A 144179-nucleotide genomic window follows, 5' to 3' on the forward strand; every position below is an offset into this window, starting at 1 on the left:
AAAATAAGAGGCAGATCAGCAAATGCCAATTATGTCAATTCAATATCAAGCATGATGTGTATATGATAGCAACCAGTTGCTGTTTCATCCTAAATGTCTTTTCAGCTTTGTACCCATCTGCTTGATCATGAGCTATCAAGAATTTCCTAGTTACTGAGCGTACTCCAAACTCCAAATGCTGAAATTTTATTCTAGATTGACTTCAAATCCAATGCACAAATAGAACACCAAAACACTATAAATACTGCATTTGTGCTTATCCTGTTCGTTCATTATCTCTACTAGTCACAAAGCTAGTCCAGACAGCCCAGCCCCATTGTTCAGCTCCCTTGTCTAATATTGTAGCTAGACATTGGGTCTTCACAAGCCTTGACCCCCACACTTGCTTCTACAAATACTAGCATGTACCAACACAAAGAAATATCCCAGAACACAATTTTGCTTTTGAAGGTCAGATGGGATACCTTCCAAAATTTGTGAGAACGGATCACGGATGCCGCCTTTATTGATACATGATACCATCAGGCATGGACCATGTTGAAAGTTTTATAACATCACATTCCTTCTTCTACCTTTGATATTGTGGACGATTTTCACAATTGCCTGAGCAAGATAATATCACAAGACAAAAGAGTTTAGTCAGACTTATTCCCTTTAAAATGTACTTTGAATGGAGACAAAGTTATGGGACTGTGACAATACCAAGACGGGGCTCGACAATTTGTTTAATTGTTAGGAGAAACACACCATTAAACATCCAGCTGCTTTCTTATACATGTACAATGTACATATCAACTTGTGTACGTCTCGATCACAGCATGCCTCAAACCATCTGGAAATACTTCTAGCATTTATTGTCTATCAGCTTTGCAAAAAAGAAAAGATGATTATATATTTCATTTCTGCTTTCTCAACAATGCCAAAATATCTGCAACTGGAGTAAGATGGGGGAAAAGAGGAGAAAAAAGTTCACTTTCAAATTGTTGGGCTGTAACGAATGAGTACAACTGAGTGAGTAAGCACCTGGTAGAGATGTAACCAAGCTATAATGTGTTCCACATCTTTACACCAGGGAACATAAAATTCCTTCTCCTACAACTTATATTCCTACAGCATTCAAAGAAACAGCATGTTAAATAGATCTCTCCTCAGAGATCCAGCGCAGACAAATGGTGCAAAAAAATGCACCACGGTATCATGCCACCCCAGTTTTCTCATCAAATTTCCTTCTTTATGTGGTTTCATCTTCAGATGCACGCCTCTCTCTAAATGAATGGCTAAGAGGCAGTGATCGTCATGGAAACCTGCAGACGGCAAACTTGCCTGATACACAGCACAGAGGGCTCTATGTCAGAGCTTCATTGTACTAAGTGTAACAATCAAATATCATAAAACGTTTATTCGTGGTTGCTATGGCAATCGTAACTGCAGCCAGTTGTCATACAAGTGATTCTTGCCCCTGGTTTTCACTGAGTCCGGGAAAAAATTTCTGTAAAATGTCTCCTTATGAAATCAAAATGTCAACAAAACTTCTACAGCTATGCGTCAGGATGCGTATTCATTTTGTTACTGGTCTACACAGTTGATTATCCCCTGTGTACTTCGGAGTGCTCACAGATATTGAAATGTCAGAACAATGTTCTGTTAACGACACTGTCCGACAATATTTTCACTTTGAAAAATCAGGGAGGGAAAAATCAGGGAGGTGTTGGTCCCTCATGAACCCAGCATTTTGTGTAAATGATGATGCTCTAAAAAACAAACAAAAACAAAACAAAAACAAAAAAACGAATTTAGAAAATAATAATAGTCTGTGGCTTCTTATAGAGTGCATATTCTGTCAATGCTCATGGCATTACAGAGGAGATTTAAAACAGGAACAGAGAGTGAAAGAGGATAGATAATAATTACAGAAACAAACATTAACAGGCACAAACATAATAATCATGTAAAGAAAAGAAAATGATAGTCAAACACCTTGCGAAAAAAAAAAGTAGAAATTTAACTGTCAGTGACAGGACATTCCATACATATAGTGTATTTTGAAGAATATGGACCACAACACTGTCTTTCCTTTCTAACCACAGATATGAGAATTAAATCAAATTATGCTAAGTTAAGTCTGTTATATGCTTGAGTACCATATAAATAGGTGGAAGTTACATACAGCACAAAATCAACTAATAATATCAAAGTATACAAATGAAATACTGTAGAATACATTAGATAAGAGTATAGCATACTTGTATAGCTAAGATAATTTGATATTCATTCAAGAAAATATCAGCTACAGTTCATCATGTCATGCCTACAGTTCAACTAAGACATATCTGGAAGGAATATAAGAAAAGGTTTCTCAAAATGAGCACGTCAGTGTTGCCCCTCAAGAAAACAAGAAAGGAAGGAAATGGTGCAAATGTGTCAAAAAGCATGAGAGAGAAACACCAGGCTGACAAATTCAGGATTGCACATTTGATTTGATGCTTTTGATGAATTGGAGCAGACGGCCTTTTTGCGTGGCATGAAATTTGTGCGAGTTGCCACTGCTGTTCAATGCATATAGTGTAGATAAGAAATTTTGCGAATCTTAGCACTCGCGAAATTCGCGATATCAAAGTGCACGGGAACATTCCTCGTTTTACAGTACTTTTCTAGCGCACCAGAAGTAAGATAAAAAAAAACAAAACAAACATATTTAATGAGTCTAATTTTTCATGAATCGGGACTTCCCAACAATTTCACAAGTTGATAAATTCACAATTGTGGAGTAGGCCTATAATGAATGGAGAAATGTATGTTTGCATGTCACATTCATGCCTGGATCAGAGTTAACGATTTTGTGTATTGTTAAATTCACGAATAGCATCCAACACACAAAATTCACAAATTTTAAGCACATTGCTATTTTTTACAAACGAAGTACAGGCCCTGGCACGAATTTTTCCACATTATTTAACAACATAGTACAATGTCAATCACATGCCTTAACATCAGATTTCTTTGTTTCTTCTGCACATTGGGATGTTATACATATTGAGGGCATTGATGAATAACAAAGGTCCAAAAGTTCCTCCTTTTTTAGGCTAAACAAAATAGAAATACTGAAATCCTGCTGGTGGTCTGGGAAATAATGGAATGAACTCCATTCTGGACATCTATGTACATTTATGCCATGCAAATACTGGCCAGATAATTTATTTCCATCACTCATAGCTATGCATCATACACAATGCTGACATTTATGATCAGTGGACTGCACTCAAACTGGGTCACTTTTCACTGCATCCCACCGTCCTATTTCCACCTGGCAAAATTATTTATATGGACGCATTGTTAATTGAATTCACATACCACCTGACATTATGATCTTAGTTAGTAGATGTGACATACTCAGAGAGAATTGTGATTACACTATCTGCATTGCTCCATTGACATTTCAAATATATATCTTCATAGTAAAAATTTGTACAGCCAAGTTATGATGACAGATGGGGAAGGGAACTTCATTGGTATATGTGACAAATTTGATATAAAAAAAAAAATCATTGAATTGCAAGAGAAAACTGATTATGCATAAGAGATTATCAACGCAGGTGTCTGTATGTATGGGTATGAGAGTGGGGGTAGGGTGGGGAAAGGTTACAATGTGGTGCTCCATTGGGCTATGACGACCTTACACTTAACACCAACTTAAGATTCACTCTTGTCTCACTGTTGAAGGTATAGTGATAGCTGAAGTATTAAAATCTATGTTACTACGATTGTAGGCTTGGCTTTCCTTATAATGCAGTTCAATAATAAGAGCTGCATTAGAGTGATTAGTCTCGGTCAAGCCTTTAAATGTACACAGACAATCTGCACAGACCGTCTGTTACCTCTTGATCACATGCACAATGTTGTGCTTACTGCCGAAATCAATACACTGTGTATTAGTCAATATGCGAGGTGTATCATGTTGGTACACACATAGTGTATCATGCCAAGATACACACTGTATCTTTTACTATATGCAGTGTATCGTGTCTTCACACACAGTGCATCAAGTCAACACGTAATGTGTATCATATCCATAAACACAGCATATCATGTCAAATAACACCGTGTATTGAATCAATATGCCCAGCTGACACAGAAGTCAGTACATTCCAGCTACTCTAAACACCATTGCCAGTTAACTAAACTTGGCTCTAACACAAGACACATCTGTTTTTTTTTTTCTCACCCCACTACCTATTGCAACCTTTTCTTCATCCAAAAGCCTGTTTGTGCATGCTAGGAATAAGTCATTGACATACAGTTTATCATTATTTTTTTTTTACATGATTCGACTATCCATAATTATCTTGGGTATATCAATGGAGCACGCACAGGGACAATTTCTACCACTTGTATAATTTTTCCCTGTGCAAACTTGAAGTGATGAACATATTCTTGGCTGCTGGATCCTCCATAAATGTGAATTCCTTGGGGACAGCAAGGGGTGATGTTGTATGATTCTTGGAATAATACAATGTGCATCATCTCCTACAACACACTGTGAAGGTCAATCCATTCTTTGAGGAGAACTGATACATCAATTGCTCTACTCTAATGATCGCTCCATCAACGATTTCAGTGGGGCTTCATGGTGCAGCTGCGATCCGGAGTGACATGTTCACTTTACTGTCACCAGGATTGATCCATTATTGTCACAGGGGTGAAGCTGATATAATCAAACATGATAAACGCATCACTGGGCAATATCACAGTTTATTTCAAATAGATCTCTGTTTCAAAGTCATATGCCACCTGATGTGATTTCATCTAACACACATACAGCTCTGGTGTGAATCATGCTCAATGTTGCAAACAGTCCATATATTCAAGTTTCTTCAATTTTTTCCATAATTATATTCTGGCAGGTTCCCACTCCAAGTGAAGATACAAAAAAAAAAAGCAACGACAGCTAAAAAATGTTTTTCCAGATTCAAACAGTATGTTCCATGCTCTTCTCCCACGATTTCACTGTAATAAGTCACTGAGCTCCTGAGCAGCTGTTCTCTGGGGGACGGAAGCGGGAGGTTGCGAGACGGGCGAGAGCTCCTGCCCCTGGCTGGTCTCCACCCCGTTCACGTGGGTCGGTCTGGATCCCGCTGCCTTTCCCTGGGGTGTGGGGATCTCCTGGAGGGGTGGGGTAGACCTGTGCTGGTTGGAGGACGCTTTCATGCTAGCCTCCTGGGCTTGCCTCTGCCTCTGTAGGAGAGGGCGGTCATAGATCCAACACTCCCCGTCTTCATGGAACAACTGTATGAAGGTAAGCCCAAAACATAGATGATGGCTACTTATCATGTCTACTTCCAAAACAATGAATACACGGTGCTTATTTATGTCAATGGAGGGCAATTTGTTATTCAGTCGTAATGAACAAGATGGGTTATAATATATCTACAAGCCAGGTAACAACTATGAGTATGAGTGCCCACTGACTGAAGAGATAAATCTTCATTGAGGGTTTTCATATGTTCGTGTGAAAACAGCTCTCATCTCTTCGGTTATTTCATGCTTCATTTGGACAAGTTTTCATATACCATTATGACTCTGGTCTACTCTTTGACCAACACTCTCCATCTCCACTACTCCATCTCAAATGGGAGTGAAAATGAAATCATATTAAAGTATAAACAAAGGGATATCAAGAAGGCACAATAACAGTAACAATAAGATTACATTTTTAAGCTGATGTGATTTTTAAGCCTACGTACTTGTTCAGCTCAACTGCTTCTAAAGAACAATTACAATGTGATTAATTCCCTACCAGGGTAAGTACTATAACCTGCCTGACCTTTACGACACTCTACAAGACCTCTTTGACCTCTTACAGATCAAATATTATCCAAACTATGCACTCGATTCCTTTGGTAAACAGTAGCATAGTTTATAACATCATGTAAAGTGAACTGGCACTAGTAGGAATTGAAATCACAACCCACTCATTAGAGAGGGAGAAAAATAGAGGGAGGGGTGGGTTACAGGGCCAGTTTTCAAAAAGAAAGTAAGAAGGAAAGAAAAAAAAGAGGACATACATGTTTAGTGAATGCAGTGAGAGAGAGAGAGAGAGAGAGCTCTTCTGATCCTCTTTGAAAATATATCCGTGCATTTGTATTATTCTTTCAACATTTTCTTATATTAGTTACCAACATGACATTAAAATTTGCTGGAGACCTGTCCCCTAAAGAGGGTGGCATAAGGCAGGACTTAGCAAAAACTTTAAAGATTCACAACTATTACACACTCACTGGTGTTTCACTAATCTCTGCATTCCCCACCTCCAGTCTAATGCAAAAGGGAATAAGAGGGTGAAGGGTGGAAGTGGGGGAGCATTTCATGAAGCGTTTTGTCTGATATTTTTTCTGACAAACTGTTATAAGCTACTAAAATCACTGCATCTGATTGGCTGAGAGGAAATCTGTCTGTCAAATTTGTCGGACAAAACGCTTTATAAAATGCCCCCAAGACTAGGAAAGTACAGGGTTTCCTCCTCCCTACCTTAGTGTCCCACTTCCGGCTCTCTGCTAGTCTCTCCTTAGCCTCCCTCCGCTGCCTCTCCTCTAGGAAATGCTTGGCGTCTGTCGCTGACTCAATGTCTTGGGTCTTGAGACTCTGGGTTACCTTGTGCCATAACCTGGTAGGAAGGTTGAGAAGTAGGTGACAAAATTCAATTTGCAGTGACATATGTTTTACTGAATACTTGTCATTCAACTAATATCATAGAACATATGAATGCATTGACTCAGAGCAGTAGATCACAAATACAATGCCAACACATAAATGTTCAATGCTGAAGTTCACCTTTGCTCTACTTTTCCAGAGCTCTGTAATTTCAGCAAACAGTTTAAAATAAGGAACAGCTTTTTGATAGCAAACAACAGCATTGCCTTTCAACAAGGAACAATCTAGCCAAGAAATATCTGCTTTTTCAAATATTTCCATCGTGAACTTTGGGTAAATTTGTGTGTAAAAATATTTGGCATGAATCAATATGAAACAAGAATGGAAGGAGGGGGAGCATTCCGTTTCATACTGAAATTACTACAGAATGTGCCCGTCCCATCTTGAGATAGGAGTCATATGAATTGCACAGAAGAGGGAACAGAAATTCTCTTCATTTTTCTATTCCTTGTCTCAAATATCTAATGTCATTCAGTTAACAGCTCAAAATAATGTGGCTCAGTCAGAAGCTCATCTGCCTCACAATCCAAATGGCTCAGGTTTGATTCCCACTGAGTCCAGCTGAGAAATGTGTCATCTTGCCATGCCCTCTATTAAGAGATAGAACACTCTGTCCCTGAAATAGGGTATAAAATGGACATCCTGTGTGAGCTAGCCATGATTAACACACGTAAAAGATCCCCCTTCATTCATTCATTGCAAAGAGCAGGGTGCAAACCCAGTGAAAGTAGTCTCCCTACCCACCCACATATAGAAACAGGCGAATGATTCCACCCACTCAAGGTTTGCCCAGGTAACTAGCAACAGTCAGCAAACATAATCAACCAGGCACCTTGTGCCTTGAAGAAGAAGAAGAAGAAGAAGAAGAAGAAGAAGAAGAAGAAGAAGAAGAAGAAGAAGAAGAAGAAGAAGAAGAAGAAGAAGAAGAAGAAGAAGAAGAAGAAGAAGAAGAAGAAGAAGAAGAAGAAGAAGAAGAAGAAGAAGAAGAAGAAGAAGAAGAAGAAGAAGAAGAAGAAGAAGAAGAAGAAGAAGAAGAAGAATAATGAGGAGGAGGAGGAGCTCTAAAGAGATGTAGAAAGACTCACCTCCTAGACTCGTATTCATCCTGGCTCTCGATGGGACGCACTCTCTTCCGGTTTACCTTCATCTCCTTGGTATCTACAAACACTTCAGTCTCCTGAAGGACAAAAGATACATTCAGCTATCAAACAACACCCAGTCAAAATTTGCAATGAGACGGTGCTAAAAGACTAAAAAACATTCAGCAGTGGTCAAATATGACAGCTCCCAGAAACTGTTGTTTGAATCAGTGAGTAAAATCTGCATTTCTGCTCTAATATTTGATGATAATAACAACAGGGAGAATGACGTAATTGACAATAAATCAATAATAAGAAATTGCATAAACAACAAAAATAATCTAAGTAACAATTACTTCTTACAGTGTATCTAAACTCTTGCAGACAAATATTTCAGATCTCACGTAGTGCAGGCATTTAAAAAGGAGGTGTTTCATTCAAAGAAAACAACATGCAGATGCTGCAATCGTCTACTTGTGTTAATGTTTGGTGGAAAACAAATACACAACATTAACTCAGCAGAAACTGCAGCATGATGGTACATGTGCCTATCGAGACATTGTATGGACGGAATCAAAAAAAGGTACTTCTTATTGGAATCTTACCCCAGAGGGCGTCCTTGAGGTCATGACCCCATTCCACTCTCCCTCCACCGTCAGGAATGGCTTCCTGTCTGACACATGTCTAGATGAGTTGAAAGGCAAAGAGAGAAAGAGAGAAGGGAATATGTCAAGACTTTCACTTCTAACAACTTCACAACCCACTCATGTGTCACATTCTGACAGTCCCATAGGACGGTTATCAGTCATGTAAAAGGAGCTGCAAGGATTACCTAATCCCTCTTCACTGGCATTAAATCGTAGTACATTCCTGTGCAAATTAGCAAAAAATAAAATTGAGGTACTGAATATGGCATTCAGAGAATGAAGCTTTCACACTAAGGACTCAAGTGAACACCATTGTGTATGATGATTTTCCTTCACATAGCAGCAACACTGTCGCCAGAAAGATAAATTCTTAAAGTCACATGGGTACACTACAATCATGAATCTAATATAGAGATTGGTGCAAAGTTTCAAAATATATAGAATTTAGCGCATGCCACAGCAGCCAAAAACTGCATAGGTTAGCCTGGATCAGGGAGGTGGAAGAAAGATGGAGTGTGCTCTTCTGAGTTTCCTTTGAAGTCATGCGTGGCCCCAACAGGCCCCGACAGGGTTTTTTTCCCCCTCCCGTAATCCCATTACTCACGCTCGGCGCACTGCAAGTCGTAAATCTTGTGGCGGAAATCACGACGCGAAATGCATTGTGGTCGGGGAATAAAATGGCGTCCTACGGTGTGAGCACAGAACTCATAGAGTGTATTCTGTAAAGCAGTGGTGTAAGCAGTGGTGGTGGTTCTGGCGATCGTGATTTTGACGGAGACGAGTTTGTTGAGGAGGAATTGCTTTTAGCAAATTCAAAATCACATTGACACAGCAACTAAACGAAATTTGATTTGCAATTGAAACTGAAACTCAGAAAGTTAGTTGGGCCTTGGCTTGGAAATTGGAGGCCAAGGCAAGGGCAAGGCTCAGGACACTGTTTAATAGCGCAGCGTCACCTCAGGTACGCTGCCAAGCAAAAGCATACCTAACGTTAGTCCTAGCTAGTAGACTCTAGTATTTCACAAACTAGAATCTAACCACTGTTAAACGTTAGATTCTACTAGCTCCAGAGGTGTACTCTACTACTTTTTAATTCAATTTTTTGTAACGTTAGCATGGGGTAGAGTCAAGCCGATTACCGGTATTTACCGATGAATGATCGAGGGAGAGTGAGGCGAAACACTGTATATTAAGCTCTGTTTTTCCCCCTAAAATATACTTACAGCATCATACATCTAGGCTTTTATAGATATCATCTTTAATTCTCTACGGAAAATTATTATAATCAAGGCTGATATGTCTAATTTACACTTTTTAACACTCAACTTTCCATTCCAATATGTATTTACTAGTAACTCAAATTCACCGAAACAACGGCAACGAACGCTGTCCCGACGCCTACGCGGCGGCCCTACAACAACCCGACGAGTACGCTGAAAAGCCCCAGCTCGCTCGGGTGCAGACGAAAAAAAAAACCGCCTCGGTCTCTGTGAAGCACTACTTTTACACTCGAACTGTTTGAAAACACGCCCGAACACGCTCATGTAACTTATATCATTTTGAAGATCAAGGTCAGGCCTACCTCTCTAACTATATAAAAATTGCGGAAATGTGCGGGATTTCTCATAATCGATACAGAAACAATATGATGACATCTCTAGCGCACAAAACTTACTGCTCAGTAACTCCGTTGTTTGTGTACCGATTTCGCTGGTTCAAACGGCAATCTCCTCAGCACAGTCTGCTGAACCAGCGAAAGGTATAGACATACCACGCTACCCAATTCTTGAGCCATAAGTTGTAGCTTTCGAAGGGGGACGTCTTTCACTGAATGTAATAGACTGCCAAAATTTTGAATATGACGTCATATTGTTGGTGCCACGCATCGCTTCAAAGCCCGATTTTTACGAGCGTGTGTTTATGGAAGGCTGGAAAGGAGATCATGTTGCGTCGCTCTAGTGCGCCGGAGGGTGATGGGTGGACCGATAAGGCCAGATTTTGACATATTTATCACAGAATGAGGGTTGGATTTCAAGACGTTAATCGGTGTAAGACCACTTGATTTTTTCTCTGAGGGAAGCTCTCAGAGTGCCATCTCCATCTTTCTTCCACCTCCCTGCCTGGATGATAGTTCTCACAAATCAATGGGGCTAAGTCGGGTTACGATTTTGGTCACTGTTAACTGCACACAGCTGAAAACAAGGCAAGTGCCAAATTGTGTCTCGCCCATTCGCGTACAAGGAATTAATATTTTTTATAACTCCCAGAAGTTAATTGACCTGCTTATGACCTTTGACCTTGTGGTGACCTTCAACACCCCAAGGTACATTTACCATCCAGGTTTGGTCACAAACGGACAAAGGGATCAAAAGTAGTGAGCCATAATCGAAACGTGCCATAAAAACATACCATTGGGCCCTAAAAATTTGTTGACCCCTTTCTGTGACCTTTGACCTTGTGATGACCTTTAACTCCCCAAGGGACATCTACCATCCAAGTTTGGTCACAAACGGACAAAGGGATCAAAAGTTATGAGCCATAAACGAAATGCGCCCTAAAAACTTAACATTGGGCCCTAAAAGTTTGTTGACCCGTCTGTGACCTTTGACCTTGTGGTTACCTTCAACTTCCCAAGAGACATCTACCATCACCCAAGTTTGATTGCCATTGTAGCAACATGTGCTGAGTTACGTGTGATAAGAGAGTCTTGCAAGTAAACTTTAACATATGACCTCAAATGACCTTTGACCTTATCATGTGACCTCTTGCGGCACCATAACATGAAGGTACCCCCAGTGCATCCATCACCCAAGTTTGATTGCCATTATAGCAACATGTGTCGAGTTACGTGTGATAAGAGAGTCTTGCAAGTAAACTTTAACGTATGACCTCAAATGACCTTTGACCTTATCCTGTGACCTCCAACGGCACCATAACATGAAGGTACCCCCAGTGCATCTATGACCCAAGTTAGGTTGTAATCCAAGCAACTTATGTGAAGTTATTTGTCAAAAGAGAGTCTTGCAGGTAAACTTTAACATAGAAAAGACAGTCTTGCACATACTCTTTAATATATGACCTCAAATGACCTTTGACATCATCACATGACCTCCGACAACACCATAACATGAAGACACCCCTAGTGCTTCTATCACCCAAGTTTGGCTGCCATTGCTGTAACAGTTGCCAAGTTATGCATCATAAGAGAGTCTTGCAGGTAAACTTTAACATTTGTGACGGACGACAGACGGACGATGGACGGACGACATTTGGATCCCTTAGTCTCGCCTTCACCTCTGGTGGGCGAGACAAAAAGGAGGGTGCTGATACTCACTGCACTTCAGCAACGATGCGGTGCTTCTTGCCACCATAAAACGGCTTCGTCTGGAACGTGACGAGGGCCGAGAAGCCCGTCTTGGCACACGTGATGGAGCACTTGCCGCCGAGCTCAAACCAGGGTATCGTCAGGATGGATCGGCCGTAGCCGTTAGGGAAGGTCATAATGTACTCCTCTTCATGTTTGAGATCAGAGCAGCAAGCTGGAGGTGGGAGGAAAGGAAAAATCAACTAACTTGATAGACTTTTACGGTCAAACCTGTCTATAGTGGCCACCAAAGGGAAACGACAATAGTGGTCATTATGGACAGGTGGCCGCTTATAGACAGGTTCTTCAGCATACTTTTTTCTATTGGAGGGAATTATTTTTAGTGGTTGTATACAGCAGGTGGCCTCTATAGACAAGTGGTCGCTACAACAGGTTTGACTGTACGAACATTTAGGGCTGACTAAAGCATAAAGCTACAATGCAATTATGAGTCAAATATCATCAGTGAGGCTACCATTCACTGTAGAACTATTTGATATGCCTTGCAAGAAATGCATGCAACTTTCGTTACAATGATGTCCTCGGGACCGGCAATTTTGTTTTGTTATGTTGAAACTTAAAATCAGCTGAATAATATTCAAAAAGTATTAAAAAATATACAGACAATAAATTTGGGACCTGAATCTTTACTTTGTTGTAATGATAGTTTTGTTATAACTGTTTTCATTATGACGAGAAAGCACAATACTTGCTTATCAAGGGTCCGATGGTACTACCTCGCAATGTGTCATTACTAGTAAAGTACAACAACAACAACACAATTGTTATAACTATTCACTCTCACTGTTTAACACCTGTTAGATGTTGTTAGGTAGTTGCAGAGTTGAAATTGTGCAGTTACACAGAGGGCAACCGAATACTGATATATGTGAAGGTAAACAAAGGAATGGTGGGAAAAGTCCATGTGTGCTGGAAAATGTAAGAAAAGAGGCAAGCTTGAAAGCCTGCAGATATGCTTGTATGAGCCCAAAAATTTAGAGTTACTGATAGATGGTGAAATTAAAGGGACTGTACAGTACTGGTTGAGGTGGGGATTCATGTTTTGAACATTCCTAAGTGAGATAATGAAAAGTCTCTTATGAAATATGAAAGAGCATGTAATTTTAAGAAGGATTCAACATTTATTTGATGAAAATTGGTTTTCAAATGGCTAAGATATCCAAAAAAGTGCTAATAATAAAAGGCGACATGCCACAACTTTATTAGGATCTCTTTGTTTCACCTTGTTTTTGGATATCTCCGCCATTTCAAAACCGATTTTCATCGAATAAACTTTTGATACCCCTTAGAACTGCATGCTCTTTGACATCTCATAGAGTGGTTTCTGAATATCTCGCAAAACATTAAAAGCTAAATCCTCACCTCGACCAGAACTGTACACACCCTTTAAAGTCTGCCAACATTTTACGCATCAAAATTAGGGAGGTTCCAGATAGGTAATCAAATATCTATTTGTGTGCGTTACAAGCCTTTCAGAACATCACTGAGAAAGTAGAATTTTCGGGTAGCATGACATCTCATAGAGTGGTTTCTGAATATCTCGCAAAACATTAAAAGCTAAATCCTCACCTCGACCAGAACTGTACACACCCTTTAAAATCTGCCAACATTTTACACATCAAAATTAGGGAGGTTCCAGATAGGTAATCAAATATCTATTTGTATGCGTTACAAGCCTTTCAGAACATCACTGAGAAAGTAGAATTTTCGGGTAGCATCCTACGGAATCAGGGTGATTTAGCAGCTCTGTTCCTGATTTGAGCCACAACATGATACAGAGGCAGACCAGACTCAGCTGACGGCATTTCTGTCAACACCTCTCCCTGTCCCTATCATTCACTCACCTTGACCAACCATCTCCACACCTATTGACAGGCCCAGGAACTTGGACTTGGTCCAGATATGACCATTGATGGACATCTGCTTGTCCAGACACTCGGCATAGAAGGCAGAAACTGTGAACACACAAAACAAAATAGTAAAAACAAAAAAAAAATAGGATGATGTGCTCATTCTGGAATTAATGATGTTAAAGCTCCATCCTAAAATTTGCTGTCACTAACCTAACACACAAAAGAAAAGTAACACAGTGACACATACCTTTGTAAATAACATTTTTGCAAGGTTACCACAATCATAATGAAAACATATCAAGATAACATACAGCTGAAATTCTGGTTCCACATGTAGCAAAAAAGTTCCCTTCTTTTCCAAATCTTTAACATGTATCATATCTATCTTTCTTTACCTAAAGGATCTAAATCATACATATTTAATTAAATACTTGCGATGTGGTCTGCTCCAAGGTAAAGATAAAGAATGTGTAATTTCTGCCACAGGAAATACAGCAGATAAAGTAACAATAAATGGCTCAATGGACTGAAGATAAATGTGGGATCCCACTTGGTACAAATGCAAGTCTTTATTCAACATTCCTCAATACTCTCACATGTGACCTTGCTCAGATGGACATCAACACCCATGTCCTCCAGCAGTAACTGGATTGCATGCCAGTAATCATGCTCCCACCAAGATCCTTATCACACTTCTGTACATCCCATACCCAATACGGACATGATAACACATATGCTATGCCCTGTCCAGCAAATAAAACAAGATGTTTAAAGGGTACGGAATATGAAAAGGTGCATCAAGGTAACTATATTTTGCCCAAGTTCACTTACAACATGTTGTGTACATTGACTTCTCCTAGCCCTGTTACAGTTATATCAATATACACTATTTAATAAAATACTGTTCAGTGATTGGTCTACGTCGTGTCATGTAACCAAACATAACATTGCTATGGAGTATATGATGTTGAAAACAAAATGCCAAAGGGGAAAAATGTGCTATACTATGACAACATTCATGGTATTGTTCACTAATACAATCAGAGCACGCCTTTTTGCTATAAATAGTGTGTGAAAAGTGCTGTCAGGATCAGTCTCACAGAACACAGTGTAAATCACACCAAACCTGGATGAGACTTGGAGGAATATTAAATACATGTAAAAACATTTTCCTTATTTTTTTTTCTAGAGGACTTGTTGGAGGGATATCAAACAAATACATCATGCAACGATTCTAGCCATGAGTGAAATCATGTATTCCTTGAAGACAGAAAATAGTGCTATTCCAACAATCTCAGAATCCAAATACAGCCTGTCAGTGCTTGGTTTATTTGTTTACTATACCGTGCACTGTACCCATAGCATTCACAACGAAGACCTCATTTCACTTTCACTAGAGAGTGAGTCTGAGTGAGGAATATGAGAGACTCACTTGGCGGATGATGTGACACCTGCTCTGCTATGAAGGAGACCTGGTCAGACCCTGCCCAAGGCACTGGACCATCCCGAACTTCATTCTGAGGGACAGACACCAAAGAAGGTGTGGAAGTGAGACTAGCTACTACTATCAGGTGATGATTTAAGCTCCAAGTTTAATAAAAACAGAAAACAACTCATATCTTGAGCCACTGAACCAAGACAGTGCATCTCTGGTGAATAATAAATACATCTCTGAGAAAGAGACGGGTGTGGACTACACATATTCTGCAGAGCCAACCATTTTACCATTAAATTAAAATTAACCATGAAATATTATTATTCAAAAGGCAGACTGCTGAAGAAAATTACCATTCTTTTCATTCTATAATTTATTCATTTATATCTCTTTAGGACCTAGATGTTACCAAAAAAAAAATGAAATACAGCCCGAGCCTTGAAATATTTCAAACATTAGTGAAACTAGTGTGAACAAGAACCAAATATCAAAATAAAAAGCTGGTGTATGTACATAAGGGACCCCTCAACAGAACATTACATTGCAAACCCTGTGATCTTTGAACATCAGGAGAAAGCTGCCATGTTTAACAAGACTTCTTAAGTCAACAAATTTCCCTTGTATATGTCATGTCATCAGGCATTTATGTCTGTTTCACTTAAAGATAAAATCAGAAGATGAGTTCGAAATTGAGAGTACAAAGGAAGCAATTTTTCTACATTCACTTTCAGTAGATCAGGCAGACTTTTTTTAGTATTGTTTTTCGTTGCTGCGACACAGCTTAAAAATTCATTTATACCAATGAAAAGATCATGTTTACTAAAATACTGAAACACTGACAAACTAAGAGTCAGAGAAAGACAAATGATCATATGAAGGAATAACATGAGACGGGGGTTCCGTTGCCATGGAGATACCATACCTTGACAGCATCCTCCGCCCTCTCTCCTTTGATGTCCCAGTAACACTGAAAGGTCTCACCAAGGATGGGGTTATAAGGTTTCTTAGCCACGGAGCCCTTACGACCAGCATGGAATGCTGAGAGATACCACCGTACTACCTGGACCATCCGCTCCTTGGGACTCTCAATGTCTGAGATGCTGGGGACAAAAATCATGCAGTGAGATTCAGGGATGACAGTTCAGCGATATTAAAGAAACATACTGCAGAAATAATAATGCAGGCAAACATGTAATATTACCAGTTTTGTGTTTTTGTGCAGGCACCAATATTTCATCTCCTTTAACCCATTGAGGATGATTTGATTTAGCTACAACACGCAATTCCCATAGACACCTGCCCGAGTATACTCGGGACTCGTCCTCAACGGGTTAATATCAGAGTGGGCATGCTGAACGACAACCCGAGATGAAGCAAATCCCTGCTATCAAACTGAGCATAGTTCGTGGCCTGGTTTTCCTCAAAGAAAACACCAATATGGCACAGCATTATCCAGAGTACAAGCTAGATATTCCACTAATGAAATCTTACCACATACCAGCACATCACTGCTGTATAACTTTACATGAATGGAATGTTATTTGCTAAACCTACTGCAGCACAAATTATAAAATTTTTACTGACAATGCTTCTCACAAATATCCTCTTACTATATAATAATTTTTTTACATAATATTGTTATCCAATCCCCTGTCTAGCAGAATTTAGATTTGTCTGTCCCTGCATTTTCCCCCTATTCATTTATTAATTAATTATTTTTTTTTTTTTAAAGATTTATCTGCTTTTTGTTGTGGAGAAGGGGATGGGAAAAGTGAAACCTCCTCAGCTAGATCCAATTAAACAAATAACATTCTATGTTGGAAACATTGTAATTTCATCCTTGTCCTGTGTGATTTTCCTTCATTAAATGTGGTTTCTGATTTGCTGTTTGATCAGTCTGATGGCTATATGATCAGACTCATTCAGTCACTGATGTGAGTACTCACAGAGTACACAGATGCCGAAGCATGATACTTACTTTGCGAACAGTTCGGGATGAGCAAAGAAGTCAGCATACATCTCCAGCAGCGAGCGCGTCTCTAGGATGAAAGTGGGAAGGACGACTTTGGTGAGGTCCATCCCCAGCCGCACCTGGGACAGTAGATGGGTGATGACGCTGCCATGCTTTTGACAGTCCACAGCTGCATGAGAAGATTTAACAGATGGGAGGCAAAACGTGAGTGACGCTGTGATAGATTCCTACAATCCAGGGTCATTATCTTCACTTCATTATGCAAGGTCTATTTTTGTACTGAATGAAGTATCATCAACATCAGTAACCACAAAATCAACTTATTCAGGTAGTCACAATCGTAATAATCATCCACCTACCACCAGCAACACAAGCAACATCACAACCACTTCCACTATTACAACCACCACCACTAGCAAATATTCATTTGAATTTCATCAGGGCAATTTCAATTTTGCTTTACAGCTTAAAGCTAAAACATAGCTCTTAGAAGTGCTCAAAAATTCATCTTCTACCATCTGGAATTTGCTTGCTTACATCTAAAGGGTCTACCAAGAAACTTTCCTGGCTAGCGCGATTTGGCAGGATGATGAGTTGTATTGAAGTATTTTGAGATCAAAGGAGCAGAATAATTTTTATTGTGGTATACAACTTTGATTTGAAAATGTCCCTACCTGTTTAGCTTAGTGGAACTCTAGAATGCTACGTGATATTCGATCATGGCCGTGCAATCCTATTTTCCAACAAGCTGCAGGCTATTCACTCTAGCGTGGAAGATCACTGTGGCCCAAATTTTCGATTATCGATAATGAAAATTACATAGCAACCATGCTCGCGTAAGTTCTGAGATTGTGGAATTCCCATAAGCCTTTTTGGCAAATATTTTACATTTTCATCATTTCCCAACTAAAACTGTGTTCTAACAGCATTATTCCACACATTTCTCCTGCGTATGTGTACATTTTGGAGCGAAAATTGACAATTTGCAGGCATACAAGAACTATGCTGTGGCTTCAATTACAGCTACACTCTGTGTACAAGCATATCACACAGCTTGCGATTGTATGTGAATTACTAGACTCATGCACTGTTTGCTGGCTGAAAAAAGCCACAGACTGTATTCAACCAATAGACATATTAGTTCTCCATCAATCATGGTTAGATATGAGATGAATCTCTCATCAGACAACCATGATATCATCTCCTTACCGTCTTCATCCACGTCCTCCGGGCAGCTGTCTTGTCTTGGTCTGGACTCTTGGGTTAGTCTGTCCGCAACTCGGTCTGGATTTCTTTGGAATACTCTGACATAGTGTCAGAGAGATATGAGAGAGGGGGAAATGAAGATGAGTGGTGGAAATTTAAAAACATAAACCAACATCCATTATGCTGAAAAAGCCATACTTTGAATGCAAGATCAGCAAAAGAGTCAAACTATCACTTACTTTCAGTTACAAAAATAGGGCAATTAGTCTTCATGGTGGTAATCCAACTACACATTGACTTCATACTCTTTCATTTGACTTCTAAATAAAAATCTAAATCTGACTAGTTGGATCAACATCGTCACCATCACTTGATCACATTTAGTCCTTTACAACGATAAGAGTCCAAGGATCCAATACCGTCAACAACAGAAGAATCTTATCATCATTTCTCTCATGCCGTGGCAAGTGTCTGAGGATTAAGCTTAAGTGCCTTCACAACGTGATGATGGTAAGGATACTGATGATGGTGAACAGCATCTCTATAGCGGCATTATTCTGTAAATAATATTCAAAGGCAACCGGCTTCCAAAATGTGTCAAATATTACTCACAAAGTTGCTTGAAAAGATACATGTAGGTTTTTAGTTCAGATTTGAAGGTATTAAGGTTATTTCAATTCTGTGGATGTGTTGCGATACGTACTGTATTTCTAACCTCCTAACAAGTTAAATACATTTCAATTAGACTCTCCCAAATGCCCACTTTTACTGAAATTGTAGCCTGCTTGGCCTCAAAAAAAAGGAATGGGTTATCTGTGTTATACAAATATGGATGAATAGGTCCCTATGTACTTGTCATTATCTGAGTCCTCCTGGTACTCGTCCGCATCAAAGAAGTCGTCTTCATCTGAGCTGGAGTAGGAGAGGGCGGGAATGTCCTGCCGGGGACTCCTGGTCACCGCCATGGGGTCGGAAGACAGGGCGGAGCCCAGAGGAGCAGCCGCAGTGGGGCCCTGGAGGACGGGCTGGGGGACGGCCCCTTCTATCACCTCCTCGGCAGAGTCCAGGCTGGTGTTGGATGATCCTGGTACCAATGAAGGTTTGAAAAATGAAGAAAACAAATTATATGATTGTTTTATACTTGTGACAGGGCATATAAATTGATACAGTTCCTACAGGTGTGCATGCTGCAGAACGATGTTTTCATTACAAATCAAAGAAAAATGTAATGTGGGAAAATGTTGTTATCCTTACCATATGTTTTGTCTGTTTTCAGACTTTGGGGTCCAAGCTTTCTACACTGCTGCATTTCACTGATAGCATATATTACTTTATAAATAATTGAAAATAAATAAAACAAAATAAAACCTGCTATAGGATACAAATTCATTATTTATGAAAGATCAGAAACATCTCACAAATAGCACTGTCTTCCCATCATAGTAATCATACAGACATAAAATGAAATGTATGGAGCATCGGGTCACAAAGCATGTGGACTACTGTAAAACACACAATTTTAGCGGCATGAAATTTTCGCAAATGGGAGCCGACAGCCTTATTCGCAGCATGAAGTTTTTGCGAGTTGCCTCTAACATTCAATGCATGTTCTGTGGACAAGAGCTACTGTATAGCATGCATTTTAATTTCGCAAAAATTCGGCTCTCACGAAATTCACGAAATTAAAATGCACACGAACATTCCTGGATTTACAGTATAGAATCACCTTTCTTGTGTGGGGAAGGCACTGCGGCAGCGGTTGGGTCGTCTTCATCGTCTAGTAGCATCTCTGGCTGTAGGAAGCCGTTGACTGGATTCAATGTATTCTGCAGGATGAAGGAATGATAGCAGACACAAGATGGTAGGATTTTAAATAGAATGCTCATCACTTCAAAATGAAATGTTGCGCATCTCTCATATTCCTGTGTCTTATCTGGCACTCACATGTTCATACTCAGCATGCATGTATATTATAGAGTGAATACTACACTAAAGAAGACCAAAACAAGCAGTTTGTATGGGCATTTGGTCCTTACAGACAAGAGTCATTTCCACTGCAAAATGCTGTGAAGGGAAATGATTACACTAGTTGGTCTCTATGGAAAGGTGGTTGTTATAGACAGGTAGACACTAAAGAAGGTTGTACTGTGCTAATGATATTTGTTTCGTGATGACATAATGCTACAGGTTTGCCAATTATATACGTTGGTATTACAGCATGGCTCTAGCAAATAGTGATAAACATCCCTTTCCACCAGATGCCAGAGGGCTATGTCATATTTACGGCATGAATATTGGTTTCACATGCAGCAAAGCAAACAACAAGCTTTGATTGTCTAATATTTATTGATCACAAGCATTATCTCACTGTTGTTAAAAATATATCATACATGTATGTATATTTACCATTACTATTTATATTATTTCCATTATCATCATCATCAGCAGCAGCAGCATTATTTCATCTGATTTTGTACAATGTTAGTGATATTTATAACTCATATTCTCACCCATATTTATAGGGTATGTCAACTGCCTCTTTCATTTGATATGTGGGATATGCTTGTGTCAAAAGTGATGTTTGAATGGCCTATATGCTGAGATATCTGACGCTTTCCAACTGAAAGTCTGGGAAACACTAAAGGCAAACTGCTGATGGTCATAATGTCTGTCTCCTTCTAAACTTTATATCAATCTTCCTGGTAACATGCTTGTTTAGATGTGAAGTACCGGTAGCAAGTATTCTGGCTATTGTGTATGTCATGGAGAAAGATCACACACACTCTACATTATACATGTACATTATACTACAACAACATTCCTTCTGAAATGCCACTATGTAGAAATACACTGTGTATAATTGTATGCCCACAGGTCGGGAGTAAAACTGTGTCATGACAAATACGGTATGCATGCTGGAAGGAATCTCTTCTTTCTAAGTCCTCTTAACATTGTAGACAGTGGAGCTGTGTCTTGACTGGTAAAAAAAAAAAAAAAAAAAAATCTGTGCAGAGCTGAAGCAGTACTATGCCCTTTAAACCCCCTGGTCGTACTAGATGAATATGCAACAGTATTATGCTTGTATTATTACATTAAACCACCCCAATCTAAGTACGCAATGCAATAGCCAAAGATATCATAAATTACCAAAATATTTTGCCTACTATCACTCAGAATGTACTTGCTTAACTGTCAGTACTACAACGTTCTATGCTATGGCTGTACACAACAGTAATGCCTATGGATTTAGCCTTGAACACCAGGCTTTACACACAAATTCCCCTTAATGTTTGTTGTCATAATTATATAATGCAAAGTCAGTCCATACGTGGGCAAAAATTGGAGTTAAATGCAGTACACTTGGCATGCAATCAACTGCAATAATCATTATCTGAACTTTGCTCACAAAAAGTCGATAGAGCTTGGGCAGTGTAGGAACATTCTGACCATACACAGAAGGCCTGATGACTGAAAATTTGGTTTCCTTTTTGCATACAACAAATTAATGCATAATTCGCAATGACTTATTTCATTCAAGCAGGGTGCCTTTGCAGAGCTCAGTTGATAATGGGGCTAAATTTCATGTATCTTTATTCTTTGTATTTACATCTTGTGTAGAAAATCTGACATCTCTGTATGATTCCTTTCATATTCACACTGCATAATAAAGTTGTTAAAAAGTCACCTTTGCAATATAATTACATTTTTATACAGAGACTATTACAAAGAGTTTTGGATTATCTCAACAGAAGTAGTATTTTAAGGAGACTATTAATGTACAAGGTTTTACATTCAACAAGTATGACCATATACTGCACTGGAAAATTATTCCATACTTATTACAAGATTAAAATCAACATACAAAGTACTTCCAATACTGAACAAAATCATGTTATTACTAACAAAGTCAAAATAAACTGCCATGCAAACATGAAAAAAAGTGCAAATGCACAATATTTACAGAAACACTTCTAAAATCACTAAAACCCCCAACCTTTTACTCAATTATAATTTCAAACTTCCATTACATGTAGTGATCAAGAAAGGCTAATGTCATCAAATGCCAAATGTGCACAGCTAACCGAGTGAGAAGATACACTGTATTTTGAATGTAAGCAACCAGAACACTGACAAAAACTGAGAGTATGTGCACATAGCAGTGAAGGCTCCTGAAAGTGACTTTGTGATGTCATCACTGATCAATAAAACAGCAAAATGAAAAGTGTTTTTCCACAAACTTTCTTTTCCTTTGCCACAAAAATAATACACACAAAAAAAAATCAACAAAAATACACAAGTTGTTTATATGTAAATTTGCAACAAAATAATTGGCTATACAGTAATCAAACTCTGATAAAAAATATATTTAAAAGATTAATATGAAGTCCATGCGATTAAATATTTACAGCCAAAATAAATACACACAGCAAGAGAAGACAATAAACATGTATATTAAAGTGTATATCGGATACATCATGCAAAAACTCAAGGAGAAGGGGACATTTAAATGCTAATATATTTTACTGTGGTTAATTTCAAGATTGCCATTTTTTGTTTGTTTGCTTGAATTTCTTTAATTGACATTTGACATTATCCAAAGTTTAAAATTCAAAAATAACAACTCAATTTTTTCTATTTGTAATGATGGCAGCCAACCCACAATCAAGATCATGGCATGATATACGATACAATAAAACATATATTTTCCATTTTTTTAATATTACCTTTTGCAAGTGATTAGATTTGTGATTTAGAGCATCAGAGACGAAACAAGAAAAAACATTAGTCTTTTTCAAGAGGAAAACTAGTGATTTCCTGCCTTGCATTGCAATAAACGGTGCATTTGTGTTACAGGAGGCAATATTCTTGCAAGTTGATAATCTCGTAAATATTCTGTCAGTTTAGAAATTTCATGAAAAATGAAAACATAAAATATACCACATTACAGTACCAATACTGCGCCTCTTTAGGATCAGCAGACAAAGATTTTCATGGAACTTTTGTGGCTATAGTCATCCACAAAATGTTGCTGATGTTGCTGGATAAAGCAATACTACCCTTTTACTCTACAGGATATCCTTAGATACAGTTATTTATGATTATTATATTGTAATTCTATAATTGTTTTATCATTAAATTATGTAGCATTTTCCAAGTAACACACCTCTATGATATTGCATGTATGCATCTTGCAATACATCACGTTCCTTTATTGTAGGGGGATGCTGTTTCAATCCATATACACACAAACACACACACACACACACACAAACACAAACACACACATACACACACGCACACAAAAATATAATGTTTTGTGTGTTTAATACATAAGGTTCAACATTAACTACTTTCTTTTGGTGGCCAAATAAGTTAAAATATATGTGGTGATTTACAATGAAGGAGGAGAAGCATTAAAATATTATTTATACCAATGATGCATTTTTTTTTCATTAAAAAATGAGTGCAAAGAGCACTTGTATGACTGCCCAGTGCAATTTACCCTCACCTAGTATGAATTACATCATAAGTTGCCAATTTACCAGTAAAGATTACTTCCTGTACTATAAAGCCACACAAGCATTAGATTTCTTGCCAGGTAGGAGTAGAAGTACATGTAAAATGATAGCCTTATAAAATGTAGTGTGGGTATAGAAGAGGAATGCAATAGTCATCTCAATATGAGGTTGGGGGCCTCTGGGTTTTCCCTCACACACTAACATGGCTAAATATCCACAAAACCAATTCAGCAGCACAATTCGCTATTACTGCGGTGTCCCATGCGTATGGTAAATGTACGATAAACATTGTAAGGTGCAGCTAGCATGCAGGACACCGCAAATCGATCCTGAGATTGGTGTATAATACGTCCTACAATGTAGTGCTCAAGATCGACGAGGACTTGCACTTGAATGATGTAGTGTATACCTTACAGAGCACACCAGAGCATGATTGTACAACAAAAATAGCATGGCTCCTACAATCACAGCAGAGTCGAAGTCATACCATACTGGACTAAAATGTTCGTTGCTAGATTAACAAAGACGTCAAGATAATGTGTAACATCACAATAGGAAAACGATGTGAAAAAATTCATAAGGGGTACAGTGCATTTCATGCCCACAAAAAAAAAATAAATAAAAAAAAAAATCTACATTAAGAAGGCACTGGACCTCGCTCCTTTAAAAGGAATGGAATATACAATTACCTCAACAAATCTCAACAAATCTCAACAAAAATGAAATAATATTTATGGGTATTTTCAAGGAAAAGGATACATCTCAAGGATGTCAGGTAATTTTCTGTTTTCAAAGTACATTACCCCCAATACAATATGATCAGAGAGAACTTTGCCCAAAACTTGCTTCAAAAAAGCTATCTATTAGAAATTTTTTCCAAAATGACAATTTTTTGGTAAACGTATGCAATGCCCCCTGTGGTAATCAAGCTCAAATCCTTAACAGAAAGTGTCCATTCTATATTGCTCCCTTTCCACATACTATAAATGTGTATTTTGAATGTTACCCCCAACTTATCATAAAAACATGGCTTTATGATTGTAAAAGGTCAAAAGTAACAGTGGCTTATGCAGATTACACTGTATGTCTCTCCTAAAGGCTACGGATACATGCCAGCAACACTAATTCTCTGGCAAACATTCCTTACTCTCTTGCTCGCTGGCGAGATATGATATTTCATATGTCCTTTGCATGCAATTTCTTTAGACAAGGGTACTTTATCATGTCCAAGGACGATGCAGCTGTATTATGGTTTATTATAATTGCCTTCACATTGTGTGCAGACATCTGTCATTAATCAATGGGACGGATGAAAATCCACTAGCATCTCAAAGGGAAAAGTAACTTTAAATGTTCTCTGACATACAAATGCATTATTGGTGTTAATTTATGACACCCTCAACATCACTTTTGCGGTGAAATGAATATCTAGAAACATTCCATATGTCTTAAACTAATTTTTCTTCATTTTTTTTTTCAAATTACTTGGATACACTCACAAAAAAAAAAATCCTTCCAAACCAATATTCTTGAGATGACCTCATCTGTCAATCATTGCTAAAGTACTGAAATGTTTAACAAAAGACCTTGGAATGCACCTTCCCTGTGACTCTGCATAACTTGCACATTTCTCTGATATTAATGTGACTAACAAAAGACATGGCGAGGGAACATGCAAGTTATGCTGAGTCTCGGGGACAGCGCATTCCAATGTCTTTTGTTAAATATATCAGTACTTTAGCAATGATTGACAGATGAGGTCACAACATGAATATTGGTTTGGAAAGATGTTTTTGTGGGCATATCCAAGTAATCTGAATGAAAATAGAAGAAAAGTTAGTTAAAAATATATGGAATGTTTCTAGATATTTGTTTCACCACAAAAGTGATGTTGAGGGTATCATAAATCAACACAAATCAACATGCATTTGTATGTCACAGAACCTTTAACCCATTGAGGACCAGCTGATTTGCTATAACACACATTTCCCATAGACATCTGCCTGAGTATACTTGGCACTAGTCTTCCAAGGGTTAGTGCAGAAAGACAGAGACTGGTGCTATCTAAGGCTGCGTTTATCTAAAAATTTTCTGAGGCAGAATCACGATCCTAAACGCGTTTGAGACATTTTCAGGGGTTAGATAAACGCAACCGTGTTTTCAAACGCGTTTAGAAACGCCGTTTTGAAACACATTTCAAAGGGCGTTTTGAAACGCGTTTGAGACCACGATCGCTGTTCTGTGAGTAGATAAACGCAATGCCGTTTTGAAACGCACATATACGAGTGAGACATACAGGGTAATTTTGTGTAATACACTGAACACAGTGATCTGACTTCCATGTATTAAAGCTGTTGTGGCGACACAGAACTCAGTTTTAACTACATTCATACATGTACACCATGTCTTCTCAACCCCCTTCAGCCCCCCCCCCCCTTCCCCCACACACAAATACACTTTCTACCATATATACACATACCCACCCTAGGTATATTTTGCAAGCAGAATGTATACAATAGAAGGCAAGAGTTAACTTGAATAGTAGCTACCAGTATGAAAAGCTGACTAGGCTTGATAGGTGGGTATCAAGGGCTGAAATGATTGCTTATTCCAATAGATTGAAGAAAGAAGAAAAGGGAAAAGAAAAGGATATTCATAGATTCAAAAAAGATATGTCACACATTGAAATCATTTATTCAGAGTAGGCCCCTATGCAAGGCTGAGATGAAAATCATGATGTAAATTGTAAAACATGCATAGCCATGTAAAGTACATAATGTCTGTACTAGTAGCACATCTGACTACTCATTATACACCATGCTTTAATAGCTTATAGCTGAGAAGAACGATGAAATGCAGGAATGCCAGTAAAAGCCTTTACATTGTCCGAGGGACCAGTTTGGAAATGTCGGTATAGAAAAGGATTCGTTAAATGTTACACTCTCTACTGAGTTACAGCTATGAAGTCCCCCCCCCCCCCCCTTACACATCCTCCCATAACTCCTTGACATTGTATTCAACTGATGGGTTTATGTGTATTCAAATGATGGCAGCAACTGCTATCAGAAAAGCAAGAGTTAAATTTTAGTCACAAGCTTGTGCATATCCTAAATATGATAACCAATCTGCCCACTAAAATGCACGTCCTGAAAAAACATATCTATAGATACAAAAAACAACAACAACAACAACAACAACAACCACAACAATCAGCAAGACATGTTTCTTTGCCTTCAGAGAGTCAATGGTTGGATGATTAAATTGGAATTTTATTGGGTTTTTCATGTTTTGAAGTTTGATGTGGGCCATGGCGTTAAGGGGTGGGGATCAGGGGTTGAGTGATAATTTTTTTAGTTTTGAATGATTGTTCAAGGGTGTGTACAGTTCTGGTCGAGGTGAAGATTTAGCTTTTAACGTTTTGTGAGATATTCAGAAACCACTCTATGGGATGTCAAAGAGCATGCGGTTCTAAGGGGTATCAAAAGTTTATTCGATGAAAATTGGTTTTGAAATGGCTGAGATATCCCAAAATAAGGTGAAACAAAGAGATACTAATAAAGTTGGGGCATGTCGCCTTTTATTATTAGCACTTTTTTGGATATCTCAGCCATTTGAAAACCAATTTTCATCAAATAAACGTTGAATCCTTCTTAAAATTACATGTTCTTTCATATTTCATAAGAGGCTTTTCATTATCTCACTTAGGAGTGTTCAAAACATGAATCCCTACCTCAACCAGTACTGTACATTCCCTTTAAATGTTTCTTAGGGGTAACATGTGTGGGTTCACATGCCTATGGGCAATAGTAAATGTCTTAACTTTTGAATGCCCTGACCCTCATGTTGTCTCCATTTATTTCATTTTCATTTTGTGTAACATGTATAGTACAGTACAGTGTATTCCTTTGTAATGTTTATTCTGGTTTTTGTTTCATGTTTGTAATGTTTTGTAATGTTTATGATATGTACCCTATATTCTTTACCTGGTCGAATAAATAATAATAATAATAATCTAATTACCAACAGAGTAAATTATCAAACTTCTGACATCTGTCCTAGACCCAGTGCGCACACTTCAATTGCTGACTTTAATAGGTTACTACCAACATTGTAGTTGCTATTGCTTTGGGTGGTGTTTGTGTACGTGTGTGTGTGTGAAATATTCTTTTCCAAGATATGTCTATAACCCAAGAGAAAACATGTCAATACTTAATACGCCCTTGAGCCTTGAGGAACCCCCACTATAAGCTTTTTAGCTGAAAGTTGTTAATTTTCAAGGTAATATTACACTTCCACTTGGTGATTACAGAGGGAAGACAAGAATTGGGTCATTGCAGTATACATTGATCAGTGGTGGATCCAGAGGGGGGCGCACCGAGCACACGCCCCCTCTTTATTTTTGGTTAAAACAAAAGAAATAAAAAGAAAAAATGGGGGGTGCTGCCACCCCCCACCCCCCCCCCCCTTTAATTTTGCAAAGGCGCCTACCCTTCACGGAATTCCTGGATCCGCCCCTGCCGATACCTCTTATACACTGTAACACTAATAGATACAGGGAAGTATGAAGGGAGGTGTGAGTTCACGCCTCCCTGGTATATTGTATAGTCTTTAGTAAAGTCTGATGAAACAGAATTTTGAGAATATGATCCCATCAAGTGGTAATGTTACGACCAAAATCACTCTGAGAATGATCGCAAAAAAGAAACAATCAACTAATGTTCAGGCGGTTTATTAACAGTGATATTGTGGGTACAGACTCGTAATCGGTGTTCACATCAGTACAATAATGATCAATAAAAACAATTATAAATCGGTAGTGAAATCACTTACAGCCAAATTTGAAAGCAAGTAATCCTTTGACAGTGTCCAGATACAATGTTCGATGCACCGATGAATGATCCTTGACGCACCGATGAATGGTTCCTCCGACGTAACTCCAAAGGCACTGGTTGCAATAATCCACTTTATAAATCCGGGGTAAAGTCCACGATAAACAAGGTGTATGTCCACGGCGAAACGTGCAAAATCCAAACGTTATGACGACCACGTCCAGTTGATGCGTTGAATGATGATTCACTTTATAATGTCCAGCAAGGAATCCAGCCCGTCACAGCTTTGCCGTAATAATGTCCGTTGACACTAAAATATGGAGTCTATCTCCAATGTAGGCAAATTAATTCTCTGCAGGCAAAATGTCTTCCAGGCCTTATCTCCACAAACACAGTTTGTATAGCAGGTCAGCAGGTAACACAGGACTGACTATAACAAGTCGCTTCAGAGCCAGAAGTGACGTAACTCTCAGAGCAGTGGTGTTAGATACTCTGCCTACTGCAGAATTTCTCCAGCTTATATAATATCCATTCACCCCTTTCTAGTACAAGTGTACATTCTGTAATTTTCTCCAACCTGGGGCCACATACCTGAACATACTAGCAAGTCCAAGTTCCAGGAATCCTGGATGACTCACTGCCTAATATGTGCATAACATCATTGCCAAAATTAACTACCAATCACATTGGGTTACAAGGGCAGTGCCTCACTCAGCCAGCACTTCCTAGAATTTTCTGGAATGGGTTAAATCATTCTAGATTGAGTGAGCTATAATGTATTTCCTGTCACATGCATACATGTACTGTAGCTACATTGTATACCATGTAGAAAATTCTCCACTGATCTGGTCAGCCTGTATGTACTATATCTATATCATATAGAATGTTCTCCATCAATCTGGTCACCCTGTGTACATACACATTAAACAACCATGCATACAGCCTTGATACATGTACATAACTACTTGTGTGTACATTTGTGACACCATCCCCCATGGGAAAAAGAAAGCCTTGCCGTAGCAAGGGTTTCTTTTACCTTCACAATTTCTCATTGTTATTTACAACGAATGTGAGGTATAATCCAAGTCAAGCAACAATAATCACATACAGCTGTACTATCACATGCCTTTTGAATAGCTGCATTAATTCCATGTTCTCTTTTCATGGATACCATTTACAATGATATTGCTTGGATTCTCGGAGCTTATACAATCATGTCAAACTGTTTTGCATACATTAATGGATATGCTAAACACATACACTGTAAAAATGATATGCCGGTGAAAACTTTTCACCCTTAACTTCTACTGTGCTATCCACTATCTATGTCACACCAACTGACTTTCTGTCATAGCATTCTTTCAGCATATTGACATGACACACCCTCTGATCTTTTCGTCTGTCTGGCGTACTGATCACATAGTTCACATCATTCAGTTTCTTTTTGACACAGTATGGGCCACTGAACTTGGCTTCCAGTGGTTCACCTTGTATGGGCAGCAGTACAAGAACTTTGTCACCTGGTTTGAAGGTTCGAGCTTTGGCATTTTTGTCTGCCTTTCAATTCATAGAGTCTTGTGACACTTTCAAGTGTTCCCTAGCTACCTCACAAGCCTTTGAAAGCCTTTCACAAAACTTTGACACATAGTCAAGTAGGTGGACCTCATCATCCTCAGTCATGAATTTCTCTTTGATGAGCTTCAGTGGGCCCCTAACTTCATGACCGTACACCAACTCAAATGGGCTGAAACCCGTCGACTCATTTGGGGAGTCCCTCGTTGCGAACAGCAGGAAAGGGATGCCCTTATCCCAATCCTCGGGATACTCCTCACAAAATGCCCTAATCATTGTCTTTAGGGTCTGGTGGTAGCGCTCCAACGCACCTTGGGATTGGGGATGATAAGCTGACGATTTCAGCTGCTTCACACCCAAACGATACATCACCTCTTGAAATATGCCTGACATGAAATTTGACCCTTGGTCAGACTGCACTTCCTTGGGCAACCCATACCTAGTGAAAAACTGCACTAGAGCATCTACCACAGTCTTAGCAGTGATATTTCGCAACGGGATAGCCTCTGGAAACCGTGTAGACATATCCATGATTGTCAAGAGGTACTTATGACCTGACCTAGTCCTAGGCAAAGGTCCAACACAGTCAACTAGAACCCGACTAAATGGTTCATCAAACGCAGGTATCGGAATCAATGGCGCCGGCTTCACTGAATGCTGTGGTTTACCAGCCACCTGACATGTGTGACAAGTCTTACAGAACTCAGCCACATCCACATTCAACCCTGGCCAATAGAAATGCCTCATGATCCGATCCTTTGTCTTTCTGACGCCTAAATGGCCGCCAACAGGTAACTCGTGAGCAATCCTCAAGATCTCACCGCGGTAAGTAGGAGGGACAACAACTTGACGGACCACCGTCCAATCCTCATCAGCTGGCCTATGGGGAGGTCTCCACTTCCTCATCAAAATGCCATCTTTGACATAATAGCACTCAGGGACCTTTTCAGCCTCAGCCTCAGAACACGCCGTCTGAGACAAGCCTTTTAACTCAGAGTCTGCCTGCTGTGCTTCAACCAAGGAAGACTTGCTAAACAGCCCATCACTGTTAGCCTCGGAGCCTAATTCAGCAACCCCATCATTCAAATCCTTGAAAAAGGTTTCTGCCAACCAAACACCGGAATTCTCCTCCACATCAACAGAATCCGCATCATCTTGAACAGCTCTACGAGCCTGAGACCTAGTCACAACACAATCTGGGAAAATCCCAGGAAACTCCTCCTGCAACTGCTCAGTTTCAGCAACCACCACTGGTTTATCCGAAACAACTGGAGACGCAACCACCTTATCCCCAGCCAAGTCATTCCCCAACAAGAAATCAATGCCTGCCATGGGCAACTCAGGAACAACTCCAACAGTGACAGGACCAGAAACTAGGTCACACTTCAAATCCACTCTATACAGTGGTACTGACATATAACTGCCATCAACAGTCTGAATCAAGACTTTTGCATTCACTGCACTATCTGGTGGAAAAGTCATACCACCATCCACCATCAATGACTGAGAGGCCCCCGTATCCCGCAGGATGACTACTGGTTTACCTGCCTCACCAGAAGTACATGGGGTCACCTCACCATCAAACAAAAAGCTACGATAGCTCTCATCCACCTGCTTCAGCCTATCTTTGAATTTGGGAGATTGACCTTCAATGGCCTGTGTTTCACTGAAAGGGACACTATTTTCGGGTAGGACACTTTTTGACATGACAAATCCCATGTCCTTCTTTGTTTTGTTTTGCAACTTCCAACACTGTGACTTTACATGCCCTGTCTTGTTACAGTGAAAACATTTGATGACATTTGCACTTGTACTGGACCCTTTGTCAGATTGAGGCTTTGGTGCCGATGAAGTTTCAGAACTCGTGCCTTTTTCAGAACCAGCATTCTTTGGATTGCTCGACTGATTTTTGTCTCTCTTATTTCCAGAGAAATTCCTGAAAGGTGGTCTGTTGTCATTTCTGTGGGTCAGCTCATACTCATCAGCCATCAAGGCTGCTTTATGCAAACTTGTCACTTTGTGATCATCCAAATGCGACCTCACACTGAAAGCAACACTCTTTTTGAATTCTTCCAAGAGAACAACCTCACGTAGGTTATCAAAATCCTGATCCACTTTCAGGGACCTGTACCACCTATCGAACATCATTTCTTTTTCACGAGCAAACTCAACATGTGTCTGGCCTGGTTTGCGGTACGAATTTCTGAACTTGTGTCTGTACGCCTCTGGCACCAACTCATAAGCATTCAACACTGCTTTCTTGACTGTAGCATAGTCACGTGATTGCTCTTTTGAGAGAGATGAGTACACATCGGCTGCTTTGCCGACAAACACACTTTGAAGGAGCATGGGCCAAAATCCCTGTGGCCAGTTCAAACTGTTAGCCACCTTCTCAAATGACACAAAATATGCATTAACTCTGTTTTCCTCAAATTTTGGCACCAATCGAATGTTCTTGGCCAAATCAAATTCAGGGGGAGCCCTTTCACGATTTCCAACAGTCTGTGCATGAGTCAATTCCATCTCACGCAATTTCACTTGTTGCTCCATTTTCTTCTCTTCAATTTCAAGTTTCTTCATTTCAATTTCTCTTTGTTTGTCCCTTTCCTTCATTTCCATTTCTCTTTGTTCTCTTTCCCTCTCTCTTTCTAATCTCATCTTCTCTTTCTTCATTTCCATTTCCATTTTAGCAAGCTCAAGCCGTGTTTGATCAGACATTTGAGCTTGATGTGGAGAGTCAATTTCTTCTTTGAGCTCCATGTGACCAGCTACTAAGTCAAGAATCTCTGCCTTTCTTGCACCTTGTGGAACATCAACATTTAAATGCTGTGCAATAGCAGTCAAATCACATTTGCGTAACCTTTGCAAATCTTTGAGGGACAAATCTGTCCTCTGAACAAATGCTTGAACATCCATTGTACTGATTGACATTGTCACAATGTATACACACAATGTACAATTGAACAATCAACTCAACTGGTATTTTGTCTATATACCAATACTCTGGATTCCGGAACGTTCCAAATTCTAAGTTTTGGCTTTAAATTCACTTCTCGGACACAAGCCCCCAATTTTGTTACGACCAAAATCACTCTGAGAATGATCGCAAAAAAGAAACAATCAACTAATGTTCAGGCGGTTTATTAACAGTGATATTGTGGGTACAGACTCGTAATCGGTGTTCACATCAGTACAATAATGATCAATAAAAACAATTATAAATCGGTAGTGAAATCACTTACAGCCAAATTTGAAAGCAAGTAATCCTTTGACAGTGTCCAGATACAATGTTCGATGCACCGATGAATGATCCTTGACGCACCGATGAATGGTTCCTCCGACGTAACTCCAAAGGCACTGGTTGCAATAATCCACTTTATAAATCCGGGGTAAAGTCCACGATAAACAAGGTGTATGTCCACGGCGAAACGTGCAAAATCCAAACGTTATGACGACCACGTCCAGTTGATGCGTTGAATGATGATTCACTTTATAATGTCCAGCAAGGAATCCAGCCCGTCACAGCTTTGCCGTAATAATGTCCGTTGACACTAAAATATGGAGTCTATCTCCAATGTAGGCAAATTAATTCTCTGCAGGCAAAATGTCTTCCAGGCCTTATCTCCACAAACACAGTTTGTATAGCAGGTCAGCAGGTAACACAGGACTGACTATAACAAGTCGCTTCAGAGCCAGAAGTGACGTAACTCTCAGAGCAGTGGTGTTAGATACTCTGCCTACTGCAGAATTTCTCCAGCTTATAATATCCATTCACCCCTTTCTAGTACAAGTGTACATTCTGTAATTTTCTCCAACCTGGGGCCACATACCTGAACATACTAGCAAGTCCAAGTTCCAGGAATCCTGGATGACTCACTGCCTAATATGTGCATAACATCATTGCCAAAATTAACTACCAATCACATTGGGTTACAAGGGCAGTGCCTCACTCAGCCAGCACTTCCTAGAATTTTCTGGAATGGGTTAAATCATTCTAGATTGAGTGAGCTATAATGTATTTCCTGTCACATGCATACATGTACTGTAGCTACATTGTATACCATGTAGAAAATTCTCCACTGATCTGGTCAGCCTGTATGTACTATATCTATATCATATAGAATGTTCTCCATCAATCTGGTCACCCTGTGTACATACACATTAAACAACCATGCATACAGCCTTAATACATGTACATAACTACTTGTGTGTACATTTGTGACAGTAAGCACAGGAGTAGTTTGAGATGAAACTTTGCATGCTTCTTTGATAGCAAATACCATCCTAAAATGACATAGAAAGAGTGTTCAAAAGGGGTTTGGTATAGTAAATGCCTTCAACTTTTAACACTGCAGTTTACATTTGCTTGAGATTTCATGCAACCCACTTTGTATGCCATTTATATTCATTCAATCCACCAACATGCACATATAAACACACATAAAACCAAAAAGGTACCAGTATATTATCCATAACTACTCTCTGTCATAGCAACAGGGGCTACATTCATAGTGTATTTCATATGTAGATATTTGTATAGTGTGATGTCACATAATTCACAAACAGGACTTTGATTTACATCTTAAATCAATTACTTTCTCAGTCAAATGATATATAGTTTTCCATATTTTTCTTCATATAAGTGTCAGTGACATCCAGGTGGTGACATCAATTTGAAGTTGCGAGAGGACAGTTGTATGAATGTATTTGAAATAGCCTCTGGCACTAACAACTTATAAACTGCATAAGTGACTACGAGACTGGCGGATATAGGTTAATATCACGACTATCAATCGACTACTGCAGTGTTAGAAACATGTGACATATACTGTATGCATCTTCATGTAACTAGGATTTAGGAGAGATTTTAACACCACAATTGCAGATGTCTACACTCAGTCAGTCTTGCAGCTGGTTTGACTCTATAGGTCTTGGTGAAAGCCACATGCTAATGAGAGGGGAAATTCAATTTGAAGAGGCAATAATATCAAGTGAAAATGGAAATCAAACCATACACCAATCAATTCAAAGATCTTCACACTCGGTCATCATCATACTTTTATGTTGCTTAAAAAAACATCCCTTGAGGAACGCTTGCAAGAGCCATATTTACTGAAGGCTCTCACATTTAGTATAAATTAGTAAAATTTAGATCTTATGGCAGTGTCAGGTGATAGCTCCAGCATTTATACCTTTTATACTCTGGGAAAGTAAATAGGTTGATGGTAACCACTAAATTGATATTTTCCAATTTTGTTCTTGTTTTCTACTGAAATCCCCAGTTGCAGATCAAGTGATATAATAAAAACAGTGTAACACTTTCAAACTTTGTATCAGAAATGATAACATGAATGAGTATTGTGACATTTTAACCCAAAAATTTAGCTACTCCTAAGGTAAAGTATTGTTTGTTCAGGCTCTCCTAACCCAATGAAAAGAAAAAAAAAAAAGGAGACAAGCTTGTTTCATAGTTGGGGGGAGGGGGGGGGGGAGGGGGGAGGGGGTACTGCAATTGTACCTCAAATACTAGATACCAAAACCTCCTGCCCACCTCAAACACACACTCATCCTATGTATATTCCAATCTGTCCACACGTTACTGATCCAATGTAGGAATAGTACATGACATTGCTTGTATTAAATATAAAGTGCTTGCTAACACTCAGTACAGTGAAACATAAAGAACTTATAATGTATGCAAAAAACTTGCTGGGAGAAAAAAAAAAAGCCAAAGTTGAGTCAAAGCAACACAAGTTATGTTCATTCCTTAGCCAGGTCAGGAAATTTCAAAGTATAGAGACAGACACGTGTACATGCCGTTTGGAAAGGGATTGCATTAGTGGTTGGTAATGATGTCTGAGTTACGGACAACAGGCCTTGATAGCAATCCTCCCACATTCATTTACTGTAAAAGCTGTTGTTTTTGCAAGGGTTTAATTTTTGCAAATTTTTGCCAGGGATTAATTTTTGCAAATTTCGTGAATCACTGTTGGGTCACAACTCTAACATCACACTAAAAATATTGCCACATGCTAGGGTTGTGCATTTGCGATAGCCTCGGTGTCAAATCGCAAAAACAGCATCTCGCCAAAATGTCTGTGACCTCCTCATTCGCGAAAATATCTGTACGGAAATATAACAGCTTTTAGAGTAATATAGAACTTTTTTACATTAGCAAAGTACATTGTATGTGTGCTGCACAAATCTTTCTCTTTACTGTATCACTTTTACAGTGATGGGTATGTAAAATAAACTTGACTTCAGAAGCAACCATGTAGAAAGTATTACACCAGAGATTAAAAAATATTCCTTCTCATTCTTCACAGGAAAGAACAAAGAGTATGCAGCAAATTCGGCAACGATGAAAGTAAAATCATTTCTCAAATCCAAGTCATCACACACACACAATGTCACAAGCCATCACAGGAAAACAGTATTAAATGTCATTCACTATTGAAAGGGAATGGAAAAACGAAGAGCATTCTTCTGTACTTACTTCAGTTTTAACTGGAAGAATTGTATACTGCACAAGTGAAACAGAAAAACCAAGACATAGCCGAAACACTCTTGGCTTGTGATAAATTCCGACAAAAGAGCAGGTTTTTTATGCTTATACATACTGTACACGTATATATATATATATATATATATATATATATATGTATAACAGCTGCTTGAGTGAGCATATTTAATGTGGAGCCTGAATTACCGATGGAGGCATTTTGTGATTGATGCCACTCCCAAATACTGAAATGGACCTGTTACGTGTATGAAACATTGATGGAGAAAGGTAGAGTACCTGTGGGGAAAGTGGATTTATTGAGACAATTGAGACTGGGCAGGTTTTACTGCAATGGCAAAAATGCAAGAATAAAGTTCTTTCTCTCTTTTTATATAAATAAAGATCTGATTATTCTGATAGTGTTTTGTTTTCTTTTGTCAATTAACATAAACTACATAATGCAGTTAGGCATTATTTGAAAATGACATAATAGTTATCTGTCTCACAACATATTATGTGAGTTTTCAATCCTGGACTATATCTGTACCTTTGTTTGGGGGTTGCTCATTTGTTAGGGTTTGTCTCTTGTTTTTAAGCTCTATCTACTAGTAAATTGATTGAATTCATCTTTTCATGTCCAGGTATGAAGTAGAGACTAAGCTTATTAAAAATACACACACACAAAAAAAAAAAAACCCACACACACACACACATCTGCTGGTTGTGACCTTATCCTTACTTTAATATCAAATGCTATCACAACATTTGACTGGGGCATGCCTGCCAACATTTCAAGATGAAATATCTTAGTCGTGGATTGCAAAAATCTTATTTTACATGCAAACCGAAGTTAAAAATCTTACTTTCGGTCAAATCTTCAGAAAACACAAATGAAAGGTATATATATCTAAATATTTTTTAAAAATCTGATTTCTCTGACAGAAAATCTGATTTTGCTATTTTTAACGTAAAAAATCTTACTGAATCTGATAAAATCTTACTAGTTGGCAAGTATGCTGGGGCATTAAAAATGCTGAAACTTTGATACTTCCTATAACATTCTCCACTTTCTTCGCCCTACCCAATGTCAGCAAATGCAAACACAATTTTTCTGTACAGTCAAGAGAGCAATTTGCATCATAATGAACATGTCTAGTATAACAGTAGGCTTGCTGAAAATTTGGTTTGTGGATTTCCTTCTGGAAGAAGGGTTTTCTACGAAAAAATTGCTGGCATTGAATATCCATGCTCTGATGAGCATCCATAGCATTATATACAATGGGACAGACATACAGTCATCAAAAGAGTTCTGATTCACACTAGATTTCAAGGTTACATCATATACTGAAAAGGCCTTGTACTTTTATGTACAGCATGCATATGCTCCAGCATCAAAACGGGCTAATAATGGACTGGAACCTATTCAGTCACAGATGATATGATCTCGAATCCCTTCCTGCTTGCAAACTAATATTCATTCTCATTTTGCATATATCTCATAACCTTAGTGACCCAAAACCATTTTGTGAGCATCATTACTGCTCCTAACCATATCAATGCGCAGCCGCTATATGCTCCAGAAGAAATCTTTCACAAATTTCGAGGTACACATAAAGAGAGAGAGAAAAAAAAAACAACAACAACCAGAGCTTCATCTGGTTCGAGATCAAGCAGAACACAAACAAACAAACAATCAGACAGACAGTTGTCATCTCTTACCTTGGCAACTTGGAGGAGTACAATGGCCTGCTTGACAGACTCAATCATAGCCTAGAGGGAAATAAGAAGAGGTGGCAATAATATACTACAATAGCTGCATTTTACATTGATGGTAAAGTACAGCAGTATTTCATGCATTGTTACATACAGTGAATGTAAATACACCATGAAATACAGTCAGCCTTGCTTGTTAAAGTCAACTTGACATAGAAGTCGAGTTCACAAATTTTGTACATGGACTGAAACATGTAGAATATAGACCTTACAAATAAATCTTTCACAGCTGTGTTCATAATTGGATGTACCTGATTGTTACATAACACGACACAAGCAATTTAAGGGATCGTATAGTTTTGGTTGAGACCTAATTTCAGGTTTCTAACATTTTTTTTTTTTTTTTGTGAGATAATAAGAAACCTCTTATGAAATATGAAAGAGCTTGTAATTCCATGAGGAATTCAATGTTTATTTGATGAAAATTGGTTTTGAAATGGCCGAGATATCCAAAACAAGAGTGATTCTAGTAAGTGTGGGACAAACACCTAATTACGATCACTTTGTTTTACTTTGTTTTTGGATGTTTCAGTCATTCAAAACCCGATTTTCATCAAACAAACTTTGAATTCCTCTTAAAATGGTATGCTCTGTACTATTTCATAAATGTTTTCTTGCCATCTCGCAAAAAGTTAAAAGCCCATTTCTCATCTCCACCAATACTGTACCATCCCTGTACCAATACTGTACGTTTGAAGGAGAATTTTCCTCTGTAGACAAGTTCTGTTCACCTTTGTGAATAAGGATCTTTATATAAATCTGTATTTCAGACTCCAGCCCCATCTAACCTATCCCATCCGATCTGATCGGAATCTCCAGGACGTACCTTGGAATTCTCCCGCAGAGCTTCATGCCGCGCCTGTTCTTCCGGGCTCTCCAGCTTGCCGATGCGTTCGCCAAGATCGTCCACCTGTTCGATCAGGATCTGGAGGTAGGCGTCGGCCTCGTGGAGCTTGCGCTCAAAGTCGCGGACCGACGGGACGCCTTGAGGTGCGGCAAGACCATACTGTAATTTATAAAACAGACAGAATGGCACCACGATTAATTCTCTCAGCATTTTAGTGAACATGGAGAACATGTCAACAGAGAAAAATAAGCTACATAATGTATCCTTTACTTTGAGGGTATCTTCATCCTGTTGGCTTCCTTCTTGTTGTTTTGTTTGCTTTGCTTAATATCTTTGAGTATCACTGTATATAACAACAGACTAGACTGTGTGGAAAATACCACAAAAGGAACTACAAAATATGTAATTATTTGATAATTGACTTCATAATTCTGTAAGTGTGCAACAGCATTTACATGGGGATTAAACTTACACAAATTCTTAATTTGCCATAGTGCTTGATATTTCTTGTGGATGGCATTGTGGCTCATGAAAAGGAAATAGAAATTCACTGAATAGAAGACAATATCAGAGGCTACTTCATATTGTTAGATATACAAGTACATGTAGCATAGACCTAAATATTGCACTGTAAAACTCCTCCCCTTATTCATTATGCCAACTTTGCAGTTGCTTACAATGCCAATGTAAGTCACAAAAGTGGTCTGTTTTCTCAATGTTTTGTCTCTTTTTTTTACACTTGAATAGAATTTTGGAATACAGTCTGTTGGGTGTAATGCACCATATTTACACTTCTTTACAATGTTTGCCACACAAACAGACAAAGAGACAAACAAACAAACAAGCAAGCATGGCTTTATAGTATAGGATACTTGTGCCAAAGCCATGATTGTTATTTTCACCAAAGAGTACAAGCAGTTGGCTAAACGACTCCACAGAATGGCCCTGATGTCAATCTCCCTTTATGCACACAGACATATGTTATAATCTCCCACTTCCACAAAGCCATGGACTAGTACTGGCCATGTATCAAATCTCACTTGGTCTCTCTTTCTGGATATAATCCATTATATGACGCCATAATAGTGCTTGGCAACAGGGGCAGATGGCATATGACATTAGCGCAGCACATTTCAAGGTTAAAAGGGAGGAACCCCTTTACACAGTCTTCCGAGTCTTTCACAGCTTTCACTACTGGCATCAGGAAAACAATCATTCTAAATTTTCCCTTTAGATTTCTGTGACTGTGAAAAATACCCGAATTCCATAAATTTCTATCAGAGGGGAAGTTGTCTTTATCACACAAATTTGAACATTAAAGATATATGGGGTTGACATGAAGGATTAAATAAACAGATGCATGACCTTCCTTGAAACAACCTCATACTCTTGTAAGAATTACCAATATGGACAAGGATACATGGGGCTATTAGCTCTGAGTACTGTAAAACATGGTATTTTCGCTGCATGAAATTTTTGCGAATTGGAGCCGACGGCCTTTATCGTGGCATGAAATTTTCGCGAGTTGCCTCTAACATTCAATACATTTAGCGGAGGCAAGAACTTTCACGTGCATTTTAATTTTGTGAGTCTTGGCTCTCGCGAAATTTGCGAAATTAAAATGCATGCGAACATTCCTAATTTTACAGTATCCTCAATATTTCTGCTAGTTCAGTTATCAATAGTTTTGATTACAAAATTTAATTCATAGGCTAATCAATGGCTCTATTATGTCTGCCTTGCTATCAAATGGCTTGGGTTCGAATCCCAGAACTAGTCTTGCTGAGCAGTGTTGCACCGTATCATGCTGCCGTTGAGGACGGCTTGATTTCGCTACAACATGCATTTCCCATCGATGCTTGTCCCGTGTATACTCGGGATTCGTCCTCAACAGGTTAATAAAGGGCAAAATAATCTGTCTCTATGATAGAACATGAAATGAATGACCCGTGTGTGAGAGTCACAATCCACATATTAACCTGTTGAGGACAGACTAATTTTGCTACAACACGCATTTCCCAAAGACCCCTGCCCGAGTATATTCGGGACTCATCCTCAATAGCTTAACCCGTTGAGGACGGGCTGATTTTGCTACAACATGCATCTTCCATAGACCCCTGCCCGAGTATACTCGGGACTCATCCTCAACAGGTTAAAGTAATATATCATGCTATTTCCTTCCACAAAAAGAGTAGCTACAGCTATAGTAACCTAATTAAATCCCCCCCCCCCCTCAAGAAAATGGATGACTAATGCAAGCTCCATTTTGGTTTGCCCAGAATGACAAGCACTAGTATGCAAACAGCATCACATTTAAGAAGAGGACCTGACATAGATCACTAAACTGCTTGCTTTTGATGTGAGCAACACATAAGACTCTGTTTTTTATGCCATCCTTCTTGTGATTGTAATTAAAAAGCAGAACTTTGCTGCAAATAACATACTGTATATTTTCTCCAGATTTCCCAATATCTACGGAAAATTCAAATGCTAATTAATGTTTATTTCATGTTGCACAAAGATTGATTGATAGATTGTATGTCATAAATGGACAGGTCTATTTAAGGAACTAATAGACCTTTAATTTGGGGAATAGGAAAACTCTCAAGAAACCAAACAATCAGGCCACCTCTGTCGACCGCTCTCCCCTCCTAACAACTGTCCCAAGACAATGATGGCACTCTGTCATCCGCGTCATCTTACGCACATGGTTGCCGGGGGCAACAGCTGAATCATCTGAGGATTCGGCAGTGTGCTTATCGGGGGCAAGGGTGTTATGAACTGACCACACACTGAATGGGAGTAAATTGCATTCATGATGTCTTACCACTTCCTGCCAAGTGTGCCTGCTGGCATTTTTTTCCTTTTTTTTTTTTTTTTTTTTTTTGCTGCAAGACACAAGATCCATACTTGGCATGCGTAGTGCTTGAAAGCAGTGAATGCCTTGTAAACTGACAATGTATGTTGATAGTATCACGATGCTTTATTCTTTGTAATGTATGATTCTGACTTGATCAGGTTTAAAATGGGGTATGTTTGCATGGTACAAATTTTTAACTTTTCAAACACCACAGCAGCCCAGCCAAATACAGAAGAGATAATCTCTTGTATTTTTACTTTCTTTGATCTTCTGTATATTCCATATAAAATTTAAGAAGTAAACTTGTACATAATTAGACTTGTAATATGGAATTGAATGTGACATATTTTACAGCATATACATGTAAAATAAGTGTCAAAACAAATTGCAATATTCTAATGAAAACTCTAAAAAGATAAACAATAAAATATCCTGGTGATGTCACAATCATAAACAATGAATCATGTGCAAATTCCTTACTTTTTTTAAAATACTGATCTTTACATGCATAATGTACAGTTGTATGCATTTATCCTAAGTTAATACATAACAATTTCAAGATTGAATTTTTACACATGGTAATGGAATGATGATTTGGCTCAGTGGATAGTATTATGTTTTAAACCAAGGCTTATAAGGTTCTAGGTTCAATTTTAAGGAGGTATACAGTGCACAACTTTTGTGCAAAATGTTGAAAATATCAATGAATGTCTCTTCAGCCTCTAAACTTGGCATTACAGTGCTAGCACTATACTATGGCAAGGGAGAGTACATTCCCGAGGTTGTGTTAGCATAATGGCCACCACCCATGCATCTAATGAGCGCATTCATTTTAATGAAAGCATTGAGAGAAAGGCTGGTGATGTGGACTGCTAGGAGGGTGGAATAGAAGCGCAAACGTGTGATAGAAAGATAAATATTTTGTTGAAGACGACAAGGCAAGAAAGTGATTTGTATCAACTACAAGCAGTGAGTGCCCTATGTGACAAGGATGTGAACTAGAGTGTAATAGCTTCAATGCCAGGAATTCATACGTTGGTACACTGCCTGTACTGTGATGTGAATGTTACATTACTACACCTGATGATCTTCACAGTCAAACAATATATTTACAAGCGTGGCATCAAAACAATTTGATTCACCAAAATAAAGGGGAAATGCACCACAAACAAAAATAGGATTCAATAACATGAAAATCATAAGTCATTTTTTCTGTCATTGTGAGTAACACATACAAAAATATGCTGTACGGGGAGAGTAAATGGCACATTTTCGTCTCATATTATTGCATACATGTCTTTCTGTATCAAGACCAGTACTTCTGTCAAAGTTTTATTTTCGCAAACAGACATTTTTGTGAATGTGGAGGTCATGCAAACATTTTCACAGTATGTTGTTTGACTCCAAGGCTATTGTATAAGTGCACTGATGCCTGTCCCTTCACTATGCCACTTTATTCGATCAAGATTGGAAGGAAATATTTAGGCATAGTGTTCAATTTGTCGTCAAACTGCTAGATTCATGAAATAAACCCTCCTGAAAAGAACAGCTTTTACAGTGTGACTGTCATTCCTGGGCAAACCCTATTATCAAAGACATTTATAATATGTTACTGCATTAATGGTTGAAAGTATGCTGCGGATACTCATCCCTTTACGAAACACATGATGAGTCTTTTGATTACTACTGCCTTCAAGAATATAGAAAAGAAACATAGGACAGCATAAGATGTAATACAAAATAAATTCACATAAATATAAAAGACTATTTGAGAGAATTAAAGCTATGCATCTGTGTTAATACACTTACAGCAAGTGTAAGATGATGACTCAAGAACAAAATTTATGTGACATAATTTGACTGCAATTCAAATTGATTTGTCTTGCTTAGGAATGGGAAAAAAAATCTGAAGATGAGGATACAACCTTGGACTGCTACTATTACTCTGTAATTAAGCTGTGCCCTAAAAGAGAATCAGTACTGATAACGTCTAGTATTACCCGCAGGAGGGCAGATAATCACAAGGAACCAACATACCTGCGCTGAAAGAATGTACGTACAACCGCATGTAGTATTAAAGAGCTTAAAGTGCAGCTACATTGTGAATACACATATGACAATCACATTCCAGTCTTACCAAATGGCAAAAGATGATTGCAGAACCGAGATGGAGAATATCATCCACACAGTCTTGCTAATAATAATCCGTCTGTCTCCTGCTTTAATGCACCGGCAAATCAGTCCGACCCCAAAATAGCTACTACAGACACTCTCTCCCGTCCACGTATGCACGCCGAAGGTGAGAAATGAGCATTGAGCGAGTGGCGGCCTTGCTCCTACAGTGAAACACACTGATTCGATTCACTCACTCACTCACTAGCTGGCTCTCTCTCACTCAGCTCACACACACAGGGGAAGGCCCATACCCCTTTCTTACGCATCTGAATGGATCGAGTCATATGAGTCATCTCAAATGAGGCGCTTTCTCCCTTCTCCTCTCTCCTCTCCTCCCTCCCTCTCTCCCTCCCTCCCTCTATCCTCACTCTGATTAAGCACGAGACTGTCCATGCCGGGCCACGTGAAATCGTAGTGCCGTTCTCCGTTGCAAATGTCACCGCAGTCATGCTTGTGGCATGCACTACAGCATAAAATCTGACATTTTCATTTCTCTGCAGTTTCTTTTCAGTTTATGGAGGGGGAGGGGCAGGTAGTGGCATGTATGAGCATGATTCAACTTATGCAGTGATGACTAAGTTAACCAAAGTTCCATGAAAATCTCCCTATCGTAAAGATGTAAAAACCCAAATGGCAGCAATGCTATTCAATTTCCATTAAAGTGTTGAAAATGTTGTGCCACTGTGCAGTGAGAGCTCTATTTTGGTCTTACACGAAATGCAGTGAGCACTATCCCAATCTCCAAACTACCGCAGTATTGATTTCTCAGAAATTATTACACGTTGAGAAAAGAAATATCAAGTTTCAAGCTCTTAAAAGGTATTTGTATAGTGTGTGAAGTGATGTTTTAGTCACGATAAAAGAGAAACAGTGAATTGCAGATTTAGATTACTGCATATGTTCAGTCCATGCCTGCTGCAGAGTAACTTCACATTTGTGGACATGCAATACCAAAAGCGTGACCTGGCTTGATCTACGCGCGTTGCACGTGGGTGCATAAAGCTCACGTAAATCTATTTGTGTTTCAAACACTAGTGACAAAATGTGTGAATTTTTATGCAATCTTTTAAAAGAAAACTGACAAGATGGATTTCAGATCAACTCACTGGAATGGCAAGCTCCACACTGTGGATTTCACATAAAATTTTGAATGAGGCTATGAAAGGGCTCGTATAGTTTTGGTTGAGACCTGACTTCAGGTTTTTAACATTTTTGGGTGAGATAATGAGAAACCTCTTATGAAATATGAAAGAGCATGTAATTCCAAGAGGAATTCAATGTTTATTTGATGAAAATTGGTTATGAAATGGCTGAGATACCCAAAACAGAGCAATACTAATAAAATGTGGGACCCACGTTTTATTACGATCGTTTTGTTTTACTTTGTTTTTTGGATGTCTCAGCCATTCCAAAGCCGATTTTCATCAAATAAACTTTGAATTCCTCTTAGAATGGCATGCAATGTACCACTTCATAAGTGGTTCCTTGGTATCTCGCAAAAAGTTAAAAGCCAAATCCTCAATTCCACCAATACTGTACCATCCCTTTAAACAATGTCAACTTTTCATTTAGCAATTGATAAATTCTTACTTTACTTACAGTATGATGCATTACAGCTGAGTGGAAGATTTCCAAGTTTACAGCTAAGCCTACATGTCTTTAGTACAGGCATTCAAAAGGCATGCTGATATTCTGATGAGCACGGATTATGTCGTTAAACAAAAATTTAATAGCAAGTACAACTGTATTACAGAAGCAAATTGCCACTGGCATTCAATGCACTGTGTAGACAAACACTTTTCCGTAAATTTTACCTTCCGGTATAAAGTGGATCTAATAGCTTCTCATGAAATTCACCAAATTTTCATGTACACCAACATTTTTGGCTATACAGTATAATATAAAAACTTGAGAAAGACATTTTATTTCAAGAGTCAAAAACTGTTCAATTATTTCTCAAATGCCTAAGCATGTTCTGAAGGGGGCAATGGGATTTTTCCACTTGAAAAACCTTCATTTACCCTAAAACTGCCCACTGTATTTCATTATCTCAAACCATGAATGACTGTTCTACCACCCTTTATACAAAAGTAACTCCCTCACTACACAGGGGAAAAATGCAGTCTGGCGCATTGCCTGAAGTACTTCAGGTCTAACTACATTGTATGTATAATACAGTATAAGCACTACAATTCTACAAGGCCCAGCACTATTAATATACATGTTGTCTCCTCCATATGATAGGCACACACCGTTAAAAAGTAACTTTGAAAACAAGACTATAACAGGAAAGAGTTCAGTATTGAAAGACTACTGAAGGTGGTTTCACTGCTTACCTGCATCGTGGATCAGAACAAATTTCTGAGGTTTCTAATTGTCAGCATGGATTGGTATATTTCTGTCACAAAAAGCTAGAAATGATCGGTCGGTCTATGTACGCTAGAAGTGTGTTTGTGCGTGTGTGTTTGGTTCTTTTTTTCTCTCTTTCTCTTTCTCTCAGACTGCTACAAAAAGAATGTTGACAAGGCAGTCCGATCAGCATGATTACAGAGTGCTATAAAGAGTCACCTTTGATGTCTAGTTCTGGCCCAAGTCCCCTTTGCAGTTTCTAACATTTTCATGACCCATTTTTTATGTACAAGCACAGATATCAAGGATGTTTTCCTTTATGAAAATAAAAATTTGAAGGGCTGACTGTATTCAGTCAGCTCAAGGCAGGGCTCTTTTGTTACTTCAACAGATTACAATGAATGATTTTTATAAATACGAAATATGAAAAATACACATTAGTCTGAACTGCAGACTAACTCCAAAATGGTTCAGAAGTCCTCAGTGGTTAAGGTTGATTTGCTTTGATCCTGTAGTGTAAACACCTGATGAGTGTATGAATACACTCTTTACACACTACTGCACTGATATCTTCACACTATCAGAACACATGGGTATGTTGATAACATAAAAGAAGGAGGGGCTGACTCAAAGCCTCTACACTTGACTCTGAAGTCACCTGACATGGAATCATACCTAAAACATCTCATTGTACTCTGTGTATAGGTCCTATCTCTCAGAATGGCCACACAGGCTTGAGTTTCTGTATGCAGAGTTAGATGTCAAAGAAGATTTTTGAGAGCACTGCCAGAGTAGGTTGACATGGTTTAGATATGATTTACTTATAAATTGTATGTTTGACATGACAATGCAGTATAAAAGGCTGAAACCTTACATGCTTTCAACCAAAGTCATGCTCTAAAGAAGAACTATTAAAATCATCTGTTTAAAAAAAAAAAAAAAATGTTAATTAATCCTGAAAACAAAACTATTGAAAAGCAGTCCTTTTTGGCCTAAATGTTAAGTTTAGTACTAAAACTACTATCCCTGTTGTTTGTTTTCTTTTGCCCATGAGAAAATAATTGAAGAAATTGGAGCTTAAATGTTCACACTGGCATCACTGATTATTGGTAGATTTGGACATGTAGGCAACAGGTACAGCACAACATTCACACCCTTATACTTATCATATTCTATGGGCCTAGTTGTTACGAGTAGGCCTACATAAAATTGTATATGATGATCGAAATGTGCCCTATCAGTAGTACTAAATTGCATGTAGCTAGTGAGCTACAAATGCAATTTACTCTGGTGCCATAGATGTTAAATACTGCTATGGCACTGCTATGGTCCAAAATATTGCCCCCCCCCCCAAAAAAAAAAAAAAAAACCACAACAAACAAACAAAAAAAAAAAAATGGACATAATCGATTATAGAGCATCAAGTAGCAACCAAGTTTGGTAATGCTCTGAGATAGCAATACTTTAGGTGTACCTTTTTGGGTAATATTTCACATTTTTGTGATTAGCAAACTGCAAAATTGTGTTATTACTGCATGGATTTTACACATTTTAAATGCATATTCATGCATTATAGAAGAAAATTTGACAGTCATGCAGGCATATATATACATGGGAAATGTGTTTTATCTTTTATCTCGGAAGACCATAAGAAACAAAAAGGGCATCTATCTTCTGATAGAGACAACAAATGAGCAAACGTCTGATTCAACTTACAATTTAATTACTCAGAAAATAAACAAGAGCAGAGGTATGTCAATGCAATCAACTAAATTACCTGAAAGGCACAGCTAATAAATGGTCACATGAGGAAAACTGGGGGTGTTGTATCTATCAACTACCCATAAAGTTTGGCCATTATCACAGTGTGCTGCAAAGTAGGTAGCTGGTCAGTAAATATTCAGTACAGCTACCCTCCCCCAAACACTTGTGAGCCTAATGTCATAGGAATATCAAGAGAACATGGCAGTTTAACACAGTTACATTTTTCTAGAAATCTACTCGGAATAACAAATTCATGTTGATAATAATAACGATAACAACTATGATCATACTATTAGTGATTTAGAATCAAACCAAAATTACGATAGTATTCATCATCATCAAAAACATTATCAAGACTATCAGCATTATATCAATATCAGGAGGCTATGGTGACAATGATTCATACACGATGTATCCACATGCTATGCGAGCACTATTCCAGTATAATGAGGTATCTTGCTGAGTGACTGCTAATTTATGATCACCTAGAAGCGATAACATCAATGTCCTCTTTTTACGACCTCTGGTAATAACTGCCTCTGTGATTTTCTTTCCTACTCTTCATCTCTCTCTCTTTTATGTAAATATCGTCGACTGAGAACCAGAAGGACGCTATATAGCGTTCGAAGATTTGAGCGTAAATAAAGACAAAACAAATGTTTTATCTCATTTAAAGTGGGTAGATTTATAAGCATTGTTCTAAATATTGAGTAAAATAGTGCCCTTGTGGTTTTTATTGTCAACATTTTACCGAAAACAAAAATAATTTAAAACTGACACCATATAGTAGAGGAGATAGAGCTCTACAATGTAACACCAATAACTCAATAACCCCATCCCCACCCCCATTGTAATAATGTCCTTTTAGTTCTCAGCCAATAATATGTGTGTGTATGTGTGTGTATACACACATACAAATATCATGAGTAAGAAAGAGAAAGAGAGAATCTTGCAAAGTTCAATTATTTGCAGTTAGTTTTCTCCACAGCATGATTTCTTTATATAAAATATTCCTGTAGATTTCCTAATCAATTATCAAATATCTGTCATATTTCTAGCCTTATGAAAAAAGAGAGAGAAACAAATATTTCTTGTGTAGACAGCAATTTCTAAGTACTGGGGAAAAAAAGGCCAAGAGCCCCTAGATTATTTCAAGAATATGATATATCATTTGATGGCCACTAAATGTCACTGAGCTACCCACCACGGTGCATCCTTTGGGACAGGAAGAGTTGTGCGGAACAACTCGTGCCTTTGACATCATCAGTGCAAGACTCCACGGAATACTGCTTGTTTCACATTTCCACACACGTTTTTGCCACGACATTGCTTGAGGTAGTGTCAAGGATGTTTTGTTCTTACACATCATGTTAACACATTCTTCATAACCCATTATGCCAGCCTAATATGATATTTCAAGTTCATTATTCAATTTGTGACCAACACAAGATGAGGACTAGACTGGAAATGATGTCACTGCAACACACCTGCCACAGATACACGTACACTGTATTTTGAAGAAAGAGTCTATTTCATATTTACAAAACAGCTCAACACTGCAGTTTAAAGGGATTATATAGTTTTGGTTGAGACCTAACCTTAGGTTTCTAAACTTTCTTTTATTAGATAATGAGAATCATTTGATGCAATGTGAAAGAGCATGTAATCCCACGAGGAATTCAATGTTTATTTCATGAAAATTGGTGTTGAAATGGCTGAGATTATCAAAAACAGGGCAATCCTAATAAAAGGTGGGACCCACCTTTTATTAGGATCGCTTTGTTTTACTTTGTTTTTGGATGCCTCAGCCATTCCAAAACCGATTTTCATCGAATAAACTTTGAATTCCGTTTAGAATGGCATGCACTGCAATGTTTCATATGTGGTTTCTCGGTATCTCACAAAAAGTTAAAACTCAATCTTCATCTCTACCAATACTATGCCATCCCGATCTAATAACAACCATTTCATTTGAATAAATGCTGCCTTTGCATCTCCACCTTTCTTTACATTTAAAACCCTCTTCGAGGCAATTTCATCTTCTAATACTTCTCTTTCATTTCTACTCTTCACATGAACAGGGGTTATAGAGCTGCAGGACTGTTAAGACTTGGCAGACCAGGAGACCAATAAAGAGGGAGACTGACTTGAACTGAGACTAATTGATACCTTTGGCGCTTGCTTGTGTCGTAGGACCGTTTCTTCCAGGGCTGTCACCCACTGCTCTCTCTCCTCCGCACTCTGGGCTACAGGGAGCAAAGACGAGAGAACTGAAGTCATTCCAGATAGCATTCAAATCATCAAACAAGTTTCATCAATTACTGTATACGCCGTTTATTTTGCAAGGTTTCTATTCTCGCAAATTTTGCAAGTTGGGTGCTATCTGCAAATGTAACAACAGGCGAAATTTTTAAGTCTGACTTCGACATGAATGCGATGTGCAAACATGACCCCGTTTGACCATTACTGTACTCCATGATCACAAATTTAACCACTCATAAAATTGTTGGGAAGTCTCAATTTGCAACAAAAAAAAAAGAAAAAGAAAAATGGACTCACTTAATATATGGCATATTATGTAAACTGCACCAGAGAGCTATGTTAAGATTATGGAGTGCCAATACAGTATGGAATGACATACCTTGAGCTTTTAACAGAAATACAGCATATCATAAAGGCAGAATATTACCAGAGGCCACGTCGTCATTTTATCATGCCCTCACCATTCCTATGTACCATACAGTAACAAACACAATGGACGACATTTGCACCTTTCTTGTAAACATGTATAGTAATCATTGTATATGCCATACACTTGACTGAAGGGTGCCTCTGCACTATTATACACACCTATGCAATGCAACCCAACATGAACATGTACATCCAGAGTAAGATTTATACACCCACTAGCCCCCTTAAAGAATGAGAGTAGTTGGTAACAATTCTCAAATTATACAAAGTACATTCTTTACTTCTCCAATCTCTCAACAAGATGAAAAAATAACTGATGAATGAATAATCAAATAGAGATAAAAAACACTGATGACACATAACAAATTTAGCAAAATTACCTGAAGATAACATTTGCTGAATATTTTTTAAATCCCACAGTGTAGTTCAGACTCAACCTCTCTCCTCACAATCAGGATTGGGAGTATCAAGACGGTTACAAAAATGGGTCTTTTATACAACATTCTGTTAGAATACACCTAAACCGGTTGAGGCAAGTCCTGAGTGTACTCGGGCAAGCGTCTATGGGAAATGTGTGTTGTAGCAAAATCAAACGGTCCTGAACGGGTTAAGTAAGAGTATACACTGACATACTAAAGAATACTGCTCATTTATTGAAGGTAAAAAATACCAGACTGTATAGACTTTACAGAGGTAGATCTATGAATTGATGGTAAAAGGGAGAAAATTGTCCTTGGATGTCTTGATTCAAAGGTTCCATTCCAGCTGAAAGGCAAACTACAATGGGGGTTGGGCAGCTACGGACGACAATTCTGATTTTAAAAACACCCTTATGCACCTATACAGTCTGAATAGAACATTAAAACTGGCATCACAGATTCTTCTGCAGTGGCTTGTATCGTAAAGAGTATCCATATAACTCCCATACTATATGGGCATATCACTGTGTGTGCTCTGCCAACATGCAGTTTGCAGGGCAAGGTTTAGAATAGGCAACAGAAATATTGCAAGTTTAATGTTTCAAACAACACAATTCAGGATTGTATCATGATGTTAGTACTGGATATCCAGGGGTTTTGTTATTGTTGTTGTTTTGTTTTCTTTTGTCCAAAGCCATCAAGACAAAAATCACTTTTGATGGTAGAATAAAGAGGAAGTCATTTGTTTCTGTCTGCTTGCCATCATTTGGTGGTATCTATCAACTGGCAAAAAACAAACAAACACACTAGAAGCTATCACAAGTAATTATTAAAGACATACAATCTGTGATATTCATAATACCACAATGAATTAAAAAGTAGCGATCAGAGCAGAGACAAGACACCTTGACAGCCTTGATGCCACATGGTTTGGCAGCCACAATCATTCTTGGTGATACACAAATAATTTTACGAACATGCCCTGATGCAAGAGTTTTAAAAAATGGTTGCTCAACCACGAAAAGGCATAAACTCACACAGAATTCAATTTATTTTTAAATGAGAGAAAAAGATAAATATTCAATGAGAACGAGTGCCTACGTTGAACTCTCAATACAGCATACACAGTGGGGGTAGTACTTATGCCATATATTTTTCTGAGGGTTTTATTTTTTTGTGAATTCCTCGAGTCAGGTGCTATTCACAAATTTAAAAACACACAAAAGTATTACCTCTGATCTTGACATCAATGTTTCTCCATTCATGATTGTACTTCACAATTGCAAATTTAACCACTCGTGAAATTGTTGGGAAGTCCAGATATGTGAAAAATTACACTCCCTAAAATAGATGGTGTATACAGTAATCTATGAGGGACAAAATTCTACAAGTGCTTACCCTGGAAGTGGAATGTCTTCTGGTCCATGGTGACTGTGAAGGTAGAGTCATCCTCATCATCTATCCCTATGATAGCACCCTGCATGGCGACAGGAGAAATGAAGGGTGTTTCATAGATTGGCACATCATATTCAATTTACCTTTCGGACCACAAAATATCGTAACTACCTGAATTCTTTGAGAATGCCCAAATGTACAAAAATAGTCATTGTGCAATATTATCTGAAATGCATTCACAACCCACAAAACAGACAAAAAGTAATAATATTGGCTACATCCATCATAAATTCATGTGGCAAATGGAGACTATCATTAACTCCAGGGAATAATTTTCCTGGTATCGCATAGCAATTTGCTATCCATTTTGGTATGACTGCTATACAAAATGTAATTTGCGTAGCAGTTTCATTACATAGACTTGTATACCATTTTGTTGAAAATGTATGTCCATCGACAAAAATTGCTATTCAATTTCGAGAAGGAAAAATATTCCCTGAACTCCCCCCCCCCCCCCCCAGCCTCCTTAAAAGGATGGTATGTGTCATATGGTAGAGATGAGGATTGGGCTTTCAACTTTTTGCAAGATACCACGAAACCACGTATGAAATACTTTAGGTGAATATTTTTGTGCAACTAATTTTTTGCGCTAAGTGGGGTACGAAGAGTTTTGCATGTTTTTAATTCCGTGGAATCAAGACCTTAACTACTGGAACATATGGCAGGCAAAAATATTCACATGCTTTTATTTTCGTGCTAGTTTCTGGTTGCGCAAAATGCACGAAAATTTCAACACCGCGAAAATGTCCACTTTTACAGTAGTGCAAAGCATACCATTCTAGGGGAATTTAAATTTCATTTGTTGAAAATTGGTTTTGGAATGGCTGAGACATCTAAAAACAAAGTAAAACAAAGCAATTGTAATAGAAGGTGGGTACCACCTTTTATTACGATGGCTCTTTTTTTGGATATCTCAGCCATTTCAAAACCAATTTTCATCAATTAAAAATTGAATTCCTCTTGGAATTACATGCCCTTTCGTATTTCATTTGAGGTTTCTCATTATCTCATCAAAAAGTATTAGTAGCTCAAAGTTAGGTCTTAACTAAAACTATACGACCCCTTAAGATGAGGAAGAAGAATAAAGAGCACTCAAGGTCAGGTTTTCTTTATGTCATAAATGCAAAATAGAATGGTCTGGTTTGGTATGAATGCATTATCTTTTATTTGGTTTTCTTTATGTCATAAATGCAAAATAGAATGGTCTGGTTTGGTATGAATGCATTATCTTTTATTTGCATTCATGAGTTATTGTGAATTTCTGTGAATGTAGTGTACCTACACCACTTAATGTATCTGTGTGTATGCATACACCATGTGCCCAAATGTGTGTTTATTCATTGCAAACTATCCTTTCATGCCACGCCTTTGTATGTTCCGACATCTGTAGTGTCTTTTGCACACAAGAGTACATACATGTATCTATAGTAATCTATGGATCATTACAACACCAGTTGGTAGCCTTTTATAGTGATACCAGATACCCCTATCCCCCTTCTATATGTTGACATAAACTCCATGACACGGATCAAGGTCTTTACTAAGGTCTACCAAGTGTTTGGACAAGCATGCTTATTCTCACAGGTGTAGATGATTATGAATAAAACTACCTTCATACAGGGTTGGGGGCTTGAAGGTCAACAAGCAAAAATAATGTCAATGAGATATTCAACTGCATGGCACAATTGTAACAGATTGGATCAAAAACAGAAGTAAACTGCACAAATATAGAAAAGTTATTGCTGAATTGATGAAAGTTTTTAAATTCATATAGATCTGTGATTGATATGCAATAGGCAATTGAAACAGGTTATTTCATAATTCAAATGGGACATCTGTATTATTTCCATAATAGTTCCTGTTTGTGTTACATTTGTACAGAGTACATGTACTACATGTAAAACTGTCTCAATTCCACTTTCATTCTACTTTACAAGTTCCAAAATCAGCGGATTAATGTACTTGGAAAACAAGCCTTTCCACATTTATCACAATGATTAAAAAAGTTTAACCTATTCTGCAGTGTCTGTGGTAACTGCTATTGCACTCTTTCCCCTTAAACAAGGTAAAGATATTTTTCCCATGTAGTGGCAGACAAAATGAATCAGATATTGTCTTTTATTATGTAATTATAATTTGACAACCCTGCTAGATTTTATTTTTCCCAAGAGATTATATGTGACCCGTTACAACAAAAGGATCCTAAAGTCGCTGACGGCTGAGCCGAGAAAATCGAGTTTGAAGTCACATCATCAAAATTAGTCAAAACAATCGGATTTCTGTTTTTGGCATAATTTTGTAGTCGAATGTTTTGTCTATCATCTGCCGAAATTTCGAAGCTAAATGATCCAAGGAAAGGTAAGAAAACAGCGTTTTTCTGGGCCATGATTTTCCGACTTTCAACTTAACAGAATCGTGTCCAAAGATTTGGATTTAGTGCCGCAGCTAGACTCCGCCCCTAGCAACGAGGGAGTGATCTTATTGGTCAGTGCGTGGCATCCTGATTAGTGATTGGTCGTGTGTAGACCGCTGGCGCTAAGCTTGAATGAGCATCGCGGAGGTCGCTAGGAGCACACCTTCTATTGTCAAACGGTGAAAACTGTCTCGCCTCCCCTTGATCATGATGGCATCGGAAGGAAAACTTTGAAGGCGTTTTCTCAAAACTCTGATTTCCACAACCACTTGACATGCGCTAATAAAATCATCGATATCTCCGCAACCGAGTACTTTTATGAGTTGTGCTATATGTGAAATTAAAGCAGAAGAGTACAGGAATAATGTCATGTCATTTTCGGAAAATTGTCCTCCCTCGACTTTCGGATCCTTTTGTTGTAGCGGGTCACATATTTTCCCTGAAGTGTGCACCACTGGGGGGGGGGGGGAGGGCATTGTCTTGAGGGTAAAACATCCAACTTTACATTTACAATGGACTGTCAAATGTTAATTACAGGGGCCGCGGAACGTTTTTCAGTGTGTGTGTGTGTGTGGGGGGGGGGGGGGGGGCTGCGGGACCGGTGCACACTTTGTCAATCAGAAAAGTGCAAGTCTATGGAAGGAAACATAGCAGGATGATGTGGGAGGGGATAAGCCCTATTCTCCCTCGTACATGAGGGACATTCTGTATTTTCTGATAGCAGTTAAACGTTTTGGTGCACACATTTTGTGGCATATATTTGGAAAATTCAAAGTGTAGCCACAGTCTAATTGTATGCACAGGGCGGGGGGCAAACAAGGAGAAAGCGTGGAAGATTGCTATCCCCACCCTGATAAGTCTTGTGCACTCAGAATTATTCAGAATCTTAAGGGGGCGACTGCCACCCCCCCTTTTTTTTATTTGCTATACATCGGAGCTTAGACGGGAACTTTATGTAAGGGCGGAATCTTTGGAAATTCAAATTCATGGGTGTTGTGATTTTTTTCCCCGATTTTTTCCCCTTTTTTTTCTTTTTTTTCCCCCGAACCAAAAGTGTGTGTGTGTGTGTGTGTGTGTGGGGGGGGGGGGAATGTAGCCCCCCAGGCCCCCCCCCCCTTTGGTTCTGTGACCCCTGAATTATAATATCACAATGATTGACAAGGCAATATTTGTTATTTAATTTTCTTTAATGGTCTACATAGATACACATCATGTCATCTCAGCCGTGAAGGCTACTCACTGCATTAGTCACATGACTACATTATGACCAATCACTGACCAGTATTTAAGTAGATCATTTGATACATATGTTGCAATACAGGTTAATACTTAGAATCTTTCATTTTCTCTTTGTCCTTCCTGTTGTTCTCTTTTATTTGGACATCACGTGTGCTATGCCAGAAAGGCAACGAAGGTATAGAGGCCTAAATATGGAATTAAAGAGAAAAAAAAAACAAAACCACAACTACAGTTTCTACATTGTACTGTTACAGTCAAACCTGTCTATAGCGACCGCTCTCTACAGCAGGCATCTGCTGTATGCAACCACTAAACACAATTCCCCGCATGAGGAAAGCCATGGTTTTAACGACCCTGTCTATAGTAGCCACCTGTCTACAGTGGCAACTTTTTTGTCTCCCTTGGGTAGCAATAATAAACAGGTTTGACTGTAGCTACAATTGTACCTCTTCTCTAGCTTGCAGTGGATATGTAGTTTTCAATGTATCATTTGTCTTTAAAAGCCTGCAGGTCAATTTTTGTCTTTTTCTTTCACATTCTTTTCCTAGATTTCCTAAATGTCTTTATCAAGTTTCAGTTGTCCGACACTACTCTTGATTGCTAAATTCTGTCATGCAAGGACAGTTGAATTACAGTTGCAGTTAGAAAGTGCAGATGAATCAAATTTTCCTGCATTGATTTCCACCACACATACAATGTACCTACATTTTGTATATTGCACCATATCAAAAATGCAGCAGGGATCTCGCCAGCGTATATCACCCTTGTCGGCCCCGACAAGCGTGCGGTTTGAAGAAGCAATTGCCGACAAGGGTAAAACTTGCCGACAAGGGTAACACCACGCGTGAACTTGCCGACAAGGGTAACTTGCTTGACGAGCTAAGTTCGGACCAATTTCTCGCCTTTTTCAGTCTTTATTATCTGGCTAGAAAAGAAGCTAGATGTTGAAAGCAGCAGCAGTTTACATAGCGCAAAAATTTATCTACGCAGTCACCGCACCGATCACAACAACGCGGCTCAACACAACAGAGCGACGTACTAGCTGATACACACCACATCACACACTTGCTCACTCACATGCGCTCTGATTTGGGGTCCACACACACATGCACAAGCACCCAGCCGGCCACTTACAGCTGCCTGCGTGTACAACGGTACAGTGTATTGTGAGAGGGAGAGAGAGGACGGAAAGAGAGGGTCGAGGAAGGCTGACACGTGCTCGCTTGTTGTCACGCTTGTTGTCGGGTTACGCAAAAACAAACGATATGAAATGCATGCCCCTCTCCGCCAAAGGTTGTATTTTTTTTTTTTTTTTTTTTTTGCTACTTTGGTTTGTTTGTTAGTTTGTCTGCCTGTCTGTCTCTCTATTCGCAAAATAAGTCAAAATTTGGGAACAGATTAGGATGCAATTTTCAGGAACAGTTTCAGTTGGTTGGTAAAATGGCGCAAGGAACTATTGATGATTAAATTTTGATAGTGAGCAGGATTTATAATACCATCGAAATTCACCGCCAGAATCCAGGATTTTTAGACTTTGTTTCGTATATTTGAAAGGATTCATATCAATTCTTTAGGAAGCTGGCCGTCGGCAATGATGCAAAATTAGATGCGTTCAAAGCATTGCCGCAGAGAGAAAATTAACTCCATTTTTCGTTTAAAAAAAGAAAAGAAAAAAGAACGTGCGATGGAGTAAGCAAATGCAAATTGTTATTTAGGTTTTGGTAGTTTCTGTGGGTTATTTTTTTTTTAATCTAAAAAGCCATGCGTTCCATTTTAGCCTTTTCAATTTCCATGGATTTGTAAACGTCATTCGTGAATATTCCATTTTCCTTCTCCGGGCCGAAATTTATAGTAATTCTGTCATGATGGTCTTTCAAGTGCAACTTACGTAATGCTCCACGTGCTTCTGGGTTGGTTTGTTAAAAGGTGGGTTAGGGGGCATTCATGGGCAGAAAATAAATGGCTGATCATTCATCAATATTCCCAGTTGGTTTACATGCTATGTACACGCTGTTTACGACTACTGAAGCAAGGTGGCAGTACGCGCGACATTCTTTATCTGACACCTGGCTTTCGTGGAAATTTCGTGGAAATTTCCACAAGCCATGATATCAAGTTTCCCCACTGCTTGAGGTCGTGCTTTTTTTTTTTTTTTATTCTTCATTACGAACATCAATTTTTTCAACTTGAAAAGTGTAGATAATTTGCTTCGAGGACGTGTTTCTTTCTTTTTTTTTTTTCATTGCAGCGTCGGTAACATGTTGTTTTGTTCATCGTCCGTGCATGGCAGGGGTTCATGGGAGGAGAACGATAAGAATGACTGGGGAGAAAATAAACTGAAAGAAAGAAGCATCTTTTGAGCGAGCTGTCTTTGTTTTTCTCTACACCAGCATCAGTTATCGCCACCAAGGTTCATTTTTTTTTTCGTTACTCCGACAGATTAATGATAGAATGATGCTAGATTCTTTATTCTGAAGGTTCGTTAATCCAAAAATGATTAAGAAAAAAATGTCCGTTCATTTCACGACGAAATCAGTTTTGTTATTTCGAACGTTCTGCCAGTGAAATTTCGGAATAAAACGACGGCACAAAACAGCGTGTTTTCGTACTCTAAGGGTCTGTTATTCCGACAGAAGTAGTTATGATGAAATAATAAATTGTAGATTCTTTATTCTGAAGGTTCGTTAACCGAAAATTGAATAAAGAAAAATGTCCGTAAATTTCAAAACGAAATCAGTGCGTCATTTCAAACGTTTTGCCAGTGAAATTTTGGAATAAAACGACTGCCCCCAAACGGTTGCAGTTTTCTTACTCTGAGGGTTCGTTACACCGACAGATTAATGAAAAAATAATGCTAGATTCCTTCTTCTGAAGGTTCATTAATCAAAAAAAAAAAAATGATTAAGAAAAAATGTCCGTTCATTTCACAACGAAATCAGTTTTGATATTTCGAACGTTTCTGTCAGTGAAATTTCGGAATAAAATGACGGCACAAAACAGCGTGTTTTCGTACTCTATAAGGGTCTGTTATTCCGACAGAAGTAGTAATGATGAAATAATAAATTGTAGATTCTTTATTCTGAAGTTTCGTTAACCGAAAATTGAATAAAGAAAAATGTCCGTAAATTTCAAAACGAAATCAGTGCGTCATTTCGAACGTTTTGCCAGTGAAATTTGGAATAAAACAACTGCCCAAAAAAACAGTTGCACTTTTCTTACTCTTAGGGTTCGTTACTCCGAGAGATTAATGATAAAACAATGCTATATTCCTTATTCTGAAGGTTCGTTAATCCAAAAATGATTTTAAAAAATGTCCGTTCATTTCACAACGAAATCAGTTTTGTTATTTCGAACGTTTCCGTCAGTGAAATTTCAGAATAAAACGACGGCCCCAAAACTGTTAGTTTTCTTTTACTCTGAAGGTTCGTTACTGCGAAAGAATAACGATAATACTTAAGATTCTTAATCGGAAAACTATAAAGAAGAAATGAAAACGGTTATAGTTTTCTTACCCTCAGGGTTCGTTACTCCGACAGAATAATGGCAAAATAATACATTCTTAATTCTGAATGATCGTTAATAGAAAAATTATAAAGGAGAAAATATTCGTTTATATCCAAACGAAATCAGTTTTGTTATTTCGAATGTTCTGCCAGTATAATTTCGGAATACAACAACGGCCCCAAAACGGTGTTTTCTTATTCTGAAGGTTTTTTATTCTGAAACAATAACGATGATAGATGATAGATTCCTTTCTGAAGGTTCGTTGATCGGAAAATAATAAAGAAAAAATGCTAGTTAATCTTCGAACGAAATCAGTTTTATTTTGAACATTCATCTGTAGTACCGACCTTTGGTGTTGTTGTTTTCGATTACAAACCTTCGAAGTACTCAGTAATGAATCGTTTCATTTTATGATTAAACAAACCTTTGGAATAATGACCATCACTACATTCAAAATTGTAGGATGTCTCTTTGATGTCACGGCCAAACTACCGCAGTATACCCAGAAAGGAAAGTGCAACGATGTCCCGAAAGTTCTCGATCGCTTCTCGCGCATCTGCATGCAATAGGCCTACCACGTGGTCGAGCAGACGGCGAGAAAGCAACACGGCGCGCGTTGTTGCGATGCAGAGGCGGCTAATTATTGCAACAGTGAAACAGGAAAGGCCTAAAAGAAATCGGAACCTCCACCATCGGCACCTACTTCTCTTTCATTTACCGGTATTATTTAGGAACTGCCGCTAACATAAGGTATGGAGTTTCTGCATTGTTTCTGTGAGAATATGCCCCTCACAACGTTCATTACATCTCCGTGAGAATGTCGCATTTAGTGGCATTTTAGCGGCGATTTATCTGTGTTGTATTGAGCATTAGCGAAGGCTTCCGCGCTTCGCGCGGGAGGGGGAACCCCCCTCCCGTACCCACCCCCACAACAGCGCGCATAAATGCCGACAAGCGTGAAGAAATTCCTGGCGAGAACCCTGATGCAGTCAGAGTATTAAAGAAAATATTTTTGTTTTTTAGTATGTAGTGGAGTCATTGAAAGCTCAGGAGACTTATTTGCAATATTGTGATACTCACAGTCACACCTGGCACCCAATAAAGATCCATCCTGACTGATCATATTACGCAGGAAAGCCATTTGCTAAATACTGCACCATAAGATCACGTTAATCTGCCGTGGAAAGGAGGGCACCCTACACTCCTGCTGGGTGTGACATCACTCGGAAGCACACACCAGCATAGACAAAACACTGGCTCTCAAATGTGCACACATAAACAATGCTCTTGTTACTGTCGCTGCTCCGGGATACTGGTAGGCACTTTCCTTTGCATGCGTTCACAGACACCATGCGGTAAATATCTAAAACTTTTAATAATTCTTGATTGGTTGTTTTTCTAAAGTAAAAACCATCGATCATGGAACAATGCACCGACAAGCCGGCTGTACGGTGCTCTGGTTCCGATGATGGGTGATGAACTCCAACAATGAAGATGAGTTTTCCAATCTAAAACAGTACGTCTGTCAAAGGGTCATACATATAAAAACAAAGCACCCTGTTCACATTGAAGATGATACACTTTGAAAGTTCCGTCCGGTCTCTGATAAGGCAAAAGAAGCCATTTTAAACTCCACTGCACAGGCTGTGAAGAGTAACTCCCCTGGAACACAGAAGTTGACCTTGCACAAATCCACACATCGTTTCAGAGCGCAGAGCCAAAGCGATTGAATCCTTGAGGATGACCATCCAACTATTTCCCTCTTTACTGTCCCTACAGACCAAAACTACATCACATTGTGGAAATCTAGCAAAACGGCGGACAAAGATGACGGATGGCAGCTGTGGTGGTTGAACTGACTAAGACCTGATGAAGTCGTGAATATTAAAGCATTCACACGTGGCTATCCATAGTATCACACAGAGTGCAGGAGAAAAGAACACGTATCTTGCAACTTTTCACCAGTGCCCAGCAAATCATTTTTTCAGAATATCCTTTTCCGGACTAATGTGGAAAATACATGTAACCTTTCCCAACGGAAACAAGATGCCCAGAGTTCAGGGGCTGACATCCAGCAATAAATGGGTCACTGTAGTAGCAGGATAGAGAGCACATGTCAGCTCTGTGTATTGATGAGGTCTGCTACTGGCTTCTACAGCTTCAAAGCTTCTTACTGGAGCCTTCATGTATGACGACCTTTTACAAACAGCGCTGCCGATACAGACTCCAGCATACCACGCCACAATGCACATGTACCATTAAAGGTCCAATACAGGCTTTGTTCAAATCCCCCAATCCGATTTCCCCCAGAGTGAAAGCACAAATACACTCTCAACAGATTGAATACAAAATCAACTCAAATCAGAATGTTGCCATGCACAGTAAACTTCTCTACTAGATGTAACTCACCTTCCCCCATCTCACACCCCCCCCTTTTTTTCTCTCTCTCTCTGCTTTTACTCAGTGAGGCCAGCTTTGGCAGCCAAGAGAAAGTTGCAGGGTAAACTTTGTTTATTTGTTGGTTTTGATAATTGTAAAGCACTTCAAAACATATTTAGCACTACATAAATATTTCATATTATTATCATTATTTAACAAAAATGAATGATTATGAGAGCCTAAAAATAAGTTTATAGACCAAAAACCACACACTCTATTCTTTTACTGGTTGTAAAATATAAACCTCCCTCCTTTATCCTAGTTGCCTGAGACAGAAAAAAAAAAATGATGTGTAAAGAAATTAAAATCCATAATTGTACACTAAGTACTCTCCCCCCCCCCCAAAAGAAAAAAATATATACATATATAAAATAAATGAAAAAAATCCATTTGTGTTTATAGGTTGAAGGGCTCTCAAATGTGTTCCTTATGTGGGATAAGTGAGCCTTACAGATGAATGGCTGCATTATATATTTGTGTGTGTGTGTGTGTATGTGTGTGTATTGCAGTGTGCAAGTGTGTGAAATACTGTTTCTGTGCTTGGTCTATTACAGTAGATATCTTCCTATATTCCTGTATCACCTACTCTGCGAGTATACTGATTTTTTTTTTTTTTTGATTTTTTTTGAAGAGAAATACACCATCAATTTTGTTTTTCTTAAAACCTATGCAAACAAAATAGCCAGAAATCTACTGCTTTCTTCATAATTCAGTAGAGTCAGCAACCTCTAAAGTGATTTTATTTAAAATATCTGTCAGTTCTACTGTAGTTGGTATCTGTGAATATAGAAGAGTTTGATCACCACAAAAGGTGGGCTAGGTACCAATTTAAATCATGTTAAAGTCCATGATCAGATGCAATAAATTATTAAACATTTTCACTGATATCTCATTCTTTAAAAAACAAAGAATTTTCTTGAAATTAGGATTTGAAGTACCATTTATGTTTTGTAATGTCTATTTTCTTCAGCAGCTTGAATGGCAAATATTTGAAGACCAAGCTCTTCACTATACTCCTTGACTGATTAATAGGAACCTGTTTTAAACTCATAATGTTCCTCATCAATTTAAATGACAGCCATTGTCTCTGGAAGTGTCAGGGTCAGATACAGTATGTGTGATTGTGTAGTTACACATTGTATCCAATCAGATGGCATACCATGGATGTACCAACATAAACATCATTGTTGGGGGAAGCAGAGACCCACTGTTTACAAGAAAGCACTATGCTGCCCTCTAGTGCCAAAAGCACGTATAATCTATTGCAAACAGCCTTAATTTTCAGTATACAGCAAATGGCCTTTTTTGTTTTCTTTTTAATTAAATGTCATTGTCTGACTGTATATAATGTGCATGTACTGTAGGCAGCCCGTACAAGACAAGACCTTGTATCTGAAATTTTGGTGAAAATTAGTTTTTTTAATAAATGGCCAAATGATGATGTCCTGACCAAATCCCAACTGTCTTTATACTCCAAAAATGAAGCCACTACGGCATGTCAAAGGAAAGGCTTTCCCATTCGCTATAGTGCTTTAGCCACCATGTTTTTTGGCTCTCCTGAACATATTTGACATTTTGTAGATACGAGGTCTTGTTGCCCCAGCGACAATATAAATGTTTGTAATGTGTATGAAGCATGTACACATGTACAGTACAATGTCTATGGTTCCTGTGCAGTCTTCAGAGTCTTGATGTGAACCACCTCTTTTGCATTGCACAGACATGATTATTAAATACAAATCATAAAAGTTGGTGGAATGGGAAATATGCTTCTGCTCACTTCTTTGAACTATTTTAGTTCTTAAAATACTATGTTGTAGACTTCTCTGACAATTCTCGCATACAAGGATTACAAAATGAGATGTATCAAATGCTACACAGACATTATGGTAACATGAATGAGAACCAAACCCAAGGATACATGTACGATACTCATATACTACTGATGAGCCAAAAACAACAGTTCATAATCTTGTTTCTCTTTGCATGATTTTGCTTATACTTTAACTTGCCTGCTGTTCTAACTGCACTCATTTGGTTTCAGTTGTTTTTTTCCTTCAACTTCATCATCACAATCAACTCTAAGAGGAAATCTTTTGACTTTTATTTAATATCTATTTATCTATTTACTTACTTCTTATTCGGCATCAACTAGTAGTGGCAATCAAATCTAGCATTCAAGAGGGAAATGAAAAGTTAAGTATGGAATAAGACAACCTGCTGACCTGTCTACTGCACTGCAGAATTCATTAAATAGAAAAGTTTGTTTGACTATTGCTCAACGTCAGCATTTTAGACAAAATAAGAGTGAAAAAAGTGAACTTACCCTGAGACGAACGCATCCTCGTCTTGATCCTCTCATCATCTTGTCTTTGGACTGTGGAGAGAAGGAAACAAATGAGAAGCACTTTTAAATCTGAATTAAAAGTGACCTATACACATACTGTAAAAGTGGATATTTTCGCGCGACTAATTTTTCATGCTTGGCCAGGTAAGAAGTGTTTTGCTTTTAATTCCGCGACATCAAGACATCAACTACTGGAACATATGGCACGCAAAAATATTAGCGGGCTTTTATTATCTTGCTAGCTTCTCGTTGCGCAAAATGTGTGAAATTTCAACACCACAAAAACTTGCACTTTTACAGCATTTCATTGCCTCAAACCAAAAACAAGTCCTGCATGGCTGTGAAGCTTCTTCTTGTCCATTATGATTTGCAGATATCGTGCTATACTGTATAAGCTGTTATTTTCGCGAGGGTTTAATTTTTGCAAATTTCGCGAATCACAGTTGGATTGCAAATCTAACAACACGCGAAAATGTCTACATGTGCTTTGTTAATAGAGCACTAACGTAAAGGTCAGCGTCGATTCGCGAAAACAACATCTCGCGAAAATGTCTATAACCTCGTCATTGGCGAAAATATTTGTACACGAAAATAACAGCGTACACAGTATGCATCTCCATATAGTTTAAATCCTTGGCTGCTTCTTGATATTGTTTGAATGCTCTTAGGTGAAATGTTCCTGTCATCTGCAAGTTACATTGTATGCACTTGTTCCAATTTAATCTACTAAGGTACTGCAAGTCATGTAGAAGGTTCAATGACTAAATACACTATAGATACAGTTATGTTTGATATCTGTGTGCCAAAATCTGGTAGTAATTTCAACTCCCTTCAACCCTTATTCTGCTTTGTTCTCCTACTGTAAGAGTGAACATTTTCACGATGTGGAAATTTTCGTGCATATCACGCAACCAGAAGATAGCGTGAAAATAAAAGCATGCAAATATTCTTGCATGCCATATGTTCCAGTAATCATGGACCTAATACACATGGACATTCATCGTACCGTTAATTAATTCATGCACCCGTACATCTCAAAAGCGCCACAAAGACATTTTTAGCATGCTTCACTGCTTTGATCCCATGATCGTCACTGCCAGCAAGCCGGGAGAAGAACAAGACGGAGATTCGAGAAATCTAAAACTATATGCGCACAAGAAAATAACTCACAAAAATCAAGTCAAGTGAATGTGCAGATGTGGTATATGTTAGGAAATCATACCTCAAACAATTTCGCTTGGGAGAAGCAGGCAGTTTTTAAAAGAAAGCTAACATTTTGGCAGAATGATTGTCATTTGTGATCTCAATATTTCACTTTTCTCCAGCTTATTCAAGAGCAAAAAGGGACGGAAATGGTAGAGAACAGATATATCTTGCCATTAGGCAAGGTCTTATGTGTACGTGCGAAAATGTGCGAATCAGCAATTACCCATCTTTTGACACAAAATTTGTAACGATCTCAGGCTTGCTGCTCCTCATCATCTGTATTTATTCAAAGACATAAAATTTCCGTCTGAAAAAAGGCACATCAGCGAAACAAGACTGAAATGAGGGAAAAGATTCTTTTGTTATTGATGATACATGATCACACAATTGTTATTGTCCATGACACCTGAATGTACTCATTGAGATGCACATAATCAGGTGTCGGTGACGATCATTACATCAAAGAAAGACTGCCGTGAATAGTCCATGATATAGTTATACAGCTGTATTAGGTCCATGCAGTAATTAACATCCTGATCCTGCAGAACAAAAAACACACAAAATTCATCTAACAAAACATAGCGCAAGAAATTACTCGCACAAAAATATCAACTTTTACAGTATTTGCATGCACACAGGGTTGATTTATTTGCTGACTGGCTCAGATGTGTATAAATTAATTGCCATTGACTATTGATTACCAAATCCCCAAAACCTTTACTGTGCAAAGTGGCCTGCCTGTTGCCGCTCTGAACAAATGGTTCATGATTCAAATCTAAAGAGTTTTGCCCGTGTGGAAATAAAAATCTCACTCGTAAATAGTGCGATAATTTGCACTGCAAGTGTGTGAATGCTGGAGCAAATAATCTAAAGATTTTTATCCCATTATTCAAGGCACACATCACAACAGGATCAAAACGGCAAGGGTCACCATTTCTGTAGATTTTAGGCATGCGCAGTATGGTTGATAAATTATTGCATTTGGCAATTCACGGCATATTTCCGTCCATCTTAACAGCCGCGAAAACACTCCAGTATTCGGATCCTGATCGACATCCCATTATTTTGCCAGGTAGCATGTGAGTGGGCTTGCTAATCTACAAAGTATGTTAAGTTTGGATAGATTACCGAGTGTTAATCAATTGAAAGAAAAAAAGAGAGACAAAGAAAAAACATGAAAAGTTCAGCTACGTGCCTTGACACTTAAGTTTTATCATTTGTCTTTACATTAGAGATAACAGCTGGAAGAGGTGCACTTTACAACTCAGATGATGAAGACACAAGTTCTAGTCATCCTACTTTCCTTGATGTTTTTTCACACACTCAAGAAATTCACCATGAGTTCCTTGAAGTGCCTAGCCTTTTGACAAGGCTTCATGACTGAAAGAAAAAAGACAAACTGCGAGGGAATGAGTGAACGTGAGACCAAGTGGCACGGCCAAGAAGCCTTTTGGAACCTGACATGAATTTCTTATTTTGAACATTGTTTCTCATCAATTCTGCTATAAAAAAGGGTAGTGCCCAAACAGCGACCACGTTGCTTGCAATGACGTCTGCAAAGTACACTGTATGCATATCAGCAGCTTGCTCATCTCGATACTCCGTCCATGCTCTCTGGCTGTGCCACTCGTAGGGGCAGTGATTTTCCGTTTCAAAAAATTGCCTTTTCCGTTTCAGAAAATCATGAATTCCGTTTCAACATGGTGAAAAAACGGAAATTCCGTTTTCCCATATGAATTGTACACACAAAAAATGCAAATTCCGTTTACATGTATTTGCATGCAAAAATGAACAAAAATTAAATGATTGCTATTTGAAGTTTGTGTACCTGTGTAATCGCGTATACATTCATACATGTTATGCATAGTGTATACCTGATGATTTCCAACCTCTGTACCACACACCCATGAAGACAAATGAAATGAAACATCAGGATTACAATTTATTTATTTTGACTGTCAAAACATGCACAGGGATCTCACTTAACTTTTTTCCTTGGTTGCCAGCCGGGCAACCTATAGAGTTTTTTAGGTTGCCAAAGGGTGGTTTAGGTTGCCAAATGGCGGTTTAGGCTGCCACAGTGATAATGTTCGAAGAGTATTGCGTAATGTGTAAATCCACGAGGTTAATTATGGCGATGATAAAGAGGGCTGTTTACACTGCTGTTTACACGACTGTTTACACTGCTGTCTACAAATTAAAAAAATATATATACAAAGTGAAATAAGTCTCTGAGTCTCAACTAGTGACTTACTAGTCAAGTGTTTTCATTCCTTTAGAAGCTGCAAACAGAATACATGATAATCAGTTTAATAAGCAGTGTTGATAAAAACTTCAGCACTAAAAGAACAATCAATCTATCTAAATCTTTCTTCAGTCAATACATTGTAATCCAGTTAATCATGCAGTGGGACATTACATATTTGTGTATCACTATCAAAGCCTGGCCTGCAGTATCAACAACTATCATTATGTCCTCTTTCTTGACTTGCTAGTCAAGTGACTTATTACTGTCTAGTCAAGTCTTTTTATTCCTTCAGAAGGTCTAAACAGATAAAAAATTTCAGCACTAAAGGAACAATCAATTTATCTTTCTTCAGTCAATAATCCAGACAAGAAACTAGCACTCATTTCACTCTGATCTTTCCTTACTCTGGCCTCGGGTCCCCCCCCCCCCCAAAAAAAAAAAAAACACAAACAAACAAACAAACAAACAAAACAAAAACAAAAAAACAAAGAAAAAAAAACCGAGGAAACACACACACACACACATTGCAACACAACAAAAACCTCTCCCCTACACCTTCCCGATTTCCGTGTTTCTGTCAGGTGAAACGACATGTTCAAATACAAGAATAAAACAACAGTAGATATTGATTGAAATTCGACACCCATTCATGCCAGCCAGGCCAGGCTGCCATGTAACTTCAAAGCACATTCCGACAGCTGGCTGGCAAACCACATGGCAGAGGAATTTGCGCGCGCGTGTACATTGCTCGACTGGAGGAGGGAGGGCCTGGGAACAGCCCCTTGGTGATTAGTCTGTGAGTTATCAATAGCAGACCTTTTGAACAATTGCAAACGTCATGATACTATTTTGTCTTCCTTTTGGACTGAAAGAAAAACATCAAAAAGACGAGTTGAGTGTCACAAATTTTTTCATAGCCATGCAAAAAGATTACTACACTCATGTCATGGCAAAAAATGAATCAATATTCCAAGACAAATACAAAGCAGCCTCGGGTACCTATAGACGGTGACATCGAGACGCCATGCATTCAACCATGCACGTTGTTGGGGAGCAACATGTTGGAGTTGGCAGGGAGAGGTGATCCTTGAGTTTGTGAGAACTTCCCGATACTCAGTGACAACACGATTGTGACAATCTCAAAACAAAGCTGATCCTTGTGGTCTCACGCCCAGCAAATCTGCGTGCTACTTCTAAATTCGAAGGAACTTTATCTCTGATCTGTTGAGTTGTTTTTGCTGATTCTTAGGAACTTTTCATGCCTGAAGTTCAAATGGATGGTTGCCAAAAATTTCATGATTCACAAAGCTTCAGAATTTACTGAAACATTGCCTACTATGTGTATATTCATATGAAATGTCAAATTTAGAGGGTACAAATCCATGTGGACGATCATCCACATCTCATATTTCAAATGCAATTAGACAATATTTCAGTAATTTATTTTAGACTGTTGATGCTGCAGTAAAAACATCAGAAATTTCATATGAACTTGAAAGTGTTAGGATGAAGACAAAAAAAAAAATTCGGCAGAAAACAAATACAAGTCTTTTTTTATTGTCACTGGTAGTCACACTTGTGTTTAACAGATTGATAAATCAATAGGTATTATAGTATTGTATTACACATAGTTACAATCTCATAAAAAATGTGACATTCAAACACCTAAATTAAGCTCATCAAATATCGCAGGTGAGTGAATAAAGAAATATAAAATCATTACATTTGTAATCCTGGGTCTTCGCCCTGGGGCTTCGACTTGAGCTATCTTTAATTACCGGTAAACATTCTTTCCCTGTTCATCTCCAACACCCCAGACAGTTCATGACCTCCAAGAATGCGCCAATACGCGCGGTTTCTTCTGTTGAATGGTCTCTCTCTCTCTCTCCACCCCTCCCCATTCCCCAGTCTGGCACCTTGGCATCGTGGGATTTTTCTATTTTTCTGCATGAAGTTGGTGTTCACATCATGCATTGTGCTCTATACACACGACATGTGGAGCAGGCAGGCATAGCAAGTCACCACTCGACTCACCTGCTGGCAGCTTACCGCGAGCAGAAAACAGCAGTTTCTTCTGTTGCCGCTACTTTTACTGCCAAAATACTGGCTTTATCATCACACATTATTCGGCGAGACACACATTGTGTTTTGGAATATAAATGGACTTTCAGTTGGTGTTGGATTGAGTAAGTGTTCGACAGTTATTGAAACTCAAGTCTCCGCAGTCTGTGAATATCGTGGACATGTAATAATGATTAATTTGCAGCTTCTGTTGGATTTATTTTTACTTTTATGTGTTTTATTTTGTTGAAAAGTGATTTTCCGTGATTTTCCGTGTGGATTACTTTTTCCGTTTCAAATGGCCGTTTCCGCGTTTTCCGTCCGTTTTCCGCGATCGCGGAAAATCACTGTCCCTACACTCGCATTTACCCATTTCTCGCAACGCTTGGTATGGCGAGTTTGTCTCATTCCTAAGCCATGAGGTCTTATCAAAAGACTATGGAGTGCCCAGATTTGGAAGTTGACTTGCCTTCACTAGTGTCATATTGTAAATCACAGCTGGAAGATATGTGATGAACAGTAAACTTCATAACTTGGATGCCAGTCTCTATTCCTAATATGTCTGTCTACCCGTACAAATTTACTGCAAGTTCATTGAAATGCCCACTTTTGCATAATGATTTGCATTCACAAGTGCCATATTGTGGCTAGATGCTCCACTTGTTAACTTGAAATGTAATGGCACCAGTCTGCAATTCTGTGTCTGTCTGAAAACTTTCAAAATTCACTACATTAGGGTTCCTATGAACACCCAGCATTTCAAAGTTGATTCAATACTACCTTGTGGCATACTATGGATAACAACTGAAACACATGCAATGAACTTTGAACACTTGGCAATGTGGTAGATTGGAGCCCTCTGGAAGAATGGGGGCGTAACTCGACATGCTAATAGTTTTCAGAGTGAACAGGGATAAAGGCTTTCTAAAGATGTTTTCATTTCAGGAATCAAAACAGAAGCCTAAAATGAGCCTGCTAGCATGATATTGTCATTATTTCTCCTCCCAAGATACAAACGTACCTCTATCTTGCTCCTCTAGCTATTCATCAATGTTTAGAATCTTTTTGACGACTATTTTACAGTCACCCTGAGGGAAAAAAAGGACAATACTTGTACCTCTTGATTCTGGAGAAAACAGAGAACAACAACAACAAAAACAGCAGAAGAACTATAGATATGGGGAATTACATTCCAGAAATCCACTAAACATATTGCTAATGACTCCCCTTAATGAATCATCCAGAAAAAAGAAACACTGCATGGAACATCACACATGGATCTTTGCACATTATATGTACACAATACCCTGCAGTTTTGTTATGAACTTCGATATTGATTTTGACAGATAGTTATCAAATCATGATTACTTAAATACATTTCGCAGCTTGCAGAAGAAATGCTTAAATTCACTTTGTGTGATTATGTCTGTCCCCCTGTATTTCACACTTTGGACCAGCAGATTATGAGACAGAATCAGCATTTTGAAATGCTGATGTATGGTGCAGTTCACAGGGAGGGGGGGGGGGTGCAATTTTTTTTTTTTTTTTTTTTTTTTTTGCTCAAAAAACAGTTGATTTCACGAATATGCAGTGTGCATTGTTGAAAAACTATAAACCCCTATTGAAGCGAGCTGTTCAGCAAACATGTCTACTTCATGTGAATGGGAAAGGTGTTAAAAATGACATCAGAAGAAATGCCTTTAAGTTATTTTGTATTTATGCTTCCCTATAAGATGTGTTTACTGAGAATTGCCAGTCGGTACACACATTTGTGCATTTTGAATCAGTCTTTTGAAAAGCTGTTCATATCAAACTGAGATGGAATGCAACATGTTTTGAATGAAACTCATTTTAAAGGCCTGATTATGGCCCCCAAAAAGTTCAGCCTAAATGCACCCTTAGAAATCTTGAAATACTTATCTCTGCTGCCCCACACCTCATACTTTGGAATAGCATGCCTTGGCAATCTCAAAATATATCTCTTCTGGTGTCATCTGCTGTTGTTCACATGGCATACATACTACAACTGATACTTGACAACTTTGATTACCAGTGGACCAATTCCAATATTTTTCTTCATGATTGGATAATGATGTCATAAGAACTGTAATCTCAACATTTGACAGTTTTCAGATGCCTTTAATAACTAAGAAATACGAAGCTCACCGTCTTTGTCACTTAATTGTGCTTGGCTTGTTCATACTGTACACGTATGTATGACAATCATTCTCAAATCTTCTTTATCTTTTTTATCTCCTTCTTACCATTAACATCTTAACATAATGATATATAAAGATTTCTATCACTCTAAATTTTATCATCATTAACATCATCACTATCATTATAATCTTTTTAAGACATAAAAATAGTACACACACATTTTCCAGAATCATAACTGCACTTCAAATCTTTTGACAGACTTAAATGAGATAAAATGAAGTTCATTATCAATCCAACTTTTATTTCCTATGTCTATGTCATTGCCTTGAAAGCAGGCCATCCTATTTGCAAACAACACTGCATCAATGTCAATGCTGTCCCCGGTTTTCACAAACATGGTTCTACAAACACCTGCTCTCCATGCACAAGCATGAGAGGAAGTGTCTGCTCGACTGTTCAGCTGTCGGAAGATTAAATGCAAACTGAAGAAATCACTGAAGAGCAAGACAATACAGTACAGCTGCTCTCTGTTTGACTGTCATAGAAGTGTAAAATGTGATCCATCATCTGATTTAAAAACTGATAAATAGAGGTGACTAAAATTGTAAAAACTGCAAAAGGGACTTGGTTGTTAACCCATTTGTAACTGAAAACACCCAAAATTGCCCATCATATTACTCCCTATTAGAAGGCCTGAAACCACCCTATTGTTTCTTTTTAATAGTTGTATGCTTTACCATTTTTTTTTCATTTAAAAGAGAATACAAATAATTATAATTTGAAAGAGGTCAAACGTCCACAAAATGTCAGAATCACTTCTGTGATACATCACATTCCCTTGGTACAGTCTTATTATAGGCTTTCATAAACACAACTTATAGACAAAAATAATCATGCAATAAGCTATTTTACAACATCGCACATCATTTAGAAAGTTGTCAAAATGAGAGCAGTATACTGCTGTACCTTCCAGGGAACCATAGACCCTTAAGTACAGAATCTTCAGTGGCTAAAGGGTTAAGCAAGATTCTAGGCATTTGATAAAATATCCACAGGTTTGACATTGAAACTTACCTTTACTCCAATTTTCAGAGCCTAGGAATGGTTGGAATTTAAACTTTAAAAAAAAAAATCTTAATTACTCATAGATTTAAACTTTAAAAGCATAATCTTTATGCTGGTGTTTGAAGTACGACCATATCTGTTTCAATGTCTACTCTCCTACAAGGCTAAATCGAACCTTGACAGTATACATACGTAGCTGTTGATGTATCGTTCGTGACACAGAAAGTGAAACCTTAAGTGCAAAGAGCATTAACCATCTCTTCCCATGTTTGAATACACAATGCACCATGTTTCATAAAGTCCATTACAACATAATAAGCCAGTTCGGGGTAAGCTCATGGGCACATGGGTAAAAATGACCTTTCTTCTTTCTCAGTCGATTAGGCACTCCACTAGGACCCCGTTTACAGTGCGGGGCTGGGCCGAGCCCCGCAATTTTGTCGGTTTACACTGCCGGGTTCAGCCGCGCTTTTAATTCAAACCTTTCAATATTTTGTCGTAGTGGCGCTCTGCTTGTAAACAAATGCAATTTGGTATAGTCTGGTTTTCAGACCCTTTGCCAACTGAATTCTGTGGCGACGAAGTCGCCGTTCGGGCAAAGGCCTTTGCCGAAGGAAAAATCCTTTGCAGGACAAAACCACAAACTATACTAGTTTTCGATGTTGAGGGGGTTAATATCCTGAATAGCAAAATAATACGGGCAGAGGGTTTGGAAGCCAGACTAAAATTGGCTGCGCATTTGGCCCAGTTTATGTTTACACTGAAAAAGCGGGGCTCGGCCGCGGCTCGGCCACCGCCATGGCCGAGACCACCTCCACAGCGAGGCCAAATGCGCAGCCAATTTTAGCCCCGCATTTGGCCTTTTGCGTGTTTACACCGAAATGAATGCGGGCTCGGCCGAGCCACGGCCGAGCCTCGCACTGTAAACGGGGTCTAGTTTAAAGTGACAGAAGGCATCGCATTAGCTTGCCAAACGTAACAATTTATGGAATTCATCAGTCATGTTCAAATAAAGGATGAACTTGCGTAGACCAGGTGACAAGAATGATCCTTCCATTGGCATTTTGGAAAGCATCCATTTCATTATTTTGCACTGTATGTATTAACAGTCCCTTTCTATTGATATTGTCAGATACTGCTTTTGCTGTCAGGTGGATGTGCTGGCAAGCTCCACTTATAAGGATCACCTGCATAATCATTACATCACAGATGCTTATCTCAGTGAATTTAAAAACCAACATGCTCTGCTGGTACAGATGACCTTTTTCTGCTCATGCTCACAGTGGAACCCCGAACTGGCTTATTGATACACCGGTACCACCCTCATCACCCCTGCACCTTACATTGGCAGACACGATCATGACCTCCGATATTAGAAGCCACAAATCGACCCATATAATTTTCCTTTCCATCTACAGTGAGTCAATATGGTCTTCGAATCATCTCCAACAATGCAGCTACCACATCCAACATTGAGCACTGCCTTTCAAAAGTCTGTTCTACCAGCCTTTAGACAGATGCATCCTCCCCAAATGGGAACTGAAATGCTATAATTATGGTATCATGGATTTTTACTTGCATAGTACTACATGTACCTGCCATTCTTACATTTTGGCACTGTCATTCTCATCTCTATTCATAAGTGTCACTGCACCTACTCTCCCAGTTGAGGTTACGATGAAAGCTGCTAAAGGGATCGTTTATCTCTTCAAAATCATTTGAGTCAGACAGATTGAAAAGATGCTATGTTGCACTGAACATTTCAATAATTCAACCGCAGACTGAACACAAGTCCTATACTAGTTTGGAAACAAATTCCTTAGTGTGTTATATAATACAGGGTTATCATTTCAAATAGTATTTTAGGCCCATATGATGCCATCTTATAGTATACCCTGAGAGAAAATGAATATTCCAAAGCAGGAGTACATGTATACAGTACACACTGTAGAATGATACCATTCCCACCATACCAAAGGGCCCCAACAGAGAGGGGTAGAAATAGTTTACAATGTATGCTATGCCTCAACAATGTTTGAATTTGTCATTAAAGAAATAAGAAGAAATCAAACCTCACACATCCTTAGGTATGATCATCCACTCCATACCTCAACTCAGACTGTACAAACTGTATAACAGTATATTCATATATATGCAAATTTCAAAGATATGAGGTGGTGTCACATGACACATCTACATACATACAGTTTCTCTACATAAAGGAGAGCACTATCACTCTTGATCAATAAAATGATAAAAGTCTAATAATAATAACAATTTAATGACATAGACATTTATAATGCCAACATATCAACTCAAAGGTGCTCAAGTCCCTCATACTCACAATTAAGCCTAAAGACGTTTACATTTCATGTCTGACTTTGTGTGAAACTTCATCCAATCTGTTTGTGTTATGTATCGACTTGAATGGAGACTATTGTGACGCATCCTATGTAACACACATGTTGTGTGAGTCGTTCGTGATCGTCAGACGCCGACCGAACCGAGTAGAATAGAAGTTATGTTTCAACCTTACTTCTTTGTGTTCTTGCCATTATTGGAGTGAGCCTCCACAAAAGTAATTAAAGAACATAACAATTTTGGCGACGAGGATGGGATCCTGTGCTGAGTAACTGCCAGTGTTATGGGACCCTTGCAAGGGACAGAAATTTGACGAGACTTAGTGGCGTATGTGCACGGCCATGCCAGGTCGATACCCACCGAGATTGCTTAGCCCCAGCCATGCATTTTCGAGTATGAACGCTCCGCAGTTTGCAACCGCCCGCCATAGCCGTTGTAACTACGACTGGATCCCTAGCCGAGCATTGCAGCTTTGTACGACTACGTAGCTGACTGACTGACAAATTGCCGCCGCAGTTTTGTATATACAGCGGGAGCGTGCATGAACTGTGCCTATTAAATGCACTGCTTTCGCCGAGCCCAACGCAGTCACAGCGGTCACAGCGTCTCACCCAGCCGAGCCATTCCCGCTCCTACTTCTAGCTCCCCGTGCCTGCCTGTACAACACTGCCCGATGCCGATGCCTGTACAACATTGCCCGATGCCGATGCCGATGCCTGTACAACACTGCCCGATGCCGATGCCGATGCCTGCACCAGCGAACAACGCCTGAACTGGAATTTGAAGCCAGCTAGTGTCAATGACTGTTGAGCCAAACGCCCCAGCCAAGGACAAGCCACTTCACTGATGACATGATGTCGAGTTTTCATGCCAGCAACAGCCATGCTCATGGGAGTCATGCTGTTTAGATGCCATGCCCCTGATGAATGAAATTAGTAAAAATACAATAACTCATGATAAATGAATAAATCAGAGAACATTAATTGTGAGTATTTGATTATATACTAGCTGTCTGTGCGCTAGTCTATAGGGCTTTTTACACTTGTAAATTTTTGCTTAGCCCCGGACTATCGGTGGGGCTAAGGGGGGGCCTTAGCCCCACCGATAGTACGGGACTATCCTTAGCCCACTTTCTGTTTACACTCGTTTTTGCCAAAGTGGGCTAGCCCCACCGATAGTACGGTACTATCTGGCCCTGCAAAATAGCAGGGGTTAGCACCGCAATTGCGGTGCTAGCACCGCAATTGCGGTGCCAAGCGAGTGAGTGTAAACAGAACGAAAAAATAATCCTGGGCTAAGCGACGGAGACGAAGTGCGACCCTCACTGACCAATCAGAAACGAGGTAATCAAGTGCTGCCGGTGCGTGCGTGTACGTGTACAGTACACAGCGTAATTATGAATATTCATGTGGTTTGGAAAGTCCGGGGCTAAGAAAGACGAGTGTAAAAAGGTCAGTTTTCTCCTTAGCCCCGGACAAGAGATAGTACGGGACTAATTGGCGAGTGTAAAAAGCTGAAAAAATTGGTACGGGACTAACGATAGTCCTGGGTCAGAGAAAGTCCGGGGTTAAGAAACACAAGTGTAAAAAGCCCTTATGTTAACGTGCTAGCCGTGGTCACGTGATTTTAATTATTAAGAGTGCTTTTGTTTTTGTTGTGTATCAGATTTAGGCCTACACAATGCTAGTTTTTGTAAGTCAGTGACTTCTGACACACAGCCATAGGGTTGTAGATTCGTGAAGAGTTATACCTACTCATAATTTGGTTATAAATGTGAACAAATTTTAAAGTTCATAGAAATTAAGCTTAGTTAATGTACTGGTTGATAGTTTAAGACTGAGTTTTAAACAAGTAGCCTATTGTTTATACTAGCACGTGTGGTAGTTTTTGTATGAAAGAAATGGCCAATAATTATTTAAGCCCAGTGCCCCAGCTTGATGCAGGGTATAGTTTCGAAGAGTGGGTAGAAGTTTTGGATACATGGATGATTTCTAATGATATCAAGGATGATGACAAGAAAAGAGCAATTTTTCTAACCAACTTAGGAAGTAAGGCATACCATACCCTTAGATCCTTGCTACAGCCACAAAAGCCAGTGGAGAAAACATACAAACAGTGTGTTGAAGCCTTGCAAAATCACTTTGCACCCAAGCCAACAGAAATCGTGCAAAGGTACAAATTCTATACATGCACCCAAACCTCCACAGAAACTATTCCACAGTTTGTAGCCAAACTAAGGCAGAGTAGCGAAGGATGTAATTTCCGAGACTTGAATACGATGCTCAGAGATCGCCTCGTAGTAGGTTGTAGAGATCACACGATCCAGCGCAAACTTCTCAGTGAACAGAATTTGACGTATGAGAAAGCACTGAGTATCGCCACCGCTATGGAAGTAGCAAATAAGGACTTGGAACAAATCAAAAGCATTGGCAAATCAATTGAGCCTGAAAGTGTGAATGCCACATGCAGTCCAGGAGAATTGGTGAATAAGGTACATGCTAGTCAATCACACGCACAGCCACAAGGCAGGAATAGTAGGCCAAACTTCAAACAAAGTAAGCCTAAGGGTAAACCAAACAGCAGCAAGCCCATGAACCAGCAAGCAAAAAGATGTTGGCGTTGTGGTTCCAGTAATCATCTACCACAGGACTGTAGATTCAAGACTGAAACTTGCCACAAGTGTTCAGAGCGTGGACACACACAAAGCCAATGTGTCAGTGTGCACGCATACAGAAAAGCGCGGAGAGAAAAGTCCACACATTTCCTGGAAGGAAATGATTATGACAGTGACTCTGAAGAACCACCAAATTCTGCAAGCATGAGTCATATCAAGGATAATACTGTCAATAAACTCGCAAAAAATTCAGCATACCATGTCTCTGTTAGTGTGAATGGAAAGCCCATCACCATGGAGGTGGACACAGGCAGTCCATGGACTATCATTTCAGCAGAAACATTTTGTACGATTGACAGTGCAAAACTGAAAGCAACGAACGTCAAGCTCAACACCTATACTGGAGATCAAGTTCCCATAAAGGGTGAAGCCATAGTGGATGTCAGTTTCAGCCCTGATCCAGCCCCTGGTGGTCAGACCTACAAGTTGCCTTTACTTGTTGTCGAAGACGGTGTAAGCCTCCTTGGTCGTGATTGGTTACAAGCCTCACCAATCCCCCTGATAACTCTTCCTGCCCTGGACCAGACCACCCAGAAGGAAGAAGCTACGGTTCACAAGATACAGAGCCTTGAAGATGTACTCGAACGAAACAAGGATGTTTTCGACTGCTCTACCTTAGGGAAAATGAAAGACTTCAAGGCCGAAGTGCATCCCAGGGAGGTAGCAAATGAGAAAATGTTCTACAAGGCAGCCCCAGTGCCCTATGCGAGACGGTCTAAAGTAGACAAAGCTCTTGACGAACTGCTGGCACAGGACGTCATTGAACCTGTCAAGACAAGTAGCATAGCATGCCCTATTGTCGTCGTAGACAAGCCAGACGGATCAGTCCGGATATGCGGCAATTACAAAGTAACCGCAAACAAACTGTTAGACTTAGAACAGTATCCGATTCCAACGTTAGAGGACCTACTCCAGGATTTGGAGGGTGGACAGCTGTATTCAAAACTGGATTTGTCGCATGCATATCTCCAAATTGAATTGGATGAAGAAGCCAGGCAATACACTACGATCAACACTCACAGGGGGTTATATCGATACAAAAGGCTCCCATTTGGAATTGCGAGTGCCCCCGCAATTTTCCAAAGAACCATGGAATCGCTATTAGGAGAAATTCCAATGTGCCACCCCTACCTAGATGATGTAATCATCAGCGGGAGAACACCAGAGGAGCATCTAGCCAATCTGGAAGCAGCTCTGAAGTCTTTGGCAGACAATGGACTTAGGCTGAAGAAAGAGAAATGCGCTTTCATGCTGCCAACCATCCAGTACCTGGGACACAAGATAGACCAGAGCGGTATCAGCCCATTACAGGAGAAGCTGGATGCAATCAAGGACGCACCCAGGCCAGTGAATCAAACGCAGTTACAAGCGTACTTAGGACTTCTCGGTTATTACCGAAGATTCATTCCTAATCTCACCGCAGAGATTGCCCCCCTGACAGAGCTTTTGAAGGCGGAATACACTTCCAAAGGGACCTCTCGGAAAGGCAACCACAAGAGGAATAACCCTGTAGATCCTGACCCGAAGTTCCGATGGGGACCACAGCAAGAAAAGGCGTTCGTCAACTCCAAACGACTCCTTCAAAGTCAAAGAGTGTTGACGCACTACAGTACCAGCAAGCCTTTATTGCTACAAACGGATGCCAGCCCCTATGGCCTTGGAGCCGTGATCAGCCATCAAGATGAAGACGGCAGAGAGCAGCCCATAGCTTTCGCATCCAGGACTCTTTCAAGCAGCGAACAAAACTATGCTCAGTATGAAAAGGAGGCCCTGGCAATCATCTTTGGCTTGAAAAAATTCCATAAGTATCTTTATGGAAGGCATTTCAGCATCATAACAGATCACAAGCCCCTTCTTGGGATATTCGGGAACAAACCAGCCAGTCCCATGGCGTCAGCGAGGATAGCCAGATGGCATGTGATCATGTCGGCCTACGAGTACGATATAGTGTACAAAGAGGGAAAGAAGCATCAAAATGCTGATGGACTGTCAAGGTTGCCTATGCCTACAGTATCGCCCGAGGAATGGTCAAATGACAACTTCGCCGAGTTCAATGACCAACCTCCGTGCAGAGTAAACTTACTCACCGATGTGGACACCAGACCAGTTGATGCTGAGGAAATTAGGAGCAAGACCAGGAAAGACCCTGTGTTGTCGAGAGTCGTGCATTACACTCAGCAAGGGTGGACACAGAGTAACCTGAGTGATGAATTCAAGCCATTCACCTGTAGGAAGGAGGAGCTCACGGTAGAAGATGGAATACTTCTTTGGGGTTCCAGAGTTGTTATTCCTTCAGACCAAGACATGCGCAACAAGTTGATCGATGAATTACACAGTACACACCCTGGCATAGTCAAGATGAAAAGCCTTACTCGATCATACCTGTGGTGGCCAGGAATCGATAGAGAACTGGAAAGGAAAGTGAGAACTTGCCCCATCTGTCAAGCAGACCAGCGTAGCCCTCCAGCCACACCGATCCATCCATGGGAATTCCCTGACAAGCCCTGGATGAGATTACATATTGACTATGCCCAGATCGAGAATCAAGACGTCTTGATAATCGTGGATGCACACAGCAAGTGGATAGACGCAGTGCGTGTCAGTAAAGCTACAGCTAGTGCAACTGTTGTTGTCCTTCGCAGACTGTTTGCCACTCACGGTTTGCCAGAAACCATTGTAAGTGACAATGGCAGCCAATTCGTGTCAGAGGAATTTACCAAATTCCTTACCAACAACAACATACATCACGTCCAAACTGCTCCAAAGCACCCCTCAAGCAACGGACTTGCCGAAAGAGCAGTTCAAACAGTGAAGAAAGGAGTCAAAAAGACATCCGGTGACAACCTTGAAATGAGACTCCAGAAGTTCTTGTTGATGTACAGACTCACTTCTCAGGAGACTACAGGCAATAGTCCCTGCGAACTGTTGCTGAAGAGAAGGATTCGCAGCAAACTTGATCAGATCCGGCCAGACCTACACAAGAATGTGAAGCGCAAGCAAACATCCATGAAAAGCCGAACTGATAGGAGGAAGGATAGAAGGTTCACTGTACAGGATCGTGTCCAAGTCAAGAACTTCTCATCCGGACCAACCTGGTTGTACGGAAACGTAGTCGAGATCATCGCAGAATCAATCTACGTGATAGAGCTAGATGATGGCCGTCATGTGAGACGTCATGTAGATCACATGAGACATTGTATTCCAGCAGATACCGGGAATCAATTGCCTCGTGAAATCCTACACCCTGCGAGGTCATCTCTTGAAAATCCACTTCAGTCTCCACAAGAGCAGGTTGCAGGACCATCAAACAGCCAAACAAATGATGGAAATGCAGAATCGACTGAAAATGATGTAGGACAAAGGTCAGAAACGGTGGATATTCAGATAGAATCAAACACTGAAACTGTGCCAGAAGTATCTACACCAAATACTGACACAACACCAAAACCACAAAGATCTTCTCTAAGGCAGAGGAAAATGCCAAGTAAGTTCAAGGAATATGTTGTGTACAAGTAAACTCACATGCATCCTCAAATGGACAAAAACACCGAACACATACCCATGTTATTGATATATTATAATCATGTAATTTATTCAGTATGCTGTTAGTTATACCCAAATACACGCCAGAGGTTGGTGACTTGTATGTGAACATAATTTGCAAGTGCTCGATAAGTGAATCAAACACTTAATGTTTAACATAATGGTGTAGTGAGATATGTACTGAAAATATATGATTTGGTGATGTTAATCTTGTGTTTGTCAAGTGAGACAGCGGTTATAATTTTTGTTTGAGACAAAGCTTTGTGGGATTAAGTTGATCATGTGTAGTTTTTAAGGTCATATGTTGATGTACCAGTGCCTATACTATTCAAACCATAGTTGGGACAAGAAAAAAAAAAATATACTGCACTTTGTTTCAATTTTCAGGATTAAGCTCAGTATGGAGTAAATTATGTGTTGGTTATAGTTAATGGAGAAGCAGAAGGTTGACTGAAGTTGAAATCAATAGGTTTATGGTGACACATATTGGAGATAGAGAGAGCTAACTTATGCCATGACAGGAAAATATGTACCCATCAGTTAATAGGAATACATTTGTACAACAGTATTTAGTTTGTTGTTATACATGTACTAAGGGATTGCAACATGACAGTTTATTCATGAAGGTGCTTAGTTTTGTACAAGTCAAATTTAATTCATGAAGGTGCTTAGTTTTGTACAAGTCAAATTTGTACAAAGTAAAAAATGATTATATGTGTTAGTTGTTGGATAGGTATATTGATGATATGACACTGTTATGAAAGTGATTTTGAGAACAAAACTTATGTTTTGGAATATAGTCATACCACAATAAGAAAAACACAACAGGAAACTCAAAATAGTTATGTTCAGCATTTAATAGGTACATGTATAATAAAGACATTCAGGATTACAAAATAAGTTTATTCAAATTACTGAGTTCATATTTTGAACAGAGTATATGTACATATAAGTGGAGTAAGCCCGTAATACATACCTGTAGTGTGCATCATGTATACATTTATGGAAGCAAGTTAAAGAGAGCAAAGTTAGTTTTTGGAATTACTTATCAACCAATACCGAAGTTATGGTTATTTGTTATATTGCCCAGCCGGCAAGTATTTTGAACCCTTCCATTCATTTAAAGGGGGAGGGATGTTATGTATCGACTTGAATGGAGACTATTGTGACGCATCCTATGTAACACACATGTTGTGTGAGTCGTTCGTGATCGTCAGACGCCGACCGAACCGAGTAGAATAGAAGTTATGTTTCAACCTTACTTCTTTGTGTTCTTGCCATTATTGGAGTGAGCCTCCACAAAAGTAATTAAAGAACATAACAGTTTGCTTTCACTTAGAAATCAAAGTGAATCTGATGCATAGTAAGCCAATTACTTGTGAAATCTAGCTGATTACAGCCTTCATGGAGTTTAGCAATGGGAAGGGGAGGGGGTGTGAGGTGATATCAACATCGACTTTTGCAACATCGCTCAAAACAACTCCCTCTTTGCGAGCAATTGCGGCATATGCTTGCACAATCTGAAACTGCAGATACATGTAGCTGCCTATACATGTAACAACTCTTTCAGAAATAATCAGGGTGACTGGAAACAAAAATTCAGTGTACAAAATGACTTAAATGCAAGAATGCACACTAGCCCATTTTTTCTCCTAGTCTGCGCTGTCTGTCGGACCAGTAGGTACCCACTTTTTCTATGTTTTACTGGTCCATTCCTGAAAAAGTTACTGGTCCAACAGTGATTTTTACTGGTCAGGGACTGTTGGACCAGTGCCAGTGTGCAGCCTTGACTTATGACAAAGTCCAATTATGTCAGATGAGAAATGCTATTCCTACATTGCACAAGACCAAGCATATATAGAGAGACACACAAATAGACGCAGGCATCTCTTCTCAATACCCGCGACTTGCAATAATTATTGCACGTTGATTTTTAGTTTCCGCATTGAGTCCAGTCACATACATTTGTAATGTCAGACTGCTATTCTTCAGCTTCAGATTCTGCTGGCAGTGTAAGTACAGCGTAATCGCTCGCAAAGAATGATTCTGTTAATGAGGAACGTCACGAAAGTTGACATCGATTTTGACACTTCTCGATGACCAATTTGGTTTAAATTAAAGTGAGTGATTGGAAGAAATAAACCATGGCATTGAGTATATCCTATGATTTTGGTGCAATTTGGTTCACTGGAACTTGAGATCTGGATATGCAAGTAAATTAGCACCATAAAAATTTTTCACTGAATCAAATAGTGACAGCATCAGTGTCGCCATCACACAGTCTATCCCAGTTTAGCTTTCCACGAGCTGCTGCAGGGATTATCCATTAAAGGTTCAATGTGTGACTAGGCAACTGATTGAATTTCTTGTTCACTTTCTAACTTCTCTAGTTTTTATTCCACACCACACCGGTATTTTGGACTCTCGACTGCTCGACATGCTAGTCATAACAATAGAGTTTGCAAGAGTTCCAGACTGACTCAACTCTCCCTCCCTCCTACCGGTTACTAGTCTATGTTGATTGTTACTGTAAATTTATATGCCAATATTTTCACGTACAGATATTTTCGCGAATCACACTATCAGCGGCATTTTCGCGTGTTGTTAAATTCACGATTTTGTCATCAATTTGTACATAAGGTATGACGGGTAATATTTTCGCATAAGTTAATTTCGCGATCAGCCCAAAGCTTGCGAAATTCGCGAAAATAAATCCCTCGCGAAAATAACAGCTTATACAGTGTCAGTACTATGTGTTAGTCGCAGTTTGGTTTTCTTCATTTCATCGCCTGCATGTTCAATCTTCACACCTTTGGCTTTGCAAAAGCATTCATTTCTTTGTATTGTAGAACTCTAGAAAAAGCATCACAAACCTCGCACTGTAGGGAATATGGAGTTACAGCTTAACTGTTACAGGTTCACTTCGAGACACATTCTCACTGAGTTGTCTGGTCAGTGACTCCAGCTCCACTCACAACACTCGCAATGCTGATTCAATACGGTACAGGTTAGCAAGAAAGTGCCAGTAGGCTAGATTTCTAATGTAAAGTGAATGCAACGATTGACTGGGTGCAACAGAACCCTTGCTTGGGCTTATAGTGTGTTATCGTGAACGAAACGACAAATTTACACTGGAGATTGAACTTACTGTATAATACGACAAGAGGCCAGTTTGCTGGTCTAGGACAAACCAGCGATACTGCCATCCTTTCATGACGTTCGTCCATTTGCTCAGCGGGCCTTCGAGGCCGGTAGCGTTTGGTCTGGCCGACGACATGTTGGAAAGTGAAACGCAAATGGCTTCGTTGAGTTTTACTAGCTCGATTCGACTTACTTAGTAGGTTGCCTGTAACATCAAGTGCGCCATCTAGTGTCAACATTTAGTGCGGCAAATTTGGAAGGGAGATTCCCTCGCCGCGCGATCAAAAATAATACTGACAGCTCCATGGTAGCACACACTGAGCAAGAGAGGTCGATCCCATCCCAGGCCCGAATCACTGGCCCGAATGCGTGAGAGTACGACAGTGTACACTAGCGAGTTGTGTTCACCTACGTATCTACATTGCTAATTTGTACCTAGAATCTACTACCTAATTCCGGTAAGTGGCATATTTTTCACCCACTTTCACACATAGTGGATATGATAACATCGGCAAGGAACCGAGACGTTACTACTACTACTAGCTAAACTTATTGTGAACTACACTGTAATTGTAATGTAAATTTATAGCTATGTAGATCCTAGTACTGTAACTTTGTTACTCTTATCTAGTGCAGTAGGTTTCACACAGCACAGAAGCAAATGCATGCCATGCCATGGGCATGGCTGTAGGATATTTAGAGTGAGTTTGTGCATGTTAAGAGATCATTTGACAAGGAGGTGCGAAAGTACACTAGCGCCAATCTCATCACTTATATTCTTGAAAGAAAGCTTTGCATAATGACTTGGCTCATGTGAATGAATTGTGATTTTGTGAAGGAATTACTGAAAGAGTTCCAGTACCCCCCCCCCCCTTCCCACTGACAGTGACACTGTATGCTTGCAGGACTCCGAGTCAGCATTACCCTAGGACACCGAGATCAATGTTACTCTAGTCTAACCCTAATCCTAAACTCACCCTAACGCTAAAGGCACCTATCACTTGATTATTTACTTTTTAAAGTTAAGTACGGGGTACATATGGAACTTTTGCTAGAATTACTTTTATTAGGCAATATGAGCATCAACCCAGCATATAATCAGTAGATCATTCTTTATTAGCTCCATATGTGCTATCTTCTACTAGTGCAATTATTCCCCATGAACTAATTTTCATTCTTTTATCTGTCTTATGTTTCTTGCTCCATAAACTTTTGGTCTGACAGAGATGGCCAATAAAGAAAACGAAGTGAGCACAAGATAGACTGTCCAAGATGACCTTTGAACCCTTTCCTTCGGAAGCTGTTGAAGCCTTCAATGACCCGGGTTTCTTTTATGTCCATGAGAATGGCAAGCTGCGATCTCCTCCCGGACTTGATGGTTCATCCCGCTACAGTCATGGAGACCTTGATTCGATGCTGCCACAAATATCTCCATTTGTACTTGTCGAGAGCTACGTTGTTGGTCAAACCTGCTTCAGCCCCCGGTCACTCTTTGAGCAGACCATCAATTTTGTGGCCCGACGTCTGGAAAGGGTGGAGTCGCTGGTCGGTTTTCCAGACATTGTTGGTAAGCAGCTCTTTCGAGCCGCTGAAGAGCAGGGCATCTTCCTCAGCAAGCGCCACCGACTGCAGGGTCTGAGGCTGTTTGTGGAAGCCTATGGTTGTGAGGTAAGTTTGAATCTGGGATGGGATATTGGACCCTAGAATAGATTAAATGTCTGTATGGTAAGTGTTTATCTGGGATGGAATATCAGACCCTTTTTTAGAGAGCTTTTGGCAGCTCATTTCTCAAACTAGATTTGGTAGATCAAAAGCTTTGCTTGATGTTTGCTGGTCAGGAGGTCTATGGACAAAAAAAAAAAATCAATTTTGAAGTTAAATTAAGTGTATTTAATTTGAACTTTGTATACAGAATCATTTATGGCACTTTTTTTTAGCACTTGTCTGCCCTTCAATAATGTCATTGGGCGTAAGTTCTGTAAAGTTGTCTGGCATTTCGTCGCCGGTCACACGAACCGACGAATCCCTCAGGTTTGCGTAAGAATGACAATTCGAGAAAATCACGTTTGAAGTTAATCCATTTTTGACTTATGGTTGCTACACTTTCATGTCTAGATAATTTCCAATTATTTTTGTAGTACATCAGACTTCAATTCTTGCTCTAACTTGTGAAGTTTTTATCGAATTGTATTGTTAACAAATAAGCGGGAAATCGTCAAAGAGCTGCATGCATGTATTTTCGGTCTGCAAAGAACATTGTCATTTTCCATGTGTGTCCGTATGTACATTGAGCGTTGTCATTGTCAACGCATATATTACGTAGTACGCGCACTGTGCGCGCGGTCAATGAGCTGTTGAATCTCAAAAACTACACGCATGTCAATGCGCACTGATTCCTCGGTTCGGTGACCGCGCATACTAGTACGCGCGGTCACCGAACCGTCGAATCACCTGATTGTTTAACACATGCGTCTATGGGGAAAAGAAATAATTTTCACAAAGGGAATTACATACTTCTACAAAAGTGATAACTATGTAAAAATTACACCGAATTACACACTGAGAATTTCAGAATATGTAGTATGGAATGTCTACTATTGAAATGATTGAAAATCTCAAAATCGAAAATTTGACCCAAAATCGAGTTATTCGTCGGTTCGTGTGACCGGCGACGATTTGTCTGATAAGTCTGCAGTAAATCACAGAGAATAGATGTCTTTGTTATTTTGTTTGAATATGACAATATTTTATCTGAACTTACAGTGTATCTACATACACAGGCAGATAATAATTTGTTAATAAAAGTTGTGAATATTCAACTCACAACTTTTATTGTGAACTGAAAATCAGTTGCAATAAGATTGTTATTCATTTTAAAGAAAAAAGTGGTTGCACTTCAAGTATCACATAATAGGACAGTGGCACCAAGTCAGAATTCCGTTTGCCTGAAGCCTCATGTTCAATGTCCATCAGAAGTTCTTATTTCACAGTAAGATAGAGTATGAAGTAGGAAAAACATCCTTCTGAACACCAGAGGGCAGTATTATGTGAAACTCCATTCCAGACAATTTTCATAATTTCATATCATGAAGTACATAAATCGACAGTTCCATGTGTAGATTTGTGGATTTTATTGTGGTCCTTGAGCGGAGAAACCAGTACTGGGCAAGTCCAAGATAAGGTCCCCTCAGAAGGCAAAATTTCATATTTGCTGAATATTGACATGTTTGGTATCATTTTGAAGCTTATGAGTTGAAGTTTTGATTTCCAGGGAGGAAAATATGATGTTATGTAAATTTATGCAAATTTCGAGGGCTTCATTTGCATAAATGTGAAATACAGCGTTACATATGGGACATTTATAAAAATTCATATTTATTTAAAGGAAAGCAAATTATATTTAATTAATATGTGGACATAAGAAGTTCATCAAATAGTTTAACTTGGTATGACAATTTAGGGATTATGCAAATGATTATGCAAATTAGCTTGTGTCCTATCATGAGATGTCCCATATGTAACAAATTGAGGTCATTTTTTTAGGTTTTTTCTGAAATTTCTATGGTTATTTGAATGCCCTTTTGGGAAGTTCTAATCTATTGTTTAAAGAAGTTAATACCACAGAGAGAAGAAAAAATAGTAAAAAAAATATTTTTTATTAGGCAATTAAATAATGTTATGTATGGGACAAATGCGTTACGTATGGGACATCCTCATACATACTGCATGTGAATGCATGTAGCTAGCTGGGAAGGTCTCCCAGTACACAAATCGTCATTCATCTTGCAGAAGGCATCCCAACTTTGCAGCTACTTTTGAGTTATAGACACTTGAAACAATGGTGTTGATGTACTTGACTGAACAATTTTCAGAAAAGGGGAGGGGGAGATGCCAAAATACACAATGAAAATCAGCATTAAAGGGATGGTATAGATTTTGTAGAAATGGGGATTCAGTTTTCAACATTTTACAAGATGATTGGAAACTACAAGAATTAATATTAAAGAACATACAATTCTAAGGCTATAGAGGAATTCAAAGTTTATTTGATGAAGATCCAATTTGAAATGGCTGAGATATCAAAAAACAAACAAATACAAAGTAAAACGAAGTGGTCCTAATGAAAAATGTGACCCACCTTTTATTAGGACACCATGTTTCTGGATATAAAATCTCAGTTATTCAGTTATAAATTCAGTTTTTAGTAGTAGCCACAACAAAAATCATGGGTATACATATTGAGGTGTGACTCGAATCAACAACCTGATTGCTAAACAGACATCATATCTACTCGATCACTGGGGTTCCACGCATCAGGTATTGCATATCTATTAAAATTAATATTTCTTGTGTCAAGTTGTTTTTTATTGAAACTGAATGCCAACTGCCCTTCATCAATGGAAGTACATGTACTGTAAACACTTTGCTATTCAGTTTTTTAGTAGTACCTGGTAACTAACCTGATGAAAATACAGGGCATGCATACCCGGTACTTAGGTTGGTTATAAAAATATAAAACATGATTAAATATGATTATGATGGTACCATTCGTGGAATATTGATTCCCTTGACAATCTGGATCAGTATTCAAGTAATTTCAATTGATTCTACTTCAATAATTATGCAAAATACCCATAAACATGGTTCTCCACACACTAAACGAATGGGGGACAAAGGGCATGCATAGTATACCCAGGTTGGTCATAAGAATTATAAAATATGATTAAGTATGATTATGATGGTAAATATTTGGGGAATATTGTTTCCTTGACAATCTGGATCAGTATTGAGTAGTTTCAACTGATTTTACTTCAATAATTATGTACATTGTAAAATACCCATAAACATGGTTATCCACACACTAAATGAATGGGAGACAAAGTGTCCCATATGTAACTGTCCCATACGTAACACGCCATGTCTGTCTTTAATTAGAACCTGTAATTAGCGCTTTTTGCTTCATGACTTGAAACTTACCTCTGATAATCTTGAGTGTTGTGACTTTCATCACAGTGAGTTATAAGTTGTAGAATGAAGTACTTTCAGAGAGTTTTGAGGTTTGAAAAAAAATGTTTTTAAAAAAACACAATTTTTCTGGTCCCATACGTAACGGCGCATATTTTCTCTTCTAGAATATAATCGTCAAGGTCATTTTTCTCCATTTTTTACATGTTTATACTTCTCCTGGATATCAATCACCATGATAAAGTTCAATATGATCAAAGGCCATTTTAACACTATTTTTCAGGTCATAAAAGCCTGTGAATGTGCCATACGTAACGCGCGCATTATCTTGGACTTGTCCTACTCTGAAAAATCTTAAACAAATAAGCCAGTTCGGGGTTAGCTCATGGGCACATCGGTACAAATGACCTTTCTTCTTTCTCAGTTGATTAGGCACTCCACGAGTTTTCAAGCGAGAGAAGGTATTTCAGCTTACCCGACGTAACAATTTATGGAATTCATCAGTCATGCTCAAACAAAGAATGAACTTGCGTAGACCAAGTGACCAGAATGATCCATCAATTAGCACTTTTGAAAGCATCCATTTCATTATTTCTCATTGAATGTATTAACAATCTTTTTCTATTGATATTGTCAAATTCCGTTTTTGCTGTCAGGTGGATGTGCTGGCAAGCACCACTCATAATGATCACTTGAATAATCATTACATCACAGATGCTTATCTCAGTGAATAAAAAACCAACATGCTCTGCCAGTACTGATGACCTTTTTCTGCTCATGCTCAAAGTGGAACCCCGAACTGGCTTATTACACTGAACAGTGTTGATGACATAGGAGCCTCACATATTTCGGAAATGTGGCAGTGAAATTCCATTACAATGCCACTTGCTTAACAAGTTCACCTGTGTAAAATCTACATTGTATGCATGCCTTCTTCTTTTGTTCTGCTTCTGTGAGCCTCCACTCATGCATACTTATCGTGAGGCTGCCATGTCATCATCCTTGTTCATTGCAATGTGTTATAAATTTTGAAAACGTATTATTCCTCATCCCAATCACAACGGGCGGTGAGTTGGCTCAGTCAGTAGCGCGTCTGCCCCACGATCACGCTGCCCGGGTTCGAACCCGAGTCTGGACTGAGCAATGTTGTGTGTAAGCATACCGTCCCCTCTAGCAAGAGGCAAAACACTCTGTCCCTCGGATAGGACATAAAATGGAGGCCCCGTGTATGAGAGAGTAACAACTCATGCACGTAAAAGATCCCGCTTCATTCATTCATCGCAAAGAGCAGGGTGTTTAACCCGATGAAGTGGTCCCACCTCACATCCAACTGGACCCCATGGAAGACCAGATTAACGTAGCTGAATATGGGCTATCCAGCCATCTTCTCAGATGGAAAATGAACAAACAAACATACATTCTGAAATCGTGTACTCAGTAGTTGTTCAAGTGTAAAAGTCTGAAAATCCTCTGGAGGTCTCCCTTATTAACCATGGCGGTAAATGTTGATGTTGTTCATTTAGGTCTTGTCATCCATGACGATGGAGGGAAGTCATCTGATGCTGGAGGAATACCTGGAGGAGGTGATGGTCTTCTCCCACCTGACTGAGATGGAGCTGGGGGGATGTGGTCTTGGAGAAGAGCATGAAATATGGCCTCATCTAGGGAGCATGCCTAGGTAGGGTTTAAGGACAAGTCCTCCTTCAATAAGAATTGAAAGAATTCAGCAATATCAGTAGAACACATCGGTGAAAGTTTTTGAGAAAATTGGACAATCCATTCAAACGTTATGAGTGATTTTTAAGTTTCTGCACAGTCACTGCTGGATGAGAAGACTACTGCAGTGTATGATGTCACATGCAGAGGACGACATTTATTGGGAAAATATTAAGAGAATTCAATAAAGTTTCTTTAAACAAAAAAAAAATTACACATTCGCTACAGCACTTGCTACTGGGGTGCTGTTCGTTGTTCCGAAGGTTCGATATTCCTAAGGTTCGTTAATCCGAAACACGCAAATTCCCTATAACTAGAGGTTCGTTAATCCGAAAATGAAAAAGGGTTTGTTAATCCGAACATTTGTGGCGTTATTCCGAAGGTTCATTATTCCGAAGATTTGTTCATCCGAAAATGAAATTCGGAAAAACGAACCTTCGGAATAAGGAATCTTCGGACTGAAGAGCCTTCGGAATAACGAACCTTCGGAATAACGAGCTGTAACCTGCTACTGACATGTTAAGGGTTACATATTACCGGTAGTCCCCCTGCCTTCTGAAAGTGGTAAGTCAAGTGCTCTATTATTATGTTTGTTTATTATTATGTTAGCAGGAGTCCACAATATGCAGGTGTATGTGATAGTGTGTGAGAAATATGCAAATTATAGGACTCTCACAATGCCACATGATATGCTTTCTCTTCAAGCATTGTGGTGCATTTTGAAAAAACAAACAAAAACAGAACAAAAAATAAGTTTTAAAAAAAGACAATTTTGTTTTCACCGTACAAAAGTGTTTTGTATAACACCATTGATGAGCTAATATAGGTTTTCCCGGCCAATTTCGCACTTTTTTCAGTCCAATTCCTAATTTGTGCATTCAATTTGGCACAATTTAGCCTGGATGGCATGTTTGGTATTTCAATTCTATAATCTTTTCATTCAAATTCATTTTGGAGCATTCAAATTACATTTAACATCATTCGAATCAGCACTTTTTCAGTTCAAATTCGTAAGACAAGCACCATTTTGCAAATCGTTCATTCAATTTAGCATGATGTAGTCACGTGATCACGTATACGCTGCGCTCGTTCATTCGAATTCATTCATGGGCATCCAATTTCGCATTTACTGCAGTCAATATAGCAGACACGTTAATGCATTTATTTTTTTCCACTTTCATTCATCATAGGTAGTGTTTGCAAGCATCTTAGCATTTCATATTTTCGTATGCATTCTTTATGCTGATATCACTTTGCAACAGTACTTTCAAAATATGTGTATGTGTTAAAAATGTTCGATAGCATTCGATTTCATTCACAGATACATTAATCTTGTTTGTTTTGACATTATTTGAGAGGAGGTTTCAATTTACACCGTAATTATATATTTCTTTCATCAGCATGTTTCATTATTTTCATTTGGTGGGTGCTATCTATATTTCGTAAATTATCATTATGAATAAAGTTCTTGGATCACCTCTAGCCATCAATTATTTGTCAAGGTTATTACCCTCAAATGCTTCTATGATTCTTTCCCTGTCTTCTTGAGAGATACGCCTGTGTCTAACTCGTACTGCCATGACTGGACATAAGAAAGTAAAGTGAATCTATGGTACTGGTGCATGTATAGTTCTGATAACATGTATATATAAAAGAAGAGGGGCGTTACAGAACAACAAACTTGAATTATTTAGAGTCAAAGATAACTTTGCTAGGCCTATATACTTAACAGTGTGTGGATGAAACAGAAATTCACATTTACCCCCTACGTATAAACCACGGTTCTCACCTTTTCAAAATAGAAATAACATTATGCCAATTTGAATGAACATGTTTGGAATTTGACTGCCCATACGCGAAATTGATTGACTGAAATACCACTTTCCGCCAGTGCTGGCGAATTTGAATGACTGAAGAGCACGTGCCAATTTGAATGTCCGTTTTACGAATTCGAAAGACACATGTGCGAATTTCCTTGATCGAAATGCTAAATTGAATGCACAAGTTGCAATTTTGAATGACAGAATGTGCAGTGACGAGGATTTTTGCTAAATTGAATGAACCTTTTATCAAATAGACTGACAAAAGTGCGAAATTGGCCGGGAAAACCTATAATAGTGTGAGGAAAATTAATTAAATTCTCTTGTATTAGCCTGCAAAGTAACATGAAAGTATGACTCAATCCGAGACAGGCCATGAGAACTGCTCATCTGGTTGTATTTCAGTTCTTGCCCTGACCTGAAAATGTGCATTTATTTTCATCATGTAGCCTGCGGAGACTTGGACTCAGTAGGAATGGGATAAGTGATCATGTGATGCAGAAAATGACCACGCCCCTCCGTCTCATGAACAATGGACCAAGAGAGCTTCGGGTCCTTGACCTCTCGGGTATGACTTGTGTATATCTGTTGCAATAACTTGGATTTGTAAAGATGGTTTATCTGAAGTGCTACTTAACCATGTAATCACACTTTGAAGTTGGAAAATATGTTTTGGAAAATTATCATATTGGCAGAAAATGTATCCATTATCCATCCATTGCATTTATTAGATTTTGTTGTTCTGTAGGTTATAGTGTTCTGGGTTTTTTCTTTTTTTTCTTTTTTCTTTTTCTAGGGGGGGGGGGGGAGGCATTGCCCTTGTTTGTGTGTAGTTATACTCTGTGGTGTCATTAACATTTAAAGGACAAGTTCACCTTCATAAACATAAGGATTGAGAGAATGTAGCAATATTAGTAGAACACATCATTGAAAGTTTGAGGAAAATCGGACAATCCGTTTAAAAGTTATAAAGTTTTTGTGCAGTAACCACTGGATAAGAAGACTACTGCAGTGTATGATGTCACATGCGTACAACAATATAAGGAAAATATAAAGAGAATTTCACAAAATTTCATCTTTTGAAAAAAATACACATTCCCTTGACTCGTTACTGACATATGTTATGGGTAATATTATTCCCATTGCCTTTAGAAAGAGGCATGTAAAGTGCTCTTTTATTATGTGAAAAAAGTGAAAATATGTTGAATTTTCTTCATATTTTCTTTATATTTTCTTTATACTGTTGTACTCATATGACATCACAAGCCTTAGTAGTCTCCTCATCCAGCGGTTCTAACACAAAAATTGAAAAAATTCATAACTTTTGCATCGATTGTCCAATTTTCCTCAAACTTTCACTGATATGTTCTACTAATATTGCTGCATTCTCTCAATCCTTATGTTTATGAAGGTGAACTTGTCCTTTAAAGAGATGTTAATTGTAATTGAATTGAATTGAGTTGATTCTGATTAAGCACATACTGGTTGCCTTTGCAAAACTGCAGAATCTTGGGCAAAGCCTGTTTAAAGGCATAATTTACCATTTGCAGGTGAAACAAAAACCCAGCATAAGTGCTTTAAAACATAGAATAGTTTGAAAATGTGAGTCAGTGATAGAAACAACCGCTGTAAAAATTGAAATCCATATAATCGATGTTAATTGTTGTTGAATACACAAAATGTGAACAATAGTTATAATAAAAATGTTTCCAGACTGAACCATCTACAGTTATGGTTTATTGAGGAAAACACTGATATCTTCTAATATCTGAGGATTTATCGTGAAAATTTAATATTTTAGGATGTTTTGTAACACAACGGAACTACACATATGCATCAAATGTGATATTGTGAACATTTTTGAAATCACAGTACCCAAAGGTAAATAGGACCTTTTAAGTTATAGAATCATGCAGGGAATAAGTTTTCATCATATGTTTTAGATAAATATATACAGTTTAAAACTTTATGTGTCCTGGAAGTTGGCTTAACCTGTCAAACCTTTTCATCAGCATTCAATAATCCATCCAACTTGACCTAGTTGTAGGTTTGCAAGTCAACTCATCTGTAGCAATGTGTCTCAGTCTGACAAGAAGGCCAAAGTTACATAATGTGGAATTGGGTAAATTAGGTAACCTCTGTTCAATGACGATTATTTCCCAGACATCTGCCAGTCCGTAAGGAAAAAAAATGCCAGCGTGTATGCCATCCAGCGAACAATCACAGTTAGGCTTAAACACTTTTTATTTCCAAATGTAAGCTGTGTTAAAGAAATTTGTGCAGTCTCATCAATCCCAGAACTGACAACAATCATGTCCTTCATGTTGCACATTGTACTTTCCATGCCCAAAATATGTTTAACGGGGTTCCCTACCCCTCTGTGATTCTTTCTTTGAAACCATGGATCTTTCTCATGCCTACAGGTAATCCAGCCATCACGGAGCGCATCATACGCTACCTCAGGGTGTTTACCAGCCTCCATGTGTTGGATGTAACTGGATGCTGCTTCTCTGTATGTTATCCATTTCCCACCTCCTGGTTTGCCCGTTTCATCCCTTCCCTTGATAAAGGCACTGTTTAACCCATTGAGGACGGACATTGAGAATATTTTCTGGATATTTCTTGAGCTTATTTCAACTTCACTGAATACATTCAAACTTTCACAGATCTATTGATACACTTGTCCCAATAACTTTCCCCTTCGGAAAAATTCTGACCTTCAAACACTTGCTTTAAATTGACACGCATTATCACTCTGCCATTAAGAGTATTCTTGAAAATGAAAGTTATTCTTGTTGTCTTCTCTGCCATCACAAGTCTGATAGTTCTTGTGATAAACCTTTAATCGACTTTATGTTGTCAAACACAACACTATTTCCTGCCAAGTCTGACCACCTTTACTGTACATATTTCCACAGAGGCATGGCATCAGGGAACTGAACTGTGAGATGGGACTGTCTCAACTAGACGATGCTGAGGCCAAAGTGCGAGGCGTCGAAGTCTTCTCGCGTCCTGTAGAAAATGTTGGGTGGGCTTCTGGGATAATCCAGAGCTGGATCAAGGAGAAAAGTGAGAGGATCAAGCAGGGATTTCGGCTCCCTCAGAGGAACCCACGGACAAGCAAGTTCTGTAAACCATATTGACATTCAGTGGATTTTCGAATGTTGTGAAGTCTTTATTCGTACATTCTCATTCAATTATTTATTCATCTCATTAGTCCGTGCAAAGAGTCATTAACCCATCTGCCTCCAGTACCTTGTAGTTCCATTGATACCTCTGCCAGTATTGTTGGCAGTGGCTTCTTATTCATCCAGTCTCACCAGTTGGTGTAACCCTACAACCATTCTCGGCAAATGGTTCAGCCCCACTTGCATATAGCTGGTATTCAAACCAGTTTCTTCTTTTGCTGTTTCGATGCACTTCTGGCATGAAGAGTATTCTCCAAAATGAAAAGTTATTTTCATTGTTATTTTTGTCTTCTCTGCCATCACAAGTCTGTTTGTTCTTGTGATATAAACCTGTAATCGACTTTATGTCGTCAAACAAAATACAAACCTTTAATCCTGTTCTCTCATTTCAGTTTGATAGGATGTAAGTTATAAAGGATAAACCAGCACAAAATTTCCCCAACATGAGTAGCAATAGTATTGTTTGTAATGTTTAAAATGATGCCCTATGCTTGAGTGACTTCGTTCATTTGGCACAATTATTGTCTCCTTAGATGAGTTCATCAGTTTGCATCTAACATGTCTTCAGTTTGCTTTTATATTCACACAATTGTTCTCAGTAATTACTCTCACTATAGGTTGAGAGTACCGGTAATTACTTTATGTGTGCATGACAATGTTGTACTGCTCCTGACCAATTGTCTCTATTTTCTGTGTATCTGACCCTTTGACCCTGTTCTCTCAGATTCATCAACTGGTAACCAGCTCAAATTTTTAGATGTGGCACCAAAAGCAGTCATATCAGCGGTCTCCTTTCCAGCAATCCGCCTCTATCGTGATGAGGATAGTGAAAGAAGACGAGCGAGCTCATACATAGATGATAGTTCCATATCTTCAGTAGATAGTGCCTTGACCCCGACACTACTATACAATGGAAGAGGGAAACTTGCGAAGGAATCTGGGGCAGTCGCTTCAGGGGTGAGCCAAAGAATGACGTCGGACTGTCACTCAATGCCACGCCTGAGTCGACATTTCAGGGGACACTCTCCAATGGTTGGCACCACACCTTCTGAAGATAATTCGCAAAGTTCGCTTGACCTGGAAGGAGACGGGTGGAAGTCTCAGATGCTTCAGCGCAAAGGGTCAAAGGTCAAGTTGAGGAAGAAGAGGAAGAGACAGGGAAGTACTCGTGAGGAGACTGACAATAGGCCCCCTCTGGGACCTGAAGACCAGGACCTGTTACAGGGCTACCTCGATGCTCGTGTCAGGGACAAACAAAGCAACAGAGATCATAGGAGAGCTGGCTCAAAGCTTATTAGGGCCATGGACATGGACGAATGGTAGCCATAGCATGTCAAAAAAAGAAAACTTGTGTGTGGCTGAGCAGACAATTGTAGACATTGACTGACATTACTGTTGTGGATGTAAGAAAAATTATCAGATTCCTCCAGTTCATATTGATGATATCAATCAATAATGTAATTTATATTATAATCAATAATATTTCTTATATATCACTGAATCCCCCCCCCCTCTTCCTGGGGGGGGGGGGGGTGGGGTATTTTGGTATCATGTATCAGTAAAATGCTAAAGATTAAAACCACAAGGGCTCTGTTTTACCCTATATTTGGAACAATGCTGATAAATCTATCTACTTTTGATTAAATAAACTTTTTATTTCATGAAATCTTATTGTTTCATTTTGATTTAAGCTCGAATCTTAGAACAGGATTGCTCCCTGCTGGTTCTCAGCTGACCATAATCCACTTCTTTGCATACTTTACTGTTCGTCTATAGCAACATTACATTGTAACAAAAGAAAACTGATGGTGCAAAGGACTTCGTTACCTTGTTCAGTGTGTCCCAGAAAAAAAAAAAAATAAAACTGAGTTTCACTGCAACTTTTTGCTATCAAAATCATACATTTACTTCGAGAGATGCACATCAATGGAAAGATATGTGTCTCTTCTTTAATTTGTTGCCTAACTCAGTGTTCATATTTCACATATGACTGAGTTAGAACAATGAACGGCGGTGCAACCACATTTTTCTTTGCACATGTAAATTACAAAATTTGAATGAGTTTTTCAGACTTTTATCATCTTTTTGAAAACAAAAAAAAAAATAATAACTGTAATATCCATACTTTATTATTTGATATGAGACCTTATGCATAAAATATGAATGACATATGCTCAAGAAAAAGTTGCATGAAAGCATGCTTCATTTCAACCTATTTGACAGATATTTAAAAAACAAGCATTCAGCTTTCACCCCCACTCTCATGTAAATTCACTGAAGCATGAAGGCGTTGTCTGCCAAGTCAGAAGAGCTGAATGGCTCCTTCGTTTATCAAACTGTCCATCTATCTGGGTAAAATTGGAGCATTTTTTCAAATTATGTTTTCTCTAGCACCTGATACTGTAATCATTTTTTGTGCATGAGCTGTCATATACAAGGACATTTCTAAGCTGATAATCAGTTTTAATGCATGAGCTGTCGTATACAAGGAAATTTCTTTTTTTGCAAAAGATTGCCGAAACGGTCTTAAAAATTCTCTTAAAGAACTTGCAATTTGTGCATCCAAATTAAAATTTGATAGTGCCACTGTCCTTTATTTTAACTCAATCATGCATGAATTGTGAACATTGAGTTGTGCATCAAATGAAAGAAAAGAAGCTTAGCTTGCCATTCATTTTTATATCATAAAGCATATTTATGATTTTGGTAGCAAAAAGTTGCAATGAATCATGCCTTCGTTTCTTTTTTCTGGGACACCACTGTATAACAGGAGTCACCTATACATTATATGTACATGTATGTATGTAGGCCTATGTATGTACAGTATGTATACATGTATACAGTATGCATGTTTATATAAATGCATTGTATAATTGCTTCTTTACTGAGAATCACTTGTTTCTTTATCTGATTTTCAACCAATGTAGCACCTTGTTCAGACTTGATGAGCTCATTCCACACCATGAAATTGTAAGCCAAGATAAATGATATGATTGGAAATGTTGGAATATATGTATACTGTATTCATTCTTAATCTCGCAGTCATAATGAAACTTGATATAGTGAAGTTCCATGGTAAAATTCAGGTCCTCAAATATTAATACATTTTACATATATATATATACAGTGTATATATATATATATACACAGGTGTGTATACGGTATATATATATACATATGTATACACTGTATTACTGTTTGACTATGAAACAAATTGACGTTTAGAATGGAAAATGCAAGAACAAAAAAACAGAAACTGCCCGTCCAGATGACATCATTTATAACTGGAGTCACCTGTACAGAAAGATGGAACTATAGGCCTACAAATAGTCAGTTTTTGTTTGTTTTGTTTTGATTTTTGTTTTCATTTTGATGGGACTTTTAAACAAGCAATATTAACAGAAATCAAAATTTACTCTCATAAAGACAAACATGTATTCTCAGTGAAAGGATGAAATAATGGCAGCAGATCTAAAAGGATGTAGAAAAAAACAAAACACCGGATGTTTAGACAGACACAAGCATGAGAATGAAATTATCTTGTCCTCTATTGTCACAAAAATGCCATCTGCATTTCTTGACTGTTTCATTGCTTGCTGTAAGCTTCTCATTCACATCATAAACAAAGAAATAAAAATTACCAAGGGATACAAACATAAATTCTTCATCTCTTATTCAAGGAGCTGTTGGCATTTGGGTGTGTATTTGCGTTTCATCTCCTAAAGGCTTGCTTATATGCCTATGGAAAGTACCATACCCCTTTCATTATAACAAGCACAGTTGTGACAAAATTTTATTACAACATAGTGGAATTTCAGGTAGCAAAAATCTAAATATCTAAAGGGAATTGATTTCTTTGGCCCTAATAACATGGCAGCTTCACCAAAAGATCAGTGTGTGAACTATCATAGTTGGAAGCTCAAGAAAGCAAAACAATTAAGCAGCAAAGCACTTTCAATGGGTTATGCAATGTGGCGAGCTCATTGCATATAGCCCCTATAGTATTGAAAGTGATTTTGTTCTTCTTTGAAGCCCCCAGTTCTAGTTAGGAAGGTCGATCATAATTTAACTGAAGTCGAATTCACCTACACTGTACAGATATGTGGATCAGCTAGCGCATAAATTGTCTCTTATTCTAGGCATACTGGAAGCCCCGAGTTAGAAATCACCCCACCCCCCCCCCCAAAAAAAAAACACACACACACACACACACACAAACACACACACACACACACACAAAACGAAAACAAAAACAAAACACCCATCCCAAAGTGTGAAAATTGGTGTGGGTGGGTGGATGGGGGGGGGGGGGGGGGGGCACTGGGGGTCTTGCAGATACTGCACTCCATTCTGCACCGCCCACGTGCATTTGTGTTGATAATGCAAAATTAAAGGGAAGATAAACCCCAAGAACAATGTGGATTGAGTGAAAGCAGCAACATTGGTAGAACACATCAGTGAAAGTTTGAAGAAAATCGGACAATCGATGCAAAAGTTATGAATTTTTAAAGTTTTGGTGTTGGAACCGCTGGATGAGGAGACTACTAGAGGTTATGACGTATGAGTGGACTACAATATCAAGAAAACATAAAGAAAATACTACAAAAATCAATTTTTCATGAAAATTACAAATTCCATCAACTTGATATTGACATTATGTTAAGGGTAGCAATTATTCCCCCTTCTTTCTGAAAGCGGTTGGTCCACTGCTCTTTCATAATTCTAGAAAAGTGAATTTTTGTTGAATATCCTTTATATTTTCTTTGTATTGTTGTCCACTCATATCCTCTAGTAGTCTCCTCATCCAGCGGTTCCAACACCAAATTCTTAAAAATTCATAACTTTTGCATCGATTGTCCGATTTTTCTCAAACTTTCACTGATGTGTTCTACTAATGTTGCTGCTTTCACTCGATCCACATTGCTCTTTGGGTTTACCTTCCCTTTAAGATATGTGGGGCCAGATCCAGAGAGCCATGAGGGAGAGAAGCGGCACGCCGCGGCGCGCCGCGCCGCCGCGCTGTTTGGCGGGCGCGCGCGGCGGGTACTGTTTGATTCGTATTCGGATCATATGCATGAAACGAACAATAAAGCAGGCTGGCCAAAGAGGTTCTATATAACCCCTTTGAGACTGGCCTGTTTGCTGTTCAGCTCGACGAAACTCTGGATCCTTGGTTGGTACCAGAGACTGGCGAAGATGTCGATCCCGGAGGACGCGGGATCGAAATACGGTGAGTAGCTACATGTAACTGCGTTTTTTTCTTTTTCCAGCAGTCCAGTCATCTGGTCATTGATACCAGCGGCTTGTATCCAAATTCCCAGGTCAGGAAGTTATCATAATATCACACACTGTCCACTGACTGCGTGGTCCCACCCATACACGTACACGTAAGATTCTCTAGTTAATTAACTTTGCCTAAGATAAGGCTAAGCTAATTAACTGCGACCAGCAGCCCCATACGCATAGCGTAATGGGGCTGCGGACTGTAGCATTCAGGATCGTGACTAGGTAGTATCGCGCCCAAATGTCAACTTTAAATCGACAAATTTATTCAATTTGAAGACTTACAAGTGAAGTTGAAGTATTGACAACAGGGTTCGTGCAACTGAAATGACGGCCAGCGCATGTGCACACAGACATCTTATCCAGGCAGTCTGCAGTCATTAAATTACTGCGAGTCAATGGATTAGAAATTTGTGCGCATGCGCTGGCCGTCAATTCAGTGTGGCTCTCCCAGGTTTCTCTCGACCGAGTCACATTAAGTCATCAATTCAAACAGAAAGGGACTATTGACAGAACCAAACGTTGCACGAACCCTGTTGTCAATACTTCAACTTCACTGGTAAGTCTTCAAATTGAATAAATTTTTCGATTTAAAGTTGATATTTTGGCGCGATACTACCTAGTCACGATCCTGAATGCTACAGTCCGCAGCCCCATTTATATGCGTATGGGGCTGGTCGCAGTAAGGCTATAATAAGCTGAGGCTGAGCCGTCTGACTCAGAGTGAGGCAGTCGACTGATCTGGGGGGCATTTCATGAAGCATTTTGTCCGACAAAGTTGTCGGACAAATTTGCTCTCAGCCAATCAGAGGTAAGGAGTTTAGTAGCTTGTAGATCTAACAGTTTGTCAGAAAAATATCAGACCAAAACGCTTCATGAAATGCCCCCCCCCCTCCCCCCCCCCCCCCCCCCCCCCGGAGCGGAGGTCATTTCAAATTCATGAAGCATTTTTGGTCGTATATTTTTGTGACAAACTGTTTGTAGCGGTTTTCTATATCTGTGTATCATATTGTCTGGCATTCTGGCTGTTGTAAATTACGCTGTCTGGCGACCCCAGTATTTTGTCAACATCCACGCGAACTTTCTTTGTGCGCCGGCACACGACAGGTGCGCACTACATTTTTTGCCTTTGTCATCTTGCCGAGGTACGCGTTACATTCCAACAGTAGTCAGATTTTCATAAACACACCCCTTGTTTGCCCCTTACGTATGCCCGTTTCCATGTATGCCCCAAACGTGTTGTGTCCGCAGCGGCCTTCCATATCCGTTGCCTCTCCCTCGCTTCTTCTACCACCCCGACTTTGCCACTGTCACTATCAGTGTCATTGTCACTGTCATCACTCAATTCACTCTCGATGTCAAACTCAAAGTCTTTCCGTACAATATCAGGTAAAAATTTGACGTTTTAATGTCTCAGCCAAGAAAGCAGATGCAACCAAAGACAGGCCAGATATTGCATCCGCTCACCAAGAAATACGTGCTTTATGAATGGCGGCCTCGATTTCCCGCTGCACTCGTAAAGGGTTTTATTCATTTCGCGACGTCATATTTTAGGGCTCGAAAAAGACGGCTGTTCCGGAGAGAATATCGGTGAAGCAAATCAGTCAGTTTTAACTCGCGATTTCTCAGTGGCGCGCATATATATATCTTTTAATAGTCACATTAAAAATCTGTTTTAGGAGACATTTCCCTTTGCTTTGACACCTTATCTTATATGATTTTCTTGATTTTTATGTCTCGTTCACCATACTTTAATGGTCCAGTTAATGGAATCCGCAATATCGTACTAGTAATATAGAAATTCAGTTCTTCTAAAGACTAAATTTTAACTTAGTAATAACTAATAGGGTCTAGTAAATAGTATTATGCACTTGTCAATGTAATGACGCACCCCACTACCCCCGGACATGGGTGCGTCATGGTCATTTTTTGACTGACCACACAGGGTTTTTGACGGACACCACAGTCACTTTTTTGACGGACAAAAGGCTGCAAGTGACGAACACCACGGTCACTTTTTTGACGGACAACACGTTGAAAGTGACGAACACCTCGATCACTTTTTTGACGGACATCCTCGGTACATTTGACGCACCCCCAAAAATACTGAAACGATTTTTGCATACGTTTTATTCAAGCAATTTCATTTTCTTTTGGTTCGTAAACATAATTTGTAAAAGTTTCGGCAAGTTTCCCTTACCCTGGCCCTGCAAGCACCGTACCGTCATTCACCGTACATCACGCTGCTGCTACGATATTCCGTACAGTAGTATGTATTCTGTGCATGCAATCCATCCATACGACAATCACAATGTGTGCAGATGCGCTGTGTGTGCGCGGCCATTGCTATTCCGGTGGATGCATACTGCAGCGCAGCGCAGGTACACACCACGCCACGGCATTCCCGCGAGTATACACAGCCCAGTCGCTGTACGTAGAGATTCGCACAGCCTAAACAAGTCCCTGGTTTGACTTGAGATTGAGTATGCGTGATTTTTGTTGGATAGAAAATGTGAGGAGAAAGGGTGGCTTTTAAATTATTTGCTTGCCAGATTCTAGCAAGCATTTTTCCCTCTTATTCCAAAATGCTTCCCGACTTTGATTTTCACTTGCCGCGGGAAAACGCTCACCGTAATTTCACTCGCGGTACGTGTATACGGTACTGGTAGCGTGCAAAAATGCGTGCAGTTTTCCATAGGCTGTAGCCAAGTGACGCACCCCTCGGTTCAGAATAATGCGTGTTATTTTCCATAACCAAGTGACGTACCATGACGCACCCTCGGTCAAAAATTTGACCGACGATGATGGGATTTTGACGCACCCCTCGGTCAAAAATTTGACGGACAAAGCTGGTAAAATGACGGACACCTAGGTCACAAATTTGACGGACCAAACGAGGAAATGACGCACCCATGTCCGGGGGTAGTGGGGTGAGTCATTACATTGACAAGTGCATTAGTATAGCTGAAACTGACTGGACAAGTCTATGGATAGACTTAGATGGTTTCTAGACAGATTCTCAACACCATAAAAATAAGATTGTGGAAATTAACAGTTTAATGATAGATGGAGATTGTTTTTCTTGTACATATTAAATGTAACATAAATTTATATGCTGCACCTCTGTTGTCCCCTGTCTCCACAACCCTATAATTTGGGACAGGGTGCCTATTTCTGACAGGGCAGCTTGGCACTTGGCCCTTAGGGGACACTTTCATTCATAAATCAATAAAACAACTAATTAGTAATAATATGAACATTATGTGTGTGTAGAACTCTACATACATTTACCTGCCTGAGATGGAAGATTCTGAACCCAGGCTAAACCTCTATATTCAGATCCAGGTTTGGTCCTTCAGATGAGCTGGGTCATGGCCAGGTGGAGTGGTGTTAAACTTACATTTTATGGGTTCATTGTCCCAGAATTTGTCCAAACCAACTTCAAAACTGAAGACACTGGGTGGGTGCATCTATTAAATTTCTTGATTCCATGGTTTCGTGATACGCATGTAAAATGTCACACTCCCACTTTGGAACACAAGCACGAAGCAGGGCCAGGAGTTACAAGTGGTATGGGAAGGAATAACTTACCAATTGGGCCTTATCATCATTATCAATGAATGAAACGGGGTCATCCCACTAGACCGACACCCACGAGTTATACAGCCCACAAGTTCAACATTGGAAACTGGTCCATGAGTCATACAGCTCACGAGTCATACAGCCCACGAGTTCGACACTAGGCAAATAAAGCCCATGACTTCGACACTAGGTGAAAACAGCCCATGAGTTCGACAAATACAACAGACAGAAATTTGAAATTGACGTAATGTGTCGGTCTCGTGGGCCTTGTTGGCTTAGTGTCGAATTAATGGGCTGTATGACTCGTGAGCTGTATAACTCATGGGCTGTATGACTTGTGAGCTGTATGACTCGTGGGCTGTATGACTTGTGGGTGTCGGTCTCGTGATGTGCACCCAATGAAACGGCCCCTGCCACAAACAGGGCTGTCATAAAGATTATTTATTACAGTTAAAGAGATGACGTTATTAATAAAACTCTTTTTTTTTTTCTATGAGTGACTATCCCTTGATCCCTCTACAGCTACCCCTGTAGATGTATTAAGCATAAAGCTAATCATGTTATTACTGCACATGACCCTGTTGATGTGACATAAGTTGCAAAGAGACTAACCCCGGGGCGCTCCTTGTACGCAGTTATGGGAGCCCCAACGCATAACGTTGGGGCTGGTTGCAGTTACAAAGAGCCATTTGTGTCATTGGGTCTGGTCAGGCTAATTATATGATCTTGCTGATCCAAAGTAAACATGTATGTTATATTCTTTTTTACCTATAGATGTGTAATCTGTATTTATGACATGTTTTTTCATTTTTCCTTTCCTTTCCTTTCATCTCCCCCCCCCCCCTTGTGCTTAGAATCATCGTATTAAGCGTGTTACAAATAAGGATGCACACATGTTATTATCATTGATTTAGTTGGTGAGTACCTCCAGGGCTTGGGATAATTTGATTAAATCTTAAAATTAGATATCAACTTTCTCATCTACCAAGGACCAGGATACTATTACAAGTCATAAGCATGGCCAGGGCTAACCATTCTGAATTTGGAGAAAATGATCTGAATTCCCAGCTTGTGTTTCATTGTAGGAGTTTCCTATAAATGGGAATTGCTCTTTCTTTTGATACAGATGTTCAGAACTTGATTCCCTAATCCTATTCCTGCAGTTATTTTATTTACATTTGTTAACTTTCTCTATTTATCGCAGAGGCAGGAGCCCCAAATATCTGGGAACTCCTACTCAGGAATGCCGGTCACAACTCCATTGCAGGACTGTTCATGTCAGAGAGCAAGGCAGTGGGTGAGAGGTTGCTGGCCCATACTGCATCTGACAAAGGTGAGTCTGACTTTGTCATGGCAGATCTGGGATGAGGCAGGAACAAATCAGGGCCAAATTTTCTCAGTTTTAGCTTCTTTAAAACACTGTCATGGATGTTCACCAAACATTTTGCCCTTTTGTCAAGGTCACCAATGTAATGTCCTGTGTTTCAGAAATGAATAAAGAATATTGCCATAGCCATGTTTGAGGTAACAGTAACGCCCTGTATAAGTTGTGTCACTCTTATGTTTCACCCCCTGATGTGTCACACACCATTTCTGAGAACTTCCATTAATCCAAGATGAAATAAGATTCCTTATTACGAAACACACAAATTCTGAACCTTTATGAATGTTTGTTCGGAAAAAATGAATATTATATGGATCATCCATTGAGTTTTTCAATAGCAACTACACCTGTAGCACTATTCTGAAGATTCATTGTTCATAAGGTCAAAGATAATATAAAGTTTTGGTACCTCAAAAGTTTCCCCGAGTTTCCTTGTCTTAGTTTGTGTTTCAGGTTAAAGTACCTTTCATATAACTAACACTGTGAAACTTACTCGCCCCAAAATGCTCTCATGTCTTCGTGTAATAATGGTTTCGTACCAGAGCAGAGCAGGCTCTGAAAAATTCGAATGAGCTGCTAGTTTGACTCGACGCGGTACTGCGAGAATCAATATACACGTATTGTACGAAACCATTATTGCATGATTACTATTACATGAGAGCACTTTGGGGGGATTAAGTCTCACAAAAACTTTATATTATCTTTAAGCAATCTAAACTTGAAATAAGGTTCATTTTTACAAAGGTTCATCAGTCTTAAAATGGTTAGAAATTTTCTAGTCCCAGAGGATCGTTTAAAAGAAAATGAATAAGGCTCCTTTATCAGAAAGTAAAAAAAATAATAATAAATGTGGATAATTACAAACCTTATCATTTTTAAATAAACAAACCTTCAGAGTACCTAACCTTTTTCATTTTTTCAGATTGATGAAGCGTTATGCTGAACCTTGTTTAGTTTTCGTATTTAAAGCAGACAGTGGGAATGATGAACCTTATTTACTCTCCAAATAATGAACTTTGGTAAGAACAATTCTTTGGATGCACGAACCTTCAGATTAACAAATCTTTGGAATGTTGAATTGCAGCAGAATTCTAAACCATCTTTTTTCATACATTTGTAAAAAGTAATACTATGTAGTATAAGTAAAAATAATATTATGCTGTTATGCCAATTCCTAAACCATCTCTTTTTATACATTTGGTAGAGTAATTGTAAAAGTAGAAACAACATTATGCTGTTTCTTGAAGTAATGTAACATATTCATAAACAAATTTAATGAGATTGCATCACATGTAGCATTGCTTTAAAGTGTGCGATATGAGATTGCAATATTGTGCTGAATATGCACATACTTTGAGTGTTTTCATCATAAAAAATAATTTCTCTATTTTGTTAGGTTATAAAATAACAAATTGAGAATATCTACATAGCGAACAAAACGGTCCTGAGGACTTGGTTATCTTATGGCGCAAGTGCACTGTGCACAGTAGTCTCAGCAAAGTGTTTGTGATTCTGATTTTAATGCAATTTGTACTATTGTAATATCCATGTGTATACTGGTGCAGTCACCACCCGACATCATGAAATTATCACAGAAATGAGAAATTAATGTATGCTCCCCCCTTGCTATCTTTACTTCTAATAGACAAACTGGCAGTTGCCCATTTCCTGTACCACACTGGAGTTGTGAGTATTCAAGTGCAGCCAGCAGTGGAAGAGAACAAGTGTAAAGTCACAGGTCAGTAACTGTAATGCTGTCATCTCCACAATATTCATTTTTTGTCAAGCCCACCGGAAATGCAAGGAGACTAAGGGGTCCCCTGTGGCGTGTGTCTGTCCGTCATCCATCTGTAATGCTACAAAAACTTGAATAACTCTCTACTGAGGACTAAAAGGGAGGCAGTCCTGAGATTTTCACTGTAATGATAATTAAGAAGAGTAAAAATCATAACCTTTCACCCAGTTTATACGCGTGGAAATGAAAAACTGTCTCCGTACGTACACAATTTTTGAAAAAAATTCCTGCAAGCGATCGTGTAAGAGCCAGCAAAAAGATGCTACGTCATGCATGCCCTACTCACCAAGTTGACAGCCGTGCCTCTAAAAACCAATTTAAGTGTTCAAATGATCAGTTGTAATTTTATCATGAAATGTGAAGGTACCGGTATGTGATTTTGTTATTTCACACAAAATATTTCAAGCTTAGTTATATATAATTCATGAAAAATTGATATTGTTAACATAAATTTATATGTATTTTAAAATCAAATATACCATGAACTTCACATCAAATAGGCACGGTCCTTTTCTAGCTTCCGTCCGTGTTACATACTTCTTAGCATACAAAACACTCTTGCGCGTGAATTCTCACCATACTGTAATGTACACAGTTCTCCGTTCAGCAGAGTTTGGCGTTCAAATCGAAGATAACCTGTGCATAAGAGAGTCAAATTCTTCAAAGAAAATATTGTTTGTATCTCAATATTTTTGTAAGTACTCAGATATCACCTTTCCTCGAAAAAAAAAAAAAAAAAAATATGACGTCTGCCGGGCAGGGTAAACACAGGGGGTCGTAGGAATGTGATTTCGCTCCACTTTGCCGTGCATGTCCAGTCGGCACTGGCAGCAGCTAACTCAGTGGCATTGTAGTGCAGTCCAACCCCGGCTGCAGCCCCACCGTAAATGAAACATAGCTACGATGTAGCCACTTTTCTTACCTCTCTACGATTTTTTTCCTCGGTTCTCTTTGAAGTCGATGCTCGAGGTGTTTCTGTTTTATAACTCATCTGAGCAAATGGTCGGGATTGCATCTGGCTTCAGGAGTTTTTTCGGTTTAAAACCGAGGGCCACAGCCTGCCGGTCCACATAAAAACATTGCTTCTCAAATGGTCCACGCACAGGTGCATAGGTCACAACACGATATCGAAATTTTGTAGGCCCTAAGTTTCTTATATTCGGCTTCGTTGTACCGAGATTTCCCAGCCATACAGCTCACCTTTCACGATACTTTTGTGGGTCTGGGACGGAAAAAAAAGGATTTTCCTGGCAAATTTTCTGCACGATTCAAGCAAAACTGCTGATGTGAGATAGCCTGACCAGACGACGCTGAATGCAATCGCCCCTCTAGTGTACTAGTACAGTTGGTCTGTGTAGAACCGTTTCTACCTACAATCTGTACGCATAGAACATGCATGCGTGGCTACAGGGCGGCAGCTGCGCTTGTGATAGACTGGGAAAGTGCGAAGGGCAAACCGCGTACGGGGTATCTACCGTAGATCTAGTTGTACCATCCACACGTGTACTGTGCGAATATACAATACACACTGTACACACACACACACACACACACACACACACAGTACGTAGAAACAATGTCAAATACTAGTAGCCACCGTCTTCTTCATATATCTGGGTAACTAGGGAGCGTACGGATAATGAGCAGACCACGGCTGGGAAGAGTTGTGCCTCGGTGACGTCTGACTCTCCGACAGGATTTGCTCATTAGCATATTCACCATGCAGATTCACACTTTTTCAACCAAAATTTACGAGCTTATTTGGTGATTTGAAAGTTTGTTTTTGGTGAAAGTAGTTCATTGGAGGTACCAACAACAACATTTTTTTTTAAAATTTGTGAGGACTGCCTCACTTTAAATTTCTGTCAAACTTGGAGGGAAGAATGGCTATACAAAGGTACACATTTTACTAAACATGAAGGTCACCTCAAGCTCGAAGGTCACAGGCAGGGATCAATGAACTTTAGGGCCCTATGTTCAGTTTTTACACCGCATTTTGATTATGTTTCATAAATTTTGATGTATATGTCCGTTTGTTACCAAACTTGGATGGTAGATGTCCCTTGGGGAGTTGAAGGTCATTACAAGGTCAAAGGTCACACAAGTGTCAACAGACCTTTATGGCCCAATGTTAAGTTTTTACGGCACATTTCAATTATGGTTCATAACTTTTGATGTATATGTCCACTTGTTGCCAAACTCTCTCTCTCTCTTGTGCAGTTCTGTTTTGTTAATTGTCCAAATTTAATGAAGTCAAAATGAAATGCTGTGAAGAATGGTTTACATGGAAACTTCAAATTTATGCATTGTGTGTTAACTTTATAAATTTAAAGTGAGTCAGGTTTTGATGTCTGTAGCCATTTAAGAGTTGACAAACATAATATGCTAGGTATTGATTATATTATTTTCTTAGTTTTGCTTAGAAAATGACCTCTGATATTTGAATGGAATAAGAAAGATTGGTAGTTACACATATCTTAAATTGACATTTACAAAGGTACAGTTGTTTTGTTTTTGTTGTTGTTTTAATGTATGCCTCTTAATGAAATTTGTATTTTTCGTATTGTAAACTGACTGTTTTAGGTGCACCAGGTGGGTTAGGGAAGATGGCCTGAGGGCCCAAGTCATTCAGTTGGCTCTTTCCAGACCCAGGCTGCCCAACCTGGTGCACCCTTACCACTCCAGTGTATGTTCTGATTTTGAAATATGTACTATGATATTTGTGAATGAAAGCCGAATAAATGATAATAAGAATAATAATGATAATAATAATAATAATAATAACTTGGCTGGTAGATGTCCCTTGGGGAGTTGAAGGGCATTACAAGGTCAAAGGTCACACAGGTGTCAACGAACCTTTAGGGCCCAATGTTAAGTTTTTATGGCACGTTTCAATTATGGTTCATAACTTTTGAAGTATATGTCTGCTTGTTGCCAAACTTGGATGGTAGATGTCCCTTGGGGAGTTGAAGGTCACCACAAGGTCATAGCTGGGGTCAATGAACTTTCGGGATTTAGAAAAACATTAATTCTCGCTATCGCCAATGACGTAAAAAGTACCCGGATGTGGCTTTTTCGTCAAGATTTAGTGCACTTGGTAGCAAGGGCACTTCCGGTGCGGGGCATAATTTGCACAACGCTAGCGTGCGCGTACGTGTACCTTACCTATAGCGCAGCACCGACCACGGATACTAGTACAGTAGGTCGCTGTACCGCCCGAGCCAGCGAGTGGCCAGGCCTGTCATACTCGTACACTGTAGTCCCCGCCGCTGGCCGGCAGCCGGCCTTGCATGCACCACTGCACGCAGCGCATACTGTAAGCTAATTACATAATACATACCGGTACGGCATACTGCTTGATCATGCAATCGATGTGCACATCACAGATCAGTCATCTCTGCATACGCTGAAAATATGCTGGAAAATATTCACCCACCTGGATATACAGTATATCGTCATGGAATGCCCATCTTTTTTTTTTATTTGTTCTCTGTCGAAATGTCGCGAACACAATCGGGAACGAACAGTGATCTCGAACTTATCCTGTCTCCGAAGCAATTTCTTCCAAGTAAGTACGTACAATGTACGTAGGCACTAGGCCTACTACGTATACCTAGTGCTACTATGAATACTACCACTACTAGTAAGTCGCGCATGCACGTACTGCGCTGTGGAGTCACCCGCAAACTTCACCCACGCGGCCACGTCACGTCTCGCATGCCAGTAAGGGTCCTATTTCTGCAGATTTTTTTCATTTATTGTCGTGCGAACAACACATGGCAGCTTCGCAGCAACAACCAATAGCTGTATTAACAGCAATTTCTTAAGAATGGGGAAATTTCAAATCATATTAAAGCTGTAATTCAAGTCGAGAAAACCGGAAGCACACGTAGAATACAGTCGATTGTGTGTGTAAATAGCATTAGTCACATATCACGCGCGTACGAACGGAAGTGACTTTGCTACCGGACTATCCCATAATGCACCGTAAATGACGCTTAAATCAACATTCGGGTACTTTTTACGTCGTTGGCGATAGCAAGAATTTCTTCTACGCGAATGGGCGAGACACATTTTGGCCCTTGCCTTCTTTCTACTCAATCTCACCCAGTGTCTCCAATCATCATCATATCCAAGGGTGGATCCAGGAATTCTGTAAAGGGTAGGGGGAGCGCTTTTATAAAATCAAAGGGAGGGCATACACCCCCTCCATTTTTTTCTTTTTTGTTTCGTTAGGGTGGGTGTGCACCCAGTGTGCCCCAGCCTTTATCCACCACTGATTTCCATCAGGTCAAACTTGTAATTGTCTATGTCTATTGAAGTGACTCATTTATTTTGTCATACATCCATAGGGTCCCAGAGGCATTATGCTTTAAGGGTCCAATTGTCTTTTCCTTGATTGATGATCATGCTTTAAAAAAAAAAAACCAACAAATGATAATAAATATTCTCAACTGATTTTCTTGGCACCTGGCCTATAAATACTTCACTGCAACTGGGGGTAAAGATTTAATTGACACAGCAAAACTTAACCAAATTTGAAATCATCTTCACTGTGAAATGAAAACTTTTATACCTTTGTTACACAGTGTTGTTGACCCATCCTGATTTATGTATTTTATGCTGCAGTACATGAAAGTGGATTAATGTATCATTATATATTCTTTGTATAATATTATAAATAAGCTTTCTGACTGACTAAGACTGAGGTTATTCAAAGTGGATCAATATCTTGTTGACTCTGTTGGCATTGTTGAGTTTGGCATGCTTAAATACAATATACAAAACTCCGTGTAAGTGTAGTGCAAATATTGTTTTGGTGATATTAGTCAATTGTTTTCGAATTTATGTTTGTCTCTCCAGGGTTTGTTCCTGGGGATGAAGACAGCAGGCAAAGGATATCTCCTGGAGTTGATGTTGGTGAGACCACAGACAACAGTCCAGGAGTAACTGCACAGTCAAGTGTTGACTATCCCACCAACCCTCCTGAGACTTCCAAGAGATATGGTAGAGATGAAATGGACGGCAGTGATGACATCTCTCTGGTATCTTCAGGAGTTGATGTTAAGATTGAGACCAAAGATGACAATCCAGGAGTAACTGTTACACAGTCAAGTGTTCAATATCCCACCAACCCTCCTGGGACTTCAGTGAGAGATGGTAGTGGTGCAATGGACGATGATGACAGTGATGACAATGGTTATGCTCTCTGGGATCAAGACCTTCAAAATGAGGAGGAAGAAACCCCAAAAGAGAATGCAACCCCAAATGAGAATTCTACCATAAGAGAGAATGCAGATGGATTAGATAGAACTGATGGAGGGGTAGAGTGCCTAAACTGCCACACCAAGTTTATGCACACCTGGGACTTTGATATTCATCAACCACAGTGTCCTGCACCCTCAGTTTATGCATGCAACCAATGTAACCACATTCGCCACACCAGGGATAGCATAATCAGACATCTCCGAAAGGAGCACAATGTCCCTCTTGCAGAGATACTGACAAAGATTCAGGATCTTAGGATTCCCAAGAGTGACATCGTCAATATGAAGATCCAGATCCGCACAAATAGTACTGTGAGCCGCAGAAGAGACCAAAAGAAGTCTTATGCTTGTGATCGCTGTGACTTTACTCACAATGGCCAGGAACCTATCATCAAACATCTTCAAGAGGAGCATGAGTTAACTCTTGCAGAGACACTGTCAAAGTACCGAGAACTGGAGGTTCCTGTGAGCAAGCTGGAGACTGGCAAACAGCGGTCAAAACAAGCGTTAAAATCACACGAAATGGAAAGGTCTGGAAAAGTAAGGAAAGGGGACATGAAGAACAGTAAAAAGAGGAGGACTACTAGGTCTTTCCGGAACTGTGACAGAACCTCTCCCTCAAACACTAGTCAAACAGAGGAGTATAGTGATACTGACATTGTGATGGACTTATTTTGGAAAGACACAATGCAAGACCATGAGCTGGTTAATGGTAATGAAGGTGACTGCAGGATACCACCAGAAAAACTAGAATTGCAAACACTATCCATAAAGCTCCAAGACATCAGAAAGAAAAAAGAGTATATTACTTTTGAAGCCAAGTCAGACGTAGACCCAGTTGAGCACGCTAAAGAAATTACTCTCTCCACCACAGAACATATGGAGATGAGCAAGGAAATGGAGGCCAAGCCTGAAGAAATTGAAGACGGGGAACAGACACAAGCAGGGGAAGAAGCAGTCACTGAAATATCCCCAACAGAAACCTCAGAAGCTGTTACCAGCAACTCCTCAAATTCAACACAGAATAAGGGTAGAAAAAAACAGAATCAATGTGATATTTGTGGTGAGAATTTCAAGTCCCACCATTCTCGCATGAAACACATCCATGTTGAACATTTTGGGATGACATATACCTGCAGTACTTGTAACAAGGTGTTTGACACTCACAGAGGCTTCCAATCGCATGTCAAATCTATGCACAAAAACAAGGCAGATGATATATTTTACAAATGTGAAATATGCCTCAAAACCTTCTACCATCAGTCATCATACACCGCCCATAAATATTTGCATGAAGACAAATATGCGTGTGAAGTGTGTGGGAAGCGATTTACCACCCGGGGATCAATGAAAGCTCATTTAAATCGAGTGCACACAAAGGATAAGTTGTTTCCCTGTGACATCTGTGACAAAGTCTACTATGACAAGAAAGCATTAATGAGCCATATGGAATATCACTCTGATCGTAAGTACGAATGTGATATTTGTCACCAAAAGTTTCACCATAATTGGTTAGTTAATCTTCACAAAAGAAACGTCCACACTGAAAAGTCTCATCTTTGTGAAATTTGTGGAAAGAGCTTCAAATCCAAGGGAACCCTGAGTCAGCATTGTGACACTGTTCACAGCACTGAGTGCAGATATAAGTGTAATGTTTGTGGCAGAGGTTTCAAGCGATGCTCAATTCTCTATGCCCACCAAAGAACTCACACAGACATTAAACCATATCCATGTGAGATCTGTGGGAAAAATTTCCGCACACGAAGACACCTACAGGTGCATACGAACTGGCACAACAATGTCAGGGACTTTGTGTGTGAGGCATGTGGCAAGACATTCCTGACGAAAACAAATCTTGACAAACATTGCTTCACCCACACAGGTAGGAAACCACACCCATGCACTGAGTGTGAGCAGGAATTTGTTGATCTCCCTAGTCTGAGACATCATCTCCTAAAGAAACATGATATTCACCTTGAGCGCAAGGTACCCAGGAAATCAACAGTTGTTAAGATGACTAAACCTCCTCAAACACAGGATCCTCCCTCTGCAGAACAAGAGCCTCAGGTTAAAAGTGGATCAAGTGCACCTGGGATGCCATCAACCCAAAGAACAGTTGTGGAACCTGTCAATAGCTCTGTTGTCTCTGGTCAACCAGCCCAATTCGATGTTGTCTCCAGTGCTGTGACAGCCAGTGGAATCAGTGAGGATGGTCTCAACACAGCTGAGCAGGTGTCTGAGGATCTCCAGCCTCCAGCGATGACTGCACAGTCACTGCCACAGCATTCTAGCAACATAGACGATAATATGATTGCTACCGAGGCACTGATGCAAATCATTATGTCATAACACACAGCCTAATACATATAGCTGTTTCTGCCACTATTAATGAGATGTGCCCAGTGACTGTCCACACCAACATTTTTATGCCTCCGCCACGAAGTGGAGTTTTCGGTTGTCCATCTGTCCTTCCGTCCGTCAGTAATCAATTTTGTGGACAGTGTAAGGTAAAAATTATTTGAAAATTTCTAATGAAACTTGACATATGTATGTATGAGTGGACAGAGCTGTGCTTATCAACTGTTTGGTGCACATGCTTAGGGTCAAAGGTCAAGGTCAAATTATCAAACTTCTATTATTTCTCCCACATCTATGCAGTGCCTGAAGGTATTTTCTTGAAACTTAATTTACATGTGTACCCGGTATCACTAGATTCTCTAGGGAAAGTTTTTGGTCTTGAAATCAAAGGTTAGGTCCTAAAGGTAAAGTGAAAATGCTAAAATTTAACTTTTTTCCCCCATATCTCAGAAATGTCATAAGAGATCTTAATGAAAATTACAACATACATGTACATATGTCCTGCCTCTCAGTGATCCTCTTAGGACTATTTGGGTCAAGGGTCAAAGGCCAAGGTCAAATTATAAGAATTTCACTATTTCCTCTATATCCATGCACTGCCAGTCGGTAGTTTCTTGAAATTTGGTAGTTTCTTGAAATTAAGTGTCTTGGAGAGAGTGGGGAGAAGTGTGACAGAAATTGTGATTTGATGAATTTTCTTATATTTAACTTTTCTGATAGAGTATTTAGAACAGGGCACACATGTCTCTGACCGCAAGATTACTGTGCTAGGCCACATAACGTCGCTGAGGTGATCAGAACTTGTATCTGCGATTTTGGTGAAAATGACTTTTTTGGATTATTGGTCAAATAATGGGTTAAGTGATGTACTGTCCAAATCCCAACTGTCTTACTCCAAAAATGAAGCCAACACGCATGCACAAGGAAAGGCTATCCCATTTGCCACAGTGCTTTTTTGCTCTCCTGAACATTGGACATTTTGTAGGTAGGAGGTCTTATCGCCCCAGCGACGATAATTGATTGTAGACTTCATGTTCCTAAAAGTTTCATGTTTGTAGTATTATTGATTTTTAGAAGGCTTCTGAATGGAGTGAATTGGGCCACCCCCCCCCCCCCCCTTGGGAGAAGTGGGACATTGGTTGGGGTGAAGTTAGACAAATACTTGTAGTAACTGTGTACATGTATAGACTAGATGATACGCAAGCATATCATAAAATATGGTGTGTACGTGTGTGTATGCTTAGGCCCTATGTGCGAGTGTGTGAATAATTCCACATAAAGGGTTTCATCGCAAAGTGTGATGTAATGTATCCAGAATGGTCCGGCAGAGAAAGTTGCATTAAAAGCATCTGAAATGATAAGAAAATGATACAAGAGAATCTTTGGCGTTTTTATCATAACTTTGAATACGAGGAGAAGTGGGACAGTGATGATGAACCAGTTTACCATAACACCCAGAAAAATTCAAAATGGTTAATATTGGTTCAAAACTTTTTGAGATAGGAGAGGAGTCCCACTTCTCCCGGGTCCCATTTCAACTTACTTGTATCCCCTACAAGTATTACCAGATAAAGATAATTCTCAGGGAAAGTTTGTTGGCTGAGGTCAGTGGCCCAATAAAAATGCTGAAATTTCGCTCTATTGCTCTCTTTGCGATCATTTTTACTGCTAATATCAGTTCTGCCAGTATACAGTGTGTCAGAAGAGACTTTTGAAAGTGAGAAGAGCACATTGGAGTTGTACTGTATGTAATATGCAATGTACTGTGTAGGCCTACCATATTGTGACCCATTTTTGTATGGTGAGATTTAAAGGGCACGCACACCAAAAAGAAAGACTTATGACTCTGTCAATGATTTTTGCTGGATGTGGGCGGAGTGTTTAAGGCATAGCATTCATCATTTGGAGGATTGCTTGAACGCATATTTTGACAAGAGTTGTAACAGATTTATACTCCCACCATGATGAATGTACAGTAGGTATTAGACAATGAAGAGGATATTTAAAAGTACAGTCAATTTAAAATGCCACAATGTGTTCTAATCAATGACTCAAAGTTGTGTGAAGGCACAATTTTACCGTTCACTGATACATGTATCTGTACTGTATGATGATGGCATGTTGGGTTCTAGAGGTACGCATGTACTTTCAGTAGTACATGTATGCTGACATGATTCTAATGTTGACCCCAATGTGAGCGACTATGCACATATATTGGCGCTCGATCTGTTCTATCATCATAGCAAAGTCCTCGGGACTGGCAGTTTTGGTATGTTCGGTATAATGAAATATGGTTATAGCCGAAGAGAACTGAGTACATGTATAATGTATAAAGATTATGCACTGGTAGATCATACTTTTGGGACCAGAATTTTTATTTTATTGTAGCTGTAATGTCATTATAACGAACACTGTTACACCAAAACTGAAGTTGCAATGAATAAAATTCAGGCTGCAACATTATCCGCTCTGTGTTTTTATCAGTGTGTTTGTTCAGGTATACATGTATAATGAAATTTTGATATCCTGTGTGACTAGAAAAGCACTTTGAGTGCGCATACCTCCGCCAAGCATGCAGCTCATTTCCACCACTGATCTTATTCTTCCATAGAGATATTAGTGATTTCCACCCACACATACTTATAGCATTGTGTGCTGAAAGTCGTCAGATGGATTTCCCAATATAGAAGTCTTTGTTACGTTTTAAACCCTCAGCACGGCGCGCTTCGGCCTAGCAGAAACTAGAGTACGTACTTTAGTGCGCGCATGCAAACCTCAAATACGCGCAGCCTTCACTCCCAACTTCATTGACCCTACCTGCCAAAATATCAAAATCCTTCATAAATTCCCCCCAAATTCTTGGATGACTACCAAAAGTTAATTGTTTGTTACTTGTGTCATTCTCAACCTTTCCTGCAAGTTTCATCCCAATCTGTTAACTACTTTTTGAGTTATTTTGCACACGGACAAACTAACCAACTGACTAACGAACTAACGAACAAACCAACGGTAAGGAAAATATAACCTCCTCCCTTGGCGGAGGTAACAAAAGAAACCAGCCAGTCCCAAGGACTTGGTCATAACTGGAGTCCACTGTAGGGCCTACAGTGTTGTATGCAGGATATGCTATACGGACCATAAGTGATGCCATACAGGACTAACAACTATCTGTGGTGGCACTTGGCCACCCTTGTATTGACAATAAATTAAAGATACATTAAATACTACATCTAAATTTCATGTACAGCCATATTAATTTGTTCTCTAGCTGCGATGTTGATGTTATTGAGTGTGTGTGAGAATGTGTGTGTATGTGGTGTACATTTCAGGGCATAGAAAGGAACAAAAGTTGTTCCCTCAAATACTAGAAATTCCAAATATTTCCATTTCCATTAAATCAATGCAGCAATAGATATTGCAAACCACTACAGTTCATGAATCAAGACTAAATTATGAAGTTCAAAATCATTTTCTTTATCACCTGCCCCCCCCCCCCCCGAAAAAAAAGTAGAAAATTGCAGTTGACTTGCTGTTTATTTCGATGTAAAATAATGAAGTAACAAACTCTGCAATACGCTGCATAGACAATTTCATAAATGTTAGTATATGTATGTATATAAATAAATATATATATACACACACACACACACACACACATATATATATATATATATATATATATATATATATATATATACACTTGGTGATTCTACCCTTCTATGAAGAGTGCTCGATATCCTCAAAGGAAGAGCTTTAGACAGAAGTATTGGAACATGTTCACTCGGTTGACATCAGGTTCAGGCAATTGCCTGATGATTGCCCCTAAATGAAGGTGGCATGAAACCCCGAGTAGCAATAAAATACGGATGAACCTGATGTCAACCGAGTGAACTTGTTCCAATACTTCTGTCTATATATATATATATATATATATATATATATATATATATATATATGTGTGTGTGTGTGTGTGTGTGTGTGTGTGTGTATATGAAAGTTCTCCATTGGTGTGTAGTAAATATAGATATCAAGAGTAAAAACTGATGTTTCGGTCAAAGACATCAAAGACTGATAAACGTGTGGCCGAAACGTCAGTCCAATTTTTTGACTCCTGCGGTGTTTATATGACTGTTTTTACTCTTGATAGCTATCTGTCTATATACATGTATATATATATATATATATATATATATATATATATATATATATATATATATACGATTACAGGACTGTATACATATACTTATACATATACAATGTATATATATATATATATGTGTGTACAGTTAACCAAGAATGAGGAAAATATTAAAGTAGACTGTATGATAAGAGCTAGGCATGTCCTATTTTTATGCAGACCAGAAGGTGAAGGAAATAATGTACTAGCTGGGGGAATCAATGCTTGCTATGCTCCGTCATCGAATGATGAAAAGGAGATACAACTGTATTAATTATAATATGAAGGGAGAAAAAATACACGTATTGAGATGGCCCAGAAATTGAAAGGGAGGGAGATATACAGTGCGGGCTCATTTGTGGTTAATATAAAAGAAATAAAAAGAAAGAAATGAATGAAACACAAAAGTGGCACAGAAATAGTTTTTGTACCCCCTCCCTGTACGGAATTCCTGGATTAGCTTGATCCGCCCTGATACGCATGTACATAAATAATAAGAAGATAAAAGTTATACATATGTACATCGTAGGCCTACATGTACTGCAGGATGAACAGAAATAATCAGAGCGGGAGAGGGAGACAAAGATTGATAGAAAAGAATTAAGTGGGGAACATGTACTAGTATTAATGGAGAATAACATTATAATAAGTGTACCTAAATTCTAATAGCGAATGCAGGATAATGCCTTCGATTGTTGAATGCTCTGTTCATGCAGGGACCATGGAACTTTTTAATTTTAAGGGGAAATTCAGCTCCAGGACTCGCTTTTAGATTTTAGATTTTTAGATTTTTAGATTTTATTCGACTCTTCTGACCCCATTGCGGGGTATGAGAGTACAACACATAAATACAAGATATGATCATTACAATATCAAAGACCGTTGTTTGTAATATATTGCAATGATGTATATAAAATAGTCTATACCTACTAAACATATATACAGTGATATACAAATTGGCAAGCAAGGTTAACTAATCGTATGAACCATATGACCAAACAATCGTGACATACAACTACACAATATGTACTAGAGATCGAGTATCACTGGATGCTTAATTTTTCTACCACTACGAGTTACAATATTTCCTTTCTTGACTAAAGTACACTCAACTCAACTTGTTCAGGCTTCTGCAAATCTGCAAAATATGACCTGATCAGCCTCACAAATAATACTAATCTTTTCAGCTGTCCTAAATGCGGACATGAAAATAATCTGAACATGTGTACTGAGCAAGGACGTTCATCCAAATAATTATTGCTCAAATATAACTGTCTTTCCTTTTCAAAGAAGGGGCATACGAAAACATAGCTAATTCATCACCTGTTTCATGTCTATCACAACAAGGGCATTGAACATCCCTTTCATAAAATGACTGTATACATGTACAAATCTTCTATTATGAACTGGCAACTGATTTGACCTACATCTAAAACGGCTCAGTGAAATTCTATCCCTCTTACTCTAACTGGACTGAATACCCTTCAAAGAGACTATTCGTTTAAAAAATCCTATAATCTATACATACTCTATTTGACCAAACATATTTGCCATCAAAACTTGTTTAGACATATCACTATTATCTCAGCTTCAAGGTACTCAATATCCAGTTATTACTAAATCCTTCTCTTTTTTCTTAGCCATACAACACCAAGACCAGCATGGTTTAAAATTTCCCCAATATGAGATATCAACTTAAATACAAAGGTCATGTCCTGTTGACTTATTAATCTTTGGAGTGTATAAAACCTGAAAGAATATTTAGCAGAAGAACCCTTAATGATATAGGTTCAGCAAGAAGCTAACCATAGGATATTTGAGTATTAGCCAGTCGTGTTCTCCCGGTTTCTGCATTTACCATACAATATGGTGTAAATTTATTTACACATAACAACGATTTCAAGAATTTCCTATGAAAAATTTCGATTTGACTCAAATCCTCCAAAACCCCAAACTTCACACCTATACAATAGTATTGGTAACACTAACTGATCAAACAGTTCGCATTGAATATCCACAGGAAGCTTGAGTTTCTGAACCTTTAGAGACATAGAAAAAAAGTGCTTTCCTTGCCTGTGACTTCCTGTTTAGAAATAGCCTTCCTAAAACTTCCGCTGTAATTAAATTGAATACCTAAATAAACAAAATCATCCACTACATCAAGTTTGTCTTCACCAAAACTGAACAGTGGAAAGTTACGTACTTTGCCTCTTGAGAAAATCAGGACCTTAGTTTTTGTAGTATTGATACTTAACTTCCAATCTTTACAATATCGATGCAATGCAGTCAAAGCCAACTGAAGCTCTTCTGCACTGTCGGCCAAAATAAGAGTGTCGTCTGCATACAACAATATAAATGTATAAAAAGATCCTCATTGACTTCTTTGTCTAAAATTTCAACACAAATTTTTCAAACAAAAACTGTAGTCCCTTGAAACGACAACTCAAAAACGATTCAAAATCATTGAGATATGAGTCATATACATATTTCGGATCTTTAAAGGGATCATATAGTTTTGGTTGAGACCGAATTTCAGGTTTCTGACATTTTTTGGTGAGATAATAAGGAACCTCTTATGAAATATGAAAGAGCATGTAATTCCATGAGGAATTCAACGTTTAATTGATGAAAATTGGTTTTGAAATGGCTGAGATATCGAAACAGAGCGATTCTAATAAAGTGTGGGACCCATGCACACTTTTATTACGATCGCTTTGTTTCACTTTGTTTTTGGATGTTTCAGTCATTCCAAACCCGATTTTCAACAAATAAACTTTGAATTCCTCTTAAAACGGTATGCTCTGTACTATTTCATAAGTATTTTCTTGGTGATCTCGCAAAAAGTTAAAAGTCAAATTCTCATCTCCACCAAAACTGTACTATCCCTTTAACTCTCATGATGCGCAGGGCTCGATCACATGGCCAGGTAATATAATTCCCCATATAATAGACAGGTGTGCTAAAATTCAAACTTCAGAAAATTCTGTAAAATAGCTGGAAGAAACACGTTTCATCTGTTTTTTATTATTATTATTATTATTATTTCCTTTCTTCATTTTGATATATGTGACGCGGTCAGGGATATTCCATTATATTTACAGGTGTGAGCCCTGTTACTATACAACGAGGGCCCCTGTAATGGCTGTATATATGCCATACGAGTACATGCAACCATGCTCGGGCCCGAAGGGTCCATGATGCAACCAGGAAGATGGGACCTTCCCACTGGCCTCCCTTATGCACCCAAAGATCCTACTGTAGGGTGATAGGTAAATTGGTACACATCACTATCATATACCTCTTGACTTGTTTGCACTGCAGGAGCAAACCCTTGTTGGTCGTAAAGGAGTCTGCGCCAAGACTACAACATGCACCACTGCTATTCTGGCACCGTGCCATATCACCTACAAAATGCATGAGTAGCCTAACCTTTCCAGGCTGCTGTTCAATGTTTACGATCTTTGATGCCACAATACACGCCATGTACTGCCACACGTGCATTGTGATAAGTGTATACATGTATGCAGGGAGGTGACCTCCCTGATGCACCGATGTATTGATGTTATCTTTGCGTAGTGTGCTAGCTAAGTAGACACAGGTGAGGTACATAGGTGTGCGACGATGTCGATTCCAGTGCCAGTGAAAGAGGAAGATGGTGAGTATAAAATCTATGGCAAATCTAACACTGCACTTATCCTTTTACAAATTGGCAGTACTATCTCTGGTACTTCTCTCGCTAAAATACTCCGTCGTACACTATTCACCAGGGGTCCACTCGACCGAGGTCTTGTTAATTGCCTCCGCGCGCTGCATCCACTTTTACCTCCTTGATTCCTCGGTCCCACCAATAAGGTACAGCGTTGGATATTAGTAGTCTGTAGTCTAAAGTTTCCGGTACATGGCACATGGTCTATAAGACTCTAGCTAGGTCAGGGAATTAGGAATTACCTCCGCCAATGGAGGAGGTTATGTTTTCGTTTATTAAATACAGTTGGTTTGTTTGTTAGTTAAATCGTTAGTTATTCCGTGAATTTGTCCGTGTGCAAAATAACTAAAAAAGTAGTTCAATTTAACGGATTGCTAATTGGGATGAAACTTGCAGGAAAGGTTGAGAATGACACAAGTAACGTTAGAAGTAGACAGAAAGATCCGTCTGTCCGGAGGACTCTTTTATATTCTGCCATTGACGCTGTCCTCCTGAGGGGATCCGTGAAGCCAAACGCAGTCTCCGCGGAACACTCCCCGACGGACCGATCTTTCGGTCAACATTGGAAGTAACAAACGATTAACTTTTGGTAGTGATCGAGAATTTTGGGGGAATTTATGAAGGATTTTTGATATTTTGGTAGGTAGGGTCATTGAACTTGGGAGTTCATGAGGCTGCGCAAATTTGAGGTTTGCTTGCGCGCACTAGTATACTTGTAATGATAGTGAGTGCGTGCTCTAGTTTATGCTAGGGCGAGGCGTGCCGTGCAGCTGAGGGATGTTGTAGTGTAGTAACGGTAACACCACTGTTGCTGGTGAGTTGCAAATCTATCTTGTACTTGAGTTCAGTCAGTGTTGTAGCTTCTTTCAGTATCATGTTCCAGTTCACAACTGAGGGATGCGCACACAGTCAATCCCTTTTATACACGTCTCCCCTAATAGACAGGGCCAGGGGGGTTAGGGTGAAGATGCTAGGGGGCGCTACTACTACAGGGTTTATGACGTAACAAAGACTTCTATATAGACCTTGTGCATTGACGTCATCACTCGCTTGACAACCTCTCGTGACGCCATCTTAGAGGACAAGCGAAGTCCTTGACAATGCACGCGCGCAACTAGCTATGTGCTTTTCTTTTGTGCGATAGCAGCGATTACCTCACTCGCTGCCAGTCACCAGGCCAGCCCCAATTTTTCTTCATAATCAAACAAGTTTGACATGACATGACACATTATGCAGCAATATTTGGGTAATTTTATCACATTATGCGATCGAAATACTTAAAGGCCGTGTCACACCATAACGCGGGCTTGTGGCGAGGAGGTAGTTTCCAGCACGTACATGTAGAAGATTTTCAGCGGGCGAACAAGAATGTTTGCAATTTTCATTCATGCCTTGTCATACTGCACGGGGGAACTTCTGCGGCTTGACTTGCGGGGAAACAAATTTACTCCGAGGAGCTCTCCGCAGTTGGTCCGCACCTGACAGTATCTAGCGCGTAGTTGCCCGGAGGTGCTCATGTAAGTCCGTTTTAACCACAGCCAAGTTTTGAGCATGACCAAAACTTTTTCCGGGTGAGTCGCGGGAATGCCCGTAGAGGTCCACGCAGAACGCCAGTAGGAGACCCTTAGCGGCAGTACTTCCCAGGCAATTCCCACGCAGGTACTTCGCAGTCCCGTATGCAGCCAAGATAATGAAATTCTGTGAGATTTCAGCCATTCCATTAGAGGAATTCCTTCACTAAGTTGTCAGCCCCCACGCGACTGGTAGGTACAAAGGTCACACAGTATACTCGCAAGTATAACGCATCCAGCAAGTAAGACACATGCGCTGACTCGCACAAATCCTTTTCTGCCCTCAGGAATGTCCGGTATGCTAGAAAATCCCTTCATGTAACAAGCCCGAGTAGCTTGCCCGGAAAGGTGTGACAGGGCCTAAACACGGTTGCGGGTAAAAAAATATACGTGTGCACATCCGGGCGACTACTTTTGAGATACATGCTAGGTACTGTCATGTGCGGATATCTACGGGGTCCTCCGGATAGTCAAAATTGTTCTTTGCAAGTCGCACGCAAGGCTGGTGTGACACGGCCTTTACATTAACTAGAGAATTCCTCGGTTACATCGCAGAAATTTGTATATCCATAGCGCAACATCGCCGTTCGCTGAATGTATGTCGCCATTCTGAATTTCCTTAGCCAATCACATGCGAGTTTCGTGTTTTATTAAAAATACGTAAAAATCTACCTCGCATGTGATTGGCTAATGGATTTACAGTAGGTTGATGAGCTCGTATGACCGCTGGTGGTTGCATCTTTTTTCATGAAATTTGTGCCAAAATGTTGGATATACATGTATCATTAATCTGGTGAGTGCAATGCATACCCTGGTACCTCAAATGTCGATTTTGCTATACAAGCTTAAATTTGCCGATCTAGGGCTGTGGATTACATGCAATAGAAAAGACAGTAGAAGAAACACTGATGTTGTGTGTAAATGCCCATTGACTCGTGTGTGAAAGCACACTCTAGCGACGCATTGCTTGTCCTCTGAGGGAGGGCGCCCTTCGAGTACAGAGTTTCAGAATTTGTAGTGATTGGGTTGAGGAATAAGAATGTTTTAAAAATTTACAAAAAACTGCAATGAACAAGGATGATGACATGCCAGCCTCACCATAAGAATGCATGAGTTGGGGCTCAAAGAAGCAGAACAAGTGAAGAAGGCATGCATATATTCTTCACAGGTGAATTTGTTGAACAAGTGGTATTGTAATGGAATTACACTGCTACATTTCCGAAATATGTGAGGCTCTGATGTCATCAACACTGTTCAGTGTAATTTTTTAAGATTTTCAGTTTACTGGTTTCTCTTCTCAAGGACCACAATAAATTCCACGATTCTATACATGGAGTTGTCGATTTATGTACTACATAGTGTGAAATTATGAAAATCGTCTGGAATGCCCCTTTAAACATAGGTCAAGGAAGGTGAGCATTCAACACATTTGTGACAAACTTGTCATTTTAACATTTTGCCAATTTTGTGAAAATGTAATCACACATTGTCCACATGTACTATTTAGACCTATTAGGAGAATCATGCATTATGGCAGAGGCATAATAGTCACCATGGCAACATTTCTAGATTACCAGTGTGATGGAATATGTAAATGGACACCATGCCCTCACTCTCAGAGCTACCTCCACCATAAGTTTCTAATGTTCTCATGTAAGAGTGTGCTAGAATGCATGGAAGGTGAACTTGCGATACTCAAATCAAATCAAATGACAGAAAAATCAAAGCAAATAAACTTATCAGATCGTTAGCAGTAGAATTGAGTAAGAGCTGTGAAAAAGGTCATACTTTTAGAACAAATTGGTTTTCAACAGCTTTTTTTTTTAATTGGTCTCTGCTGACTGGATATATGGGGGAGGGGGTGAGACTGTTCCAGGATTGTGGATTTATCAAATTATCAAGTACATGCAGTCTCTTCTTTGCATTGACCTTTTAAGACACTACATTGGTCTTTTTTTTTTATGACTAATGCTATTGCAGAAAATTCACTTTTAAACTGTCATAGACTGGTTAGTTAATTTGAAGTGGATAAATGTTTACATAATTTGGCATTGTTGAGTTTGGTGTGCTTAACTGTGTACTAATGTATTGTGTGATAGAAATGTAGTGTAATGCCATTATGTAGGTTTTGTTATCAGTTTCTTGATTTTTATTTATCTCTCCAGGGTTTGTTCCTGGTGATGAAGACAACAGGCAAAGGATATCTGCAGGAGTTGATGTTAAGATTGAGACCAAAGATAGCAGTCCAGGAGTCGCTGCACAATCAAGTATTGAATATCCCACCAAGCATCCTGGGACTTCCACAAGAGATGGAAGTGGTGCAATGGACGATGATACCAGTGATGACAATGGCTATGCTCTCTGGGATCAAGACCTTCAAAGTGAGGAGGAGGCAACCCCAAAAGAGAACATAACCCAAAAAGAGATTGTAACCTCAAATGAAAATGCAGAGGGAGTAGATAGACATGACAAAGGGCTAGAGTGCCAGAACTGCCACACCTGGTTTAGGCACACCTGGGACTATGATATTCATCGACTGCGGTGTTCTGCACGTGTGCCATCAGTCTATGCTTGCAACCAATGTGGTCAGACTTATGGGGCAAGAAAATATATCATCAAACACCTCCGAAATGTACACAATGTGCCTCCTGCAGAGGTAGTAGCAAGGATCCAGGATCTCAGGATTCCCAAGAGCAACATAGCTGGTATGAAAACCCAGATCCATGAAGTCAGGAAGTCAAGCCAAAGAGACCAGATGGAGTCTTACGCTTGTGATTGCTGTGATTTTAATCACAATGGCAAGGGACCTAACATCAGACATCTACCAGAGGAGCATAAGTTAAGTCTTGCACAGACACTGTCAATATACCAGGAACTTGAGGCTCGTGAGAGCAAGGTGGAGTCTGGCAAACGACAATCAAAGCTATTACTGAAGTCACATAAAAGAGGCAGACCTAGAAAGGCTAGAAGAAAAGGGAACATGGAGACCACTGAAGAGAGAAAGATTGCTAGGTCTATCAGTAAGTGCAGCAGAACCTCTCCCTCAAACACAAATCAACCAGAGGAGTGTAGTGATATAGACGTCGTGATGGACTTGGATTGGCAAGATACTACGCAAGACCATAAGTTGGATAATGGCGTGGAAGGTGATTGCAGGAAAGTACTGACAGAGAAAATAAACTTGCATATGCTCTCCATAAAGCTCCAAGACATCGGAAAAGCAAATGCAGATATTCCTGTTGAAACCAAATCACAAGTCGTGGAGACAGTTGGACACATTGTGGAGATTGCCTTCTTCACTGCAACAAATTTAGAGATGAATAAGAATATGGAGGCAAAGGAGGAAGTAGATGAAGACAGAAATCAGACACAAGCAGGGGAAGAAGCAGTTACTGAGGTATCCCCAACAGAAACCTCAGGAGGTGTAAGCAGCAGTTCTTCAGAAGGAACTGAAGACAATAAACTGACACAAGCAAGGGAAGAAGCAGTTACTGAAATATCCCCAACAGAAACCTCAGTAAGCAGCAGCTCTTCAAAGTCAAAGAAGAATCGTAGTAGAAAAGGACAGAACCAGTGTGAGATTTGTGATGAGCATTTTAAGTCTCGACATTACCACAAACGACACATTCACCATGAGCACTTTGGGATTTCATATACTTGCAGTACTTGTAACAAGGTGTTTGACACTCTTCTAGGGTTCGAATCTCATGTGAAATATATGCACAAGATGAAGGCTGATGGCACAATTTTCCAATGCGAAATATGCCACAAAACCTTTGGCCATGCATTTTCATTCTACATCCATAAAAACGTTCATGGAGACAAATATGCATGCAAAGTTTGTGGAAAACGACATGAAACCCGCAGAGCAATGGAAGCTCATTTGAATCGGGAGCACACAAAAGTCCATGGAGACAAATATGCATGCAAAGTTTGTGGAAAACGACATGAAACCCGCAGAGCAATGGAAGCTCATTTGAATCGGGAGCACACAAAGGAGAAGACGTTTTCCTGCATTCATTGCAACAGAAATTTCTTTTCCAAAGCATCATTGGGCCAGCATAGGCGTTTTCACTCTTGTCATCAGTATGAGTGTGATATTTGTCACCAAAAGTTTAAAAACCCATTTCGAGTAAGTGTTCACAAAGAAGCCGTTCATACTGGAAGATCTCATCTCTGTGAAATTTGTGGTGGGAGCTTCAAAGCAAGGTCAATCCTAAATCGGCATTGCAACACTGTTCACAGCACTGAGTGCAGATATCAGTGTGAAGTTTGTGGCAGAGGCTTCAAGCAAAGCTCATGTCTTTATGCCCACCTAAGAACTCACACAGACATTAAACCATATCCATGTGAGATCTGTGGGAAAAATTTCCGCACACGAGGAAATCTACAGGTGCATACAAACTGGCACAACAATATCCGGAAGTTTGTGTGTGAGGCATGTGGCAAGGCATTCCTGACGAAAGCAAATCTTGACAAGCATTACTTCACTCACACGGGCAGGAAACCACACCCCTGTACTGAGTGTGAGCAGGAATTTGTTGATCTTCCTGGTCTGAGACACCATCTCCTAAAGAAACATGGTATTCACCTTGAACGCAAGGTACCCAGGAAATCGTCAGTTGTTAAGATGACTAAACCTCCTGAAACACAGGATTCCCCTCCGCAGACCAAGAGCCCCAGGGTTAAAAGTTCATCAAGTGCACCTGAGATGCCATCAACCATAAGAACAGTTGTTGAACCTGTCAATAGCTCTGTTGTCTCTGGTCAAGCAACCCAATTTGATGTCGTCTCCAGTGCTGTGACAGCCAGTGGAATCAGTGACATGGGTCTACACTCAAGACAGCTGAGCAGGTGTCTGAGAATCTCCAGCCCTCAGCGATGACTGCACAATCACTGCCATAGCATTCTAGCGACATAGACAACAATATGATTGCTACCGAGGCACTGATGCAAATTATTATGTCATAACACACGGCCTAATACATGTAGCTGTTTCTGCCACTTTTTATGAGATGTGCCCAGTGACTGTCCACACCAAGATTTTTATGTCTCTGCCACGAAGTGTATCTGGAGGCAGTATTTTTTTTTTTTTTGGTTGTCCATCTGTCCTGTCCATCAGTAATCAATTTGTGGACAGCGTAACTTAAAATTTATTTGAGTAATCCTTGACATATGTATGAGCACACAGAGCTGTGCTTATCAACTGTTGAGTGCACATGCTCAGGGTCAAAGATCAAGGTCAAATTATCAAACTTCTATTATTTTTCCCACATCTATGCGGTGCTTGAAGGTATTTTCCCAAAACTTAGTTTGCATTTGTATCACTAGATTCTCTAGGGAAAGTTTTTGGCCGTGAAATCAAAGGTCGAAGGTAAAGTGAAAATGCTAAAACTTTTTGTCTCCATAGCTCAGAAATGTCACAGGGAATCTTTACGAAAATTACAACTACAGTGCACTCCCGTCATAACGAACACGGTTATAACGAAATTCCGGTTACAATGAAGTAAAAATTCAGGCCGCAACATTATCCACTCTATTTATTTTTATTGTTGATTTGCTCCCTTATAACGAGATTTCGATATAACGAAAGAAAACTGCTGGTCCCGAGGAATTTGTTGTAACGGGAGTCCACTGTAATACATGTATGTCCTGCCTCTCATTGGTCCTCTTAGGACTATTGGGGCTAAGGGTCAAAGGCCAATTTTATATACATGCCATAACTAGCAGAGAAAGTTGCATTAAAAGCATCTGAAATGAAAAGAAAATGATTGAAGAAAATTTGGATATTTTTATCATAACTTTGAATACAGGGAGAAGTAGGACAGTGATAATGTCCCAGTTTACCCCAACACCCAGAAAAAAAAAAATCAAAATGGTGGCTATTGGTTCAAAACTTTTTGAGATACAGTACATGTATATGAGAGGAGTCCCACTTCTCCCAGGTCCCAGTTCACCCTACTTGAATCCCCTACAGGTACTACCAGATAAAGATACATGTAATTCTCAGGGAAAGTTTGTTGGCTGAGGTCAACGATAGAATGAAAAAGTCAAAATTTCACTCTATTGCTCTCTTTGCAATCATTTTTACTGCTATAATCAGTTCTGCCAGTATATAATGTGTCAGAAGAGACTTTTGAAAGCGAGAAGAGCACATTGGAGTTGTACTGTATGTAATATCCAAAAGATACATTAAATACTACATCTAAATTTCATGTACAGCCGTATTAATTTGGTTCTCTAGCTGCGATGTTGATGTTATTGAGTGTGAGTGAGTGTGTGTGTGTATGAGTGTGTATGAGTAAACATTTCAGGGCATGAAAGAAACAAAAGTTCGTCCCTCAAATACTAATAATTACAATTAAAATATTTCAATTTCCATTAAATCAGTGCTATAGATGTTGCAAACCACTACAGTTCATGAATCCAGACTAAATTATGAAGTCAAAATCATTTTCTACATGTATATCACCTGCTCCCTGCATATATGTAGAAAGTTTCATAAATGTAAGTACAGTGTATACGTCATGTACATGTATATAAAAACTGTAATGCATATATATACACAATGCTTGTACAGGTTATTATACATTTATTTATATTTATCTATTTATACACCAAGAATGAGACTGTATGATGTTGGACGCATATCCTAATATGCAAACCAGAAGGTGAAAGAAATATCCAATGTAATGGGGGTATGTCATTTTTATTTCAGTGCTTGCTAAGCTCCATCATTGAATGCTGAAAAGGGAATACAGCTGTTATAATAATGAATGGAGAGAAAATACATGTACTGTATTAAGACCCAGAAAATGAAAGGGATCAAGGGAGATATACAGTGCAGGCTGATTCACAGAATGGGCGCACGAGGCGTGCACCCTCTGTTTATTTGTTGTTAAAATACAACTGTAAAAGAAGCTAGACTTGTAATTTGTCAACACTGACAAATTAGGTGATCCGATCTATTCGAAAATCAATTTTTTGAGTCCTGATCCCAATAGGCATGACCATACCGGTTTCATTTGTGTTAAAGAGACATTGGCCGTGTGATGTTTAGATTCACATTTAGGAAAGGGAGTCAGACTTGCCATCTTTGGTACCGAATTCCGTATACACTAACGAAGATATATACAGAATGAAGTATATTTGACCTTTGACCCCATCTTGCTCACCCAAAAGTGGTTATTTTGTGAAATGATCCTTGTAACGTGGTCTTTGCGTGTGCAAAATATGGGAAAGACAGGACATGTATTCACCAAGAATCGGGATGAACCATTTGTGACCCGTGACCCCAATTTACCAACCCAAGTTGGTGTCTGATCAAGTAGTTGTTATTTTATGAAATAATGTACTTGACATGGACAAAACGTGCAAAATATGGGGGTGGTAGGGGCTCTTTTTCTTGAGTTATTGCAAAGAAAGCTGCAGAAAGAAAGAAATATCTCTTTACATCGAAGCTAACCTTCGATTTCAACCAAGTTTTTCGGTGTGATCCCGGCATCAAGTAAAAAAGCATATATACGGCCGATAGCCCAAAATGTCAGCTACAACATACAAAATCTTTGAGAGAATCACGGAAGGATAAGTGGGCTAGTGCTCGATAAAGAGAGTCATGTCAATTTTCATATCTAGAAAAATTCCCTCCCATAGAGATAACACGTCATTAGGAAGACACAGGTAGAAGTACATATGACATTTGACCCCACTTTGCACAGCCAAGATGGCATCTGAGCAAAAAGTGGTTGTTTTGTGAAATGATTCTTATAACATCAGAGACTCCAACTCTCCCGTTTTCGACGGGAGATCTCCCGCCGAAAACCCATTTTTACAAAATCTCCCGTTCTCCCGTTTGAGATTTAATTTCTACCGCCCTGGCTCTGTGTCTCCCGTTGGAACGGATTTCTTACTTATTGCTATTGTATGTTGAAGAAATAAGCCTTAGAGAGCATCTATAACCCTAGGAATTTCGCGCTTCGCACACATCAACTTGGAGTCTCCCGTTTGCTAGGGGTTTCAGGCGGGAGAATCTCCAGATCAGAAGGTGCTTTGGGTTGGAGTCTCTGTAACATGGGAAAGATAGGACATATATTCAAGATACAGGATGAAATATTTATGACATTTGACCCTAATTTACACACCCAAGATGTGTCCGATCAAGTAGTCGTTATTTTATGAAATAGAAATGTACGCAACATGAACTAAACATGTGCAAAATATGGGCGTGATAGGGCCTGATTTTCTTGAGTTATTGCAAAGAAAGTTGCAGAAAAAAAGAAATATCTCAATACATCGAAAATAAGCTTTTGACGTGATCCCGACGTGGTATGAAAAAACGAAGGGCGCATTTACGATAGCCCAAAGTCTCAGCTACAACATATTAAAATCTGGGAGAAATTCACCGAAACATAAGCGAGCCAGTGCTCGAAAAAGATAGTCATGTTAATTTTCATTTCCAGAAAAACTGCACTCCCATAGAGATAAAACGTAAACTGGTCAAATTTGACAAGATTACTTTCGTTCCATTTTTACGAGGTGATGCCATCATCCAATCAAAATGTTGTTCTCGCATTAATGAAAGAGCATTTAATAAGCTACAACATACTGAAATCTTGGTGAAAATCTGCAGAAGATAAGTGAGATACGCTCGAGTAAACTTGAAATTTGATGACGTCATTTGGAAAATTTACTTTTTATACTTAATTATTAGGAAATTTGATATCTTTTAATCATTTTTTTCAGCATCACCAGCCCATGAAACGACATGTACAATTCATCAGCTTTCAGAATATGTAAAGAAAATTTGGGGTCACCGTCCATCCTGACGAGTAAAATCGGATTTAAAATTGGCGGTTTTTTGGCATAGTTGCACTGTATATCGCCATTGACGCAAGCGCAGAATTTGGACTTTGACGGGCCCGTATGACGTCATATTGAGTCGGATTGACTTGAAACTTACTAGAATTATTCACTGACATTTCAGACATCCGATCCATGTGAAAAAACGGGAAATTTCTATTGCTTACAAGCTGTGCGTGCGTAGATGCGCGCTCGCGTCTGCGTCCGTCAATATTTCATAAAATGCTCCAAATGACCTGAATGTGTGCAAAACAATCTTGAGCTTGATTGGACTGAGAATGTTTAAATTTCAACGCGCGCGTACGCGCTCGTTTGATTAAATATGATCAAATTTTAGGACAGGAATCAAATATAGAACTTGACTTGAACTATATGATATGTAGATTTTATTGAAAAATTCCATTCCATTAATGTGATACGGATGCAAACGTGATTTCACATAATGACGTCATAGTGACATCACGGTTGACTGATCACAGTGATACATTAGATCTGTCATGCCTAGAACATGATACATATAATATGGTATAAGTTTGAAAGTAGTCTAGGCGAAGAACTTTTTGAGTTAACCGCTGCACAACATTTTGAGGAGAAAGAAATAAAGAATCAGTTCACAGAAGGTGATCCGAGAGGATACTCGGATCACCTATGAAACACGGAAGTGACACAGAACTATTTTTTGTACCCCCTTGAGCTCCCTGTACGGAATTCCTTGATTATCTTTAGCTGGATCTGCCCTGATTCGCAAGTACATGTATGATAAGAAGATAAAAATCGTAGGCCTACATGTAGGATGAACAGGAATAAGAGCGGGAGAGGGAGAGAGAGATTTACATGTACAATGTACACTGTATAGAAAAAGGAACATTACTAGTAATCATGGAGAATTATTAGTGTACTTAAATTCTAATAGCGAAAGCAGGATAATGCCTTCGATTGTTGAATGCACTGTTCAGGGATCATGGAACCTTTTTTTTAAAATTATATCATTTTAAGGGGGAATTCAGCTGGAGGACTCGCTGAGAGTCATATACATTGCACATTTCTTTAACTCTAGTGATGCAGGGCTCGCTCACTCGGCCGGGTAAATAATTCCGTATAGACATGTGTGCTAAAATTCAAACTTCAGAAAATTCTGAAAATGATAGCTGGAAGAAACATGTTTCATCTGATTTCTTTTTTTAATGATTTTCTTTCTTTATTTATATATTTGTGACGCTGTCAGGGATATTCCATTATATTAACAGGTATGAACCTAGCTGTTACTACGCGGGTCCCTGTATATACAAGAGTCCGGGTGCTGTTCGTTATTCCGAAGGTTCGCTATTCCGAAGGGTCGTTATTCCGAAGGGTCGTTAATCCGAAACACGCAATTTCCTATACCTAATAGAGGTGCGTTAATCCGAAAATGAAAAAGGGTTCGTAAATCCGAAAAGTTGTGGCGTTATTCCGATGGTTAATCCTAAGTAAGATTGGGAACAATGAACCTTCGGAATAATGAATCTTATTGAATTAAGAGCCTTCGAATAACGAGTCTTCGGAATAACGAGCTGTAACCACGAGTATACATGCAACCGTGGACCTACTAACTACAAATGAAGGGTTTGTTTGCAAAAACCGATAAGTCCATTTTTGAAGATTTTGAAGTACGATCTTTGTCAGAAAGTACAAAATAATACCTTTTAAATGATATATTGGTCACTACATATAAAGGTATATCTTTTAAGTTATGGTCAAAAGAAGCAAACATTTTTTTATTATTCTCTTTATTTTTCTTGACCTTTAATCGCAAATATCTCCATTCGGCAAAAATGGACTTATCGGTTTTTGCAAACAAACTCTTCAAATGGACATTCATCGCTCGTTAATGAATTCATGCACCTGTTTCTGTCCAAAGCGTCACAACGTATTTAAAGCATCATAAGCGTGCTTTCGTGCGTTGATCTTATCATCACCGCCGACAACCAGTCAGAATAAAAACAAGACAACGCTTTGAGAAATCTAAAAACTAAGTGCGCAAAAGATAGTAATTCTCTTAAATCAAGAAAAATGCATGTGCAGTTGTGGTGTACATTAGGAAATTATCGCTCAAGTAATTTCGTTTGCGAAATGCGCGTACTTTACAAGAGAAAGCAATTATTTTGACAGGTTAGTTGTGGTTTGTATTTTTCCCCATTTTTCGTAAACATTGTTCCAGAGTAAACATTTATATGGACAGTAACCGTAGATGACATGTTACATGATTGTCCACAAGTGTCCACTTCAGTAAACCTTTGAATTTTGTGGCAGGAAAACTGTCATGTTTTCGGGTTTGCTGCTCCCTTTCATCGGTGTTTATTCAAAGGCAGTCGAGTCTGAAAAGGTACCTCAGCAAAATAAAACCGCAATGAGCACTTTGATGAGGGACATGGTTCTTTTGTCAGTGACGATGCACGATTGCACAATCGTCATTATCCAAGCGCCTGAATGTATTAAGATAACCAGGTGGCGTCGGTGATGATGGGATCAAAGAAAGACCTTCGTTTCTTGTCCATGTATAGTAGGTTCATGGTGCAACCATGCTAGACCCTATACAGGGTTAATGATGCAACCAGGTAGATGGTACCTTCCCACCGGCCTCCCTGATCATGCACCCAAAGGTCCTAGTGTAGGATGATTTGGTACACATCGCTATCATCCCATCAACATCTTGACTTGTTTGCAGGATCAAATCCTTTTAATTGTTGGTCGTAAAGAAGTCTGCGCCAAGACTAGTACATGCACCACTCATGCATTTGATTTAATTTCTACTCCCCTTTTGGTGAAAGAATCATGAAAAGTGAAGACATATTATTTTCCCAATAATTATCTAGAAAAAGTACAACCTTGTCATCAACCGTTTATTCACTGGCAGACTCGGATGCCAGGAGTGTCCGCGGAGTTACGTTTAGACATGCTGCTGTCAAATGTGATCACGTTATACATCAGAAGCAAATCACTCTTGAATTGATAAACAGGAACGCCGGTGGCAAAATTATGTTCATGTATACTGTCACAAATGTACACACAAGTAGTTATGTACAATGTACATGTATCAAGGCTGTAGGCATGGTTGTTTTAATGTGTATGTACACAGGTGGACCAGAATAATGGAGAACATTCTATATGATATAGATATAGTGCATACAGGCTGACCAGATCAGTGGAGAATTTTCTACATGGTATATAATGTAGCTACAGTACATGTATGCATGTGACAGGAAATACATTATAGCTCACTCAATCTAGAATGATTTCACCCATTCCACTGAAAATTCTGGGAAGTGCTTACATACTTGGCTGAGTGAGGCACTGTCCCTGTAGCCCAATGTGATTGGTAGTTAATTTTGGCAATGATGTTATGCACATAGTTAGGCAGTGAGTTATCCAGGATTCCTGGAATTTGGACTTGCTAGTATGTTCAGGTATGTGGCCCCAGGTTGGAGAAAATTACAGAATGTACTAGAAAGGGGTGAATGGATAGTATATAAGCTGGAGAAATTTTGAGTTAGGCAGAGTACCCAACACCTCTGCTCTGAGAGTTACGTCACTTCTGGCTCTGAAGCGACTTGTTATAGTCAGTCCTGTGTTACCTGCTGACCTGCTATACAAACTGTGTTTGTGGAGATAAGGCCTGGGAGACATTTTGCCTGCAGAGAATAATTAATTTGCCTACGTTGGAGATATAGACTCCATATTTTAGTGTCAACGGACAGGACATTGTTACGGCAAAGCTGTGACGGGCTGGATTCCTTGCTTAACATAAAGTGAATCATCATTCAACGCATCAACTGGACGTGGTCGTCATAACGTCTGGATTTTACACGTTTCGCTGTGAACATTATACCGTGGACATCTATCGTGGATTTTACCCCGGATTGCTGTGGATTAATGCAACCTGTGCCTTTGGAGTTACGTCGGAGGAATCATTCATCGGTGCGTCAAGGATCATTCATCGGTGCATCGAACATCGTATCTGAACATTTTCCAAAGGACTATACTTGATAACATAATATGTAAGTGATTCTATTACCGATTTGTAATTGTTTCTATTGATCATTATTGTACTGATGTGAAAACCGATTACAAGTCTGTACCCACAATATCGCTGTTAATAAACCGCCTGAACATTAGTCGATTGTTTCTTTTGTGCGATCATTCTCAGAGTGATTTTGGTCGTAACAATACACTAATGGCTCAAAGTGCCCAAAAACTTGCAAAGTGTCCGCTGCTTTTTATGTGTCTTTGGAAGTGATTTATGCACAAGCAAAACGTACACAAGAATACGTCTGTGTATACAGAGCGGAACTGATTGCCAGTGATCTGGTTAGAACAAGTTTCGAATCTGTATGCTGGAGAGTCCGAGTGGTCATTTTTTGTGAATCATAAAGTTTACAGGCTATCAATTCAAATAAGCCTGAAAGTTTTGCAAGTGAAATTGTTATAAGATGCTCGGAATTGAAACATAAAGGAATAAAACTAATGTCAATCAATTGTGAATAGATACCCATCCAGTCATTGTGGTATCAATGGAAATGAACTTGCGGACAGAGGCAAAAGCTGCATTATGTCGAAATGCTACACTCTAAAAACACAAATGTTGAATTAGCATTTAAAAGGGCCGAGGAGTGACAACATTTTCAAAGTGTTGGTTTTCCTGCTAGATTCAACATTTAAAATGTTATTCTAAACGTTGGATGCAACACTTCAAAAAATGCTGTCATTCCTCGGCCCTTTTAAATGTTGATTCAACATTTGCGTTTTTAGAGTGTATAGATATTGAAATGGTCTGAATATGGCAGAATGTACTTAATAAACATTTACTTAGAGAGCATTTTATGATGATGGCAGAAACGATGGGAAGGAGCAGAATCTCCACTGAAGTTGATACAAAAAACAGTAAAAGAAACATTTTCAATGTACGCTAAGAAACTGGAAGGAACAATCGCGATTATGCATGAATTGAGAATGGGGAATATGAAAATAGAATGTGTCGGAATTGCCGACAAATCATTGTCTGAAACAGTCACTCATTTTAATGTGAATGTCCAAAGTATAGAAAGAAGTATGTTATTAGCAGAAAATATAGATATTACTGATGTGCGTCCGGCATATTTTGCTGTCCTTAGTGGGAACTACTAACTCAAAACATATGCGTGCTTTTGTTCTTTCTGTATGTCCAGAGGACAAGAAGATTCACTTTAACATAAAGTTTTGTAAGATATTACAGTAGTATATGTTTTGAATAAATCATTCTGCACATTGCATGCACACAACACAGATGTTTGCTGTGTATCTTAGCGTTGTTTTGTTTTCTAATAAAATTCATGTAAATTAAACTTGTGATAAAATTCGCGTTATTGGAGTGGCCTAGGCAGGCGCACAGCCAATCACGGCCCCTCCGATCCTTGCTGAGAAGTCTGCTCAAGGTACACCAAGTCGAGTTGGGTTATTAATCCATCTCTATACCGAGCCGGGCTGGCCAGAAAATACGATCGTATACCATGGACCTACTACACATGGATATTCATCTCTCGTTAATTAATTCATGCACCTGTCTCTGTCAAAAGCGTCACAAAAGCATTTTAAACATGCTTCCCTGCTTTGATCTCATCATCACCGCCGACAACTAGCCTGGATAACAGCAAGACGACGCATTGAGAAATCTAAAAACTACTGATGCGCAGAAGATGATTATGTAGTAATTCTCTTAAATCAAGAAAAATGCATGTGCAGTTGTCGTGTACATTGGGAAATCATCGTTCACGTAATTTCATTTGCGAAATGCGCCTACTTTACAAGAGACAGTAATTATTTTGACAGGTTGGTCGTGATTTGTAATCTAATTTTCTCCATTTTTCGCACATTGTTCCAGAGTAAACATGGACAATAACCGTATAGATGACATGTATGTCCTATCATTAAGCCATGTTACATGCTTGTCCACAAGTGTCCACTTCAGTAATTTTAAATATTGTGATAGGGAAACTGTCGTGTTTTAGGGTTTGCTGCTCCCCTTCATTGGTGTTTATTCAAAGGCAGTTGAGTCTGAAAAGGCACCTCAGCAAAATAAGACCGCAACGAGGGAAATGGTTCACTCTAAAAAATTCCGAGTCAAAACTGACCCGGAACTGGGTCCGTTGGGGTCACACACCATTCCGGGTCAAAAATGACTCGGAATTTGGTCATGAAGACATCTGCTCCATCACTGGAAAAGGAAATGATAAAAGTACAATTGACATTATTGAGAGATTATCTTCTGCTGTCCGTTGCGAAAAAATACAAACAAACAAAGGTCTGCTTTTTCATGCCTTTTATGGTGCTGGCTGAAGTTGAAAATTTGAGGATGTCTCAAAGAGCAGATGGACCAAGAAGTACAATTGTATCTAAATCTGGAATCATGCAGAATGTGCAATGACACAGTCCATGCCTCCCAGACGCTTGGCGTGGATGACTTCAACCGGGACAATCTCCCGCTTTACCCTTGTAGAGTCTTGATACAACAAATCCAGAGAGCAAAGCTCGTAAACTCTCAAACCTAATTTGTGCCTCTACTACAGGAAAATATGATATATTACATTGTAGTTAGTTCCAGAGGGTATGCATACAATTTTCAATTAAATGCTTTGAGCTTCCTACACCAACGGTGGCCACAGAATTAATTATCATACTCATAGCAAGAAATGCAAAAGTCACTGTGTCTGGAAGAATTTTATAGAACCAATTCTTCATGTGTACAGCATTAAAGTGCTGTGACTTCAAAAAATATGCAGGGAATGAGCCTAGAAGACATTATCTAATAAAGTGACTATCCCATGAATTTTTAGAATGTAGGGCTAATGTTGTAAACTCTATAACCAAATCGTCTAAATGGGGGATTTAGTCACTCAGATACAGTTATTAAGAGGTTCTTTTGAAATTCATTTGTTTTGACGTCAGAATCACATGATTTCCCACTCACAATTTTTACCCAAACGCAATGCTTTTAAAGGAATGTTTCCAGTGGCAGCCATTTTGCATTTCAACATGGTAGTGTACCTACAGAACAGGAAGCAGTCCCACCTACGCAATTCACTGAAGTGATTGACTTATACATGAGTGTTCTGGACAGCATGCTTGGGTTTGCAGTTTAAAGATCTTACAGCACCAAATATGGTCGAACAATGTGACCCATCTTGAATTTCAAGAGTGGCAGCGAATAATCCATTATTACATAATGTATAGGCCCTATATGTGTTTTTTAAAAGAATGTATACTGTACGCCCCATAAACATTCATATGTCTAAAAGTTGCTTGTAACCAGAGATATCCTGAAAAGCAGCCATTTTGAATGTTAAGATGGCCGCCTCGAAAGTGATCTGATAGGCCTATTAAGGGAGGGGAAAAGTGCATCTGAATTTTCAACATCATGAGCCCGGTTTATGCCCGAAATGTGAACTTTCTTTACTGCTTACAACATGAGATATGTTTCAAAATATACGTTCTGGTATGGCGGCCATTTTGAATTTCAAGATGGCCTCCTTCAATATTAAAATGAACCATCGTTTCAGAAAAAGATGTTTCAGAATGTCTGATAGCATACGCATGCTCTTTGCCCCAAATTAGAACCTTACACAATGTATACGATATCCCAGGTAACATGCCCATATGGGACCCATATGGGCATACTCCGGGCCACGTGGGTCATCTGGGTTAGGGTGAATCCCATATGTATTTAGCATCAGACCCATATGGGATAACCCATATGGGTTTTTAAATGGGACTGCCCATGTGGGCCTCATAGTGGGAATGAACTGGGCAAACCCATCTGGGTAAGATTGTTACATGCCCATATGGGTTACACATGTGAAAATGATGGGTAAACCCATCTGGGCAAGATATGTAAATACCCATATGGGTTTCATATGGGTATAAAATGGGCAAAGTTATGTGGGTAAAATATGTAATGCCCATGTGCATACCACATGGGAATCTACTGGGTGAACCCATCTGGGTAATAAATGTAAATATCCATATGGGTTTCATATGGGAATGAGCTGGGCATACCCATCGGGGTAAATGTCCATATGGGTTACACATGTGAAAAAAAATGGGTAAACCCATCTGGGCGAGATATGTAAATACCCATATGGGTTTCATATGGGTTTAAAATGGGCAAAGTTATCTGGGTAAAATATGCAATGCCCATGTGCATACCACATGGGAATCTACTGGGTGAACCCATCTGGGTAATAAATGTTTAATATCCACATGGGTTTCATATGGGAATGAGCTGGGCAAACCCATCTGGGTAAAATAAGTAAATGTCCATATGGGTTACACTTGTGAAAAAAATGGGTAAACCCATCTGGGTGAGATATGTAAATGCCCATATGGGTTTCATAGGGGTATAAAATGGGCAAAGCTATCTGGGTGGAATATGCAATGCCCATATGCATACCATATTATGGGGATCTACTGGGTGAACCCATCTGGGTAATGAATGTAAATATCCATATGGGTTTCAGATGGGAATGAGCTGGGCAACACATCTGGGTAAAATAAGTAAACGCCCATATGAGTTTCATGTGGGAAATAAATGGGCAAACCTATCTGGGTGAGATATGTAAATATCTATATGGGTTTTATATGGGAATGAGTTGGGCAAACCCATCTGGGTAAAATAAGTAAACGCCCATACGGGTTTCACATGGGAAATGAATGGGGAAACCATCTGGGCAATACATGTAAATGCCCATATGGACTCCATATGGGAAGTAAATGGGTTAACTCACCTGTGTAATACGTGTACATGTATATGCCCAATATGGGCTCTATATGGGTATGGAATGAGCAAACCCATATGGATGAGATATACACATGCCCATATGCATACCATATGAGATACGACTGGGCAAACCAATCTGGGTGAGAAGTGTCAATATACATATGGGTTTCATATGGATATGAAGAGGGTAAACCCATCTGGGTTAGAAATGAACATAATTATTTTTGTGGGTACCATATCGGAATGAACTGGGTAAACCCATCTGTGTAAGAGCTGAACATA

At 39.2% G+C, this 144179-nt stretch overlaps 3 protein-coding genes across 3 annotated transcripts; 2 read left to right on the forward strand and 1 right to left on the reverse strand.

The window, feature by feature from the left end:
• Positions 1-3133: 3133 nt before the first annotated feature.
• LOC140237325 (oxysterol-binding protein-related protein 9-like) lies at positions 3134-85577 on the reverse strand. Its single transcript, XM_072317263.1, has 18 exons — positions 85449-85577; positions 64962-65012; positions 52984-53062; positions 50645-50721; positions 39307-39486; positions 38427-38477; positions 20012-20111; positions 19138-19369; positions 18289-18383; positions 17086-17248; positions 16030-16207; positions 15105-15189; positions 13664-13774; positions 11769-11973; positions 8393-8471; positions 7794-7885; positions 6526-6661; positions 3134-5283 (listed from the first exon to the last, which is right to left on the reverse strand). The coding sequence occupies exons 1-18, from the start codon at positions 85575-85577 to the stop codon at positions 5002-5004; spliced, it is 2325 nt and encodes a 774-aa protein (XP_072173364.1). The 3' UTR covers positions 3134-5001.
• A 227-nt stretch (positions 85578-85804) lies between these two features.
• LOC140237047 (leucine-rich repeat-containing protein 42-like) lies at positions 85805-98453 on the forward strand. Its single transcript, XM_072316988.1, has 7 exons — positions 85805-85899; positions 86666-87109; positions 91930-92084; positions 94392-94510; positions 96366-96454; positions 96861-97062; positions 97855-98453. The coding sequence occupies exons 2-7, from the start codon at positions 86714-86716 to the stop codon at positions 98451-98453; spliced, it is 1560 nt and encodes a 519-aa protein (XP_072173089.1). The 5' UTR covers positions 85805-85899; positions 86666-86713.
• A 3873-nt stretch (positions 98454-102326) lies between these two features.
• Positions 102327-132450, forward strand: LOC140237048 (uncharacterized). The gene is made up of 6 exons (XM_072316989.1): positions 102327-102360; positions 107200-107328; positions 109025-109117; positions 114038-116783; positions 124298-124395; positions 128419-132450. Exons 1-6 carry the CDS (start codon positions 102327-102329, stop codon positions 131136-131138), a joined length of 5820 nt encoding a protein of 1939 aa, XP_072173090.1. The 3' UTR covers positions 131139-132450.
• The last annotated feature ends 11729 nt before the right edge of the window (positions 132451-144179 follow it).

The sequence above is a fragment of the Diadema setosum genome, chromosome 13 (assembly GCF_964275005.1).
Source record: "Diadema setosum chromosome 13, eeDiaSeto1, whole genome shotgun sequence".
NCBI classification, from domain to species: Eukaryota; Metazoa; Echinodermata; class Echinoidea; order Diadematoida; family Diadematidae; genus Diadema; species Diadema setosum.

What these genes read in the sequence shown, in the direction of transcription:
- LOC140237325 (XM_072317263.1), bottom strand. Translation starts at nt 85,577, where the DNA reads ATGTCGTCGGCCAGACCAAACGCTACCGGCCTCGAAGGCCCGCTGAGC. An exon ending in GCCTCTTGTCGTATTATACA is followed by an intron (nt 65,013 to 85,448) that starts GTAAGTTCAATC and finishes TTCTCTCCACAG; the next exon opens with TCCAAAGACAAGATGATGAG. An exon ending in GATGAATACGAGTCTAGGAG is followed by an intron (nt 6,662 to 7,793) that starts GTGAGTCTTTCT and finishes CCTTCCTACCAG; the next exon opens with GTTATGGCACAAGGTAACCC.
- LOC140237047 (XM_072316988.1), top strand. Translation starts at nt 86,714, where the DNA reads ATGACCTTTGAACCCTTTCCTTCGGAAGCTGTTGAAGCCTTCAATGAC. An exon ending in TGGAAGCCTATGGTTGTGAG is followed by an intron (nt 87,110 to 91,929) that starts GTAAGTTTGAAT and finishes TTGTTCATTTAG; the next exon opens with GTCTTGTCATCCATGACGAT. An exon ending in TAACTGGATGCTGCTTCTCT is followed by an intron (nt 96,455 to 96,860) that starts GTATGTTATCCA and finishes ATATTTCCACAG; the next exon opens with AGGCATGGCATCAGGGAACT.
- LOC140237048 (XM_072316989.1), top strand. Translation starts at nt 102,327, where the DNA reads ATGTCGATCCCGGAGGACGCGGGATCGAAATACG. An exon ending in GGACGCGGGATCGAAATACG is followed by an intron (nt 102,361 to 107,199) that starts GTGAGTAGCTAC and finishes TATTTATCGCAG; the next exon opens with AGGCAGGAGCCCCAAATATC. An exon ending in GAACAAGTGTAAAGTCACAG is followed by an intron (nt 109,118 to 114,037) that starts GTCAGTAACTGT and finishes TTGTCTCTCCAG; the next exon opens with GGTTTGTTCCTGGGGATGAA.